Source organism: Scardinius erythrophthalmus, assembly GCF_964197995.2.
Source record: "Scardinius erythrophthalmus genome assembly, chromosome: 12".
NCBI classification, from domain to species: domain Eukaryota; kingdom Metazoa; phylum Chordata; class Actinopteri; order Cypriniformes; family Leuciscidae; genus Scardinius; species Scardinius erythrophthalmus.
In genome coordinates, this window is record NC_138232.1 from 32,553,182 (window position 1) to 32,697,360 (window position 144,179).

Sequence of the window (144,179 nt, forward strand, 5' to 3'; positions counted from 1 at the left end):
TCTGAGCTGTTGTGAATAGTATCGTGCATGTCTGTCATGTATATTTATCTGTTTAGTTTGAGGCTCAGCTTTCCTGTTTCTAAAATGCTGGAGCTGAAGTCCACACCGGCACGGGATGAAGTGTGTGCACGAGTGTATCAATACCTTCTTGGTCCAGAAACTAATTTAAAGATGTTCCTCCAAGATTTGCCATAAAGAAATGAATAATTCATACAACTATAATTTTTAAGTACTATAATTATATTCTATTTATAATTGTAGTTTATTTATTAAATTCTATTTCTAATTATAATCGTTTTAAGTAATATAAATATACCTTATTTTCCATTAGGAAATGAGCCACAGGCAATACTTTAACTTCAGCATGAAATAATTTTGCCCACATTAAAGTGATTTCTATTATGGCCCCGTTTACAGCTTTCCCTTTTACAGTGTCAGTCTCATACTTTTCCATTTAACCACATTTATTCTTGAGAAACGTTTTAGATCGTTTTAGTTCCCATTTTACAGCTCATCAGTGAAACACTCAACCAGTGTGTGCAAAGATCCATTTGGTACATTTGAAAAGTCACTGAAAGCTCAGCAATGCTTCCCTAAATAAGAGCAGGACTTCCCCTAGCCATCACCTAAAGCAAGGGCAGTGCATAGGAGCTAATTTTAGAGTATTGAATCAGCCTGCCCTTAGTCTAGACCCAATGCACTAAAGGGCAACTCTCATTCAACCTCCTACCCTACAGCATGAATTAGGACAAATCTTTTACCTGAACCACAGCCCTAGAGATGGGCTTTTCTGTTGATCACTAAGATAGAGACAGTTCCAGACCAGGGAATGCATTGTTTAGCTATTAAATTCCAGGAGAGAATCTGCTGTGTCATTTTGCACTAGACACGAAACATTACTGACTGCGCTGTGGTGTGTAAAATTATCCCAGATTCATTTTTAGCCACCTCATACATTGCCTGTAGATGGGCGTATAGTAAATAGAAACTTTAACTCTGTCATCTTGCCATATGCCTCATAAGCTCTACTGTAATGTGGAAGTCAAAAGGTTGAACATGGCAGGTGGCAAATTCTATCCTTGCAGTTTTCCCAATGTAAGAAATGCATTTATTGTATGTACAAGGAAAAGTGATGTTGTGCTGAATATCAACATGTCTGTCATTCGGCTTGTATACTGTACAAAAGTTCATTAAGTTATTCATATACAGTAACTTTTATTTCAGACAAAAACTGGCCAGTTAGTTTATATTCTATAGGGTTTTCACGGTACCAAAATTCCAGTAGTCAGTACCAATAACAGTAACATTTTCATTTTAGGGTGAAAAATATCACTGTATCCCTTTAAATACAGTTGTAAATCCAGAAACATTACAGTGTACTGAGCAGCATGAAAAACAAAACTTGTATTCAAATTGTATGGGTTATAAACAAAAAACAATGAATCTCTTGTTCCCTTTCAGTCGGTCATGTTTGACGTCATGTTGGAACATCACTGACGTATTGGTATGTTCCGACGTGACATCTACATTCTTTCCTTCAGGGATCGAGGGTTACATACGTTACCCAGAGCCATAGAGAGAAAGAGTTGCGACACTCTTTGATGTCGCCGCTATGGCTGTCACGTGGTTCATGTAAGCCCCAATAGTTCCAAAACACACGCTGGCTGTCATGTTCTTCAATGGGACAGACAGCAGCGATTGCATTATTGAACGGTAAATATAAAATAAAACACACACCCAAGTCCTTTTTCAGCTGTTATTGCATTATTGCATATTGTTAATGTCAGTTCCCTTTCAAGGGAACTCCCGTTGCGTCGAGAATGACGCTATGGGGAACGCTTTGCGTGATGACGTCTTGAAGCACATGTAAAATCAGTCCAATGGTGTGGCGGAACGTCAGAGGCGGGTGACGTCACGTACCAGGAAGCTATAAAAGCCGGCCCGAAACAGAAAACGAAAGCTTTCTGAGTCTTCAGTTGCGCTCTGTGTTGAATCTGTCCGTTTATTTGGTGTTGTCTGTCTATATATCTATATATATATTATTCAGTATGGCGAGCAAGCAGCAGTTTAGAGTGTGTGTCCATCCCTGCCCGCGTTATTTAACGGGAGGTGACACACACACTCTTTGTGTTGTTTGTTTGGGAGAGGAGCATGCCCAGTCAGCACTCGAGGGTGGTGACTGTGTGCATTGCTGTGCGCTTCCATTGCGGACGCTCCGATCCCGTTTGGCTCGGTTCAATCCCGACCACGTTACCCAGGGCTCGGGTCCCGCCGCGGCTGAGGCTCGGCGGCGATCTCAGACCTGGGGTTCGCAAATGGATCTGTCAGTGGATGTTGAGACGGGCTCTGCCTTATCTCAGCCTCTTACTGACAGATCCAGTGCCTCTCATCAGGGTGTGGAAGCACGCGCGGCGGTTTCTTCCCCCCCGATGGAGGCACCAGTACTGCAACTTTCCAGCTCTGAGGAGTTGGATGTTGTGAGTATTGATGCTGAGTCTGAGGATTCGCCACCTCAGTCTCATGCGTTTGAAGAATTGCTTGATGTTATTACTAGAGCTGTTGACAGACTTTCAATTGAGTGGCCAGAGGATAGGCAGGACGTTCGTTCGAAAAGTAAGCTCGACGAACGCTTCCTGCCATCTCGTGCGCAGCCCCAGCGCAGGAGCCTGCCGTTTTTCCCCGATCTCCACACCGAGGTGTCGAGATCGTGGGGGAAACCAGTGTCTTACAGAGTTTATACACCACAAACATCACACTACTCCTCAATATATAAATATAAAGAGTATGGTTATGGGGAGATGCCGAAGGTGGAAGAGACGCTTGCGGGCTATCTCTCTCCAGCAACGGCATCTTCCCTGAAGGCTCCTACACTCCCCTCTAAGCCAGTTAAAGTAACATCTTCCCTGGTTCATAAATCATATGCAGCCGCTGGTCAAGCCGCAGCGTGTCTGCATACGATGTCAATCATGCAAGCATATCAGGCTGAATTATTGGGGGATTTAGAGGAGGGCGGGGGGATTGGTCCTGACACGGTGGCCGAACTACGCAGAGCCACAGATCTGTCTCTCAGGGCCACCAAGGAGACCGCTAAATCTATCGGGCGGTCTATGGCAGCCCTGGTGGCCACTGAGAGGCATCTGTGGCTCAATCTAAGTGATATCAAGGATAAAGAAAAGCATGTCCTCTTAGATGCTCCGGTCTCCACTGTTGGTTTGTTTGGCGATGCAGTTAACGTTGCGGTAGCAAAATCACAAGAAGCCGCTAAGCAAGCAGCTGCTCTCCAAAAACTTCTTCCCCGCCGTTCTTTCTATGAGGCTGCTGAGCGGGAGCAGCCTCACTCCTCTAAAAAGAGCGCTGATCATCGTGCCACTCAGAAACAGAGTGTGTCCTCCCGTGCTCCCCCACAAAAATCTCGGGGACACGGAGGGCGCGCTCAAACCCAGCAGTCTTCGAGGGGTAGAGCGGATCTGCGGACCGTTATTACCGCCAAGAAGGCTGCTGGGAAGAAATCCTGATGTCCGAGGGCTCAGGACATATGAGGGTAGTCCCCCCCCAAAGCAGAGCGGTTAACACCTCTTTTTACGGTGCCCGTCTCTCTTTGGTACCCTCAGGGGACCGTTCTGCCAACCCTGCCGCCTCAGGTGTTACAGGGCGCAGCGGTCTCCGGCGAGCACATATCTCAAGGACCACCCGGAAACGTAGTGGCCTCGGGATGCCCGCCCCCTCCGAGGAGGGTGTTAAAGCAGTCTGTTCGGTCGCTCCCTGCCGGTGCGCCGTTACAGGGCGTCGAATTGACTGCTCAACAACAACAAAATCCAGAAACCAGTCTCGAGAGGCTGGTACCTCTAGTAGAATCTTTGACAGCGTGGAAGCTACTGCCAAATGTTTCTCGTTGGGTCCTGCAGACCGTAGAAAAAGGGTATCAGATACAATTCAAGCAACGCCCACCTCGGTTTATGGGGGTCCTGCCCACAGTGGTGGGCCCCGAGCAGGTTCTGGTTATGGAACAGGAAGTAAACACTCTGTTAGAGAAAGGGGCCATAGAATATGTACCTCCCTCCAACAGGGAAACCGGGTTTTACAGCCGGTATTTCATAGTTCCGAAGAAGGACGGGGGATTGCGTCCCATTTTAGATCTTCGAGTTCTGAACGAGTCAGTCATGCAGCTCAAGTTCAAAATGTTAACATTGAGACAGATCGTGCCACAGATCAGGTCCGAGGACTGGTTTGTCACGATAGACCTCAAGGACGCATATTTCCATATTTCCATCCGTCCGTGTCATTGGAAGTTCCTGAGGTTTGCTTTCGGGGGCAAAGCATACCAATATCGTGTTCTTCCATTCGGCCTAGCTTTATCACCCCGCACTTTTACCAAATGCATGGATGCAGCTCTGGCGCCGCTGCGCCTCCAGGGTATTCGCATCATGAACTACATCGACGATTGGTTGATTTTAGCTCAGTCGCATCAGTTGGCGGTTCAACATCGAGATGTTGTTCTCGCCCACATGAAAGAGTTGGGGTTACGGCTGAACGCCAAGAAGAGTGTGCTTTCTCCACTCCAGAGGACCACTTTTTTAGGCGTAGTTTGGGATTCAGTGTCGATGCAGGCGCGCCTGTCACCGCCACGTATAGAGTCCATCCTTGCAGCTGTGAAAAGTGTAAAGCTAGGCCAGCTACTCACTGTCAAACAGTTCCAGAGACTGTTGGGTCTCATGGCAGCAGCTTCCAACGTGATACCTTTTGGACTGCTACACATGAGGCCCCTGCAGTGGTGGCTCAGGACCAGGGGGTTTTCCCCGAGGGGCAACCCATTTCGCACAATCAGGGTCACGCGGCGATGCTTACGTGCCCTGGTTATGTGGAAGAAACCTTGGTTCCTGTCCCAGGGCCCAGTGTTGGGAGCTCCTTGTCGTCGCAAACTGCTAACGACGGATGCTTCCCTCACGGGTTGGGGAGCGATCCTGGAAGGTCGCTCAGCTCAAGGTCTGTGGGAAGACCATCATCGTTCCTGGCATATCAATCGCCTAGAGATGTTAGCTGTCTTCCGGGCTCTGAGGAGCTTTATCACAGATCTCAGGGGACACCATGTGCTAGTACATACGGACAACACGTCGGTAGTCGCCTATATCAACCACCAAGGGGGTTTGCGCTCGCGCCCGTTATCCAACTTGGCACGCCATATCCTCTTGTGGTCCCAGGGGAAGTTACTGTCACTCAGGGCAGCTTACATCCCCGGGGTCCAGAATATAGGAGCAGACACTCTGTCGAGGCAGGGGCCGAGGCCCGGGGAATGGAGGCTCCACCCCGAGGTGGTGGAGCTTATATGGAGGGAGTTCGGCCAAGCACAAGTGGATCTGTTTGCGTCTCGAGAGACGTCTCACTGTCCACTTTGGTTCTCCCTCACGCATCCAGCTCCTCTGGGACTGGATGCTATGGTTCAGACGTGGCCGAGGCTACGTCTGTACGCCTTTCCCCCAGTTGCTCTGCTCCCGGGAGTTCTGGAGAGAGTTCGCAGGGACCGGGTTTGCCTACTTCTTATAGCCCCGCGTTGGCCGGGCAGAGTATGGTTTCCCGATCTGGTCTCCCTCCTCGACGGGCATCCTCTGGAGTTACCCGTCAGGAGAGACCTTCTGTCCCAGGCAGGGGGCTCAATATTTCACCCCCGCCCAGAACTGTGGAACCTGTGGGCTTGGCCTCTGAGGGGGCCCAGCTCATAGAGTCAGGTCTCTCAACTGAGGTTGTTGAGACCATTCTACAGTCCAGAGCTCCCTCCACGAGGAAACTTTATGCCCTGGAGTGGAGAGTCTTCACTTCTTGGTGTAGTGACCGTCGGTTGGACCCAGTTAACTGCCCAATTGGTACAGTGCTGGAGTTCCTGCAGGACCGGTTCACAGCAGGTCTAACCCCGTCCACTTTAAAGGTTTATGTGGCGGCCATAGGTGCTTACCACATTCCTTTGGGTGGAATGTCTGTGGGGAAAGACCCTTTGATATCTCATTTCCTTCGTGGCAATTGGAGGCTGAGGCCTGCAGTTCGCTCTAGGGTGCCACCATGGGATTTGTCCATTGCGTTACAAGGCTTGTCCCTGGCCCCCTTTGAGCCAATTGAGGAGGTTCCTGAGAAGTTTTTAACGCTGAAAGCTCTTTTCCTTCTTGCTATTTCCTCTCTCAAGAGAATAGGGGATCTCCAAGCGTTGTCGGTTGCTCCGTCATGCTTGGAGTTTGCTCCGGGTATGATCAAAGCATTTCTTCATCCAAGACCGGGCTATATCCCCAAGGTCCCCACTAATGTGGTCAGACCTATTGTTCTGCAGGCCTTCTGTCCTCCTCCCTTTCAAAATGCGGACCAGGAGGCTAATAATTTGCTTTGCCCTGTGCGGGCGTTAGACGCATATGTCCACAGAGCTGCCCTGTGGCGAAAAAGTGATCAATTATTTGTGTGCTTTGGGTCCCCTAACAAAGGAGGTCCAGTGTCTAAGCTAAGGATGAGCAAGTGGGTGGTCGAGGCTATCTCACTTGCTTATGAGGCGGCTGGGCAGCCTTCTCCTTTGGCTGTCCGGTCGCACTCGACGAGGAGTATGGCGGCCTCTAAGGCCCTTATTTCAGGAGTTTCTTTACAGGACGTCTGTGATGCGGCAGGCTGGTCCTCACCGCACACTTTCGTCAGGTTTTACTCTCTGGATCTAGACTCTGCTCCAGGGTCTCATGTTTTGTCTTCCTAGTGCTGCTCTCCAGATTACACACAGGACAGACATTCGTAGCTATGGAGGCGTTGGTATAGACGTTCCCCATAGCGTCATTCTCGACGCAACGGGAGTTCCCTTGAAAGGGAACGCCTCGGTTACGACTGTAACCTCGGTTCCCTGAAGAGGGAACGAGCGTTGCGTCGCCTTGCCATATCTCCTTCATGCCTGTCAGCTCGACTTCAGACTTTTACGAAGCTTTCGTTTTCTGTTTCGGGCCGGCTTTTATAGCTTCCTGGTACGTGACGTCACCCGCCTCTGACGTTCCGCCACACCATTGGACTGATTTTACATGTGCTTCAAGACGTCATCACGCAAAGCGTTCCCCATAGCGTCATTCTCGACGCAACGCTCGTTCCCTCTTCAGGGAACCGAGGTTACAGTCGTAACCGAGGCGTTTTGCATTTGGAGATAAGTTTTAGGCTATATTTTTGGAGGGAAAAGCTTAGTGTTCATGTTCGCATGGGTAGTAGCACTGGCTTTAGCGGCTCTAACTTAACTTTTCCATATCATTCATCTGATGATGGACGTCTCATGATATTTATTTTAGCACAACTGGGCTGTATTAGGCTATTGATTCCCGTGACTTTGCTTATAAATTTTGATTCAGCCATTAGCCTACCTTCGTGATCACACAAAGAGGTCTGCCGTGGCGGTCCGTTCAGAGTTCGCTTAAATATTTTTTATTGAACAATGACAGACAACAAAAATGTGTGCTTGTGTGGGTGTGTGTGAACAAGAAAAACAAAAACCAGGGGCAGGTTTCCATGAAACAGACAGGACTGGTGATCCCATAACAATCCTAGAGGTCCAGCATTGTTCTCACAAGCCGCTTCACTCAAGACAATAAAACATAATGAAAAGTTAGTATATCCCCAAAAATTTAATTAAATAAAAGTTGGTATAAAGGTGGTAGCGATTCATTACCGAACTCTTACTGTCACAGCTGACGAAGTCGCACTAGCTAGCAGGCAGTGCTTGAAAATTGGTTGAAACAACCAACATAAAATATAAATAATTACGCTGTGCATGTACAAATGAAGACCAGTATAAGCATCGCAAAGGGACTCTGATACAATATAGACAGTTGACAATTCAAAAGAGATCGATATTTCAGCAACTTAACTCTGGAACAACTCGACGCGCAGCAATGTAAGTGAATGGGGTCCAACGCCCAAATGACAGTGTTTGGAACTAATCCGATCTTCAAATCCCGGAACTAGGCGGTTAAAAGCGGCGCCATTTTTTTACAACGGAGGTCTATGGGAGTGTCGCAACTCTTTCTCTCTATGGCTCTGACGTTACCGAGACATTTTTTTAGCAGGGAGTCAGTGTTTGGGAATACTTACATGTAATTTATACACATATAACATGATATCAGGTCAAATATTTTACAAGAGAACAAAACGTTACGGTTGTTTAAACCAATGAGCGGTGTTGTCAGCAAGTAGTTTCCCAAAAAACTACTTTAAATAGACAAAAAAATAATTTAAAGGAAGTGTAATTAAAAATTATGTGATCTCGGACATTTATACAGTGTGTGCCAGTGTAATGCTGCTAGCTGTGCCAGTGAGCATAACAACCGCACCACAGCAGAGGTAGAGCCAATAGTATAATCTTGCAATACTGGAGACTGCAGTTTCAGGACCACATTTCAAGGACCCTAGTTCTTTCTTTCTCGCAACCTACCGAATTGGATCACCACACTTATACAAGATGGACGTCAATCACAGTTTGAGTACTGAATGTGAATACATTTTTTTAATGTTAGAAACAATGCAAAGTTAATGCAGCCGAAGTGAGAGCTGCTAACTGTGAATTAAGAATTAGTTCACATGTATTGTAATCGTTCCCGCGTTTAATTAATTTGTTCCCGCATTTTTAATCCGTTCCCTAGTTTTAGTTAAATCATGGACAATAATTTGTTTCGCCGACTTCCTTCATTTTATTAAATGCATGTGTTAAAGCAACACTATGGAACTTTTCCTCTGCGGTCCCCCTACAGGTTGGAAGTGAAATTGTCCATTACCGCTGTCGTAAATCATTTAGCCCACCGCAGTCTACTGTCGCACGCACGCCCACTGTTTATCCAGCACCGGCTTTGGAATGAACGATGTCCACAGACAAGATAGAGTATGATGCATGATTTTATGAAAGTATGATGTATTGCGACATCAGAAACGAAGAAAAACAAAATAATTACTATTGTAACGCTTGCCGTAAAGCAAGTCAAATTTGTAGTCTTCTTATGTCTCATTAGAACTACAGAAACGCGACTCAATCTGGCAATCTTACATAGTGTGGTTATAGCAGATAAAGGACCGCAAAGTGGAGGCATAAGTGCCTTTCACCCTGTTACGACTTGATGAACCACTGAAACGATTTTGGAAACATTATTTTAAGGTACAATTTTTTACATAATATTGCTTTAAATTGTTTGTATTCTTTGTACTAATTTGTTCTCTAATTTTGATTTAAAGGGGACCTATTATGCCCCTTTTCACAAGATGTAAAATAAGTCTCTGATGTCCCCAGAGTGTGTATGTGAAGTTTTAGCTCAAAATACCCAACAGAATTTTATTTACAGCACGTTTAAATCATCATTTTTTGGGTCTGTGAAAAACGCTAAATGCTAAGGAAATGCTAAATCTCCTTTAATGCTAATGAGCTGCTGGTTCACGGCACAGGGGACGGAGCCTAAGCAGCCGGCATCAGAGCCAGAACAGGAAGATGATAATAATAAAACAGACAGTCACAGTAATGGTGTTCATTTCGACCATAAAAATGCCTACAGAGTCAGAGAATATATGCTGTATGGAGTTGGAACAGGTATAGTTTAGTTTAATTACGAAATTTATAACCTATTTGGCATTGCTTGTATACACTATTAAAGCAGGGCTCAGTAGTTTCGGGATTTATTCGCTGTTTTCTCGCTTTTTGCTCGCAGGTTTCTCTATAGAGCTCCCCCCACAGCTTCGGAATAGATATTTGACAACACTGTTGTAAAAACTCGTTGGCGATTCTCAGACACCAGAGGCTATAGATCAACGACATCAAAGCAGATGGGACATTTTTTAAAACGTCTTCTTCATTCGGGTTCAAACAGCGTGAGGGAGCGCAATAATGACAGCATTTTAGCAGATTTCTTTTGGCCGTAAAGCAATTGTTTACATCGCGAGACCTGATATCACGAGATACTTCCTGATGCGGCGGCTGGCGGCCCGCCGGCTCAAAGTTGCAAGTGCAGATTTTCCGCTCACGGGCACCAGGGGGGTGCGAAACGACCACCATTCAACCCAAAATAAGTAATATAACCATTCCAATGACTCTGAAGCTGTTCAGTTAAGGTAAAAAAGTTACTTAGTTTACCTTGAATGCAAGCCTGCTGTAGGACTCCGTCTGACGATCTGAATTGTCTGAATGATGACACAAAATATACTGATGAGTTTAATAAAGTTTACTGTATGTCACACAAAAGATGAAGCATAAGTTTTTCTTCAGAAAATCACTGTTAGAGCTGAGTAAACAGTATAAGAAGTGCATAAGTAACTTAAATTTCTGTAGAGTTGAGGGAGCATTTTCTTTGAAAAACAAAATGAATCCACCTCGTCTTCAGTGGCTGGCAGATTTCAAGAGTAAATAGAGAGAGCTATGTGAATGAATACATCCAGCTACAACACCTTCAACGCTTGGGAGATGCTTCGACGCTTCTCGTGAGTGCATTGCTGCAGCAATGGTGGATGTGTAAACTCGCAGTGAACTCGATCAGGGCGGGTCTAAATTATAACGGCGGTGTCAGTCAACACTCGTGGGCATCGAGATCATCGTGATGTCACTAAAGCCACATTCTGAAAACAGGTCGTTTGGAGAGACTGCTTATGATTTATGGGGATAAAAAAAAAAGGAGTGAGTGGATTTTTATCACTGTAGGGTGGATGTGTACACACACTGCCAACACACATTTATGTCCAAACACCATACAAAAGTGAATTTTGCATAATAGGTCCCCTTTAAATGTAATGAGTTACGATTTAGTAAAATGACGGAACATATTCGTATGCATGTCCACGATATATACACAGCATGGAGATCATGAAGGAAAAGGAAGGGTCATGGGGGAAGGGCGGCTATATCCTGACAGAAACCGCTCGTCAAACCTACCACGAGCGACTTACCGTTTTTCACGCCCCAAAGTCAGATCCAATCTGGCTGTGGCACGGGCAATGATGTCAATTAAATTCCCTGAATGCGGGGCAGTACAAATACTGTCCTCGGCCTCTTCAGCCACATCTGCCTCCTCTTAACTGGATGGCACCAGTATGATATCTGCTGGATCGGATGACTCGAGAGACAGCACATCCTGATCCAACAGATCGCTCGAGTCCATGACCAAGGAGTGTAAATGGGCCAAACCTTTTTCAAACTCCTCTGCTAGCTTGATCTGCGATCCCCATGACCTAAGCCTCTGCTATGCCTCGGGAACAGTGGGGCTTGAGCCGCGAGGCACAGACGTTTTCCTACATCCCTCGAGAATAAGGAGAAACACGAACTGAGCTTTCTCATTGAGAATTTCTCACAATGAGCCCATTCAGAACCCTCAAGAACTGAACCTGCATGCTCCTCACCTACACAATAAACACACAGTACACGTATGTCCTTAGGTGTAAAATATCTGGGACACGGAGGCACACACTTCTGGATACTGCCTTCACCACGTGCTAACTATACAAACGGCTGATGACGTGTACTAAGGGGGCTCTGCTTACGATGCTCCATTGAAATTAGACACAGGTCACGGTCACCCTGGCGTCCCCATAGCTTTGATCCAAGAAGCAGTGTAGAGATGCACAAACAAGAAATATGAAGCACACCAAGAATGGACCATTTTAATGGACTGTGGTGATGCTTTTCCACAGTTATCAACTTCGCAAATCTAGTAAAATGTTTCATATTTTCATTGCTATAATATCACAATGCTATATCGTGTTATATAACCTTGGCAGTAAATGAAAAAAAAAAAAAAAAAACTAATGTTGCTGTGACTGTGAGGATGTTTCTAAAACAAAGGCTGAGGGACTGACAGACAATTTGACATTTTTCTCTCTTCTGACTGCTGTAATGAATCTCTCTATATTTTTCCCTCTTTTGGACGGTCCTGGAAAAGATATCACAGATTTTTTTTTCATTTGTTTTTAGCTTACAGCAAATGCAAATGCAAATACTAAAATTATATTTGCTGTTGTCTCCCATTCCCCGCAGAAGTTTACCCAACTATGATGACTCCCGCTTTTGAGAACCCCATGTTGAAAAGATGTCCTTCATTCGTGTGATATTCGAGGGTATTTCTAAATGGCAAAATAGCACAAGTACATCTCGAAGACATCTATTTGATGTCTGCATTTACATGAGTGTTTGCTCATCTGCAATATGTCTCTAGGATGTTTCCTGTTAGATGTCATATAGACATTTAGAAGATATCATTAAAATGTTTAAGATTCACACAATTGCGTGTGTGACTGTGTGATCAGTGTGACTGATTTTAACAGTTCAACAAACAAAAAGGTAGGTCATATACCATGATGTAACTTTTAAACAGTATTGTCAATATTGTTTGCTGTATTAAAATAATAGTTAACCAGAGCTGTTGAAAAACAGAGTAACGACAAACAGAGTTACAAGTAACGCGTGTTGTGAAGCAACCAATAGTTCCAGCTGTTACAGTACATGTTGGCATTCAGTGGCAAGACAGTGTCCAAGACAGACACTGGAAACACAGGCAGGAATCGTGATTCGTGACACCAGCATTGAATCCCATTCATTTCAGTGTTTCTCAAGCACATTCACTGGCAAGTTAATTACAGCATTTTCTGACATTTTAACACATTAGTTGACCTCTCGTTAGGGACTGTTCGTTATTTATTTAAGGGGCCACCGGAGGAGTTTTGAGATCTGTTGTCAAAAAAGACATGACCCTCCCTTCGCCAGCAATACATTTTTCTATGACCCTCCAAAATGATTGTGAAAAAAGGCATGACCCTCCCCGATAATTTATTGATTAGCCTAATTGTGTACTGGTTTGCGCTTGGCAAAGATGTTCAGATAGTCATTGTTTGTTTGTTTTTTAAACCATAAACTCTTGCTTTCTCATCTTACTAGGGCTGTAACGATAGACCAAAACCTACGATTCGGTTCGTATCACGATTTTTTATTTTAGATTTGAAAAAAATCATGTTTTCGGTGCTGATGCGGTGTGACCAAGCGTGCCGCACAAGCCCTGAAAAGTGAAGCCAAAACGTCTCGATCGCCCCCCGGTGACTGGTCCTAGTATAGGTCATAAGCCCCGCCTCCCCATGTTATTCAACGGAACGCGAGACCAACTAAACAATTAAATTACACTTCAAATATCTTTTTTCCAAAGGTGGTTTCTTTCATTTGCTGTCGTTTTTATCACGCTGATGTAAGTTCTAGTATCTGTTTCCAAAATAAGTTGGTTTTTAGTTAGTTACGTGATGCGGTGGTGTAACGTAATGATTGACAGCTGTGATTGACAGGTTCTCCGAGCGAAGTAGTCACTGAAGCACCAACGGACATTTTTTTCGGGATCTTCGGAGGACTGAGGAGATTTTATTTACTTTATTTTAACAAGCCTCTTGTCGTACTGCAATCAATTTTTAAAAAAGTGTGCAGAATCCACTCTCCCTGAGTGCATTCGGCGAGAGTGAGGGCGGAGCGTTGATCTCGCGGCTTTACTTCCTGCTCGCTACTGCGCAGGTTTGGTCCCGAAATCGCTACTGCGCAGACTCAAGTTCCAATATGTCAGCGCCATATCGGGACTCTGGCGGCTTCAGTTCTCATCAATGGAAGAGAGCGAAGGGGCGTCGTCCATATTTTTTTACAGTCTATGGGTGTGACTCGTTCAACATGTGGGTGGCGCTGCCAATAAAGCATCTAAAAGCTGTCACAAAGAACCGGCAAAAGTAATGATTATTAATATGTCAAATATAGCAAGGAGACATTTTAATTGTTTATTAATAAACATGTGTTTTCTGTGTCTACTGCAAAGATGAAGTTGACGATGTGTCGCGAATCTCGCGATCTTCTCAGAAATGCCAACCATGCTTCAATATCTGACGCTCAAAGCACCCTTTAGCGTCCATATGAGACGCATAACCCTACCACAGACCTAAACCTACCCAACCGAAGCGTCTCATATTGACGCTAAGGGTGCTTTGTGCGTCGGATATTGACGCTTCCGAAAGCGTCAGTTACATGACGCCTAAACCTACCCATAACCGAAGCGTCACATATGGACGCTAAAGGGTGCTTTGAGCGTCAGATATTGAAGCATGGTTGAAAGTGACAAAAAGTGACGCCTTAGGTATGAGAATGTGTTGGAAATGCACATTTCATAAAGAGAAAGCAGTCTGTTTTCTTTAGTTATGAATTGTTCTGTTTAAAAGTAGACATTTCAAGCTTTCTATATATTTCTCAGGTCTGTGAGGCAAGTAGCATAGCCTACCTTAAGCTGAGTTTCGGATCATTTATGAGACAAGATCCAGTTCACTCGCCCGCGCCTCCGTGTCATGATTATCTATTTTCTACTTTAGACTACTTCTTATTTATTAAATCCAGATGAAACATTGATTAAAATTAAGATAAAATTAATAAAAAAACGAAATTCACTTTAAAGAAAGGCTTTGTGCTTTTTGAGGTCTCTGTGAAATTTTTAAAGTCGCTTCAGCGCAGTCATGTCCGTAATGGAGAACTGTCACGCCCGTAACATTTTTATTTATTTATTTTTCACATAAATGCGAACACGAAAAATAAAATAAAAAATATTATAATATTTTATTATCTGTGGAGGCCGATCTTTATTCATCCGGTGGGTAGCCTATATATCTTTTGGTTTGCACAGTGTAATTTATAGAATTACTAAAAAATATTTTGCCACCTAAAAGTTAAAGATTTTTTGTGTCACACGCAGTGGTTAAATTGGGCCGGGGCTCTCCGGGGCTCAGCCCCGGCACATAAGCCTGCTCGTTTGCAGTCAGTTGCTTATTGGAAATTATGTCACATAAAATTTGATGAAAGTGATGCTTTTGAAAACATATTTCTGATTATAAATGAAAGATTTTGAAATGGCATGTCTATTTAGTCTCGGCGGAGCTGAGAACAATCGTGACACGGCCGTAGTCTTGTTCAGCTGCTTAATCTCGTTGTCAGTCGACCATGATCGCTTACCGCTCGCGCATGCCATGCGCATAGGTAGGCTACTTCTCAGAACTCCGACACGGATAAATGTACGCAGCAATAATGAATGTTCCTGGGAGATCCGTTGTTGCACGGGATGTGGAAGCGCGCAAAAGTTCCAGAACCTTCTAACGTTACTGCCTTGAAAAAAAAAAAAAAACGAGCTGCTGGCCGCCGCTGCAGCAGCAGATCAATTTTGTCAAGTTCAGCACAATGTTGGTTGTATAAACAGTGCCCTGCATTGAAAGACAAGGTAATGAAAATATATTTGGCACATTGTATGGGTCACTATATCATAACAAGGTAATACAATGTGTAATCAAGCGTTTTATATTTAATATGAGGAAAATAGGCTACACATGACATGCCGTAGACGTGACACAAAAAATCTTTAACTTTTAGGTGGCGAAATATTTTTTTTGTAATTCTGTGAATTACACTGCAAACCACAGTAACTACCCTCCGGATGAAGAAGGGTTGGCTCTCCACAGAACATAACATATTCATTTTTTTTTATATTTTCATGTTCGCATATGAGGAAAAAACAATGTTACATACGTGAGCGCTGAAAGCGGCACTAAAAGACTGTTTAAAACTTTCACTGAGACCTCAAACAGAAAGCACAAAGCCTTTCTTTAAAATGAATTTCGTTTTGTATTAATTGTATCTTAATTTTAATCAATGTTTCATATATTTCATTTAAATATAGGCTAGTAGCCTATATAGACAATATAATCACGACACGGACGCGCCGGCGAGTGAACTGGACTCTCGTAAGGGAGCCTACTTGCCTGACAGACCTGATAAATATATCTATAGAAAGCTTGGAAGGTCTTCTTTTAAACATGACAATTCAAAACGAAAGAAATCAGACCGCTGCTTGTGTAATCCGAAATGTGCATTTCTCTCTGGCGCGTTCACTACTGCGAAGATTGCGAGGATAGCATCGTCAACTTCATCTATGCAGGGCACTGACACAGAAAACACTTGTTTATTAATAAACAATTAAAATGTCTCCTTGCTATATTTTACATATTCATAATCATTACTTTTGCTGGTTCTTTGTGACAGCTTTTATGTGCTTTATTGGCAGCGCCACCCTCACATGAACGCGTCACCACCGCATCAGCACCGAAAACAGGACATTTTTTTCAATCCCTGTTTTGGCAGGGGAAAAACTGATCAGAAAATGTTACGAAACGTTGTAGAAATCTAGTGGAGTAGAAAGTATAATAATTACTGCAAAATGTAACGAAGTAAAAGTCAAAAGTATGCACTATTGATTCTACTTAGGCCTACAGAAACGAAGTAAGCTATTTGTACTTCGTTTCATTCCACCACTGCTGATTAACAGTAATGTAAATGCTAAATGTCCTAATACCTGTTGATACTACAACAATGCAAATATGCTCTTAACCTTGCAGTTTTTCACAGATTATGTAAGACTCAATTTATCCATTTCTTTTGCACAAAACTCTCCAGAAAATGCCATTTTATAGTTTATTTTTCAAAAAAAAATTCCCGGGGGGGCGTACCCCCGGACCCCCCTAGGGAGAGCCCCCCCACATAATAAATCCCAATTTAAACCCTGGTCACACGTCACATGTAGGCTATATTTCCCTCATATTAAATATAAAACACATGTGTAGACTGATATTTTTCTAATGTCTTGACTCCTTTCAGACGTTTCTGTTATGACAGAGACGAGGAAGCAGGCTGCAAGTAAAACTCTTTATTGTAGTAGAATAATAGATGAAGTAGTATGCAAAGTCCAGGGTGATGCAGGCGGTGGCGCAGGGACTTTGATGGTCAGACACGGTGAAGACAGTGATGAGTGCTCTGAAGTGACGATAGTAATCCAGACAAGTAACACATCCACGAGACGAAACCGGAACACAGGAACTCAGGATGGCAACGAAGAACAGGAACAAGAACGGGACCAGAAACACACAGAGACTTCATGCAACGATCTGACAGGGGAAATGAGAAAGTGATGAGAATATATACTGTGATGAGATGGGTTGCAGCTGATGATTAGTGACTGCAGCTGGATCGCTGATCAGAGGTAACGAGCCGGACACACCCACTCACGCGCTCACACACACGTAAACAAACAAAGCACGAGACGAGGAGAGACATTGGATCTATGAACCGTGACAGTACCCCCCTCCCTAGGAACACCTCCTGGTGTTCCCAGGCCCCCTTACCTGCCGATTGTAATCATCGATAAGGGAGTGATCCAAAATGTCTCTGGCCGGTACCCAACTTCTCTCCTCAGGACCGTAACCTTCCCAGTCCACCAAATACTGAAATCCGCGTCCCCTCCGCCTAGAGTCCAGTACACGATTGACCGAATAAGTGGGTTCCCCATCTACGAGTCGCGGCGGGGGAGGAACCGGAACTGGCGGGTTAATCGCTGATCGAAACACAGGCTTAATTTTGGAAACATGGAAAACGGGGTGAATTCTCCTGTACGCAGGAGGAAGGTTGAGGCGGACTGCCACCGGACTAATGATCTTGGTGACAGTAAACGGGCCAATAAATTTGGGAGCAAGTTTATTGGATACGGAACGGAGAGGAATGTTCTTGGTAGAAAGCCACACTTTTTGACCAACGACGTAAACGGGAGGCCTAGACCGGTGGCGATCGGCTTTGGCCTTGGTGCGCAACCCCACCTGGAGTAGAGTCTCGCGGGCTCTAGTCCATGTGTGGTGACACCTCTGGACGAAGGCGTGAGCGGAGGGAACCGCGACTTCGGATTCCAGACTAGGAAAGAGTGGTGGCTGGTACCCTACACTACACTCAAACGGAGACAGGCCCGTGGATGACATTGGCAACGTGTTGTGGGCGTACTCCACCATAGAGAGTTGGTGACTCCAAGAGGAAGGATTCTTGGAGACCAAACATCGTAACGTTCTTTCCAAATCCTGGTTGGCTCTCTCAGTTTGGCCATTGCTCTGGGGATGAAACCCAGAAGACAGACTGACAGTCGCGCCCAGTAATCTACAAAATTCTCGCCAAAATTTGGACACAAATTGGGGTCCTCTGTCAGAAACCACGTCTGTCGGGAGGCCATGTAACCGAAAGACGTGGTTAACGACAATCACCGCTGTCTCCTTGGCTGAGGGTAATTTGGGCAAGGGAATGAAATGGGCCGCCTTCGAGAACCGGTCCACCACGGTCAAAACTACCGTGTGACCCTGAGAGGGTGGGAGGGCGGTAACAAAATCTAGTGCGATATGGGACCAGGGTCTCGAAGGAACCGGCAGCGGTAGGAGTAACCCATCCGGGGGTCGATTGGAAGTCTTACCAGTGGCACAAACTGAGCAAGCCAAAACAAAATTGTGAATGTCACGAGCCATGAGAGGCCACCAGAATCGTTGCTTAACTAAACATTTAGTACGACTGACTCCTGGATGACAAGCCACATTGGAAGAATGCCCCCACTGAATAACGCTGGACCGTAGACTCTCAGGCACAAATAAACGATTCGGTGGGCAACCGACCGGGGGCGTTACCCCTTCTAAGGCCTTCATGACCTTCGATTCGACCTCCCATACGAGTGTGGAGATGAATAGGGTCTCTGGTAAAATGCACTCGGGAGTAGACGGGCGTTCGGAACGATCAAAAATACGCGATAAAGAATCGGGTTTGATGTTTTTAGAACCCGGGCGGTACGAGAGAGTAAAGTCAAAACGACCGAAAAAAAGTGCCCACCGAGCCTGCCTGGAGTTCAATCTTTTAGCAGTCCGAATGTATTCCAAATTCTTATGATCGGTCCAGACGATAAAAGGTACCCCCGACCCTTCTAACCAGTGCCGCCACTCCTCCAATGCTAACTTGACTGCCAACAACTCTCTGTTCCCAATGTCATAATTGCGTTCGGCAGGCGATAACCGATGAGACAAAAACGCGCAAGGATGCATCTTGTCGTCTGAGAGAGCACGCTGGGATAACACTGCACCTACCCCCACCTCTGACGCGTCGACCTCCACCACGAACTGACGTGATGGATCAGGGGTTGTCAGAATGGGGGCTGAAACGAAGCAACCCTTCAGTTTGGCAAACGCAGCCTCGGCTGCGTCTGACCACCTGAACGTCGTTCTGGGGGAGGTCAAGGCGGTCAGAGGTGCGGCTAGTTGGCTGAAGTTGCGAATAAAACGCCGGTAAAAATTAGCGAACCCCAGAAATCTCAGTAGGGCCTTACGAGACTCTGGGCTTGGCCAATCCACCACAGCCTTGATCTTCTCAGGATCCATGCGCATTCCCTCAACTGACACGATGTACCCTAGAAATGGAACAGACTGTGCATGAAAATCGCATTTCTCCGCCTTGACAAAAAGCCCATTCTCTAGCAACCTCTGAAGCACTCGCCGGACGTGCTGCACGTGATCCTGGAGAGAAGAAGAAAAAATCAGTATGTCGTCCAGGTAGACATAAATGAACTGATCTATCATATCTCGCAGCACGTCATTGACGAGTGCCTGGAAGACCGCTGGGCTATTGGAAAGCCCGAAAGGCATAACCAAATATTCAAAGTGCCCTCTGGGGGTGTTAAAAGCGGTCTTCCACTCATCCCCCTCCCTGATGCGGACCAAATGATAAGCGTTCCGTAAATCCAACTTTGTGAAGATGGACGCTCCCTGCAACCTCTCGAAGGCTGAAGACATCAGCGGCAAAGGATAAGTATTCTTTACCGTGATGTTGTTCAACCCCCGGTAGTCAATACAAGGTCGCAAGGATCCGTCCTTCTTCCCCACAAAAAAGAACCCCGCCCCCGCTGGTGAAGAGGAAGGGCGAATGAACCCCGTTGCTAGAGAATCAGAAATATATTTCTCCATAGCCTCCCTCTCAGGTGTCGAGAGTGAATATAACTTGCCTTTAGGCGGAGCCGTACCTGGTAATAAGTCTATGGCACAGTCATAGGGACGATGCGGAGGAAGAGAAGCAGCCCGAGACTTACTGAACACTTCCTTCAGGTCCAGGTACTCCGCGGGCACGTTAGACAGATCCATTGCCTCCTCCTGAAACACAGAGACAGAAACAGACGGACAAGCAGACACTAGACAAGACTCATGACAACGATTACTCCAAGCTGACACAGACTTGAGCTGCCAGTCCACTTTAGGGTTGTGACGGATGAGCCAGGGGTGACCGAGAACTATGGGTGCAAGGGGAGTGTCCAGAATGTAGAATGAAATGGTCTCAGTGTGGTTGCCTGATGTGATGAGGGTGATATCTTCAGTGGCGAAAGTGATGGTAGGAAGTTTCTGTCCGTTGAGTGCATGTACAGCGATCTGATGAGTGAGGGGTTTGAGGGGAATCTGGAACTGACGTGCAAATGAATGGTCCATAAAATTACCTTCCGCCCCGGAGTCCAAGAGTGCCCGACAATCGTGAGTGCGTGCTGACCATCTCAGTCTTACCGGAAGGAGGGTAGATGTAGATGAGGTCTTCTCGGCGGAGATCCCACCCGATAGTAGCCTCATACTCACTATCGGGCTTGGCCTTTTACCGGGCAGTTGTAAGCATAGTGCCCGGCTCCTCCACAGTACAGACAAAGGCCCTGGGACCTCCGCCTTTCCCTCTCCTCCCGGGAAAGCCGAGCTCGACCCACCTGCATGGGCTCGTGATCGTAGACGGGGCTGACCGCGTCCCCGCCTCCAAGCCGTGAACCCTCGGCTCCTGCCAGAGGGTGACTGCTCCTAGTGCGGCTCCCAACTCTGGCCAGCCGTGCGTCAACTCGAAGTGCCAGAGCGATGAGGTCGTTAAGCGATTGGGGTAGGTCCAAGGCGTAGATCTCCCTTTGGACGCGGTCAGCCAGCCCATGCAGGAACATGTCCCACTGCGCCTCCTCGTTCCACTTGCTCTCCGCCGCCAAGGTCCGGAACTCGATCGAGAAATCTGAAACAGATCTTTCTCCTTGACGTAAATCGGCCAGCATCCTTGCGGCCTCTCTCCCGGCGACAGCACGGTCGAAAACTCTTCTCATTTCGGCGGAGAGCTCCTGGAACGAGGAACAGCATGGGTCTTGATTTTCCCACACCGCCGTTCCCCATAATGCCGCTTTCCCAGTCAGGAGGGTGAGAACGAAGGCCACCTTAGAACGCTCACTGCCGAAGGTTCGGGGCTGAAGGGAGAAATGCATGGAACATCGGATTAGAAAAGCCCTGCAAAAATTCGGTTCACCTGAGTAGGTCTCTGGAACAGGTAGGCGTGGCTCTGACTGGGATGGGCTTTCCGATGGTGTGGGGGGAACAGCTGGTGTGGGCGGCGCAGCGGGAGCTCGCATCTGATGGATCTGCCGGGTGAGCTCGGACACCTGCGCCACTAACGCCTGAACAGCGCGACCAGTATCGTGAATATTCTTTTCTTGAAGATCCATACGTGCCATGCTGTTACTCACGTAATCCTCGAACGAGGGCGCTGAATTACTCGCTGCTTCCATGTTGGTCAGATCGTTCTGTTATGACAGAGACGAGGAAGCAGGCTGCAAGTAAAACTCTTTATTGTAGTAGAATAATAGATGAAGTAGTATGCAAAGTCCAGGGTGATGCAGGCGGTGGCGCAGGGACTTTGATGGTCAGACACGGTGAAGACAGTGATGAGTGCTCTGAAGTGACGATAGTAATCCAGACAAGTAACACATCCACGAGACGAAACCGGAACACAGGAACTCAGGATGGCAACGAAGAACAGGAACAAGAACGGGACCAGAAACACACAGAGACTTCATGCAACGATCTGACAGGGGAAATGAGAAAGTGATGAGAATATATACTGTGATGAGATGGGTTGCAGCTGATGATTAGTGACTGCAGCTGGATCGCTGATCAGAGGTAACGAGCCGGACACACCCACTCACGCGCTCACACACACGTAAACAAACAAAGCACGAGACGAGGAGAGACATTGGATCTATGAACCGTGACAGTTTCAAAATATTGGTATTAAATGCATTTTCTGAGAATTTTTATTTTAAGTTTTGACTGCAAATGTCACGTCCATAACACTGGAATCGCCGAATTTTAACGAATTTATCCTCAACTAGTTTTTGTGGTGTAGGTCTATGTATTTTATGTTAACTTAAATAATACTAATAGTTTAAAGATGTGGTAGCCCTACATCTTACACATCGTGGAAACAAAATAAGAATGGAAACTAAAATATGCAGTAGGCCTATCGCCCTACAGCGCACATTCTATCAGCTGCAGTTCTGGCGCCTCAGTCCCAATACTGTAAAACTCGATGTACGTTCACATCACATGTTAATGCAGCAGTAGAGTTACACTCACAGGACACTGTGCACTTATCAAAAGTTCATTATTTGCTCGTGCTTTAAAGCTTTGACGGGTAAACTTTTCATTGGCATTCTGTTCTGACATGATGCACTTTTTCTAAGCGCGAACTGAAGTGCGCGCGCACTGTCAAACAGCGCCAAACTGGATTTTTGTTGGGTCAGACCCATCTGATATCGAAGGGAGGCTGATAACGCGAGATCAACATGGAGCTAAATGGAAAAAAATAGCACCAAACAAGCCACTTTGAAATGTTGCTGTTTTCATGAATATAAAAGTTGGGTGACCCTCCCCCTAGACTAAAAAAAGTTGGATGACCCTCCCCTCAACAAAGAATAAAAATACATGACCCTCCCCTATTTTCCTCCGGTGGCCCCTTCCATAAATACCGAACGGTCCCTTAAGGACCCAAACGCTCCAATCATGTACCATCACGCACTGGAAAAGCAAAGTCTGCTCAAATAACGTGGAATTTCTTTTGTTTGCTGAGCTGGTATAGCCTGGGCAACAATGGTAAAATGACCTGCTCTGATCACATACTCTGGTAATAATAGCTTTGTATGACTATACTTTATTTTGATAATTAGTCAAAAAATAAATCTGTTAAATCTGAGTATGTTGCATAGAACTAAATGAAGAATAATATATTGATATATTGGTGTTTAATATTTTAATATAGGGCTATTTTCTGTCCAATTTGTGTGGACATTTTTCTTTTTTTTCTCCTTTTTTTTTGTGTTGTTTAATACTTCATATTGTTAACAGTTTGTAGTCTTTCTGCAATCTTTCTCTCCCTGTAGTATAGGTCGAAAAGATTTCTATGAAGACTGCCCATTCAATTAAAAACTTATCTAGCGCCTCACTGGATATACTGTTTAACTAGAACATGTTGTCACATAGCATAACGATATAAGCTGCAAAAGAAAATAAAAAGAAAAAAGAAAAAACAGAGATAGGGCCTAATGGTAGTGATACAAACAGTAAAAAGTCCCAGTTCTGTTGGACTTTCTGTTGTATAAAAGTTTGTTTGTATATTTATTTATTTATTTATTACAGACCTAAAGAAGCTTTGATCTGTCAATGTAAAAATATAAACAAACAAACAAAAAATAGTAAAAAATTTAATAAAACAAAAAGGCTAATGTTTAACCAACTGTTTATTATAGAAGAAATTGAACCAGAAAGAATCAACAAGATAAAAGTAAAGGATACAATACAACTAATAATAATTCACATAACAATTATTTTAATCTGCCAGAAAAAAACAAAACAAAAAGAACATTCATTTATATTTCAAGCGTGGAAAGGGTGGAGCTTTCTTTGCATTTCATTTGAAAAACTAGACATGTGATTAAGACTGCCATACCTCTGACTATTCTCACATTATCTGCCTCATCCTGAGAGACTTGGCAAGAGCAGCTACGTGTCTGCATGCAAGGTAAACTAAATCTTCATTACCTCTTAAGAAACTAAGTGTAAAGTCTCATTTTTAAATAATTAATTAAATAATGTGAATAGGTTTAATGTTAAGTCAATTCCTCTTGCTGCTATTAAGGCTAGCAATGTGAAGAGTTCATGCATGTTGTCACTGTGATTATACAATACTTTCTAATAACTGCATCAGGTATCTGTCCGACTTTATTCATTTCCTGGGTTTAATTACTTATAACACTCTGGCTGAAATCATTATGATCACATCATGAATACTGTATCTGAGGAGCCATGGCAACCAATGCACTATGAATTAGAATGACATCAGTTCCCCATTTACACATAGTAGTAGTGGTGTTATTGGGCCATCATTCGATATTTAATGAAATGCATCCATCACTTTATTTTAAAGGTAATGCAGTTGTTGTGTTAGTACTAATTTTATTAATCAGTAGTTAATGCCTCTTTCATATTGGAATTCACAAACTTGATTTGAATTACTGATGTTACAGATGTTTACAGACTAATCTATGCTGAATTATTTTGGAGATGTGTTAAGAGACCTTTTAAATGTACCTTTATTTAAAGTAGCTGCCTAGACTTGGGAATGAAAAGGGTCACACCCAAAGGATGGATCCTTGATTATAATGACTGTGGTGCTGATATGAATTTGTATGTCCAGGTAGCCCATATTGAAAACCTGTTATCTCTCTAGAGGATAAAGAGGTAGAATGATGAAAGAGTCACATTATCCTTAGACTTCTTGTAGCCTTGTACTTGAGTAATTTTTTTCTGTTATTTAGTAAAAAATACAAAAAACAACTAAGCTCTGATTATGGATAAGAAGTTGGACCTGTCCAGGCTATCAGAAGAGGAGGCCAAACATGTGTGGGACGTCATTCAGAGAGACTTCGTCCTCAGGAAGAAGGAAGAGGAGAGGCTTGGGTGAGAATTTTAAATTGCATGATTACACTTATCCAGCTAACAGGGAACGTTCTCAGAACCTTGGCTTATGTTCTGGCAAGATTCTCTAGCTCTCTGACTCTCTGGCAAGACTCTCTGGCAAGTTATGAACAATTTCTTTCAGTATCATTAACAGAATAGAATGTTTTTTTTATTGTTTTTTTTTTGAAATTTTAGTTGGAAATTTGTCAAACCTTTGTTAATGCTACTACTTGTTTCAGAGAACATTCAAACGTAACTTTCCCATAATTATTGCAAAATTATAAAATGGAACTTTCCCTTAAAGCTTTCATAACAAAAAAAAAACAACAACATTAAAACATTAAAAACTGTCCCTTTTGAACATTCAGAGAACATTCAAAAATAACAATAATAATTTCTTAACTAAATGGGAATGTTAGTAAAATGTTCTTAAAACATATTTTTGTTAGCAAATCATACATTTACATTGGTAAATTTGTTAACGTATGTGATCTGTCAGTGGAGCCAACCAGCACATTGTGTATTGTGAGATCTATCCATAATGCATACTTTCTTCCATATTTCTCTATATATCATACACACACCAGAAAAACAAGTTTATGAGAAAGGGCATAAAGTTTGAAAGGGCACTATTGTAAAGACATCATGATGATCATGGTATAGTCACAAGGCCTGATCACACCATTCCACTGGGTGGGAAAACATGATGCCCCAGAGCTCTATTCTCTTTTCACAAGGAGGTCTCTGTTTGCCTATTGAATTCTTATTTGCTTGAGTTGGAAGATTATGTTCTTTTCTATTTCCTGGCAAGGACAGTTATTTAGTGTATGTCTTGAATTCAAGTTGAATTCTTGATATGACTATTTTACGACATCCATTATGTGTTCTAGTGCTGAATTATTCTATTATCATGATAGTGAAAAATTCAGTGCAAGTTTGTGTGACTGTTTAGAAAGGATTCCATTTCAAATGTTCACTGACACTAATAAACTCTATGAGTTTTGATATAAAAATAGACATTCACTGATATTAAAATTCTGGCAGAGTTGATAATCTGATAATTTTTATGGTAATGTTGGATAAACAATAATTCTATATTGTTTTGTTTAATCATAAATGGAAAACTATAAACTATAAATGTAAAATCAGTCATTTTAAATGTGGCCAATTGTTATTAAAGTCAATTTAGGCATCACAACATTATTTATAGCAAATATTATTTGTAGCGAATCACAAGGTGATTATTATTTTTTCACTGTACACATATCACACTAATAATTTACAATCCATGTTAAACAATTTTTTAGCAAATCATTTGCTGATAAATATTTAACATGTTTTTTTAATTATTGTGTGTAGCTGTGTACAGTGAAAGAGTAGCTACTTCTCATTAGCATAAGCTTGACAAAATTGATAAACTTCTCTTGAGGACAATTAATAGGCAGGGAAACGTCTCAGGCTACAACTGTAATCATAGTTCCCTGAGAAGGGAACAAGACGCTGCGTGATTGGGTCTGAAGCACATATGTCAACTAGTCCAATGGTGAGAGTGAGCGTCACAGGCGGGTGACGTCACGACCAGGAAAGGGTAAAAGCACTCAGTCGTAACCTGAGACGTTTTCTTTCGAGGGAACTTGCACTGCATCGATGATGCTTTGGGAACGATAATACCCAAAAGCTGTACTTACAATTGCCTGTATGAGAAACTTTTGGCTACTAAGTCATAAGCACCTGAGACCCTGGGGCAGTGTCCAGGTATAGGTCATATACCTCTAGGTATAGCGTATAGGTCTATAGGTAAACTATAGTAGGTCAGAAACTATTCTGAAACTAATTCGAGGGGTTCAAAGGGAGCCACAGATAGGCCCTCTAGGGCTATAGCCAGGTCAAGCCGGAACCCGGGTTCGAGTTGCAGGCCTCAGCCTCAGAGTACCACAAAGGAAACAGATAATCAGGGGGTCTCTACCCAACAATGCATTACCCACAGGGGCGTGGTAAGCCGCTATGGCCTCCGCATACACCTTTAGGGTGGATGGAGATAACCCTGCTGAATAGCGAGCTTGTAATAACTCAAGTACTGTACCAACCTGGCAGTTAACCGGAACCCACTGACGCTGATGACACCAAGAAGTGAAAACTTTCCACTTTCCAGAGCTGGAGCTCTGGAGTGTAAGATGATCTCTACAACCTCAGTTGAGAGACCAGCATCTATGAGTTGGGTCCCCTCAGAGGCCAAACTCACAGATTCCAAATCTCTGGGCGGGGGTGAAGGATTGTGCCCCCCGCCTGAGACAGAAGGTCTCTCCTGACCGGAATCTCCAAGGGAGAGCCTTCGAGGAGATATATAAGGTCCCCAGGGGGGCTGAATGTGTGAGGGAAAACCAAAGTGGACAGTGTGTCGTGTCCTGCGACGCAAACAGATCCACTTCTGCTTGGCCGTAAACTTCCCATATATACTCCACCACCTCGGGGTGGAGTCTCCAATCCCTTGGTCTCAGCCCCTGCCTGGACAGGATGTCTGCTCCTATATTCTGGCAGCCTGGGATATACACTACCCTCAGGGAAAGTATCTTCCCTAGGTACCACAAGAGGATCTGGTGCGTCAGTTTGCATAGTGGACGCGAACGCAGACCCCCCTGATGATTTATGTAAGAGACCACCGATGTGTTGTCTGACCGGACAAGCACATGATGGCCCCTCAGGTCTGGGAGGAGATGTCTCAAAGCATTGAAGACCGCCATCATCTCCAGGCAATTTATGTGGCACAAAATATGATGACGGCCTTCCATTACCGCTCCCCAGCCAGTGATGGAAGCATCTTTCGAGAGCGCAACTCAATGTCAAAGAGCTCCTAACACTAGACCCATGGATAGGAACCAAGGTTTCCTCCATATAACCAAGGCGCGGAGACACCACCGCGTGATCTTGATCATACGAAGTAGTTTTCTTTCTCTGGTCCTGAGCCACCACTGCAAAGGTCTCATGTACAGCAGGCCAAAAGGTATCACATTGGATGCCGCTGCCATGAGGCCTAACAGTCTCTCAAACTGTTTCACAGTGCCGTGACTGGCCGAGCTTTAACTCTTTCGTGGCTGTGAGGATAGCAGCTACACGAGCAGGCGATAGGATGGCTCACATTGTGACTGAATCCCAGGCCACACCAAGGAAAGTGGTTATCTGTGGTGGAGAAAGCACACTCTTCATGGCATTGAGTTTCAACCCCATTTCTGCATGTGTGCGAGGACGACATCCCGATGCCGAACCGCCCACTGCTCTGATTCCGCTAGAATCAGCCAGTCGTCTATATAGTTCAGAATGCGTATGCCCTGCAGCCTGAGCGGGGCCAGAGCTGCATCTACGCACTTCTTGAACGTGCGGGGTGATAGCACTAGACCGAATGGAAGCACCCGATATTGGTATTCTTTGCCCCCGAAAGAAAACCTCAGGAACTTCCTGTGCTGAGGGAGGATGGAGACATGGAAGTATGCAACTTTTAGATCTATCGTGACAAACCAGTCCTTTGACCTGATTTGAGTCACGACCTGTTTTGAGTGTCAGCATCTTGCTGAACTTGAGTTTCTTGACTGTACGATTCAACTGGCGAAGATCTAGTATAGGACGCAACTCCCCATCCTTTTTTGTAACAATGAAGTAGCAGCTATAAAGTACACCTGCTCTATAGCTTCCTTCGCTAACAGAGCTTTCACCTCTTGCTCCATTACCAGAGCCTGCTCAGGATGCACTAACTTGAGCAACTCCTTGTTGTAGCGTGGCAGACGAGAACCGAACGGATTCTGTATCCTCTTTCTACTATCTGCTGGACCCACTGAGATATGTTTGGCAGATTATTCTATTCTGTCAGATAATCTACTAAGGGTACCAGCCTGTCAAGACTGGCCTCTGGTATAACTGGAACAGCCACTTTGGTGGCCTGAAGTATACTGGCAGGAACCGACCGAACTGACAGTTTTTGAACCCCCCTCATAGGGTGCAAGTTTGACGCAGTGTCGAGTTTACACTGAGCCGTGTGCTCGCTGGAGCTCATGCCCAGCAGCCCTAGGGAGTTGGGTACGGAGAGGGAGATAATCTGTAAATGCCTCAGATTGTCTTTTGGTCTCCTGAAACCACTTGACGACCGTATTTACAGAGTCGCCGAAGAGACAAGGAGGCGTTAACTGGGCATCTAATAAAAAGGCTCTGTCTTTGTCCTTTATTTCTGCCAGGTTGAGCCAAAGGGGCCTCTCAGTGGCCACCAGGGCTGCCATAGACCGCCCTATTGCTCTGGTGGTCTCCTTGGTGGCCCTGAGAGACAGATATGTGGCCCGACGCAGTTCTCGAACTTCTCGAACGTCCTACCCCCTTGCTCTCATCAAAATCACCCAGCAGATCAGCCTGATATGCCTGTAACACTGCCATTGTACTGTATGTAGGCATCCGTATAGGATTTACCCACTAAATTAGATGTAGATTTGAGTGGCTTAGTGGGTAGCACTGGTGCCTTCAGGGACGATGCTGAACCAGGGGAGAGATAGCTAGCTAGCATCTTTTCAGCCTTGGGCATCGCCTCATATTCTTTCAGCCCCTTTATCAGAATATACATGGACTTGGGGGCTGAAAAGACAGTATGAATATGGCTTGTTCCACGGTCTAGACAGTTCACTGTGTAGATCGGGAAAAAATGGAAGGCCCCATGATGGAGGTGACACATTTGATTACAGGAAGCGCTCATCTAGTTTACTTTTAGGATAAGCACCCCTTTTCTCGGTTGGCCACTCAATATTTAATTTAACAACAGCACGAGTAATCACCTCCACCAGCTCGTCATATGCTGGGGAAAGAGGTGGCGAAACCCCGCCGAGAGATCCATTTGCGATCCCCAAGAATGCCTTCTCCGTGCTGCCTCAGTAGCAGCGGGTCCGGATCCCTGAGGATCGCTTGCCTGGCCACTTTACTCGAAAAGTGACAGGCAAGAGCGGAACGTGAGAAGCGGACGGAGTGTGCGAACCCCCTCGAAGGCTGACATAGCATGCTCCACTCCCAAACACATTACACATAGATGATACAGGTGTATCCCCACCCGTAAAAGAGTGCAGGCAGGGAGAAGCACACAACTTCTATAAATCTTTTGCCATGATATAGATATAAATGCTTGTGACAAGACAACAATAGATAGACAGACAGTTTCAACATAGAGCGCTTGCTGAAGCATGTGCTTTTATCCTTTTCTTGTTGTGACGTCACCCGCCCGTGACGCTCACTCTCGCCGTTAGACCAGTTGACATACGTGCTTCAGACACAATAACGCAGGGGCGTTCCCAAAGCATCATTGACACAGCGCGAGTTCCCTCGAAAGGGAACTATCAGTTTGTTGTAATCATTGAGACCAGACCCAAAAAATCTTCTCTAGGTCCCATATTCTGTCACGTCAGAGCATTGTGATGATGAAGGAAGGAGAAGGAGATGGAAAATATTCCAGCCGTTTTATTAACAAAAACAAATAAGATAATACAAATATAAACTCAGGCACAGGAGAAAACATAACAGTTTACTTCCAGTTCAGTAGCATAAAGACAAAACAGGACACTGAACTGCAAACTAAAGAGGGTTTAAATAGACAGAATAATAAGGGATAAAACAAGGCACAGGTGGGTACTAATCAATCAGCTAATGAGTAACCATAACAACAAACTAGAAATGATGGGAACAAAAGAAAACAGGAACAAAAAGAAGGGAGTGCAAACTACAAAGGGCCACTTGCGGTCTTTGCTCTTGACCACTTGTCTACTCACATGACGTATTTCCTGTATTTGGCCCAAGTAGACATCAATACCGCAAGTGTAGAACTTTTTGTAGAACATATTGTCGTAAAAATGCAAGTGTATACAGAGCTTTATTTTGATGTTCAATACTTTGCATTTTAAAATAAACTTTTAAATGTCTGTTCCAATTGTACTTCTAAATGTAGACCCTACGTAACAGATGAGCATTTTGTAATTGTGGTGCTTCTAATTAAGTGATAAAAAAGCAGTTGCAAATGTTGTGCAGGGAGCATGAAATGGCACAATGTCTTGCAAAAGGCATAAAAACAACTAATATTTAGCAAAAACTGAATAGAGAATGTTGAACTGTCATAAGAGTGAACTACACAGGGGGGCTACACCCACTGTAAACGTTTCTCTTTGCAAGCTTGGGTTAGAGGTGGCTGAAATGCAACTTTATGGACAACTGCTAGCCTGCATGGAGGTTCTTGGGACTCCAAAGACACATGCAGCTTACAATACCTGTTTGCTGCTCAACAGTGGCTTTTTGTTATAGTTTCCCTTTTAATACAATTATTTAGATTGACAGAAACTTTTTTAATAAGCCTTAAATGACAGAGTTCTTCTCTGCTCTAAATCACTCACAAATCTTTTGACAGTTCGATAATCTCTAGTCAGTTTATGCAAAATATTAGTTGTTTATCCACATAGGGCCCTATTTTAACGATCTGAAACGCAAGTGTCAAGCGCAAAGCGCAAGTAACTTTGTGGGCGGGTCTTGGGTGCTGTTTCTATTTTCCCAGCAGGATAAATGACTCTTGCGCCCGGCGCAAATCTAAAAGGGGTTGGTCTGAAGTGGCTTCATTATTCATAGGTGTGGTTTGGGCGTAATGTGAAATAAACCAATCAGAGAGTCATCTCACATTCCCTTTAAGAGCAGACGCGCTTTATCCATAGCGGATTCCTATTGTAACAGCGGATTTGCCAGGCGCGCGCCAGGAGCGGTTCACAGCCAAGGAGAGCAAAGCTCTCGTCACGGCCATAAAAGAGAGAGAAGTTACATTGAAATGGAGAAACCCACCCAAATTAACTTCGGTTAAACAGGCGTATGATAATTTGGGTAAATGTGTAAGCTAGATGTATGCTTTTATAATAAATTGTCTGTCTGTCTATCTATCTATCTATCTATCTATCTATCTATCTATCTATCTATCTATCTATCTATCTATCTATCTATCTATCTATCTATCTATCTATCTATCTATCTATCTATCTATCTATCTATCTATCTATCTATCTATCTATCTATCTATCTATTGTAAGAATGTATGATTTGCAAATGAAGACTGCTGCTTCTGTTTAGATGAGAGAATCAAAGTGCACGTTGTGCACACATTGATTATGGCCAAGCATGCGCCCTTAAAATAGCATATAAATAACATGCGCAACGCGCCACTGACTTTAAACTATTTTTTCCTGGTTAGTGGCGCAATTGTTTTCTAAACCTGCAAAATAGCATGAAGGAACGTTTGCGCCGGAACACGCCTCCTCTTTGCGCTGAACCGCCCTGGGGAGCGCAAGTGTATTTCCTAACTTACCGACGTGCGTCTGTGGAGGGAAAAATCCGCTTTGGGTGCAAAATAGGAATGATACATGCGTCGGTGTACAAAGTCAATTGCAATGGGTGCAAGATAGGGCCCATAATCTTATCTCATTTTAACTCATTTCTTTTTTTTTCTTCGTTTATTGTTTTTTATTTATTTATTTCTTATTAATTGTTTTATGGTTGCTATTTTCTTCTTCTTCTGTAAAGCACTTTGAAATACCACAGTGTACGAAATGTGCTATATAAATAAACTTGCCTTGCCACCCTGATAGTGGGGAAGGTTGCAACAACATCCCTTATTGTGCTTAACATTAACTTTCACATTTTAAGGACAAGTTGTAGATTTCAAAACAACTAATTTGTAGCAGAGAAATGTGAAAATGATATCAACGCTTGAGATACATAACACACTTAAGTTACAGATGGTAAAAGCAAACAATTTTACAATCATCCCTGTCTCAATCCCCACATGATCTCCCCTACATAGTTTTGATAAAACAAAACATCTCCTTGAATTTTGTTCTTCTATAGACCTTACAATCAAAGATGAATAATCAAACGTGAAACACAATCAAACATGAGTAATACAGAATATATGCCTTGGATAACCATCAATAGGATTTCTGATTACTTTTAAGAGTGACGCATCATGCAAATATACAGTATTTATATATATTTTCATATTAGTATGGGATTCCTGTTTTTACTGGTAGAAAAACTTCATAACTACTTACCAGCCATCAACCACTCTAGATGAGTAAAATAAATCATGCTCATTTCGCGTCTGTTCACAGAATATATTATTGGACACTTTTTCATATGTGTCCAGATGCTTGTCCAGCAGAACTTTGTAGAGCTTTTCAGGATGGCCTTCCATATTATCCACCTTCCAATTGTAGGATGCATTATTTTGAGATTTTTACCCAGCCACACCCAGAGTCTGGCGCAGGGCAGAAGACCCACAGCAAAGTCCAGTGGAACTTCCACTAGTTCTCTGTAGAACGAGAGATACTTTGTCATAGCTGGAGTTTGCTGAATGGTAGGCGCATCCTGTGGAAATGAGAGTATAAATCATCTTCAAGTTTAGTCTTTGTGTTCTGTTCTTACCTTAAAAGAAAATATTTCAAGCATTAAGTCAGTATATTTTTTTATAATTTAAGTATCTGCCTTTTATGAAGTCCCTGAGGTCATCAGGCTGGATTACCTTTTCACTCATTTCCTTCAACATTTTCTGAATGACATCATAAACATCATCTGAACGTTTACTGTATAAAATCCTAATGATATGTCACTTGCATAATAATTTGGAACACAGTGTATTGTGCATCCCTATGAACATTATGTGTCCTGCACAAGGATCAGAGTTTGTTTGTCAATGATTTATATTTAGTTATTTTTAATATTTAGTTGAGGGCTAAGCCAAACCTGGCCAACAGAAAAGCAGCCCGATTCTCACCGTCAAAGCCATAAAGATTATTTCAGCTGAAAAGCTTATTCTTTAGTCATGTATGTCATTATGCTGAGACATTCTGAAAGGCTCTGTCTATTTATATTACATTGCAGGGATCTTAAATCCAAGATTGAGAAGGAGGAAACAAAGAGGGAACTCCTGGGATCTCAGTCAAATCTGGGTGACTCTCACTGTATCCGCTGCCTGCAGCCTTTTAAGTTCCTGGTGAACAGTAAACGGCAGTGTATGGACTGCAAACTCTACACCTGCAAGACCTGCAGCCGCTACAACAAGAAAGAGCGTGGCTGGGTATGCGACCCCTGCCGCATGTCCAGGTTAGAAAATGTTTTCTATTCTCAGAGTTTAGAGCTTACACACTTAGTACACTTACTTCTATAAAATAATATGAATATTTGATCACTTATAAATAAAATCTATACATAGCACCTTTTTTTTTTCTTCATCCAGGGTCCTAAAAATTGGAACATTGGGGTGGTACCATGACAATGTACACTCTCGCTTCAAGCGTTTTGGCAGTGCAAAAGTAATGAGGTCACTGTACAAGAGATTAAATGAAAATGGTGAGTGCTATTAAAAGCCCCCTGATAACCTTTATTGTCACATTGCGGTCACATCATCACACTGGTTCAGTATCACCAGTCATTTTAAGTGCTTGTGCGAGCAAGGGAGTGTCAAGTAAGAGATAATGCACAGTCAGCCAGTTATTATCGCAAAATAAACCTTGGCATGGTGATTGGGCCTCAGAGGGCTCTTGTCTCATCCTGAAAGGGTTTATTTTGCAATAATGACTGGCTGACTGTTCATTATCCCACTTAGTACAGAGCTCCTCTCTAAATAAACAAATGTGTGGATATGAAATATTGATTTCAACATATTGTATACAGTAATTTTAACTGTATAGTCGGTCACACTTTAGATTAGGGTCCAATTTCTACGAATTCTGCCTCAATAAACTCATAATTACTGCTTAGTAATAGTTAGTATAGTATTGGGTAAGGTACTATATTGGGCAGTTAGTAAGGTAGTATTTGGGTAAGGTAAGGTATTGGGTAGTTTGTAAGGTATTGAGTAAGGTGAGGTATTGGGTAGTTAGTAAGGTAGTATTGGGTAAGGTATTGGGTAGTTAGTAAGGTAGTATTGGGTAAGGTAAGGTATTGGGTAATAAGGTAGTTTTGAGTAAGCTACTGGACAGGATTAAGGGATGTAGAATATGGTCATGCAGAATAAGGCATTATCATGTGCTTTAGAAATCCTAAACTGAAGTGTTACCTTATAGTCACATCAGATAAAATACCTGCTAAATGAAGAAATGTAAAAAAAAATAAAAATATTCATGATCAATAATTAGGTATAACATATAGTAAATATGTAAAGCATGTATATACTGCTTTTCAGATGAACAACAGCAAGAGACAGCAAATAGTTAGACCATGTGTAATCGTTGTTATGTCTATGTGTATTTAGTTACCAAAAGGATTTGTTGATCAGTCTTTTGAATTCAAAGAACTCTATCCAGAGACTGTGTCCCAGCAGTGCTGAGGCCACAACTGGGTCACATGCTGTGTCTGGGGCGCTGTATGACTTGTTGATGTTGTTTATAGCCTTGCGCGACAGGACAAGTTAAACAGAAAAATGGAGGTGTAGATTATTTATCCCAAGGTTAAAGATGACTGAACTGACATCTGTCTTTGGTTTACAGCTGTAAAACTATTTATGCTTTTTTGTTTACAACTATAAAGCTTCATTATAGTTTTTTTTTATTATAGTTTTGTTGTGGGATTATGTACAACAACTTCAATTCAAAATTGATTACTCAAATATCTAATTTGTTAATTATACATGAAAAAATTGGCAATAATTCCACATATTGTAATCTGTCTGAGTGCCTGAGTTAAATAGTCCTTTTTTAAATAGTCAGATTTTCCCTTTGTGTTACACAAGACCAGCATTTACACTGTCGTCCTTTATTTCTTTAGGGCAACGTGATGATGACACACAGAGCATGCCTGATGTGCGCAGTGAGTACAAAACACATTCATGGCGTTGTGAAGAAAACAGGAAGTATATAGTTGGTGTTGTCACAGAGTAGAGCTGAGGGCATTTGACCAAGCATTGTTGAAGGATCCCAATTGAAACCATGTAATCCCTTTTGATAGTGCACCACTGAAATATATAATGTGTTTTATTCTTAGATGTGTGTAATGGTCATGATGAAGAAAATTTGGATGCTGCTGAAGCTCAACGTTATAAGCAGGTAGATTAAATTGTTAGGTATTTTAATTCACATTTCAGTATGAATTTCAGTAGCATTTTTCGAGGCTTTCACAAGGTGAAATAAAGTAACTCTTTTTAACAACTTAGTAAATCATTGTTTTTGTGCTAAGTGTGTTAGTCTAGTTGCTAGACAATGTCAACTAACTCTCGTTGGAGTATTAGTAGACTGTTAGGTTAGTGTTAGGGTTAGTAGAATAAGTTAACATGTTACTTATAGTCAGTAGAATGTCTGTTGGAAGACCATCACAATAAAGTGTTAGTAGATGTTGAGCAGACAGTCTATTAATACTCCACTGGTAGATGACTGGTAGATGACATGTAGTTACAAAGTTCCTCATAGAATGTCTAAAGTGGACTATTGAAATAGTGTTGCCAACGTTGACATTATGATATACTAATTATGAGATAAAAAGTTGGAATTGTGATACGAATTTATGACATATTAAGGAAAAATTATTAAGACAAAAACTTTTTAATGTCATAATTTTGACTTTTTACATCAATTATGGTGTATCAAAGATTTTATTTTTGTGTGGCGGAAACGGCCTTCCTTACTATCATGACTTAAATAGTATATTCTTAGTATGCCATAATATATAGGCCTATATATTTTATGTAATATATATTTTAAGTATTTTTATACTTAAATATATAAAGGGGATTTCTGCCACAGAGTTTTAGACAAACTTTTTTTAAGTCTACAACTTAATTAATGAAGATACTTTTTTTCATTCAAAATCCACTTTGTTCATAAATCTGAGGTGGCACATTTAAAGGGGCATGACGCTTCTGTTTCAGTTGAATGCTATTACATTACTATACATTATTATACATTTACTGTATATTTCATATATCCCTGGGAATATTTTAGAATCATTATGTAAAAGCAATGGGAATATTTTAAATTGTGCAATTACGATAACCAAAGTCTCTTAAACTAGTATTCTGTTACTCATATGATCTTCTATGAACTTGTTGTGACTTCCTCTCAGATGCGAAAGACCAAGCGTCTACTCTCTGTCCACCCCATGGATCTTGACATGGACGACTATGCCACTCACTCTCGCAGACAGTCTGTCCAGGTATTGATATGGTTCTCACTATTGCTATCAACATCCACATTTTTAAGGGGTACTCAGGCATTATAAACACTTTTCTCTCTTCTCCAGTACATCCATGAAGATAGAGGTCAGCGGAATGATCTAGAATACAGTTCTGACATGTACCATCACCATCACCATCGCATGAACCGCAGGAAAAGTCTCGACAGGATTTCACGCCCAGGTGAAGAAAGCACGTTCTGTTTGTACATTTCGATCTCCCTTTCTTTCTTTAGGCTACCTTTCTTTCTCTTCCTCATTTTTTTTTCATAAATAGACAAATTCACACAAACTGCTGCTGGATGGAGTAAAAAAAACTGATCACATATCAGGGACTTCAAGTAAAATTTGCAAAACATACAGTCATGAAGGACAAGACTCGACAAAGAACACAAGAAACACTGAGGTATAAATACTAGAGGAGCAATAGGAAAACAAGACTCACGTGGGAATGATTGCAGAACTAATCTACTAGAAAAACTACAAAGAACTACAAAACATGGAGAAGAACAGGAAGTAACATAAAAGTACAAACAAGACCAATGGAACACAGGCCAGGATCATGACTATATGTTAAATCTTTCTTATGAAATATATTTAAACAAATTTTCAATGTATTTTAAATGTGTAGTTTACCCCATACACATACTTTTTTAAAGAAACCATATGCAATTTTGCATGTTTCTACTGAATTATTATTTTTTATTTTGTAATCCAGCATCTGTGGGTCACTGACATAACATTTCGAAAATAACATTTGTAATTATGTTGTGCATAATGTTGATCAAGTGATCAAGGTCAAGGTTAAGTGGGTTAAGAGGTAAGTATTACAAATCATATATTGTTTTTTGATATCTGTTCAATTATGTGTTGTATAACATAGGATGCACTGCGTGGAGAGATAACTTAGATTTCAGCATTAAGCAAATGAACTAATTTGTCCTCTTCATTTTTGTTGTAGATGATGGACTGTATTCTGAACACAGAATGGTACGCGCTCGCTCTCTCTCTAAAATCAACTCTTCCGTGGCTCCGCGCCAGATCTACCTGGACACTTCAGAGGAGGAAGATATGTTCCATTACCCTGTCTACCAGCTGCCCCCGCGACGCCGCAGTCGAGCATCATCTCAGGAAAACATTCATCAGGGACCACCACCGGTATGATTAAAAGACTTTTAAGAGGCATCTGAAATATAGTTATACTTAAAAAGTACATAAATGGTTTCAGATGCCTTGTAAAAAATGCACTATTCACAATTAGAGGAAGTATTCAAGGTTAGGGAGGTTACTGAGACAAAATTAGTTGTTTTCAGCTGGTCATGTGATTTCAACAAGGTGACTGGCTATGACCTGGTTCTTCACCTCATGTGGATGTACATGATTTAAAACATACACTATTAAAAGTTTGGAGTCAGTCGGTCAGTTTTTTTTTATTTATTTAAGAAATTAATACTTTTATTCAGCAAGGGCAAATTTAATTGATTAAAAGAAGCAGTTAAGAATCGTTAGAAATATTTCTATTTCAAATAAATGTTGTTCTTTTGAACCTTCTATTCATCAAAGAATCCTGAAAACAATGCATCCATGGTTTCACACACAAAAAAATATTAAGCAGCTCAACCATTTACAGCTCTGATAATAATAAGAAATATTACTTGAGCACAAAATTAGCATATTGATTTCTGAAGGATCATGTGACACTAAAGACTGGAGTAATGGCTGCTGAAAATTCTGCTGTGTGATTTGGATGTAGACAGCACTGAGCACAATGAAAGAAGATCCAACTGCAGTTTTATTTGTAGCACAATCCAAAGTCATAGTCCATTAAACAGGCAGAAGATCAGAGCACCGTAAATCAGTCAAATCAAACAAACCAATCCAGAGTGCAAGACAGGAACGAGAAAACCAGGACACAGGCAGATTTCAAAAACCAGGAACATGGAAACACTCAGTAATGGTGTATAAGACTTTGCCACAATACAAACAACTGTACAGGTATAAACAGGCAAATAGACAAAGAGAGGTGATGAGGTGATGAGGAACAGCTTCCCATGATTAAATTGATGACAAACAAAGCACTGTGGGAAACTAGGTCCATTAAAGTGGTAGAGTGAACGGTAAGAGTGCCCTCTGCTGGCGTTCAAGGGCATTCGCAGCTGGCGGGTGTGACAACAGGAATGAATTACATTTTGTTATATATTAAAATGGAAACCTGTATTTTAAATTGTAATAATATTTCACTTTGTTTTGTTTTTTTTACTGTATTTAAAAAAATCTTATCGATTCTAAACTTTTGAACAGTAGCGTATCTTTTAAAAGTACTGTTTTTATTGCACTTTTTAACCATTTATTACTGTAGGTAAGATGAGTTTCAGATTTAATTTCAGTTAAATCTTCCTATTTAAGCTGAGTTAGACAAAAGTATGGTTAGGAGTGACTACCTGCAATCAATCTGCATATTAAAGTCATAACCTTGATTGTTTCCCCCTTTCTTTCAAATGTTGCTGTGAGGTAGATCAATGAACTGAGCAAGAGAATGTCTGCCATTGAGAGTCTTTTGAATCGATTGGAAGTGAAAATGACTTTGCCTTCTGATCAGGTATGAATAAAGTCTCAAAACAGAAATGTAGCTCCAGTGTTTCTTATTATTCTAAAGGTTTCATGTAGGTCCATATCTCATGATTTTAATAAAAAAACTATTCATTTTGTATGTTTGTAGCCTGTTCAGCCCACAGCAGGACAGGTGGACGAGGAGAAGCTTAGGCGAAAACTAGATGAGCTGTTGAGCGACAAGGCACTTTCCTCTGATGAAGATGAGCCGAAGAGACCTCCTAAGTCCAAAGGGTCTGTTGTGAGGGGGGACCAGGCACCGATGGCCCCTGTGTCCCAAGAACCCTTGAGCTCCTCCAGTGATGAAATGCCCACTGAAGCACAAAAGGTGAGTACACAGACAACACACATATCCATAGAGTCCAACAATCTATGGGAGATGCTGTTTTTGTCCAAGGTAAGGTTTTCCTGAGAAGCATCTCTGATAAAAAAAAAAGCCTTACAATAATTATTTTTTTTTATAGAACAGCTAAAGCAGATTCAAATGTCTCATTATCAGACTATTAGTGGAATACCAGATGGTATTAAAAGTCAGTATTAAAAGAAGAAAATTCTGTCATCACCCTCATGTCATTTCAAACCCATAAGACTTTGGTTAATCTTCGGAAAGCAAATAAAGATATTTTTAATCAAACCCGAGATGTTACTGTCTCTCCATTGAAAGTCCTGGTTACCAAAACTTAGAGGATCCAAAAAGCTCATAAGGCACCATAAAAGAAATCCATATAAACTGAGCGGTTTAATCCAAGTCTTGTTAATTGCTTTATATGATGAAGGTTTGGTTACCTGGACTTCAGGTCTTATGGGTTTGGAACGACATGAGGATGAGTAAAATGATGACAGAATTAAAATTTTCTGGGTTAACTATCTCCTAATAATCTTAAAATACTGAGTTTAGCTCTAGCATTTTTATTAGTATAGCCAAAGAAACATCTGAAAGACGTTCGTAGTTCCCGAGTTACTTTAATAACTAAACCTTATCTTATCCAAAGACCATACAACACTTATGCCTCATTTAGCTATAATCTCAGCAATGCTAATACCTCTCTACAGTCATTTTATTACGGTTTTAATGCTGATGAGGCTTCTCTCCTCTCGGTTATTTACTGTTCCCTCTACATGGCTTTCAGAGATCCACTGCGGCGGCCCTATGCGACATCACAACTGAGATTCTAAGAACAATTAATGCCACTGAAAGCGCTATGAACGAGTTGGCCCACTCAAATCCTAATGACAGACTTCAGTTAGCGGGCACAGATGTTAAGCAGGCTGATGATGCGTACAGGGAACTTGAGGAAAATGTAAGCTTATCCCTCTTATAGATACTGTTATGTTTGTTTGAAGGAGAGAGATTAGACTCTTTGACCAATCGGTTTTATATCACTCGATTTGTTAAGATTTGTTCAGAGCTGAATTTTGCTGTAGTTTTTCTTTCTTTCTTTGTTACTGCAGGTGTACATGACTTCAGGGAAGTCCTTTGATATGGCAAAAAAGCTGCAAAAGATTGAACAGAATGCCAACAATCACTACAGCGGCCCGCTTATTGATTCAGAACTCTCTGAACTGGAGGACCAGGTTTCTTTGGCAGCCACTATAGTTCAGAGCACTGAAAGTGAGGTGAGCTACATTCCAAAAAAATCAGTCTATCTATCTATCTATCTATCTATCTATCTATCTATCTATCTATCTATCTATCTATCTATCTATCTATCTATCTATCTATCTATCTATCTATCTATCTATCTATCTATCTATCTATCTATCTATCTATCTATCTATCTATCTATCTATCTATCTATCTATCTATATGTCGACTGTCTGTCTGTCTATTTGTCTGTATGCAGATATTAATTAATTATTTATCTATCTATCAGGTCTCAGACATTGAGAACAAGATTGCTGCTCTAAGTGCTAAAGGATTATCAATTGATAAAGCCAAGAAAAAGGTGAACTGCTAAAAAATAACCTTGGTAAAATGAAACTTTTAAACAAAATTTCTTGCAGATTTGCAACTAATTAGATGTTTTTGTTAATATTTTATTTCAGGCTCTGAGTATACAGCAAAAAAGGAAGTTTTCCCAAGACATTCCTTCAAACAGAGTACACTTCTGAGTGTAAACAGGACATCGCTTTAACTTCTCTGTTGCTCTGCATTAATTAGCCCTTAATCCATCAGTACATTTGCCTCTTATATCCATACATGCATTCAGTTTTGCAAATCATCAGAAGACAGACGAGCCCTAAAGGATTAAACAGTATTTTTCCATCTATATACAACCTTTAACTGTGAATTATGTTGTTTCAGAATGCATGAGAATCATTATGATGTGTTTTTTTTTCCAATGGTACAAACTGGATCACTTACTAAATGTAATTTAGACCACTGTCAATGAGGTTATCACATATTGCTAATGACATGCCCTATGTGAAGATATCTTTGTCCATATTACTCTGTAATATCATGACTTATCTAATATCCATCTGATCTTGACTTGGCACTAGTCAGCTTTGTGTCTCTTGTGTAAATAATCAGGTGACTTGATCAAACCCCAACTTTAACTAAAATCATTATTAGTTAAAATAAGGTAATTGTTCTAAAGACAGAATATGTCAAGTATCCATGAAAAGAAAAATTGTAATAATTGCTATTGCTTTTCCTTGCTTGCTTTGTTCCTCAAATTGCCTTTACAACTTTGAGATTTTAATAATAAAGGAAGGTATTCCCTAAAAAAGTTTTTCTTTATTGCATTATTGGTCTTTTTTGAGATGGGCCTATACTAAACCAGTCACTTATCTTTACGTTATAAATGTTGATTTCTTCTTTATAGATTGGTATGTTAAAGGTGCATTAAACAACTTTTCATGTTAAAAATACCTGTTTTTCTAACCCATACATGCTTAAACAATTGCCTGATGGGCTGAATGAGCCCTTCTCTGATCACTGCGATTGCCTCTATAATCCTGTACAGTAAAATAAATAAGAGGGATTCGGGCCGAATCTGAGGCTGGGCGTGACGTCATGCGCGTTCAGTTGCAGTGTGCAGTTTCATTTGTCGCCAGAGGGGGGCATAGTTCTGCAAAAACTCAGAGACTTGCTCTTTGCACCTTTAAGCATGAAGAAAGCTATCTCATTCAAGTACCTTCACTAGCTACTATCCTGAGCGAAAGTCTAAGGCAGCAGACAAGGAAAAAGTTCGTTTCATACTGACAGGCTTGATTACGAGCAGGGATAGTTGTTAAATGTCACCGAGCCAAAGCTTGACCCCATTATTGCATTCGCATCCACTTGGTGTCCATTGTTGAGGAGTGTGCTGCCCTCTAGTGGACATTTAAAGAAAGCTAACACTTTTACAGGGTTTTTTTTTCAATCGCTTCAGCTCAATTCTCAAATTAGACATTTTTTCGCTCTCAAAAAAATAGGTTCAGATCTCTGAACAATTAATTTCTTGTTCACATCAGATTTGAATTTCTTATTGATTTAAGCAAAGCACATGCAATTTGTATATATGGAGTTTGCTGATAGCACGATCACTACCATTTTTGAACATGGAGGAGCATCACATCTCTGAACAGAAGCAGTTACATCAGTACTGTATAAATACATTTGTATTTTTACAGTATTTTTTTCTAGAAATAAACTAGTCAACTAAAAATTGTCATGGAAGAGCAATAGGAAGATACTGTATGTAACTGTGTAATGTAAGATATGTACTGTATGTGTTAGTGAAAGACATAATAGAGTGTGTAAAAATGAACAAGCAACTGAGAATGTTCAGTTGACATGTAACCCATTGCTGCAAAAATAAATGAACTGTAAAAAATACAAATGTTAATTTTCTTTTTTGTGTACTACAGTGCTGACTTTTCCCAGTCATCTGAATCTGTATTTACACAGACAAAACTGACATTCTTGTACATTATAGAAAGCAAAAAAAAACAAAAAAACATGAAATTTGTATGTAACAAATATTTCCATGGTGAAAAAGTATCTAAACATTAGACCAGTGTGGCTCACACAATGACAAAAACACTAATTATGTTGGTGGCATTGGCTCAAAACTACCTAAGAAGAAGAGAAGAAGAAGAGGAAGAGGAGGAAGAGGAGTGAGGCTGCGTGGTGGAGGAGTTGGGAGGCAAAACAGAGGAAGAGGCAGAATAGGCCGAGGACATATGCGCGTTCCTGATGAGATAAGAGTCACACTTGTAGACCACGTTCTCAATCATGAGCTTACAATGGCCGAGGCTGGTCGAAGGGCGTAGCCAAATGTTGGGAGAACAACTGTGTCTTCAATCATTCAGACTTTTCGTCGACAGAACAGGTATGTAATCTAACAATAGGCACTGTATTATAATACTGTATACTTTCTGTAATGCTTCATACAATATTACAATATTACACTTGCATTTTACAATATACAGTAAGTATACTTTAAACAGTGATATTTTATCTTACTCAATTTTGTGTTTTGCATTGCTGTATTTTTTCCACATAGGACTGCAAGACAACTTCACAGGAGTGACAGAGGGCCCCTTTTCACACCTGAACAGGAGGAGGCTATTTGCACCATGGTTGTAGAAAACAATGCCGTAAGACTATAGGGAGATAAAGAGTGCCATTATAGAGGACAACACCATCTTTGAAAACATCCAAACAGTCAGCATCTCAACCATTGACTGTGTGCTGGAAAGACACCAAATGAATATGAAGCAGCTGTACACTGTTCCATTTGAAAGAAATGGTGAAAGAGTGAAGGAGCTGCGCTACCAGGTAAAACATGTATGAGCATGCAGCAACTGTACCTCACGGTAAACAGTACAACATCGTATAGTGATATACAGTACAGTAAGTGTGACCTTTACATATTTGCTATGGCTGTAGAAAAGAAGTTGCAATATGTGCTGTATACATTTGATGTAACTGTATCTTGTTCAAAATAAAAATGCATGTAATTCATAAAACTCATTTTGTGTCCTCTGGATATAGCGTATAATGGAATTGGAAGCAAGTGAACCACCGCACAGCTTCATCTACATGGATGAGGCTGGCTTTAACCTAACGGAACGCAGAAGGCGTGGGCGAAATATCATCGGCCACAGAGCTACAGTTGATGTGCCAGGCCAACGGGGCGGGAACATAACCATGGGTGCTGCCATCTCTGAGAATGGTGTGCTAATGCATATTCCCATTATTGGGCCATACAATACAGAGCATCTTGTCACCTTTTTAGACCCTCTCTACAGGGATCTCATCCCTGAACAAGAGAGGGGTCAGACTGGAGATGACCTGCCAAAGTAAGTGATAGTTTGGGACAATATCAGTTTCCATTGCTCCAACATCATCAGGCAATGGTTTGCAGCCCACAACAGGATGCTGATGGAGTTCATCTCCCCCTAGTCCCCATTCCTTAACCCCATTGAGGAATTTTTCTCAGAATGGAGATGGATGATCGCCAGCCACATACACAGATGACTCTTCTGGCTTCCATGGATGCAGCCTGTGATGACATCACAGCAGATGCCTGCGGCTGGATAAGACACTCTAAAAGATTCTTTCCACGCTGCATCGCAAGAGAAGATATTCGTTGTGATGTGGATGAGAATTTGTGGCCCAACAGACAGGAATGTCAGGAGGTGTAGAAAGACTGTAATTCCTACAGCACTGCATGTACAGTTTTCCCTAAGGAGATTGTCCTATGTTCACATTTCATTTTTTTCTTTATGAAGTTTTATGTAACAAAGTTCGGGAGGAGCCTGTTCAGGTAATCATCCAATCAGCACAAGAAGAAGCCAGTATAAATAAAGCCTTCCCTTACCTCCTGTCTCATGACAAATTTCTCAGCATCCCGCCACCACCCCATCACCTCACATTCAGATGGGTCTGCTCATAGATACCCATGATCTATACATTCATAGGGGGGAGTACTCTGGGGTCGGGCCGAATTCCGAGCTCGGAGCCCTCCCCCCGGACAGCAAGCCAAATACGCATTATAATATTACATCAGATTTCATTAACATGTGAACTCGTGAAGTGCTATGCAGTGCTGTCTTTTCCTTTCTGTATTGCAATGACATGGTCTGTCAACAAATTACAGTAAAAACGTAAATGTGAATCTTGTCCAGTCTCTTGCAATCAAACTCCCACATACACTAAGGTGTAACCTACAATTTACAATAATTGTCATCAAAACTTTAGCCATAGTTTACATCAGAACATCCCTCCAGAGTACACTGTTATATTGACAACATGACTAAGCAATTTGACTGTTTTATCCGTACACAATGACACAAGGACTTGTCATTCTGATGGCACTGACATGTTCATTGACGCAGATATTTACTTTTGAGAGATGAACAAAGGATTTTGAGCAAGAGACTGGCTTTTGCAGGTAATCCATGGTGTTCTGCTATTTGTAAGAATTGTTTTGAGAAATGCACTTACTGTTTTGCAAATGTCGAGGATGATTTAAGAAATGTACCAAAGCGACGAGAAAAACTGTAATAAAGTTAAAACAGAGAAAATAAGTCAATTATATGCTTGAAATAAAAAATATATATATTACACACAGTCAGATATACAGTGTAACAACTTTTCCCCCCATTGGTGGCTTTGGAAATCACATATAAAGTTGTAGTTGTCTAATAAAGCCTCTTCTAATATAACTTGACCACATAGATAGATAGATAGATAGATAGATAGATAGATAGATAGATAGATAGATAGATAGATAGATAGATATATAGATAGATAGATAGATAGATAAATGGCGCGAGAATCATATTCAACAATGATATTCTGAAAATATTTTGCGAACTGGTGCTAAATGAAAGAAGACTGAAATAATTCAAATGCAAAGGTCAGGTCCCGCCCACATGCCCCGCCCACTTTTCGCGCTGCGTCCAGCACAGCCTGAAATCAGACCGTGTGCCATTGGGCTGCTTTATATTCTCATCCTTATAGGGCCGCTCATCATCCGGGTTCGCTTTGCCCTAGAAACAAATGCAGCTCTGGACCGACAACTTTATTCTTCATTCATTTGGTTTGACGTTACACCGAACGAACGTAGGAAGGACTATTAAGGGATGACTGGTTATATTCACAGGAGTGTAGATGGTCTATCGTGTTCATGGCGTATCAGCAAACTGTCATCTTCCGTCCTATCCGTGATGTTTTGACATATCGATGTGTCGTTTGAATGTGCAACAGGCTCCCGCCATATATTCATGCGGTTTATGGAGACGATGGGTCATCAAAGGGAGGATGCGTCCTAGTGCTCTACATTTTTTTACTTGTGGTTATATAGCCGTTTATTAATGTTGTTCACTCACGACCATGACTCTTTGAATAGTGATCTTTGATCTGCACACAACTGAACAGCACTTCAGTTTGGCGAGGTCATTTTTGTCGAGGTTTGTGCCAGAGTATAAGGGAATTTAAAATGGCAACTCAAGTTACGGGGAGGAAAAGAATTCCCAACCGGGAGAAACTATCGGCGGAGGATGATGCGCTCAGTCAAATAGCTCGAGAGGTAAGACAGATGAACAGCATTTCACGTGGTACTGTAGCCGCAGCTCTATCATGCTGCGCAAAATGTCGTCCTTTTACCAGTGCTGGAGTTCTTCAAATTTAGTCTTAACTGGAATCCCAAACGATCTTGCTGAATTATACGGTTTTGTCGGTTGTGCTGTGTGCTGTCCCTTTTTTTCCGCATGCAGTACGGAAAAATGAGTACGGATACGATGACGCTTGTCCTTTCATGTGAATGGAAAGCATTGCACCCCTCCCCTCCCAATTATTAGGCGGTTGTGAATGACAAATAAAACAACAACACATTATTCGTCGCAGTCTGAATCGAGGCATTGTTGCTAGCATGACCTACATGATTTCACGACTTCAGTTAATAGGTAGACAAGCATTTCCCCTCTACCCCTATACAAATAGCGCTAGTGCAGTTGAGCAACAGCATCATCATGTTTGGATACTTGCACAGCTGCGTGACGTCATGAAGCGAAGATCAAACGAAAATGCTAAGAGAAGGTCCCAGACTGCTGACGTCAGAAACTACTCTGATGCGGCACATCACACCCAGTAAATGGCCCAAATAACCTTAGGGATATATTTTAAAATACACAGAGCTCAAATCGTGCTTATCACTTAAATACTCTGCCATATGTGATCCTACATAGTCCTCTTGTCGTTTGGCTTTCAGTTTGTAATGAAAAGCAGACACAAGCAGCTAGATTTATTTCTTTTCTGAGAGGAAAATATGGGTTATAAATGCAGAAAATAAATGGTGCAGGGATTTAGTCAAGCTTGCTAATTTTACTTATAGGCTACTCATCAAATATTATCTTGCCTACTACACATTTTATTCTATCAATTATTTATCATAAACAGTTAATGGATGTTGTTATAATTAAGTCATCTTATTCCTAATGTTTCAAAAGATCTTCCATATTAAAAGTCAGCTATTTGTGTTTCATGAGTTCACACCTACAAATGATTAGATAGAGTAAAACAGTATGCGTATTTTGGCGTGCTGTCCGGGGGAGGGCTCCGAGCTCGGAATGTATCCCGAACCCAGAGTGCCCCCCGTATCTCTCGTTAGGATAGTAACCAGACGAGTGTGAAGACACAGGGTTGTGGAGGGATGCAGAAAAAAACTGTCTAGGAACATAGGTGAGTCAGCTACGTATTCATACAGTAGGCCTCTCATGCTGATTCATAGATCATTGAGCGTTCTCCTCCCGAACTTTGTTTATAAAACATAATTTAGTGTCACTTAGTTCTTTACAAAAATATTCAGGTTTTCAGGTTCACCTAAAAACCTCTGTGACCTTCTGGATCAACTGACCACATCTGGAAAGCATTTCCTCACTGAAGAATCCACACATCTTCACAATTTTCCCCACCATGCTTATTTCTTCTAATTGACATTGACCATACCTTGATGCTTAGCTGGTGCCCTTAATAGGAAAAATCTTTCCATGTAGTATGGAAATGAATCAGGGATATTTAGTCTATAAAATTAGCTCCAGTTAAGGGATGGAAAAAGTAATGATGCTTTGCATCATTTGCCCTCTGGTCCTTTTGTTCTTGTAAAACTCTGTACCCACCCTCTTTTAAACTTACCATCCCTCTAACAGGATGAATCAGTCCCTGTAGAGTAGAATAAACTCTACATCCGCAAATGTTTTTACTTTCTTTTTGATCCTCTTTCTCATTGAAACTGCACAATCAGCCATTGCCTAAGGCAGGGAGAATTGAGTCGAAGTTAAAGGAATAGTTAAAGGAATTATTTTCACATCTTCATGCCATTCCAAACCCCTATGACTTTCCTTCTTCTGTTTAACACAAAAGTTGATTTTCTTTTTAACTGGCTGCTGTTTTCAATATAATGAAAATAAACGACAAATGTTGCCGTTTAGGCTCAACAGGCTCAACAAAAATGTACCATAAAAGTACTGTCAATGTTGTCCATACGATTTGTGACTTCTTTTCCATTAACAGGCAGAAATTTAAGTTGTCACACTGAAAACTTTATCTGCCCTGCCTGTCCAATTCATGAACAATTAAGTTGATTAAATGCACTTGGGTTTGTGCTTTCTGGAACTAAAATGATTGAAAAACTGTGCACTTAGTCTGATCTTTTCAGTGATTCATTTGATCCAGTTCACAAAATCTGCTTACACATTCATGGGTCATAGCCGATTTGTACCACACAGGAGGAAAAAATCTGAATTGTGTCACTTAAACCATGTTATGTAAATGTGGTGGTAGACAGCTCTGTTTAGGCATGAATTAGGTGTGCAATCTGATATGGTGTCATTATCACACTGTGCCACTCAGACCGCTATGTAGCACTTACAAGGTTCATCTGTGATAAGTATAATCAACATCTCTACCATCTGAGCTGTTTTTATACACTAGGCATTAGGGAACAGCAAAACTCTGTAGAAACTTGAACACTTTTCTTTCCTCTGTTTGTTCGCAGATGTGGCGCTAGTTAGTTCTTGCCATGACGGTCATGTGAAAGTCTTATAAAGTCTTTCCCACCCATTCTATAGTTGATGCAATGTTTTTATTTAGCCTAAACAATGCTTGTTATGTTGTCCTAATACATTTTTGGCTTCTTCTCAGCATGTTTCTGAGCTTAAACTGCTCACTCTGTTTTATTGTACAGTGATGGTTTGGTCTGCCCATCACAATACAGGAATAATGGAGACATGTTTTGATACAGCGTAGATGACAATAAAGCTGCCTCCTACGTTTCTGCTGCTGCATCAGAAGAGGTAGTAGTCCAGCGTGATGGCTACATACCGTCATGTTGTAGATAAGACCGCATCTGTATTGCAAATCCCTCTACGTTGCTGTTGTTGTTGTTGTTGTTTTTGGAGTATGCAATGCAATGTCATAAAAACCAAAGCAGATATTACGGAAAACAAAAGAGCACCACAGGACACACGTTGGATCTGAACAGTTGCAATATATACACAGTGTGGATAGTCAATGATTTTGATTCCAATTGGATACACAAATAATCGGATTTGGACTGACAGTATGAACATTGCCAAAGGTCCTTTATTGGGCCCAGGGGATAGGGGTCCACCCATACAATTTGACTGCAATGATAGCTGATGTCTCAATTAAACAAAACAGCCAGTGCAGAAACAAAACTTTTTTTCTGGAAATTTGCTGCACAATTACCTGAATGTCAGTATTGTTTTTATTGACATTCCCCAAAAATCATTAAATTATTATTATTATATAAATTTAAATTATGAGCCCCAATAAATGAATTCTGATGTTTCTTTGTGGTACTCATATTATGGATCCAGCAGAATGGAGAGAATTTGAGAATTAATTGAATGCAGTCTGAACTCCATGATGACCTCCTTTCAAGTGAAATATCTTTACTGTGTCTTAGTTGCACAGAAGCAGAAATCACATCTCATGATCCAAATTTAACATCTACCTCAGTCACAGCATGTGGAGTCCATTGGAACTTTGGACTCCATTCACATTCGACTCTTTTTCCACTTACTGCCCTTGTGTTTTCCAACTCCTGAGACAGGAAGCAGAAAGCCTTCCAGGCTGTACGTCTTAGGCTTTGTTCCAAATGGCACTCTTGATATGTACTTATGGTGTTGCAGACCTGCCATGGCTCGTGTGCCTGTGAGACAGTAGAACATCCCATTGGATATTTTAGGGATTTCGCGACCGCCCACTTTGCAGAAGCACTAATGCAGGCTCCAGCAAAACTTTACTGGACAGTTTATGCGACATAACGTCACCAAAGTGTGGATTTTGAAGTAGACCACAAAGGTTAAGCATGACATTTGGGACCTTGTGAAGGCTTTTGACAGTTATTAATGCAAAAAGGTTGTGATTTAAACTCTCTACATTGCAAGTAAATCACACACATATGCAACTAAATAATGTCTATCATTAGCTACTGGCTAAGTAGTTTAACATAGTTTCTCTCTCTGTCTCCATGTCTTTACAGCACAGTGAGTGCACTATTCCTATTCACAGTGTATTTGACACACTCCTGGCTTGGCTGCGAGTGCTCTGTGTTTCTCTCACACACAAGCAAAGAGAGAGAAAGCAAGAGAGTCTTATATACCACATACTAATGCACTACTACATAATATTATTTCTTTTTTTCCCTGTCAAAAAGATAGGAATTGTCATAATTTGTTCAGAATTATGCAGCCTTTAAAGTCACCATGAAATCAAAATTGAAGTTTTTTGGCTTTTGGTATGAATATGTTAGCCTTTACTGTTATTTATAAGTTAGTGTGACTGTGCTCACAAACAATGACAGTCTCTCACTCAGTACAGGAAGTCTTTCACTTCCGCCAATATGGATCAATGATTTCACATTGCACTTCAGCTTCTCATCAGATTTTCTGTCCAATCGAATTCTCTCTAGAATCTGAAGAGTCCCGCCCCCTGCACTATAAATAGACGCTGTAGCTGTGGCTAAAATCGTTCACTTGTTCACACATTTACTATTTTCAACATGGTGAATGGCACATAGTGCACTATTTAGGGGATAGGGAACAATTCAGACAGTGTAAACATTGGGGCGAATGAAGTTTGGTTCTACGTTAGTGTCACACGAACCTCCGTAGCGCACACAGTCTGCTCCGGTCCAGAGACATGATATCTCAGAGCGGATTGTATGCACGAGGTTGCGCAGACCACAAAACGGACCCATTTGAATTCTGCACAGAATGCTGTACTTTAAAGTAATATGGATGAGATTATTAGGAGTAATGGTTAGAGATTAAGAGGAAACTGCGGCTTTACCAAGCACAATGGCTCTGGCCGAGCTGTGATATAAACTAAAAGCTATTGGCTATTTAAAAAAAGGGGAGGAGCTGTTAGATATGTCCCACCCTGTCTTCCTGTTTCAGTGTTCGACATCAGCTGCGGCTGGATGTAACCGATCGGCGAGAGTTGCTGCGTACAGGAGGGTAGGAGCTGAAAACAGAGACGTGAAGTCAGACACGTTCTGCTTCCCGTAGTGACCGCTCACGTGGTGCATACTTTACCACCGCTGAAGTAAAATAAATGCAATATTTGTCAAATACACAGACGTTTCAGATACGTATCCATTTAATACTTTATGTACTGCTAAATACAACGTATGTTTGTACAAGAATAAAGTTCAACATAAGCCTATACTATTTAAATACGAATGTAGTGGGGTTTGTTTTATTTTGATGAACATGACACAATATAACATTGTGACTACATGAAAATTGCTTTTACTGTTATAAAAAACAGATTTGTGACCATTAGTGGAACTAAAGGTGATTGAATAAACATGAAACACACGTGATCGTTGTCATGTTGTGGATTCGGCCAATCGTGGAACAGTTGTCGTCATCAGAGCTTGTGCAGAAGCTACGCAGAATGAATCAGCCGGCTGCCTTAGAATTGCTCTCACGGTACTTTGATGGCATACGTCACAGTCACTTGGCATTGGCGCTGTCTCAAGTCGGACACAATTTCTAACCGGCATGCACTGCTTCAAGTCAGCCGCTGATCGGTCTTCGCAGGCCGCGCTGTATTAAGTCGAACAAGCCTTACATCAAGTTTTTCAAGTGGCGGGAATAATGTGCAAGCAGCAATCTTATTGGCTAGCGCTCATCGCGTTTTGAACGAATGCAGACAACATTATTCATGAGCCCAGCAGCATATCAGACCTTTTATATCGTAGTAGAATTAGTAATAGTAGTAGTATTTTATTAGGGTTATTGTTCGTTTTTTACAGAAACACTGAATTACCAATAATGTCAAGCATTGCTACCTGCCCATAAGAAAATGACTAGCCAATGGCAATTCTATTGCCAAGGTGTGCATAGAGGGTTGGTTTGTGGAGGGAAAAGTGTGGTTTTTGGCTCATGAGGTGAAGAGAATTTAGCTGACCTAGTAGTAGAAGTGTATTTAGCCCCTGCCTCACTGCAGCAACAGATTGGCCAGCCACCACCCACTGACCTGCATTCTTTAAGCCTCTCCACAACATCCTGTGTTAATCGCCCCTCTAGGAGCTTCAATACTGTGCATCATTTTGGCCGCTTTCATTCAACTCCTTAGACAACTCAAATGTATTCCCTTTCAGGGCTACTGATGACAGTTTCCATTGTAAAGTGCCAGGAATGCAGAGGCAGTTATTCTGTTAGTCATGCAGGGTTATATATCAGCATATTCTGCTCTCTGTGGTGCAGTGGAAGGCAAAGCTGATGTTGTAGGCCATTGCGAGTGTGCATGTTAGGGGGGTTGCAGTAAGCCTGCGATTAAGTTGCTGGGTTGACCGAGGTGAGGAGCAGACAGGAAGTGATGCTTTATGGGCCTGCATTGCGCTCTAAGAGCAGATTAGTCTGGAGCTAACTCTCCATGGCCGTCTAATCTTCTGCACTGTCACCTAGAAAACAAAAACAACGGATTCCCTATTATTGTGTTTTACATTTACTCAGAATCACTGTTAAACCATCTGGCCAGTATCACATAATTGTTTAATCATTGTTTCAGTACCAAATTAACCAACATAATTATGCAAATCAGGTAATGCCACAAATAAGCCAACAACTTTAGCGCCGAACAAAATTTGTACAGTGCAATTTTCCCTCTTGCAGGCCATTTCTGAGTGCTTAATTGTGGAGGATCCAGCAGACTACCATGCTAAACTAGCATGCTAAACTATACTATTATGATCCAGGCTTGTAAAATGATGAAAGTGTTGTCAATGAATGCATGTCTGTATAGCCATAATACTCATCAACAAATATTTATCTTCTAAAATATTTACTGGTGGCTTTATACAAGCAATAATTGGATAAATGACATGATGGTTATAAAAAAAAAAAAAAAAAACTTTTATCTTATTAAAAAATATGTTAAAAATGCAATTCATTCAAAAACTGACTTGAATGAATCTGCATTAAAATTCTTAAAAAGAAAACCTTGTGAATATTCCATATTAATTATTTATTATCATTTCTTATACGATTGTTTAACAAAAATCATTTCTTATTAATATTTGAAAAACTTTACTAAATCTACTGAATCAGCTTAATCAAAGTCACGTGGTGCAACCACCATGCAGAAACATGCAGGAAAAAAATAAAACCAATGAATTGTCATTGAGAGTCAATAGATGTAAAAAAAAAATGTTTTTCTTGCACTGAATTACGACACGTAAAAATATTTATTAATTTGCTCTGATTATTTTAATGATTTGGTTGTGTTTTCCTAACAAATTTCACTGAGTGTTACAAACTGAATTGATGACTCCATTTCCAGCCCATGCAAACACACACACACACACACACACACACACACACACACACACACACACACACACACACACACACACACACACACACAGAGCCGGATTAACGCAAAGGCAAACTAGGCACGTGCCTAGGGCCCGATTGGCGGGATGGGGCCCAGACAGAGGGACAAAAAAATAAAAAATAAAAAATAAATAAATAAATGTACAAATGTCCTATCTACAATTTATTTCAAAATTTATTAATTAACTAAAAATAGTGACGATGTTTATCTTAACCATAGACTGTTACATTACGTCACATTAACGCCAGCCCATGACTGTACAAAAGTCTACATAGGCACGCAAAGAAGCACAGCTCGTAATGCAGGTCATCGATTTTGGAGTGATTGCAATGTATTTTAAATATAAACGTGTGGGCTACTGTAGATCAGCGTCATTTCTGGAAAAATCATTCACCGCTTTGTTAGTCTACGAGTTTAAAAGAGTGCGAGCGTCATTAACGTGCCCAGACGCGACGCTTTGAATTTGCGCGTACAATGAATAACATCGCGTTGGGAGCTGACTAGTAAAAAAGCTACAAAAGTAAAAGATAAGACGTTTGTATTCAAAGTTAAAAAACCAACACACTGCAACATTTTTAAATGTTTCAAATAAAGGATCTCATATCTATGGGTCTATCTTCTATATTCTGCTGATGATTAGATAATACCCTGACATCATAGCCTATACGAATATTAGTTTAGATTTTTTTCCCTGCTCAGTAGCGATCGTATCTTTCTCTTCCACTTGATTTGTGTATAGCATATTTAAGGTAGCAATGCAATCTCTGCCCATAACGCAGCTATGAAAACAATTATAAAAGCACGTTTATGTTCATCTACTGAAGTGGTATTCTGGAACTGTGAATAAACTGAATACACCAGCAAAATAACAACAAGAACAATAACATCTTCATTAAACAAAAAAGAGATTACTTTAGATAAAGTTTGATGTAGTAGGCTACCAGTAAAAAGTCTGGACCCATTACTATTTTTATTGTTTTTGAAAGAAGTTTCTTATTATGCTCTACAAGCCTGCATTTATTTGATCAAAAATACAGAAAAAAAAAAACAGGAATATTCAGCGAGGATGTGTTAAATATATAAAAGTGATAGTGAAGACTTTTTTAAAACAACTTTTTAATAATCAAAAAATCCTGAAAAAAAGTATCACATGTTATAAAATAAATATTAAGCACCATTTCTAACATTTGATAATAAATCAGAATATTATAAAGTTTTCTGAAGGATCACGTGACACTAAATTCAGCTTTGCATCACAGAAATATATTTTAAAGTATAGTAAAATAGAAAACCATTATTTTAAATTGTAATAATATTTCACTATATTATTTTTCTGTATTTTTGATCAAATAAAATCCAGGCTTGATGAGCATAAGAGACTTCTTTCAAAAACATTAAAAATAGTAATTTGTCCAAACTTATGTACTGTGTAAGTAAAAATATACTAAATTTAAAATGAAATGTTGTATAAATAAAAAAGTTAGGAATCATATTTGTTTCAAGTGTTTTTTATTGGGGGTGGGGGGCCTCCAACATGAATTTTGCCTAAGGCCTCCAAATGTCTAGAACCGGCCCTGCACACACACATTTGTGATCTGGGTGAATTGTGAGTCAGCATACTTGATATTCAAATTAACCCCTCCGCAAGACTGTGGAGGAGGAGGAACGCTCTTGTTGTTTGTTCCATCAGTCCCTATGCAAAGTTCATTTTGCACTCTTGCTCTGAGCCACATATGTTAAATATGGCTGTGAGGTGCAGGCTTGTTTGCTTTGGAGGCTATTACTATGTGTGCTCATGGTTCCAAAGACACCCAGAGTGTAAGTTAAAATGTGCTGGGCCAGAACCACAGCTGCCTATACTTCATTTCTGCCATGTGGACTGCATATCAAACTTAATAAATGTTTCCATGCTAGAAGTTCTATACAATAGATCAAGAATATATTAAGGCTAGGTGATTTTGTTATAGGATTGTCTAATTGAAAGAGAGCTGAGCTGAGCTATTCTGAGCTGGTCTGCCCTGGAGCGGATTGTGAGGTGAAGTTAATTCACATGGGCCTGCCAAAGCATGAGTTTGATCTCAGATATTTAGGCGTTCCACTGCGGCAATTTGAATCAATTTGACCTCTCTCCCTCCTTGGATCTCAGTGATGGTTGGAAGAGATTTGCACATGCAAATATATACGCACAAACAAGTACACCATCCCAAGCACAGTCTATAGTTTATGCCAAGTACAGACTCTACTTAAGTGCAAATAAGTGCAAGTAGTTGAATCATTATTCCTTAATCTATGAAGATTCAACTCTTCTGAATACTAATTATGTGTTTGGATTATGATGGACATTTTGCTTCACAGAGCAACATATTTTAAGCTGCAGTGTGTCAGATGTAGAATCAGGGCTCGAGACTGCACAAATTATTTTAGAACCAAGGGAATGTTTAGTTACAGAATCAATGGAGAAATTTTATGTTCACACACTACTGATCCTGATTGTACTTGTGCCAGATAAATATTGATGCTGTGTAAGAAAACTGTTGCCTATTTGGGGGAAAAAAATTTGAATCATGGTTTAATGAGGGAGTCAGCTGTTCCTGTAAACTCAGTTATGGCTCTGAATGGTTCACTGGCTGAGTGAGTTGGATTCATACCGCTTACTTATGTGAGTTTCCCATTAAAAAGGACCAGTTCTCAAGAATAACTTGTCCTTGTGATAATTGTAGACAGCTGGTGATACTAAAGTCTTTGTTGATTACTGATTGTAGACAGCTGATGATACTAGAGTATTTGTGATTACTGATTGTAGACAGCAGGTGGCAATAGAGTAGCTTATTTTGACGTGCTCCTCCCGAACTACGTTAATAAAACATCATCGCGTAAAACAGTCAGTTCCGCTAATGTACTGTATGTTTCTGTCGATGGATGCACATGCTGACTCCCCAATAAGACATTACAACAGCGATAATCCAAAAAAAAAAAAAAAAACTTGAACAAAACGGTTACTCTTTGCAAAACTTTGTTCAATGCGAGTGCCATTTGCTCGAACATGACCAGTCATTTACGCGGTCATCACCCGGGTGTTCATAGCGCGCGAGCGTAGGCGAGACCTGAACTGCACACGTTGCTATCTGTGTTAAACTAAACTCATTTAAGAGCAAGACGTGAAAGAGAACTCATCCGAAGCGTGCACAAATCTCAAACAGTGCGCATATATTGAGTTCTCTTTCGAGGGAACTCGCACTGCGTCGTTAAAAACGACTCTTTGGGGATGCTCCCTGAGCGTGCGCCTCTGAAGTATGAATGAAACTATTCCAATCCTGATTGGTGTTGCGTCATGACGTAACGTGACGGCATACCCGGAAGTATAAATACACGCCGGCACACACACACACACTAGCTTTCGCTCTTCAGCAAGCGCTCTCTGTTGTTGTCTGTCATATTTGGTGTTGTTTGTCAGTTTGATCTCAAGAGATATATATATTATAAATAGGGCTGCACGTTTTCAAGTTTTTCATTAACCGTTAACTGAGGCCCTTAGCGGTTAATACTCGGTTAACCATAGTGTGCGCGCCGCAACCCCGAGATAGGCGTAATTTGCGGGTGGGACATGTCCCCACCACTATTTTCTAAGGTCGATATTGTCCCCACCACTTTTGAAACATCTCGCGGCACGAATACCAATACAAATAAACAAAACATCTCCAGTTAACTAGCAGAGCATTCATTTCGTTCGTTTTTTTTTTTAGGCAATCTAGCGCTGAAATGTTTTGTTTTTTAAATCAAGTGATCAAAGTGCCGCTGCCGCTGCGATCGAGAAGGGTCTTGTAAAACGTGCTGAGGTATTATTAATTCGTGGCCACGAAACAATTCACCTGAATATTCACCAATTAAAAAAAAAAAAAAAAAAAAAAAGGAATAAAAAGCTGTACGAGAATAGTCGGCCTTCACTGAAGAGCTATCTTCACAAGTAAGAAAAACAGTTTAATAATTATTATTAATTCGTGGCCACGAAATAATTCACCTGAATATTCACCAATTCACAAAAAATAGGTCTTTAGCATTCACTAATTAATAGTATCAAACAGTTTTTGGCCACGTTGTAATTCGTTAAATCAAAATGAGGGAGGGAATTAGTTCAACGTGTCCACGATTTATTAAAACGAGGGAACAAATAAGTCGTTGTAACAACTAATTATTTAGATCAGTGGACAGGGCGCATAAGAACAAACAGTGAGAGAGCCCCGGCCGCGCGCGCGCGCACTCTCATCGCCTTCAAACAACACGAGCGCTGTATTGCTCTCTCTCCCTCGCGCATATCAACACAATAGTAAAAGGTCGGAAGACCGATTGTGTTTTATAGATTAGTAGTTTGTTCATATAAAGTGTTTGATTAGCAAGTACATGTTTAGGAAATGCATAATACAAATTGTATGGGTTAATGTAACGGTAAACGGACTCTGCGGGTAAAACTGTTGTGATGAAACTGCGCATGCGCGGGGTAAAACTGCTGGGGTAAAGCTGTGGCTCTGCGGCTCTGCAGACAGATATTATTGTGCTGCGATCAGTGGCGCGGATACTATGTTTGTTTCTGGCTCGCGCACAGCCTTTACTCTCGGACGCGCGCTTTCTTTGCCCGCTTCATATTAGAAAACTGGTCTAGCGGTCTCTGGTGGTGCAAAAATTTATTACAACTAAATTCAAGGCGTAAATTCATTGACGCCACTTAACCAAGCAAAATGTTTCACTCGGTTACGCAATTTTTAACGGTTAATCGGTTAATCGGTGAACCATGGACACCCCTAATTATAAACATGGCGAGTGAACAATATACTAGGTGTGTGCACCCCTGCCCTAGATTTCTTACGGGTGGGGCCACACACCAGTTATGTGTATATTGTTTGGGAGCGCAGCACTCACAGGCAGCTCTCGAGGGGGCTGCCTGTGAACACTGTGAAGTACTCCCTATAAGAGTGTTGCGCTCCCGCTTGGCTGTTTTTAATGAAGATGGCCAGGCTCGCGATCCCCGCGGATCAGGTCCCACGTCCGTTGAGGCGGCGCGGCGGCTTAGATCGTGGGGATCGCAAAAGGATCTTGCGGATGAGAACGAGACTGCCGAGGCACTTTCTCGTTCATCATCTGAAGATTCTGTGGCACCCGTTCACGGTGCAGAAGCCCGCGCTGCGGCTTCTTCTGACCGCGATGAGTGCCCGGTGCTCGAGCTGTCTGCTTCTGAGGAAGTAGACGTGCTCAGCATCGAGGGCGGGGAACATGAGTCATACTCGCCGGCTCATGTTCCCGCGTATTAGGAATTAATAGAGGTTGTAACGCGTGCTGTGGCCAGACTCAACATCAGCTGGCCACAAAATAAGCAGGATGATCCTTGTCAAAGTAAATTAGATGAGAGATTCCTGCAGCACCGTTCACAACCTCAGTGCCGGGGTTTACCATTTTTCCCAGATCTGCATAAAGAGATCTCAAGATCCTGGGAAAAACCACACTCGTCTCGCATCTCATCACCAACATCATGTGATTATAGTAATGTGGCGGGTGCGAGAGAGTTAAGTTATGGCAAGATGCCGCAAATGGAGGAAGCTCTTGCGAGTTATCTTTCTCCTGAAGCGGCATCTTCGCTTAACCCTCTGGGGTCTGAGGGGTTTTTGGGGTCCTTGAGATGTTCTGACATGCCCTGACATTTGTGCTTTTTTCAGTTGCTTATAAACATATTAATGGAAAAGGTGTAAATTCACTCTATTTAGCACAAACAGGGCTACCATAATATGTGAACAACTTGCATGTACATGTTTGTATTTTTGATAGAATAATGTTTATGCATGGTTTTTTCAAAAACAAAAAACTAAAGTTTCTGAAATAAGGCCATAAAACACATTCTAAATATATGTAAATAAGACTTTTGACTAATGGATGACGTTGCCTAGAATTTTTTCTTCAAAATTATGTGAAAATCATCCTGCCTAATCATTCACATAACACAATACATTGATTTAAATCTTGTAAAACACTTTTTGTTTGGAAAGGCCATATGCGGGTGGGCGTGATTCACACCTGTGGAGTCAATGGGGCCCGCATAATGAGGCTGCATACGTAATGAGCCTTTCATTCAGGTGTGTGAATGAGCCACAAAAATGCAAGGACAATATATAACTGGTTTGTTGTTTTTTTTCCACAAATTTTGCTTGCAAATTGTACAATATCCACGGTAAACATTTCTAGTAATTGTGCAGTTAATTGTTCTCATACTGTATTTTCAGATTTGGAATATATTCTCTTCCCAAATGTGTCACTAATAAAGCATAATAAAATTATTTAAAGAGAAGGCTTATAATGACCTTTTAAGATTTTGTTTACATCTATCCTTATATATATATATATATATATATATATATATATATATATATATATATATATATATATACAATTAAGGTTATACAATTACAACAACATTTAAAATTGTAACAATATTTCCAGTGTAATCTTTCTTTGTATTCGCGATTCATATTAAAACAGTATTTTTGCCAGCTGTAGTAGCTCCACAACAGCGCGCATCTTTGCGTTCATTCATTCAAACGCGATTCATATTATTTAAACAGTATTTTTGCCAGCTGTAGTAGCTCCACAACAGCGCGCATCTGTGCGTTCGTTCGTTCATTCATTCATACACAGAAACGCAATTCATATTTAAACAGTATTTTTGCCAGCTGTAGTAGCTCCACAACAGCACGCATCTTTGCGTTCATTCATTCAAACGCGATTCATATTATTTAAACAGTATTTTTGCCAGCTGTAGTAGCTCCACAACAGCACGCATCTTTCCGTTCATTCATTCCGATTAGAACAAAGCAAACATAACTGACCTAATTCCTCAGCGGGATCCGTTTGCTCCTCGAAATGATACTTCCAGAACTTCTGAGGTAAATGTTTGCAGGATTATTATCAAGATAGTAGTATTCCTCACAGCATCGTAAAGTACATAAGTCTGAAAGTGAACTCGCGGTGTGTTATCCAGCTGATGTGGGCGTTTCACAGGTTTGTTTGGATCGCCTCACATTTGCGTTTGAATAGCGCGCGCTCTCCGTGGGCGGAGCACATTAAAACTTAATTAGCTGAGATGAGAACGACTGACATCTCTCTCTTTGCATACATATTACATAAACTGTGAATATTTATTTTTTATAAAAATTACTTCATTGAAAAGAAGAGAATTCAAGCTTCATGCCTGTGTGACTGTATGCCTGTTTGACTGAGTATTCGCTGAGTTACAGTTCATTTTCGGACGCGTTTCAGAATTGACTTCACTGACGGAGAGTAGGCAGAACTCGCATCATGTTTATTTTTCTTTATTTGGCAAAAAGCACAACACTTTGTTTTTATTATGAGCATACACAAAAAAAATACACACTAAACAGGATCAATTGATGTATAACACAAGCATATAAGATACAAATTAATATTTTTTCTTTATTATTTTTTTGCACTCATACGGAAAAATACGAGCCTATCGCGCCGGCGCGACAGCCGACCTCAGGGGGTTAAAGCCCCGGCGCTGCCCAGCAAACCGTGCAGAGACACTTCTGCACTGGTTGGCTGGGCTTATATGGCGGCTGGTCGGGCTGGTACTTGCTTGCACTCAATGGCGATTTTGCAAGCGTACAAGGCCGACCTCCTTAAAGACCTGGATGAGGGCGAGGGACCGACTCCCGCTGATATTGCGGAACTGAGAAGAGCCACAGATTTGTCTCTTCGGGCCACTAAAGAGACGGCACATGCTATTGGCCACTCTATGGCAGCTATGGTGGCCACAGAGAGACATCTATGGCTAAATCTGTCGGGAATAAAAGAACGAGACAAATCTTTTCTGCTGGACGCACCGCTATCGCCTTCTGGCCTGTTCGGTGACGCAGTCACTACTGTCGTCGACAGGTTTTAGGAGGCGAAAAAACAATCAGCGGCGTTCCTGCAGTTTCTCCCTCACCGTTCTAAATCCAGGTCTAGGGGGGCTGGTTCAAGTGGTCAGCCCCAGCCGTCAACTAGCTCCTCCTCCTATCGCCAGGAACAGAAAGAGAGCATTTCCTCTAGAGCCTCTCCTGCAGGAGCTTGGCAACAGAGGAAGCTCTCTCACTCAAAGTCCTCTTGCCAGAAGGGCGACCTGAGGGACGTCCTTCAGGCGAAACGGGCTTCGGGAAAGAGGTCCTAACCGGGGTGGTAGGATCTCGGAGGGCTGTCCCCCCCGCACGAGAGCAACCGAGGTTGTTTTCGCAGCGGAGCCCTCAGGAAATCGATGTTGGTTTCCCGCCGTCTATGACGCTTCGGGTCACATCAATTTCCAGCGAACGCACACACCAAAAATGTGTAAACGAGCATCAACTATGGTCACAAAGTCAGTCTCAGCTAGATCCTGCCGGTCTTCCGCTTCAGGTGGTCGAGAACAGTGCTCGAAAAATACCCGAGGCCAACCTCGAGAGGCTGGTTCCTTTAGTAGATTTTGCAGAAGCGTGGCAACATCTTCCCAATATATCTGCATGGGTCCTGCGTATAATAAAAATAGGTTACAGACTGCAGTTCGGTCACCGCCCCCGCAAGTTCGCTGGGGTGGTACAGACTACAGTGGTGCCCGAGCAGGCTCGGGTAATGGAACAAGAAGTACAATCTCTGCTGGTCAAAGAGGCCATAGAACGTGTTCCTCCTCCAGACAGGGAGACCGGGTTTTACAGCCGGTACTTTATAGTTCCGAAAAAGGATGGAGGGTTAAGACCGATTTTAGATCTGAGGCACTTGAATCGTGCTCTGAGGAAATTCCGGTTCAAGATGCTCACTATTCCCATCATCGTGAATCAAATCAGATCCGAGGACTCGTTTGTCACGATAGATCTAAAAGATGCGTATTTCCATGTCTCCATCCTTCCTTGTCACAGGAAGTTCCTGAGGTTCGCCTTCGGGGGCGAAGCGTACCAATATCGGGTTCTTCCGTTCGGCCTAGCACTCTCTCCCCGCACTTTCACCAAATGTATGGATGCAGCTCTGGCTCCACTGAGACTTCAGGGCATCCGTATACTGAATTATATCGACGACTGGCTCATATTGGCCCAGTCTCGAGAAATGGCAGTTCGGCATCGAGATGTCGTCCTTGGCCACATTCAGAACTTGGGGTTGAGACTCAACACGAAGAAAAGCGTGTTGGAACCAGCTCAGAAAACTACGTTTCTGGGCGTAGTATGGAATTCGGTTACGATGCGGGCACATATGTCTCCCGCGCGTATCGAGTCCATCCTGGCCATGGTGTCCGGGATAAAGCTAGGCCAGGCCATCACTGTAAAGCAATTTCAAAGACTCCTGGGCCTCATGGCAGCGGCATCCAACATAATACCTTTGGCCCTTTCAGTGGTGGCTGAAAGCCAAGGGGTTTTCCCCGAGGGGAAATCCGTTCCGTACTATCAGGGTCACCCGCAGAAGCCTTCGGTCCATATTAATATGGAAGAAACCTTGGTTCCTTTCCCAAGGACCATCATCGTTCTTGGCATATAAATTGCCTAGAGATGTTGGCTGTGTTCAGAGCTTTGAGCTGCTTCCTCCCAGACATCAAGGGCTACCACGTCTTGAAACGGTCAGACAATACGTCGGTGGTCGCTTATCTGAATCGACAGGGGGGTCTCAGGTCGCGCCCTCTATACAAACTGGCGCATCAGATTATCCTCTGGTCCCAGGGCAAGCTGTTGTCCATCAAAGCGATGTATGTCCCGGGGGTTCAGAATCAGGGAGCAGATATCCTGTTGAGGCAGGGGCTGAGGCCCGGGGAATGGAGACTTCACCCAGATGTGGTGGAGTTGATATGGCAGAGGTTTGGACCAATGGAAGTGGATCTATTTGCGTCTCGAGAGACGTCCCACTGTCCACTTTGGTTCTCCCTCACACATCCAGCCCCACTAGGGTTGGATGCCATGGTGCAGGCCTGGCAGAGGCTTCGTCTGAACGCTTTTCCCCTGATTGCTCTGCTCCCGGGGGTTCTGGAGAGGGTCCATCGAGAGGGAATCAGTCTACTTCTGGTAGCCCCGTTTTGGCCGGCCCGAGTATGGTTCTCAGACATAATAGCACTCCTGATAGGCCCGCCGTGGCAGATTCCTCTGAGGAGGGATCTGTTGTCTCAGGCGGAAGGCACAATTTTCCACCCTCGCCCAGAGCTGTGGAAGTTGTGGGTGTGGCCCCTGAGGGGGTACAGTACCTAGATGCTGGTCTTTCAGTTGGAGTAGTTGAACCAATACTTAGCTCCAGAGCTCCTTCCACGAGGAGATTATATGGCCTCAAGTGGAATGTTTTTTCCACTTGGTGTAGAGAACACGAGTTAGACCCAGTTAACTGCCCAGTGGCTTCAGTTCTGGAATTCCTTCAAGATCGTTTCTCCAAATCTGTTTTTATTTCTTTCATCGTTTGTCGGTAACAAAAGTTATGATTTTCAGGGACGGAATTTTTAGAAAAACATGGTTTAACTGTCACCGTCTTTCTAGTGGGACGCTTGCCGCTTTTTTAAATATTGCCTTTTTCATATCAAATATTTTAGAAATCATCATAAATTAGGTATCATGCGGAAGCTTACGAACTCAAAATTCATCCTGTGAAAACCGTTTTGAAATTGGCCGTTGTGTTATCATGGAAACAGTACTCTAAATTTATTTAGCATTCTCCTCCCCTAGTGGGCAGTGTCAGTGTTCATATTGCATTTATTTTATAATGACAAAACACATATGGTCGGAAATGTCTGAATCTCAATGTTCCATATTTTTGTGATAAAAGGGATATTTGGATATAAATTTATTCATTTGTTACAGGAGAATGCAGCAAAACAAAATTCAATGGAATGTGGGTTACACCAGCTAGCTATTTTTGGTACAGCACCTAAACTGTCATGATTGAAGGATGGAAGCAAAGTGCAAGTACAAACTCTTTATTGTATAATTGATGATGAAAATGATACAAGTCCAGATGAGACAGGCTAGCGGCGCAGGGACCCCGATGGCCAGATGAACCCGGTGATGAGAGTGCAGCAGTGCGGTGAAGTGAGTCCAGAGATGAGATGAATCCAGAGTAAATCCACAGGAACACGAACAGGAACAAGGAAGGCACAAGACTCGAGACGCTGACGGGAACAAACACCAGGACACCACAAACAACGATCTGACAAAGGAGATGAGAAAGTAGTGAGTATATATAGGTGATGAGATGAGGCCAGGACTGGCGGATTAATGCGAGCAAAGAAAACGGGCTTAATTTTGGACAGATGAAAGACGGATGACGGACTGTCACCGGACTAATGATTTTAGTGACAGAAAACGGGCCAATGAATTTAGGTGCAAGCTTATTAGAAACGGAGCGGAATGGAATGTCCTTTGTAGAAAGCCACACTTTGGAACCGACGACGTATACGGGAGGCCTACGCCGGTGGCGATCGGCTTTGGCCTTGGTGCGTGCCCCCACTTGGAGTAAAGTCTCACGGGCTCTAGTCCAAGTTCGGTGACAACTCTGGACGAAGGCATGGGCGGAGGGGACCGCGACTTCGGATTCCAGACTAGGAAAAATTGGTGGCTGGTACCCTACACTACACTCAAACGGTGATAGGCCCGTGGATGACACTGGCAACGTGTTGTGGGCGTATTCCACCATAGACAATTGCTGACTCCAAGAGGAAGGATTCTTGGACACTAAACATCGCAACGTTCTCTCCAAATCCTGGTTGGCTCGCTCAGTTTGACCATTGCTCTGGGGATGGAACCCAGAGGACAGACTGACAGTCGCACCCAGGAATTTACAAAACTCTCGCCAAAATTTGGACACAAATTGGGGTCCTCTGTCAGAAACCACGTCTGTCGGGAGGCCATGTAGCTGAAAGACGTGGTTAACGACAATCAACGCTGTCTCCTTGGCTGAGGGTAATTTGGGCAAGGGAACAAAATGGGCTGCCTTCGAGAACCGGTCCACCACGGTCAAAACTACCGTGTGACCCTGGGAGGGTGGGAGGGCGGTGATAAAATCTAGAGCGATATGGGACCAGGGTCTCAAAGGCATCGGCAGCGGTTGAAGTAACCCATCTGGAGGTCGATTAGAAGTCTTACCCATGGCGCAAACTGAGCAAGCCAAGACAAAACTGTGAACGTCACGAGCCATGAGAGGCCACCAGAATCGTTGCTTGACTAAAAATTTAGTGCGATTAACTCCTGGATGGCAAGCCACATTGGAACAATGTCCCCACTGAATAACGCTGGACCGTAAACCCTCAGGCACAAATAAACGATTCGGTAGACAACGGGCCTGAGGCGTTACCCCTTCTAAGGCCTTCTTGACCTTCGATTCGATCTCCCACGTGAGTGTAGAGATGAATAGAGTCTATGGTAAAATGTACTCGGGAGTAGACGGGCGTTCAGAACGGTCAAAAATACGCGATAAAGAGTCGGGTTTGATGTTTTTGGAACCCGGGCGGTACGAGAGAGTAAAATCAAAACGACTGAAAAAAAGAGCCCACCGAGCCTGCCTGGAGTTTAGTCTTTTAGCAGTCCGAATGTATTCCAAGTTCTTGTGATCGGTCCAGACGATAAAAGGTACCCCTGACCCTTCTGACCAGTGGCGCCACTCCTCCAATGCTAACTTGACCGCCAACAACTCTCTGTTGCCAATGTCATAATTGCGCTCGGCAGGGGATAAACGATGAGACAAAAACGCGCAAGGATGCATCTTGTCGTCTGAAGGAGAACGCTGGGATAGCACTGCACCTACCCCCACCTCTGACGCATCGACCTCCACCACGAACTGACGTGATGGATCAGGGGTTATCAGGATGGGGGCTGAAATGAAACAACCCTTCAGTTTGGCAAACGCAGCCGAGCCACCTGAACGTTGTTCTGGGGGAGGTCAAGGCGGTCAGAGGTGCGACTAGTTGGCTGAAATTGCGAATGAAACGCCGGTAGAAATTGGCGAACCCCAGAAACCTCAGTAGGGCCTTACGGGAATCTGGACTTGGCCAATCTACCACAGCCTTGATCTTCTCAGGATCCATGTGCATTCCCTCATCCGAGATGATGTAGCCTAGAAAAGGAACAGACTGTGCATGAAAAGCGCATTTCTCCACCTTGACAAAAAGCCCATTCTCTAGCAACCTCTGAAGCACTTGTCGGACGTGCTGCACGTGTTCCTGGAGAGACGATGAAAAAAATCAATATGTCATCCAGGTAGACATATATGAACTGATCGACCATGTCTCGCAACACGTCATTGACAAGTGCCTGGAAGACCGCTGGGGAGTTGGAAAGGCCGAAAGGCATAACCAAGTATTCAAAGTGCCCCCTGGGGGTGTTAAAATCGGTCTTCCACTCACCCTAATGCGGACCAAATGATAAGCATTCCGTAAATCCAATTTCGTGAAGATAGATGCTCCCTGCAACCTCTCGAAGACTGAAGACATCAACGGCAAAGGATAAGTATTCTTTACCGTGATGCTGTTCAACCCCCGGTAATCAATACAAGGTCGCAACGATCCATCCTTCTTACCCACAAAAAAGAATGGAGATGGAGAAGAGGAAGGGCGGATGAACCCCATTGCTAGAGAATCAGAAATGTATTTCTCCATGGCCTCTCTCTCTGGAACAGAGAGTGAATATAACTTGCCCTTAGGCGGAGACGTACCTGGCAATAACACTATAGCACAGTCATAGGGACGATGCGGGGAAGAGAAGCAGCCCGAGACTTACTGAACACCTCCTTCAGGTCCAGGTACTCCGCGGGCACGTTAGATAAATCCACTGCCTCCTCCTGAAACACAGGGACAGTAACAGACGGACAGGCAGACACAAGACAAGACTTATGACAATGACTGCTCCACGCCGACACAGACTTCGACTGCCAGTCCACTTTGGGGTTGTGACAGGTGAGCCAGGGGTGACCAAGGACGATGGGTGCAAGAGGAGTGTCCAGTATGTAAAAGGAGATGGTCTCGGTATGATTGCCTGATGTGATGAGGGTGATGTCTTTGGTGGCCAGTGAGATGGTGGGGAGTTCTAGACCATTGAGGGCGTGTACTGCAATCTGGTGTGTAAGGGGTCTGAGGGGAACTTGAAACTTGCATCGATCAACTCGTGAAAAGGAACTTATTGATGTTCCTTTTGGACGCGGTCAGCCAGCCCATGCAGGAACATGTCCCACTGCGCCTCCTCGTTCCATTGGCTCTCTGCTGCTAGGGTTCGAAACTCAATCGAAAAGTCAGATACGGATCTCTCTACTTGCCGTAAATCCGGCAACACTCTAGCAGCCTCTCTCCCCACAACGGCGCGATCAAACACCCACCTCATCTCGTCGGAGAGCCTCTGTAACGAAGAGCAGCATTCGTCCTGATTCTCCCACACCGCCGTTCCCCATAACGCCGCTCTCCCAGTCAGAAGCGTCAGCACAAATGCGACCTTGGTTCGCTCATCGTGGAATGTCTTGGGTTGAAGAGAGAAATGCATTGAGCACCTGGTTAGGAAAGCTCGACAGTAATTAGGTTCACCTGAATAGGACTCGGGAACCGGCAGGCAGGGCTCCGACTGGGAGGGATCCGCTGGTGGTGGAATCGGCGGTGCGGGTGGCGCAGTGGGAACTCGAAGATGTTGGATCTGCTGAGTGAGCCCGGACACCTTCGCCACTAAAGCCTGAACAGCGCGAGCTGTCTCGTTGAGGTTTTTCTCCTGAGCGTCCATTCTCTGTATGCTGTTGCTCACAAACGCATCCAGTGAGCCTGAAGAGCCACTCGCTGCTTCCATGGAACGGTCAGATCGTTCTGTCATGATTAAAGGATGGAAGCAAAGTGCAAGTAAAAACTATTTATTGTATAATTGATGATGAAAATGATACAAGTCCAGATGAGACAGGCTAGCGGTGCAGGGACCCCGATGGCCAGATGAACCCGGTGATGAGAGTGCAGCAGTGCGGTGAAGTGAGTCCAGAGATGAGATGAATCCAGAGTAAATCCACAGGAACACGAACAGGAACAAGGAAGGCACAAGACTCGAGACGCTGACGGGAACAAACACCAGGACACCACAAACAACGATCTGACAAAGGAGATGAGAAAGTAGTGAGTATATATAGGTGATGAGATGAGCTGCAGCTGGTGACGGGAGTGATGAGCTGGATCATTGATGAGCGCTAATGAGCCGGCACGCCCACACAATCAGCACACACACACACACACACAACAGAACACGAGACAAGAAAGAGACATAGGATTTATGAACCGTGACAAACAAAATCTCATAGGAACTTAAATTTTTGTGAAATCAACTTCAAATTTAGAACATAACTTGTTTAGACATATGGCTTTGATTTTATATTAATTTTAGAGTAAAATAATTTTGGAAATATATATTTGATATAAAAATAAAAAAAATATTTAGTACAGTACATTTCATTTACAGTAAATTGAAACTTCCATAACTTTCTCATACTTTCATTTGAAGTGCTTTCACTTCATGCAATAATCTGCTGTGTGTCTTCCTTAAAACAAGACCAAACTTAGGTCTATATTCCTAAGCATTTTTGAATTACAACCATTTAAGTTTGGCTAGTGCATTTTCACATCTATTCTCAAAAAGACAGTTAAGGGGTTAAAGAGAGGCAATGAAAATAAAAACACAACAGTCAAGTATCACAACACAAGTAAAAGTCACTTTGCTGTGGTAAAAGACTTATTTTAGTCACTGTACATGTAAAAGATACAAAATTATTACTTTGACCCCAAGGAACACACACCACTTACAAACATTTTGAACATTAAGTGTACAGGTACAGTATATCTGTTTATTATGACATTCAATGTATTTCACTTATTTAACTCATTTTCTGTTTGTATAAGAGCCTTATTACAAGTTACAAACTCTATTAACAATTTAAAAAAAAATCCTCTAAAAATGTCTATAAAAATATTTAAGATCTATTCATATTAAAATTCAGTTTTTCTGATATTGTTATTATATTATCTGAACCACAGCTATTCACATTTATTGTTGAAATTAAACTTTAAAGGGGTCATATAATGGTACATGCACTTTTGTACTGAAATGTGTGTTGGCAGTGCCTGTACACAACCATCATAAAATGATAAAAATCCATCCAGTGTTTTTTTTTTAAATCTTCTTATATTTTCCCCCATCTCAAATCAAGCCGTTCGATTTTGTGACGTCACAAAATCGACGCCCCTTCCACGATTGTTGATTGACAGAAGTGTTTCAACACAGACCCACCCTCGCTCGTGAGCGAGCTGTCTGTCATCATAGTCCGCATTGTTGATACGCTGGAGCAGAATGGCGTCTAAGCGATTGTGGTGTTCTGTTCTTGGGTGCAATAAGGAACACAGCAGTCATTTTGCTGTTCCTAAATCCGAACCGCTGAAGACGCAGTGGGTGAGTTTTGTTTTTGAAGGGAATATTCCCCACGATCAGCGTCAATGCTTTCATGTTTGCGCGAATCATTTCACCAGACTGCTTTACAAACGAGGGTCAGTATAAAGCTGGTTTTGCTAAGAAGCTGCTCCTGAAAAAAGGATCGGTACCAACTATTCGTGTTCCTGCTGCACCTCTGGAAGAAGAAGTGAGTGTAGCGTTTTATTAACCTTTATATTAATATTTATATTAATCTTTGCAAATCGCTAGCACGCTTCACAATGAATGCGGCTAAGGTTTACACTCAGGGTACATTATGGCATGTTTCTATGTACGACGTTCTCAATATAATTCATAATCCCACGTTTAAATTATAATGAACAACGCGTTATGGTTATTGTGTTATTGTGTTACAAACGGTGTACGCACAGAACAGAGGGGCGGGGTGAGCAAAGCTCATTATCATTTAAAGACACATGCACTTAAACGGCGTGCTGAAAACAGAACTGTTTTTGACCAGGTAAAATGAGTGTTTTCTTACAATACTAATGAGAATTTTTAATTGACGTATATTACATACTTTTAATTTAGACCCTAAAGAATCATATTAGCTTGTACAAAAATGGCATTATATGACCCCTTTAAAATGTATACACTCAATATACTAATTACAACTGCAAAAGACTATAAACAGGGAAATATCCAGACATATCAACATTAAAACTTGGGAATTCAAGGTTAGAATACAGTTAAATAAATATTACAGTTCAGACACCTACAGGTCAATTCCATAACCTTGACCCTGACGGCATTCCACATGACTTCATCCTCAGACTCACTTGATTCACTATTATTTATTGAAACCATCATTGTGTTTGCAAGTACATACAAACTCTAGGGCATCTTGAACTGCAGCTGGTATATGTGGTAGTACCTGTGCTACATCTTCAATAATGGGATGGTCATCATCTGAAATAAAAAATGAAGAATCAATAACTGTTAGACTATATTAAATGTTTTCAAAAATGTCTAAACTAGACATGCACTCCTAATAACCCTGACAATGCATCACCCAAGTAGGCTATTTCACCCAAGACCTGTAAAAACATGTAGGACTATAACAACAAACTTGCAATATTATATGCAAGTTCACAGAGTTGATCTCTTTCCTAGCTCTGAAAGAATCTAGTTCCTTATGGTTCCATAGGGAGGCCTGTGGGGTCCTGACACAGCTGAGGAGGAAAGGAACATCTGTCATATTCTGCCACGCTCATGCTTGATCTAGGACAGGCACTCTGTCTTCTCCTGACAGAACCTCAAATCCCTCTAATAGCAGTGACTTGCAGTCTGTTTTTACAGAGCGGTATTTAACGAAACCAGAAACTGAACATTAAAGCTCAAAATATAGCTCCCCCAGTGTAGGAATACAGCCAAAGAAGAAAAACGCAGATTGCAGTGACTGTATTTCTTTCTACTCTTTGTAGAGTGTATTTGCAAAAAGATTTAGTGCTTTAGAAATCATTCATGTATGACAGCTGCGACAATCCGTGAAGCTGGAGCCTTTCATAATTAAAGAAGCTTAATATTGCATTAGTAGTAATAATGTTATTTCACTACGATTTAGTTCTGCACTAATACATGAAACCAACAAAAATCACTGGTCTAAAGTGGAGAATGTACACAAGTCTGGTATGACTGATAAGGCACCAGTTTATCGCATACACATGTGTCTCATGCTGAGTCACTGATCAAAGGGTTTTAACCTGTGGAGATACTGGCATGTGCATGTGTTTAAACTGTTCATTATTGGTGCCGTATTTCAGTAGACATTATGGCTATTGTTTCTCAAACTGTGGTTGGGATCTCTTCTTGTTTCTTTATTATTATTTTCCATTAGAATCTTCAGCCTAATATTGCTCAACATAAACTTGTTGACTAGCTGGGTTGTTCATTTTCTTTTACAAAATATGCTCATCATGATAACCACTGTGTCCACCTGGATTATTAACATCACTATACTATGGTAAAATTAAAAATGCACAAAAAAATAAATAAAATGACAGAAAGATTCTGAAAGGTTACTTCACAGTATGGAGATCACATATTAGGGCATGGCTCTCTGGAACTCGATTTTGGTTGGGCACAATCCAGCAGTCTGATATTTCATAATATCGTCCATGGAAACAGTGCACATCAGACCACTTATCTATAGGTAAAGGCCTTTACCCACCAGCACAAATGTTTGGCACAAAAAAGGTGCAAATTTTGCATTGGATTTGTCAGTTTGAACCAGTGCGAATAAACGGCAGATGGTCTGAATAAAAATGCAAATTCACTCTCTGAAGGGGGTCGCACACTGGACGAGAAGCGCAGAGCCGCGCCGCGTCGTGTCTAGGACAACTCGAGGTATCGCACACCGGACACGCTTTTTCTCAGTTTATGGCTAGCAATATTGTTATGTTTAAGGACATTATGGAATTAAGATAATGTCTGTACTATGTTGATTGTACTGTACAATTAAATACAATCATTGCTAAGTCTGCAGTCTGAACACTTTACCTCAGAGCGTCCGTTAACTGAATGAATTGAGAATATCACCTGAAAATCCGATAACATCAGCAGTTTTCATCCACGCAGCTGATTTCTGTAAATGAATGTAAAACTAAATGTATATTGCAGCACAGGGTGAAGTCAGTATATACATTAACCTAGATTTGAGACAATTAAATGTACATTTAATATAAAACTATGTAAATGGCGCTCTGTGGCGCGGCAGGATTTTGAACAAGGTCCTGAGCTGTAGCTGGGCGCCGCGGACAGACGTCGAATGGCGCCGCCGGTGTGTGTACACTCATAGAGAATAATGTGTTCGAATTTTAAATACGGCGCTGCGCTCCTCGTCCGGTGTGCGACCCCCTTGACTGTAGGTGGCGCTTAAGGAAAAATGTTTTATGTTTTCAAACAAACAGCCATTCAGATTTTTGTATTCTCTATGGTGTTTATTGAATAATACCAAATGAAATAGTGCAGAGACAAGAGAGCCAGTTGCGAATTCTTTCTCTGCCATTCACTGTCGCTTATAGCTAAATAATCTGTTCATTAGTGCCACCAAGGCATGTGCTGCATCCAAATATGCCTACTTACATTGTGGGCGAAAAACAGCATGTGAGCCAAGTAGCATGCACAAATCCATTTTGTTTATAAAACAATAAAGGTGAAAAGTACCCTAATTACCTACTTCCAGCGGGATTCTGAAGTGCATCCTATGGATACGCAACTGACACTGTAGGTCACAGAATTTTATTCATACTACACACATTCATACTAGGCTATATAGAACATACTAGGCTTGTTCGACTTCATGCAGCTCTACGCAGACCAATCGGCGGCTGACTTGAAGCAGTGCATGCCGGTTAGAAATTTTGTCCGACTTGATACAGCGCCGACGCCACGTGACTGTGACCAATCGGCGTGTGCCATCAAAGTACCGCGAGAGCGATTCGAGAGTAGCCGGAGAACTCAGCCAGCGCAGCTTCTCAAGAGCGGCTGCACTGGGCTGCAGGAGCTCTGATGACGACACAGCTGTTCCACGATTGGCCGGATTCACCGCATGACAACGATCACATGTGTTTCATGTTTATTCGACCACCTTTAGTTCCTCTAAAGCTCACAAATCAGTTTTTTATAACAGCAAACACTTTTTTCATGTAGTTGCGGTGTTATATTGTGTCATGTTTGTCAAATTAAAACTGATTAAAAAACATAGACTCCACTTCATTGATAGTAGCTTATGTTTAACTTTATTCTTGTTCAAACAGACGCTGTATGAAGCAGTACATTAAGTATTGAATGAAAATGTCTCAGAAACATCTGTGTATTATTTGGCAAATATTGCATTTATTTCACTTCAGCTGTAGCAAAGTATGCAAACACCAAGTGAGCGGTCACTACGGGAACCAGAAAGTGTCCGACTTCACGTCTCCGTTTGCAGCTCCTCCCCGCCTGCACGCGGCTACTCTCGCCGATCGGTTACATCCAGCCGCAGCCGATGTCGAACACACCTACTTTTTTTATAGAACATAGACATGTCATGTGACCAAAACACGAATGTCATTGGTTGGCCAGTTTTCTTTACAGCGCGATGGAAAAGAGATTAGAACACTTCTCAGTAAAAAAATCTGTCACATTGACGCTATGCAATTGTTTACTGTATGTAGGCCTGAGTAGATGCGTTAACAGTCGTTCATTCAAATTAAAACATTTATCACTCCTAAATTTTGCGTCATACATTTGTCTTGATGTAAACTGGCCTTAACTGAAACAGATGCTACACTGCATATTCTTTCTTCTTTTATAGAAACACAACTGGTGCCATTTTGTGTCTCAGTTATTGATTGTGGTGAAAATTACCTCAGAGGACTTCATTAGTAATATTACTGTAATATTGTTGCAGTGTTTGTCTTGTTGCTATGTAGTTTTGTACATTGTAATGAACTTTTTTCCTGGCGGAAGCTAAGATAATAAACATGTACAATTATACAGTTTATATTGTAACTAGTTTTCCATTGTTATGTCTCTGATAGTCAGTAGTGTGAGAGTTGCTCTGCTGAGCAGTGTGAACTCGAGCTCCCTGCATGCTGTTGACAGGCCAGTGGACGTGGTTGGCAGGATCTAGGCCAGAGGCTTGTCTGAAGCCCCTTATTCAATGAGTTGTGACTTGTTCAGACAAAAGAAACAGAGCTGCTTTCTAACAGTCTGTTAGTCTGTATCGCCTCGGCAAGCTTGTTATGCTGTCCACTTTCAGAGATTTAGCCAGACTTCATACAGTGCATTAGCCTATGCTGTCTGGATATATTGCATTCACAACAAAACGCTTGCTCTTCCGGAGCTTATAAAATAAAAACAATTATTTGATGCTACTTTGATTAACAATTTTGGGGTAAAACAAAAAGGTAGCACAATGGAATTGACTAATTTCATTCAACAGAGACAGGCTGTTTTCACACAAAGGTTTGATTGCCTCATTTGAACTTCCCCTTGCCACCACTGATCTCTATTCACATTGTAATTGACACATTATACATTATATTATGCAGTGCTGGGTAGTAACTGATTACATGTAATCTGGATTACGTAATCAGATTAAAAAAAAAAAGTACTTAAGTAATTGTAATTAAATTATATTACATTTTAAAATACTTGTAATCAGACTACAGTTCATTTTGTATTGATTACATGATTACTTATTATTCTCACAATGGCAGTAAATTATTCATAATTCATTGATTCCACTTCTTTGTGAAAATTCTCCTTTCTATAAAATTTTCTGCACACACTCACACCCCAAACTGCCTTATTTAGTTACTTATTAAAAACGTATGTTTTCAAAAATGAAAGTAACAACTTCAAAATGTGCATTTTTGCAAATATGGATGTGTGTAATTTGGGAACCAAGGGGCAGGGTTTTGACATTAAACCCTGCCCCACCATGGTACCGCCCAGCAACATTATGCCTCGCCCCCAGCACCCCCCCTGATAAAATATGTTCCCGTGGCTATGTATGTAGGAAATATTAACCAGACAATTAATATTGACAAGAAAATAAAAAAAATTGGTTGAATAACTTTCTCTTTTTAAAACTGAATGCTAACAAAGATGGCTATAAAAGAAACTATACAGTTCATTTAAATGAAATGTCGTTTTAATTACATATATGATTCGGTCTAACTCTGACAGTATTATGTAATGTCAACTTTCATATTTAATAATATTTTAGTGTAAGATTTGTGAAATTCACTTTTTACTAATGATGCACCATTTTTTACCCCCACCGAAACACTGTAAGCGAAATTAAAGATTCAATACATGTGTAACAAATGTAACATGCCCATATAATAAATTACTTTGGGCTGAGTGATATGGCCAAAAAGTTATCACAATAAAATGTTCCATATCAGTTTATATCAATAATAATCACGATAATTATCACGATTGTGTCATCTGCCAGCTGGAGTACCCATGATTTCCACCAGAGAGCACTCCTTCCTAGTCCATTTTTATCAGATCATAAACATCATTTCCCATAACTCATTTCCTGGACTCATGATGTGATTATGTTCAGCTGTGTCTCATTATCTTGTTAAACTCTGCCTAAATAAGCCCTGTATTTTCACTTTGTGAACGTTGCATACTTTCTCTTATAGCACACGTACAGTACATCACGTCTGTTTGATGTGTGTGTTTACTTCTGGAAGATGTATTTTTTAGAGTGTTTGCCCATCTGTAATACATCTATAGGACGTTTCCCATCAGATGTCAAATAGATGATATAGAAAATGTCTTTAAAATGTTTATGATTTAGAATGTATGAAAAACTGACATCTTAAAGACGTATATGAGATGTATATCTTGCGGATGTGAGTGTGCTGTCTGGGTTACAAAGTCTTGTAGGTGTCATACCGCATTTCTGAGCGCTCTCTTCCTTAATATCTCGTGTCATGGTTTTTGAGCTTTTCCTGTTTGCCTGTGTTTTTCTGCCCTGTTGTCTTTTCTCCTGTTTGCCTGTGTTTTTCTGCCCTGTTGTCTTTTTGGATTATCTGCCCTGTGTTTTGACCTAGTGATGGGAGAAACAAAGCTTTTCAAAACTTTGAATCAATTGAACCAATTGCTTTGGAAAATGATTCACTGTTTCGTGTTCGAAACGCCACACGGTGGTGACGTCTGCTTTTAAATTTTCAGAACAGTGGAAATGCAACAAAACTCAGGTCAAACATGCATAAAAACACCTTTTACAAACATATTGCAAATGTTTTATTTAAAGTAAAATCTATCAAATGAAATTAACTTATAATCTAGGCTAATAAGATTCAATATCAAATGTCTGTATGATATGCATTATTTTATTGATTTTCAGTGCTTTTTTTGTTTGTTCTATTGATGGCTCAGCTAAACAGGCCAATAAGAGACTAATAACTACTGTTATTCCTTTTAATTATACTAATGTCTCATTAAAATGTCTACAACTGTATAAAACTGATCATAGATCAGTGAATCCGCATGATCACACATTGATATCCCCCCCAGGTGTGTACCACTGAAATGTTTCGAAACAGTTTTGGTGTTATGAAGCCTCATTTACTGAAATCACGTGACTTTGATACTCGATCCGAACCACTGATTCGAAACAAAAGATCCGTAAAGGTTTCGAAGCTTCATGAAGCACTGTTTCGAAATCAGCCACCACTATTATGACCTTCTGCCTGTTTTATGGATTGTGGATTGCCCTAATAAAAGATACGTTTGGACCAGTGTTCCAGAGCAGTTTGTGACAAAGCTGACAAAGCAAAAAATGTCAAATCTTTATTTCTTTCAAGTTATAAAGGCAGATGTTTGCTCCTAAATGAAAGTTGTAAAAAACAGAATGTAAATTGTGGTTTTAAACTATTCTTAATTGTCAAAACGTGACAAATTGAAACGGATTTGTGTCGCCTGACTTAGATGACGTGTATCTTCAGCACAGTTTGCAGTGCAGGCTGCAATATTAATAATATTACATATTTTGACTCTTAGAAATGCACATTGACCAGTAACTTGAGTTGACAGTAGTAGTAGCTTGAGAAAAATTGCTTTAACAAAAACAATTAAGTATCTGTAAAAATTGTTACTCATTTTTATATGGTAAAATTTTAATTTTCTGACTGATTGAGTTGTATTCAGATAAACCATAGTAGCAAACATTTAGATCATGATAACCACAGTTAAAACTATGCATATAGGACCTCACTACCATGGTAAAATGTAACTATATGGTTTCTATGGTATTTGTATGAAAAACAGTAGCCTAAATACATTTAGTATAAATGCACAAAATGTTAAAGCTTAATCACAAAAAATACTGTAATTATATTCCATTACTCCTTTAAAGAGGTGGTATAATGCCCCTTTTTACAATATGTAAAATAAGTCTCTGTTGTCCCCAGAGTGTGTATGTGAAGTTTTAGCTCAAAATACCCTACAGATAATTGTTTACAGCATGTTAATTGTCCCTTTTTGAGGGTCAATAAAAATGCGTTGTTTCATGTGTGTCCCTTTAAATACAAATGAGCTGCTGCTCTCGGCACAGAGGGCAGAGCTTCAAGAGCTTGTGTGTGTTAGCAGCTCTGATTACCTGTTCTGCCTTTTATGTTTACACTGGAGTCGGACAATGATGGAGAGACTCAAGAAGAAGTGACAACATGTAGAATGCAACAGGACGTTTCTGAATGGTTAGTTGATGAATTTATGTTGCTGATGTGGAGTTAACTATCTTCAAGTCATGGATTAGCATATTCTGTCATGATAATCTATAAAAATCGCTCGTGTGGGAACTCTTGTAAGATGACTACTGAGTGACATGATATTGCATTTGTGTTACGTACTGTATTGCATGTGAAAAGACAGATGCGACAGCTTGAGCAGACTCACAAATGTACTCTTATACAACAACTCTTTTTGCTCTTCTCAACATGGACTGTGTGTTCCCGGGGGCAGGGTTTATGTTAATTTTAGGGTTAGTGATGTCACTAACCCGGGAGGAATGTCATGTAGTCCCTACCAGTCGTTTGTTAAACAACAATTTATTTTAAAGCAAATATCTTCCTTTGCTTTCAACTTTGAGTGTTATAACTTTGCAGATGTTGTTTATGCTCAAACAGCAACATTACACAATAATTCAAGTTTGAAAAGTGAAATCATAATCAACCACCACTTTAATACATTTAATACGTCTACATTAAAATTTAATAAAATTCGATATGAATATCCCACATTTCTGCCACAATACCATGGTGCAGTTAGTGTTACTTCAGTAATCCATGGTGGCCATTTTTTAGAATGAATTGACTGTATCGTTTCGCACAGTGTTTCTCCTGTTTGTCCGTTCTGTTTCATCTGGCTTTAGTTTAAACCACTGAGACATGGAAGTGTGAGGACCAAAAAATGCTATTTGTATGGTGACAGATATAAGCATTTACAATGATGTACATCAGTTGGGTTGTTGAGCAGCATTTCTTTCTCAGTTATGCTTTGGGTTTCACTTGTTGACCGGAAATGGCAGCTTGGAAGCAGTGAGTGAGCTATTCCTTCCTGGCACAGTTTGTGTGTGTGCGTGCTTTGCGGGTAACTTTAGTTCACAATCGGTGTTTGTGTTTACAATATCACAATCTATGTTTGTGTTAACAGCTTACAATATTACAGTCTATTAATGATTATTTTCATGGTTATATAACAGTCGATTATATTTTTCCTTGACCATCATGTTGATTTTGTTGTTGTTTTTTCTTTAACATTTTCTTTATTGGTAGGACAGTCATTGGTTCTTAATCTTAGTTATGGTGCTACTGATTGGTACTCATTTCCATGGGACTTCCACCCCCTCAAGACAATGATGAGATTAAAACTATAATGGATTAATCACTGAAAGTCTGTCAATAGCTTAATTAGATTACATTCCAAGAACTCTCAACTTCAATTTTAGCATTCGCTCTGCATAGAACCCAAGCAGAAAAGGGTTTTCTCTGTCATACAATTTTCCTTTCTCACTCACACTGGTAAATAGTCTTGACTTTCATTTGTATTGAATAAAAAAAAAAAACTGCTTTATGTGATTAGTTTTTTCTCTATTGGGCAGTTCTGACTCTGAATCTCTCTCTCTCTCTCTCTCTCTCTCTCTCTCTCTCTCTCTCTCTCTCTCTCTCTCTCTCTCTCTCTCTCTCTCTCTCTCTCTCTCTCTCTCTCTCTCTCTACCAGGCGGAGGCAAGACTGGCAGCTAAACGAGCAGCCCGGGCAGAAGCTCGAGAAATCCGTATGAAGGAATTGGAGAGGCAACAGAAAGAGGTCAGGAGATAATCTGTTTGGCAGACTGTTGCAGTTCTAGTTTCTTCTTAGGCTATAACAAATAGCCTGTGTTGCATGGTTCTACATAGAATTTCACACTAGCTTTATTTAAGCAGATCCATACAAGCAAAAGTTAAATTACTAAATTCTAATCTATTAAATATCTTGTATCATTAAATAATACTAAATAATTGTCACAGAATAATACTCAATATATTGTGCCTAATGCCTGCAACCCTGTTGATATTCAGAACAACAGCACTCTTGCTCGTGTAAAATCTTTTAAATAAACACTTACCTGATAATGTTCCAGTGTAAATTTTCAGTAAAAAAGAAGTTAATATTGAGTAACTTAAATTTTAAAAGCAATATTGACATTTATGTTTTTGTTTTTTAACATATAGTAATTGTTTAGTGTATGAATCAGTGCTTTTGAGCGAGTCAGCTTAGTGAATGTTTCATTCACTCACTCGTAATAAGGTTATAATGTAACCTGCAGATAGGGTTTGAAAATTCCCACCACTAATACACAAACTGAGATGAAAAAAAAAAAGTGGTGTAAAATGGATCTCCAGGACGAAAGATTTGTGAATTGTCTTTAATTCTCATAAACCACCAAAGCATTAAATTACAATACCACTGTCAGAATTAAGCTGGAGCAGAAACACAGTTATTCATGATTTAAACATCTTAAAGTTGTGATGCAGAGAAAATGTTGTTTCAACAATGTTTTGCTTAGCATAGAAAAAGGAGGGATGTGTGTGATCATGGATCCTAGTGTGTGTGTGTGTGTGCGTGTGCTGGTGTTAACCATTGCTAGTCTGTATTAGTAAACTGAAGATGTGATATGTACTGTATGTAGTGCCGAGAATGGCTTATAACTGGGTGAATGTTATTACTTTTCACATACATTGGAGGTATAGCCTTTATTTAGTAAATTTAGCATGTTGTTTAGCATGTTTTTATAATTAATATAATTCAAAATGTAATAATACATTTATTCCTGTGATGGCAAAGCTGAATTTTCAGCAGCCATTACTCCAGTCTTCAGTGTCACATGATCCCTCAGAAAACATTTTAATATGCTGATAACTGTAACAGTTCTTCTTCTTATTATTATTAATTGTATTATTATTATTAATACTAATGCTGAAAACTGTTGACTGAGAACGTTCAGTGCATCATGTGATCAACTGCTAAATTTAAATGTGATCCCCCAGGATATTGTTAATTTGTTGGCATTTTGAAGCAGCATCATTTTAAGAAGGCTTTTGAGAATGTTTTGGGTTGTGTAAATGGTGTGCAGGTTATACAAAATGACAGATTTTTATTCTTTATTCCAGCTCTATCCTGATTTATTTACAAATGATCCCTATAGTCTCCTTTAAGCTCTTTATATCTTTCTCTTCCTGTCTCACTTTCTTTCTTTCTCTTCATCCTGGTCTCCCTGCTGTTTAATTAGATATATCAAGCGCAAAAGGTAAGATCTGTCCCTCCATAATGTCTTTCTAACAGTCCTCATATTTGATCATTAGAAATACAAGCTGTAGTATTTTGCATTGTTTAATGAACATCAGGTTATAAAAATACAGCTAAAGCTTGAGGAAGAAATAAACAAGACCAATCTTAAACCAAGTTCTCTTGCAAACCTGTTTGTAACATCCTCCTATACTTTCATTATAACCCTTCCTCATTTGATCGTCTTGCTCTCCTCCTCTCTGCACCAGAAATACTATGGGCTGGACAACAAATGGGGCCATATTGAACAGTGGATGGTATGGCCTGTTATTATACCACACTGCTGCATGCAATAGACCGCCAAAGATAGAATTCAAATTAGAAACAGGTCCCACACAGCACAGGTCCTGAATGCAGTTAATCAAACCCTAACTATCACAATGTATCCTTCAAAGAATGAAATGTGATTGGTTGGTGTTGCATGTCTCTTAGGCAGTCTGTGTCTGATCCTCATTTCACAGGCTTTACTGGAGCAGTGGGGGGCAGGAGGCCCATCTGACATGTTAGGGCTTAGTAGAGGTGGTCATAACATACAGCAGGATTATAGGGCGGTCGCGTGACCCACATCTTAAAGCACTCAACCCTCCCCTCCCACCCCTCCAGACACCCTGTCTGAGCCCTGTAATAAACCGTGATATGACAGACAGCATAATCTCTCAGTGCATGCTTTGTTGTTCAGTTTTTGCAGTGTTTGATAGTCACGTGACCTTTTGACCTAAAACTTCCTGCTTTCTGTCCTCTTTTCCCACTCTGCTTTTCAGGAGGACAGTGAGCGGTATTCCCGCCACTCTCGGAGACATACTTCGGTCTGTATCTCTCCATCTGCTTTTTGTCCTACACTTTTATTCCCTTTTTTTTATATTTCCTTAGTCCCTTTTTCCCCTTTTTTCCTCCTTCTTCCTCATTCGGTTCTCCTCTTCATCACTCATTTCCTATATTTTATTTTTGCTAAAGGCCTGTAGTGTGCTGTTCATAACAGATGTCAGATGTACTTCACCCAAAAATGAAAATCACTTTATCACCTTTATGATGTTAAAAAAACTAAATTTCATGCTAATTTCCATGCGGATACAGTGAACAGGGACTGAAGCTTTCAAGCATCATAAAACTCCATTACATTGTCATAAAAATAGTCCATACAACTCTTCCAATATGAAAACATTGTGTGAGAAACAGACAATGTAGGCTAACACACACACACACACACACACACACTCTATCTAAATGGTTACATATACTTTTTTTCATGGAAGCTTATTTCTGCCACATCAATTACAACTTTTTATCCCACAATTTTGATCTTTCTTCTTGCTATTGCAAGTTTATATATCATAATTCTGACCTTATTTCTCACAATTTCGAGAATTCTGAATTGCGAGATATGAACTCGGAATTGCAAGAAACAAAGTTCAAATTTCGAGTTATAAATTCGGAACTGTAAGAAATAAAGTCAGAATTGTGAGATATAAAGTACAAAATGTGAGATAAACTTGCAATTGCAATAAAAAAAGAGAATTGTTAAAGTTGCAATAACCTTTTTTTTTTTTTTTTTTTTTTTTTTGGTGGTGGTGGAAACAAGCTTCCATAGTTTTTATATAGCCTGTAGCTAGTTATGAATACTATAACCCCAAAATATGTAGGTACACACAAAATGTTAATTATATATTTTTTTAATAATTCACTGAAAAAAAAAATTGTATATGCATTTAATTATATCCTTTTTTGACCCACATTTGCTATAGAAGTACACTCTCAAGCATACAGAAAAGCATGGTTTACCCAAAGCACAGTTCTAAACTCCCTGTTTTCTTTGTCTTCCTGTCTCAGATATCAGATGATGAGGAGCGGATGTCTGTTGGCAGTCGGGGGAGTTTGAGGGTTAGTATACCTGTGATTCCTCCTATAAAGCTTTTCATTTGGATGATACAATTTAAAAAAAAGACAGGAGATTTTATACCAGTTTCTACTGTTTAACACGCAATTTGAAGAGTGGTAGTTTACTTTCTCTTAATTTTAATCTTATGTGACTTAAATAAAAACAGATATTCAGGACTTACACTACTGGTCAAAAGTTTGGAATCATTTTAATTCAGAATTTTTTTTATTTTGTTTTATGATTATGCTCACCAAGGCTAAAAAAACAATAATATGGTGAAATACTATTAGTTCAAAATAATTTGAATTTTATTTAAATATATTTAAAAATATCATTTTTAATTCCTGTGGTGGCAAAGCTGAATTTTAGGCATCAGTCTTTAGTGTCACATGATTCGATCATGTGAAATTAGTCTAATTAGTTATTAGCTCGGTTCTATGGTCAATAATGTTTCTTATTATTATCAATGTTGAAAACAGTTTTTTTCTGCTTAATATTTTTGTTGAAACCATGATACACTTTTCCAGGATTATTTGATGAATAGAAATGTCAAAAGTACAGCTTTTATTTAAAATAGAAAGCTTTTGTAACATTCTGCTTAATTTTTTAATGTGTCCTTGCTGAATAAAAGTATCTCCCAAACTTTTGATCACAGTTTCCACAAAAATATTAAGCAGCAAAAAAAAAAAATTCAACAATGACAATGATAAGAAATGTTTCTTAAGCAGCAAATCAGCATATAATAATGATTTCTGACAGATCATGTGACACTGAAGACTGGAGTAATGATTCTGAAAATTCAGCTTTGCCATCATAGGAATAAACACTACATAAACACATTTAAAATATATTAAAATAGAAAAGTTATTTTAAATTGTAAAACATAACAAAATCGCAATTAGCCTATTCTAAACTTTTGAACGGTAGTGTAAGCAAACATCAGTGAAATGCAAAGAGAAACAATGTTTGTAAAATAGCTGATGGAATTGGTAACAGAATAATGAATCCAGACTCTGTGCGACTGCCGTTTGCACACAGAGTCCTTTCACTGCTTGTTCCCTCTTTCATTCATTCTTCATCACACTTGTGCAACAATCTGTCACCTCAGCTACTTTCATGGGGCTTTTTTTATTTCTCATTCACATTGTTCTTTTGTCCTCCTCTGCTTACCGTAGGGTAACCACACAGATCTCTGCAGCAGCACCAGCAGTCTGCCTTCAGCCAGACTACAAAATGGACGGGTCTGTCCCTCTCACAATCCCTAGCAATCCCTCTTTATTCCTGCCTTTATAATTAGTTCCCTTCTTCATTGTTTTATCTTATAACCCTTTCTTCATTTTGCCCGCTCCTCTTTCCTCGTTCATCTGACAGGAACGCTTATTTTCAAACAACTGTCAGTCGACTACAACTGTTGGTTTCTGAAAAAAAAAAAAAAAAAAAAAAATCACATTCAAAATATCCACATTGATAGACAAATAGACGTTGTAATCAAAATTATTCAACTTTCAATGCAAATAAGGTTTATTGGCAAAATTCACTTACAGCTGTTTGCAATGAACACATCAAACAAAAGTAATTGAAAGTTCAACACAACAAATGTTTCAAGTGGTTTCCCCAAATTCAACTGAAAATGCAACTTTTAATGACTTCTGCAGAATCAAAATTATTCAACCCTTTCATGGCAAGCATATTTAGTATGTAGTATAACACCCTTTTGCTGTTGTGTACCAGCTGCAAACGAAATGTATATCCAGACACCAGCTTCTGGCAGCGTTTCTGAGGAATCCAGTTCAGTAATATTCTTGGATTTGGGTGCTGCAGCCACCTTCTTCAAATCCCACTAGAGATTTTCTATGGGGTTCAAATCAGGTGACTGTGATGGCCACTGTAGAATCTTCCAGGACTTCTTCTTTTAACTTTTTGGACCATTCTTTTGACTTAACCATATTTCTAACATGCAGTCAAAAGTAACAATCAACAACAAACCTAGACAGTTCAGGTATTTCATGTGTTCTAGCTCAAGTAAACCTGCTGCAACTAATGAAGCCTTCATTAGTTGCATCTGTTTTGCTGATTTGTGATGTTGTGGGGGATTCTATTCAGGGGGTTGAATAATTTTGAGTCTGCAGAAGTCATTAAAAGTAGCATTTTTAGTTGGATTTGGGGAAGACACTTGAAACTTAACAAAAGAATTAATATTTTGCTGTATTTTTGCGGTATATTTTTAAGTACTACATTACCCACAATAGCACTGTGAAATCCACCAATTAGAGAAGTTGTTGTTACTGAAACTAGCAATGCATCTTTGCTAAGGTGCGACCACATTAGCAAAACTTCTATGAAATTTTGTGAACTAAAAAAGTCTATTATTAATAGTGTAGCGATGTATGAAGCATCGCTCACCCAGAACTTACTTTGACAAACTTGAACCAAATGCAATGGAAATTTTTCACCCTCAAGCGCATGGATTCCTATCTAAATGATTTTTATTTTGGTCGAAATTTTTTTTTCCAAACATCTGTAAATTGGTCTGCACCTTAATTTCTGCCTTAAAATGTAGTCAAGGTAAGAATTAGGAAATCCCAAATTATAGCATGTTGAAAATGGTTAAAGTCCCCCTGTGGTGAAAATCAAGTTTTTAATGTTGTTTATATGTCTATGTCTTGTTTTAAATATGCTTTAAGACAAACCATGTGCAAATGCATAAGTCAACACCATTGCTGAGTATTTTCTCCTTGAAGACAGTCTCAAAAATGCGGTTTGAAATTACTGGTGTTTTTGACGTCACAAACTACCTTGTAACCAATCACGTCAACGAGTGGATCTCTGAGCTGGTGTGAGTGAGTGGAGGCAGGGCTAATTTGCATATTCATAGAACCGTGTGTGTACACTAAATGAGGCAAGGGTGTATAGTTACATTCGAGGTATTTTAAGCCATGAAGAATTTTTTTCAAGGAAAAAACCTTTTAAAAATGTAATTTTGGTGATCAAAGATGAGTTTTAAGGGATACAATTATTGACTACACGAGTACTTTAAGTGTGGCCAGAGTACTGTTTCTGGTATATGTTTGAATTGGATTATTTTGATTGAAAGCAGAAATGCTAATACTTACATGCAAATGCAAACAGTAAAATGCACATTTTACCTCCTATTTTAAATGCCTATTGAGAAAATTAATGGAAAAAAATACTTTCGTAATGAAGAAAGCTGCAAAAGTAAGCTGTCGTTTTTTTTTAGTCTATACAAACTTGTTTTAAGATGTGGTGCTGTATTGCTGGTAGGATGTTGTAGGAAGTTGTTTAATAAAATCTGATATTTATTTATTTAGTGGAGAGATTTTTTTTTTTTACTTGAAGAATGTATAGTATTTAAATGAAATGTTATGAGCATACATTTTTCTTCCTCCCCTCTCTGTCTGTTTTTAGCCCTCTGCGCTTTTTAGTGAAACCCCCCGTTCAAGAAGTCTCAGGGTTTGTTTCCAGTTGTCATCTGCATGCAACCTGACATGCAGATTGTTTGTTAACTCTGTTTCATCTTGTGAATACATGACACACACTGTAATGAACTTAAAGATATAGTTAATCCAAAAATGACAATGATTCTGTTGTCATCGTAACCCATATGACATTTTTTGTGTGGAACACAAAAGGAGTGATCTAGTAGAATGTTCAAACTGTTAGTTTCTATAATATGAAAGTGAATGATGACCCTGGCTGTTCTTTGTTTTCCTTTAAAGTACAATCATTACAGTATATTAATACTTTTTTGTTGTGCTTTAGAGTAAGTATGTAATGTGTTGACTAAAGCACATGTAATGTACTTGATTATAATTTTAATTATTAATATATTTATATTATATAATATATTTAAAATATATTAATATTTGTACTAAATTACAACTTCTAATATATTATATATTTTTATATATTTATAAACATGTATTTATTTTTTTTTTTTTTCATTTTAGAAAAGAGCTACTTGGACATTCTGCTAGGTATCTCTATCTCTAGTTTGGAACAATATTAGAGCAGAATAATGACATTAATTTTCATTTCTGGGTAAACTATCTCATTTACGGACTTGTTGTGTGTGTTCAATCCCTCATTTGAGCAGATACCTGCATGCAGTGTAGTAAACTGATTCGCAGAATCTTGTGTTGACAAGTTTATGGTTTCCATAGCTATGGAGCGAAATATGTGCCATAATTTAACAAACAAATCCAGCATTTTGCGAACAAACTCAATCTACTTCGCAAAGGAAAACTCGACTCGCAAACAAACTCGATCCGCTTTGCAAAGGAAATCTCGACTCGCAAACAAAAAGAAACCAATGTGCAAGCACAAAGGTCACAAATGCGTCCAGGCAGATTTTCTCACAAATACGTCCAGGCAGATTTTCTCACAAATGCGTGCAGGCAGATTTTCTCACAAATGCGTCCAGGCAGATTTTCTCACAAATGTGTGCAGGCAGATTTTCTCACAAATGCGTCCAGGCAGATTTTCTCACAAATGCAGTTGAGCAACTTCCTCTTCTAAAACAGTAGATGGCGCTAAACTATAGGCTAATTTAGTGCTAGTCTCCCAGGAGAAGCATTTATTTGAAACTTGCCTTTGCCTACAGCTGAGGAAAATGACCGGTGAACGGGTGTGGTTCTGTCTTTTTTGATCTATAATTAACCTTTTTTAGGTTTTCTCTTGCCAAACGTTTATTGCATATCTAGACAGAAATCCACATTAGCACTTAGTAGCACTTCACTCTCTAGGATCGGGGAATCTATAAGCTGAAAGCTCTGCCATCTTGTTGCTTTTTGTCATTTTTTTCTGCATCGGACTCATGCGAAATTACTAAATTAGTGATTATGTCTACACTTGAATGAATCTATTTCTTTCGTTCTCCATAAATTAATGAGAACATTTAATTTAATTGAAAGGAGGCTCCCACTTATTTATTTATTTAGCCTAGTTGGAATTCAGTCAGCTTAACAATTAATGTAATAAAATAATTAATGCAAAAAAAAAAAAAACAATATACAATTGTTTCTTATCTTGCCTGTGACGTAGCCTATGCAGTGCCCAAATTATTATTTTGGACACACAAATGAAACCCGCCGCTCAATTAAATGAAATGTTCTCATTCATTTATGGAGAACGAAAGAAATAGATTCGTTCAAGTGTAGACATAATCACTAATTTATGGTGCTAATGTGGATTTCTGTCTAGATATGCAATAAACGTTTGGCAAGAGAACCTCAAAAAGGTTAATTATAGATCAAATAAGACAGAAACACACCCGTTCACCTGTCATTTTCCTCAGCTGTAGGCAAAGGCAAGTTTCAAATCAGAGCTTCTCCTGGGAGACTAGCGCTAAATTAGCCTATAGTTTAGCGCCATCTACTGTTTTAGAGGAGGAAGTTGCTCAACTGCATTTGTGAGAAAATCTGCCTGGACGCATTTGTGAGAAAATCTGCCTGCACGCATTTGTGAGAAAATCTGCCTGCACGCATTTGTGAGAAAATCTGCCTGCACGCATTTGTGACCTTTGTGCTTGCACATTGCTTTCTGTTTGTTTGCGAGTCGAGATTTCCTTTGCAAAGCGGATCGAGTTTGTTTGCGAGTCGAGTTTTCCTTTGCAAAGTAGATTGAGTTTGTTTGCAAAATGCTGGATTTGTTTGTTAAATTATGGCACATATTTCGCTCCATACATAGCCTCTTACTCAGGCATCTAATGCAGAAATCAATTCTTTATTTAGTCATTCCATAAGTAATCAGAATACATCAGAGTGCATTAGAGTTGATGGCTAATGTGTTAACTTTCTGTAAACACACAAAGAAGCTTTCTTTGGACTCCTCTGTATGTCATGAGCATTTCCTCCTCATAATGTGTTTAAAGTACATCTTCTCTGGTTGTTAGCAGCCCTGTTTGATCACATTTCATGATGGTGAACCATCTTGGATACATAAAGCGGCCATTTAAGGGTCTTTATTTTAACTGTTTGTTGTGTTCTCCATGGTTATGTCTGAGAGATATTGAGTCTGTGAGGTGAATATAGTATGGTGAGGTGTTCTGTTCTGTCTGCAGGGGTCACTGCATGAAGAGAGTTCATTCTCTGGCACTAGGCGTTTCAGTGGCTCCAGCGCTAGAGGCGTAAGGCCCAATTTTTACCTATCCCTCTGAAAGGGGCATGACCTGATACCCAATGCCAGTCTGGGCTTGTTGAGTGTCTTGCATGGTTCTGTTTTCAGACCACACCACAGGCTTGACTAGGTGTTGTCTGTGTCTGTTTATGTCTTGAGCTTCTCATGGAGTTTGGGAGTCTCCACCCTACTGTTTTTCTCACTCTTGTTGTGTTTGGATGCCTGCATGGCAGTAGAGTGGGGCTGTTGGTGTATGTACAGTATGTAAAGCATGCATTTGATGGTTAATCATCTTGGATTGAATATCTTTTTGTCTTTTGTGTGTGGTCGAAATATGGTTGTTTACTAGTCACACTGATTGGACTCTGCTTCGCACAGATACCTGCTAATGCTGTGTCAGTGTGTTTTGTCCCACAATATGGGGATGGTTTTACACTACTCTTTAAAAGATTGTTTTTTTTTTTCTCCAAAAATTAATAGTTTTATTCAGCATGGATGGATAAAATTTATCAAAAGTGACAGTAAAGACATTATATTACTACAGAAGACCTCTGTTTCAAATAAATGCTGTTTTTAATTAACCATTGACAACATTGATAATAATAAGAATGGTTACTTTAGTACCAAATCAGCATTTTAGAATAATTTCTGAAGGATTGTGTGACTAGAGATTGGAGTGATGGCTGCTGAAAATTGGATCACATGAATAAAACACATTTTATTAAAATAGGACCAGTTATTTTAAATTGTATGAATATTTCACAATATTATGGTTTTTTACTATATTTTTGGTCAAATAAATGCATTCTTGGTGAGCAAAAGAGACTGCTTTCAAAAACATTAATAAAAACATACTAGCCCCAAACTTTTGAACAGTAGTGTACTGTGTCATTTCTTTAAACTTTATACCTATCAGTTCCCATATTTTTCCTCTAATGCTCAGAACTAACTCTCTTTCTGCTAACATCTGCTCCTCTGTCCATCTTATTCTGCTTTTTTCCCTATACCTGCTTTTCTGGTCAGCCTTCAGACTACAATGGCTTTCTGGGCTCCAGTTCCAGGGCTTCATCTAGGGCGAGTTCAGCCCGTGCCAGTCCTGTGGTGAGCTTCCCATTTCTATCACTGACCAAGCTTTAGTACTGCAGTTTCAAGGTCAAGTCTGTCATCTCTGTAACACATGAAGATCCATGGCAAAAACTGACCTGTTCTCCTGTTCCTTTGCATATCCTGTTCCTCACTCTGGAATATTCAGTAGGCTATTGTGTGGAATTAGCATGAATCTTGTTTGTGTCGTGCTCCCTCTAGTGAGTAAAGCATGGAACATATCAATAGATGCCCCAATTCCGATGCATTATTGTTTTAAATAATTATTTCTGACTTAATGTGGATTTGTATAAAGAGCCTGGATGATTTTACATTGTAGCTTCTGCTGAACATGTTTAATTTTTCATACAGGTGGAGGAAAGGTCAGACTTCCTGGAAAAGGTCAGTAGAATAATTTTGAGGATGTTGAATAGATGCACAAACACAATTTTGAATCCATCACAGTGAATAATACCGCAACAAAGTGATCCACCAGACAAAGTAAATATTTAAACTACATCCTCAGGGTTCCAGGACAGCCTCCACCCTCTCGGCTGCCACTCTAGCATCTCTGGGTGGAGGGTTATCACGAAGAGGAAGCTGTGATACCTCGCTTTCAGCTGACACTGAGGCCTCCATACGGGAAATGAAGGTAGTCTTGGTGTGTTCATAATGCTAAATTATAATGGCCATGAACTATATGTAAAGATCTTCATTTTGTTGTCTACTCTCAGGACTCTCTGGTAGAGGTAGAGGAGAAGTACCGTAAGGCCATGGTGTCCAACGCTCAGCTGGACAATGAGAAGACAAACCTGATGTATCAGGTGGACACACTGAGAGACACTCTGATGGAGCTGGAGGAACTTCTGTGTGAGACACGGAGAGAGTGTGAGGAGAAAAACAGGGTAAGGCCTATAAAATGATGAAATAAATTATTTGATAAAGAGGGTTTTAATACAAAATCCTGTAGAATAATTGACCCTTTTACAATACATAATTTTTTTTTTATTACAAAATATGAAATTTACATTAATGTGTACATTACATTCATGTAATCCATGAAGTGTGATGAATAAATATTATTATTGACAAAACTACTACGGTGAGACAAAATCCCATTGGAAGTGCATACAGGTTATTTTGACCCCATTATACAAAGAGTAATACATAACACTGCAGAGGCTCACATAGTACACGTTTTGACATACAAGAGGAATGAATGGAATATCAGGGAATTAAATTATTATTGGAAAAATATTGTTATTATTGGATTATATTGGAAAAAAATCTAAAAATAAAACTCTGTTGGGTCAATTTGACCCCCTTTTGGGCATTTCGGGTTAAGTCTGATCATAACTAAACTACTGTATGTGGCAATGTTGCATGTTATAGTATAATCAGTTATATTGAAGTTGTTTTGCAAATATGGAAATGGTTAGCAGAGAAGTTGTTATCTCTGGTAAGCTTTTAGTGTGAGTTATCAATCAAGCACACAGAGATATCAACACTCAATATACAGTACACAGCCTGTTAATATGCAAAGATTACTGACATGCACACAGTCATGCAGATGGTTGTGAAAGTCAGAATTTGGTTGTACTTTAATAAATACTACCGTTCGAATAACTATGACAGTACAGCTGCTAGTAAACAGGAATATACTGTAAATTTACAATTAATTTTTCAATACATACTTCAATGATGGGCATTTCTGTTTTTAGGAGTGTGAGCGAGAACGTCATGCCCACAATGTCCTAAAGATCCAGTTTGAGGAGATGAAGGAAACACTGAAGCAGAGTGAAGAGTTGTTGACGGTGAGCATCACCAGTAAATGATGGGGCACTCCTCTGGCTCTTTGCCTTCCTAACATAGATGGATTCTGTTTTTTGTTGTCTTCTTTCATATTTTCCTCTTAATATTCTTCTATTTGCCCATCTGTTTTCCTCTGCTTGCCCTCATGGCCGGGGCTCAGGAAGCCCAACAGTCTCGCGGGAAGCAGGCGGACTATATTAGAGAGATAGCTGACCTGCAAGAAACATTGGAATGGAAAGATAAAAAGATCCTGGTACAATTACTTTTCATGGCCATGTTTCTTTAATCATATCACATCAAAACATTTCTCTCTTTTAGATTTTAACACTTAATATAATCTTTTGAATTTCAGAATTCCCTTAATCCTCCTTAGCTTGTGTAACTTATTAACCCATCTTTAAGTTTAAGTCTGGAATGCTTTATACTGTGTCACATGTCCCTTGTAGTCTTTCCTAACCTTACAGCTTTCCTTTACTCCTTTGTTCTTCCCTTCCCTGACTGCTCACTTTTGCGGATGGCCTAATTTAGGCCTTAGAGAGGCAGAAGGAATATTCAGACATTATCCATGATGAACGAGAGGCACTCAGGGATGAGGTTTGCAGGCTTAAGGATGCTTTAAAGGTAGAGGTGTAGAAGGAATATTTGCAATCACATAGATATAGAAGTCATTAAATGTAGCATCATTATTTTAAATTCAAAGGACCATAATAACATTGGAAAAAATGGGATGTTGACATCAGATTGTATTCTTGCTCAGAAACATGGCATTGTGCTGGGATCTGAGGTGACGGCCAATGGGCAGGTAGCAGACGGGGCGATTGATGGGCATGCTGATTCGGAAACAGCTTGCCGACTGAATCAAGACTCTCACACGCCAACCATGACTGGAGACAGCATGTTAGGTAAGACAAACGGTTTCCAGTATTTTTTAACTCACAATCTAAACAATTGCAGCAGATTTACTTCTTGCCATCAAATTGATGTAGTCAAATGTTTACCATTTTGCTTTTTAATGGCATATAAATGCATATTTGCAATGTTTTATTGATTTATTATTACTGTAGAAAACATTATAAATATGTTAAAGATTAGAGATTAAACAAAACTATGGTGAAGACTGCACAGTTCAAGATGTTGGGAGGAAATCATTTTGGTGTCATTCATGTGTCAATTTGTTAAATGAGGAAACGTTGACTGTATACATCCCCCCCAAAAGAAGTTAAAAGAGCAGGGAGAACAAACTCTGAGGCACAGAAACTGGACTGTTTGCTATCTGATGCAATCTCTGAAAACCAGCATGAAGCACAGTGATTTAAAGATGTCAAAACCCATTACAGCAGTAAATTACAGTAGCCTATAAGAAATGTAGTCAGCTGACAATACACATAAATACTTGACCATCTGAGAATGAAGTCAGCACATTTTGTGCACAAATGGTAACAAACTCTTATAAATATCTAGTTCAGTCATGAAACTCTAGATGGCACAGGCTGACAGGTCCTTTGCATGCTATCTGCAAGCAATCACAATATTAGCACATGGCACAAGTTGCTTGGCATCTGCTGATTCTGCAGTCAGTGAGATTGCTTGTTCAACATTTAAAAAGTCTGGTTTGGTGTTCGCTGTAGGCTAGTTTGGCAGCAAGCTGTCAGAGTTCCTCTGAAATCCTCCACCTCCCTTAGATGCTGAGATCTGCTACAGGATTTATGTATTAATGCAGCAGCATATCTTACATGCTCACAGCAGCATGTGTAGCAGATATAATCTGCCAAGACCAAACACATTAACCTTGCCATTTTCATTAACATTGCCAAAACTACTTAGAGAGTTGTCAAGATTTATAATAGGAAATTCTGACACAGGAGAATCTTCTAAATCCTAACAAAAATCATTCAGTAAATGTGTTGCCAAAGCAAGGTCAAACAACCCTAGATGTATCAGAAATGGCAGCCCTCAGTGAAAGGTCAATGTACGTAAAGGAGGTTTCCAACTCTCAATATTTAGAAAACCACTATTCCAAGTCTACTGATTGCAGATTTAACACCTCACAGGTAAAGTGCACTCCAGTTAATGTTGAAGAACCTGTAACTACTGTTAAAATCAGAAAAAACATGTCAGACGATAAAGGAGACATTTATTCAAGTGCAGAAACTTGATTCACTATAACCCTTTAAACCTGAGAATCAGATAATTTCGGAAATTACAGTATATGAACCTCAGACCAGACTAGCAGAGAACATTAACTGAATAGAACTCAGTGCTGCCATGAAAACCTCTCAAGATCTCATGTTTGAACCCACAGACTCTAACGAAGTGGATATATTTAATATCACAGGAGACAATGGTGTACAATCCAGGGACCAGCAAGAGACAGAGGCTGAGCCAGAGTTGCAGTGTGTGGAGGACACGTATAACATGCTTGTAGATCACAAGGGCAAAGCTTTCTTCCTCGATAGTTGTGAGGAAGCAGTTGCTGCTCTTTTAGTGCTGGATGGTGTAAATATGCATAGCAGTGAACCTCCAAAAGAAATAATATTCGATGTGAGAGGACTGAGTGTAGAAAATGAAACACAGATGTTCTTTAAGTCAAAGTTTAAAATTAAGAAGATCTTCAGTTGCTGTGTGTTATGATTTTTCACAGATTTTTTTTTCCTGATGTTTGTGACAATATCCTTTTGATTTTGATTTTTCATTGAGAAATTATACTCGTGTAATTTTGCATATGTACTTTTTAAATCTTTAATGTAAATGAGAATGATCCAGACATGTTTTGGGCATGCAAAAGCTGTACATTCTTTCAATATTCTGAAATTATAAAAAGCTTGATTTTTGAAAAAACATTCTTCAAAGGAAATGTGAATACATTGTGATATGGATAAAATCCAAATGCATGGACAATTAGATGCATTGCACTTTGGAAGAATATGTACTTCTCCATGTGTGCCAATACATCATCATCATCATCATCATCATCATCATCATCATCATCATAATTGAAATCACTTGTCACCACAAATAAAAAGCAAATACCAAAAATGTTTTATACAAAATAATATTCACATCAGTGTACATATACAATGTGTATAATAATAATAATAATAATAACACCATACATTTTCTATTTATACACAATTGTATATTCACATTAAATAAAAACAGTAATTATGTTAACTTTTTTTAATTAATTACATGATATTCTGATTATTAAATTAATTATATAGAAATATTGCTGTGAAAAACCCCCAACTCAAATTAAGATAATTTGACATACAAGAGGAATAAAGCTTTAAATAGACTTTACAAAACTGGCGTTGGAAGTAAATATATTATTTGTTTTCTTTCCTTATTCCTTATCACCCCAACAATCTATTTTGCAATCGAGTCATGCATTTTTGGTCATGTTAAATGCACGTTAATTGCATTTTTTATAATTCATTGTATAATTCATGGTAAAATGTTAAAATGACAGTTCCAATTTGTATACTCTGTACTACAAAATAAATTATATTAATGCCTACATCGACTCGTGTATGTTACATTGTTCGATTCTGTATGACGTTCATGTGCTGTACATATTTTTGTTTGAATTTTTCAGAGATCAGATTAAGGAAGCTGGTGGAAGAGAGAGAGAGTTTGCTCGACCAGGTGAGTTTTGTCATCTTATGCTTTTCAAGTGATTCACTGTTTTCTGTATAATTGATATTGTGGGAGAGCATCTTATGAAATCTCTGTTATAAGGACTTTGTTAGCATGACTGTGCACTGTGGCACGCCCTGATTTTGCTGAGTTTGACGCGTTCCTGTGTCAACATATTTTTTTGATCCTGGAACAACATACCTGTCTGAAAATTTTATCATAACCATATCCCTACCTATAACTTCTCCCTAAAATCAGAGGGAAATGATAGGTGAATAACACTGATGTAGAAGCACCTAACCCTGGCTGTAAGCCTAAATTTGACATAAACTGTAAGCTTGTCCCTCAAATCTGATTGGTTGATTGGAATTTTGTTCCAGGGTCAACAAAGATGTTGATCCAGGAACATGTTGCACTTGGTGAAATCAGGTTCTGCTGTTCTGTGTATGTATTTGCAGGTACGGAAGCTTAAAGCCACTGCAGAGCAGAAACAGAAGAATGGGACAGAAGAAATGGGATGCACGGATGATGATGACCTTCAGAATGGTCTGGACCCTCATATCCTAGATCTGCAGAGTAAGATAGATACACCTTTACATTTCAATCATTATCAGTTTTGATTTAGGCTGGCTTGTCATATGGAGTTAAATGTTTTCATGTGACCTCAAAAATGTTTTTTTTTTTTTTTTTTTTTCTACAGGAGATGCTAACAGGCAGATAAGTGACCTGAAATTCAAGTTGGTCAAGTCTGTGCAAGAAGTCACAGCGCTTGAACAAAATGTAAGTCATGGTTAAAACTAACACAAGGAACTTTTTTCCCAGAGGCACAACTCAGTATTGTGCTCTTGCTTTCAATTTCATCATCAGTGGTTAATATTTACCTTTCAAGTTTTACTTGTCTTTATGCACTACTAATTTTGTTCTGACTGTGGTACAACAAGTTCCACAGTGTTTCATGCATAACCTGTAATCTCTGTCATGTGGCAGATAATTCGACTGGAGGGTCAGGTGGGTCGCTATAAGATGTCCGCTGAGGCTGCGGAGAAAGTGGAAGATGAACTAAAAGTGGAGAAACGCAAGTTACAGAGAGAGGTACATTATTAAATGATTGGGGGGGGGGATCTAATATTTCAAAAATCTTAGCAAAACTACACTCTAAAAATGTAAATTATGATGTAGTAAATTTTTTTGTGAAATATTCTTATAATTAAAAATATTGAGCACATTTTAAAGCTGTGGAATCAATTAAATATACCTTATGAATTGAGTACATGTAAGAAAAAAATAAAATAGATCTACATTTGGTGCCATGACTAATACAATTAATTAGACCTAAGGTAATGGACCAAAAAAACTTGATATTGTCCACTGAATATCGTCTGGATCATTGTTGTTTGCTATTGCTGCAATAAAGTGATGTCCGGTTTGTGAACACTTTTTTTTTTTTTTAACCAAAAAAGTCAGCACAGATTTGCAAGTTACTCAAGTAAAATTCTCTTTCGGATTTTTGTGGTGACTTAAATGTCTCTTGGCTCATCCTCGACCTGACCACAGGCTCTACTCTTCACCACAATGGTAACACCAAACGTCAATTTAACAGAAACTCCCATGAATCCAAACATAAAAGAACATGCACAAACAGATCTCCTACTATATTAATTTTGTGCAAAACACAAAATAACACGTAATTTCGACAATTACTCTCCTTATACAGTCCGTATCATAGAATGCTTGGAAAATGTAATTTCCCTCTCTTTCCACGTGATTGTCCAACTTACTCAATTTCTTAAGTTGCTGTTAAAGATGAGAGAATGTTGAGATGGAATGAGTAATAATAGTAGTTCTTGAAACTGATCAGTATCATTTCTTCATTCTCAGATATGTTGAATGAAATTTAACAAAAATAAGAAGTATATCTTAAAAATATAATTTGTTTGTCAAATACTAATTTCTTTTCATAAAACTTAAATAAGAGATGTAAATTTTAGTCAAAATTAACTGTTGGGTTTTCAGACATTTATTTTGGTATGTCCAACTCAACAAAAAAGTGATATTCAGAGATTTTATTAAGGTAGTATATTGTGTGATATTTACAAAGCCACTGAATATTTTTTAGAGTGTGATGTAACAAATTCCTGCTGTGCTTATTCTAGCTGAGGTCTGCGCTTGACCGTATCGATGAGCTGGAAGCAAGCAACAGCCACCTGACGAAGAGACTAGAGAAGATGAAGGCCAATCGGAGTGCCCTACTGGCACAGCAGTGACGCCCGCCTGTGCCCACTCTGCAGTCAGGGCATGATTCCTATCACCCACTGGCACAGATGACGTGCCACCCATATAAAACTAAACCATTTCTATCAAAATCAGATCAAATTAGCTCAATCATCTTGCTAATTCAGACTTCGAAAAGATAAATAAGGCTAACGGGCATGAACATCAACCTTCATTTGTTTGCTAGTAGGATTCCAAGCGGAGGACACATCAAAAACAAATTCTTACTGAGGCTCATTAAAGTGACCTTTGGTTTGGATTAGCAGAATTCAGGCCCTCAATGAGCTCTCAATACTTTTTTGACTGGGTTACGGATCTCTGTGTCTGCAGACCAACACAACACAGGCAGAGCACATCTATGACAGAATGTTACTTTATGGTAGTATGTTGGTTCAGAGGGACATTGACTTAGCAGATCATGCACTTTATCTCTGCATCAGTATTCAAGTGTGTTTCTCGGAAACTGTACATGGAACCATTTTGCATAATGAGGTAATGGAAATTGTGTAGTCCAGATACTAAATTAATGAATGTATGCTCTCATACAGAGACAGTTGTGCATTTTCTTGCAATGTTTTGTGCAGACAGGAACTTAACAACAGACATGTGCAGGATATGTGCAACATCACTTTGAACGTTTAATGGGGGATTGTTATAATGTCCATTTTGTTTTACGCCAAATCTGTGTGTGCAAGTGTTGGTTCGTACTTAAATAAGGTGGACTAGCACTTTATGATGTTAGTAATTTTTGTTTACATGCTAATGTTGCGTAAACATCCTGAGGAACTTATATGAGGACATGGTTACAAAAAACGTTGATGCAATAACAATGCTAATATAACTTTATGGAGTTTATTTGGGTCAAATCCAAGATTGGAAGTATCTGAATCATTGTCCTTGAAAATGTTCTCAGTGGCAGCAATTATTTTTCTTTGTTGCTTTATTGAAGCACTCTTTTTTTTCTCACATATCTATTCAACTAAAGTGGGCCAAATTATGAAAATACTTTTGTTTTGTTTAATATACAGGTTTTAGATCACCTACTCGCTTTCCGTGTATAAAAAGAGGTCTTGGTCATTTTAATATGGTAAGTAGAAATAGACAGTATAAGCACAGCTGATCATCAGAATACTGTTCATATCCAGTTTAAACTCAGATCATACTGCAACAGCATATATCATCGGAGGGCTAAGTGGACATTTGAGACGTCACCAGCCTTTATAGATACAATCTGTAGTCTGAGTCTTGCTTTCGAAAACATGCTGAGTCAACACTATAAATGGGAGTGCAGCTGGTTTTTTGAAGCTGGTCGTTGTAGCACTTTCACTAATGGTCTGCCACTTAAAGAGTGTATCATTAATCTCGATGAATTTGGGGTTTATAGAAATAAACATGGCTTTTTTAAGAAAAAGAAAAAGGAACTGTATTGCAATAATGCTTTTCAGAGGAACTGACCATTACATTTCCACAACACGCTCAGATGTACATCATTATGCTAACAGCTGTGACAATGATGTCATGAAGCTATATGCGCTGGATGATTGTTTGTGGCAAGATGATTCTTTTTGCTGATTGTGAGCTTCACTTGTATCCCTCCCAGGGTTCTGCAACCATTGGAGACAATGCGCCACCTTCTTTACACACTCAGTGAACATGCTGTCTCATAAGGACTGATATGCTGAACTTTTGAAATAACAGACAGACACACAAATTATAATGTTTACCTGTATTACACCTCTTCTGTAAGACATGGCATAGCAAGATAAATAAACTCATGCAATAACACTGACTTTTCAGGTTTTTATTTATTTCATTCTTTTATTGCATTTTACGTTTAATAAACAAGAATTACAAAATGGATCCTGCTCCCTCAAAACATTGAAAAGATGGAAGTGGTGTACATTTGAACAGCAGATGGCAGCATTAAATTTTCTGCTGATAAATCGGTTCTGCATTTTGGTGTTAAAGATGTTAAAGGCAACTCTTTCAGAACATGTCAAGGTGAAGTCATATGGTTGGCAATTAAAATAATTTATACATATATATATATATAGACCCCATTTCAGTTAGTAAACATGGTGACGTTTTTTTGTGGGCAGAGCTTAGGTGGACCCTGGCCGCTTCACTAACGCCAGTTTGCAAGTTTTGTTAGCTTGTTTTTTAACAATGACTGGAGAAAATTTGATTTTATTTTAAAATCACTCACTGTCCAGGACCGCGGCTGTTATTTGCAAAAGTTAATTTTAACGGACGGAACCAGATTGGCCGACACGTAAATTACAAACTCACTCAATTAAAGGTCCCATATTGTACACCTTTCCGAAGTTTTATTTTAGGTTTTGATGTCCTTAAGAATATATATTTGTAGTATAAGTACCAAAAAACATCCCAATATATTTTTACAGCTCCTTTCTCAGGGGCTCTGCTAAGAACAGGTCGATTTTGGCCTTTCTAATTGATATCCATGAACCTCTCTTCTGATTGGCCTGTTGTTTTCTGAGTGACGCATGGCCAGGCCAACCACAGTTTAACTAGGGTCATGTATGCTATAGAGCTGGTAAGTCCCGCCCCTTCCGCTAATCCCCCTGGACCTCTAGGTTGAAAAATCGTCAATGCAAGTGAATGGGAGAAAATAATTATTTTCTGGTCCCGTTTGAATTTTGCCATGAATGTGAACATATGTTGTCTGTGAATTTTTTATATAAATTTTCCTGTAAAGAATGCTACAATTTAGCGGGTAGAAGTTTGATACGGTTAGACTTTGTGTGAGAGCACTTTGTGGACTACAACTCTTCGCTGCTTTCGACGCGTTTGAAACGTCACCACCACTCGCATACGGACACTAGCTCACGGATCCCGCTAAACATGGCTGTGTCTTTGGTGCACTTCACCGCCTTCTTTCAGGGAGAGGACAAAATCGTTGAGGTTGGTGAAAACCACGGGTAAGTCAACTTTATGGGGTGATGTCACATAGGCGACATGTAGTCTTTCTCGTTATGTCTTTTCCACAACTGCTAGCCAAAGAATCATACCATATACTGTCAAACTCGTAACATGAAAAGTTATATAAAAAAATTCACAGACAACATATGTTCACATTCATGGCACAATTCAAACGGGACCAGAAAATAATTATTTTCTCCCATTCACTTGCATTGATGATTTTTCAACCTAGAGGTCCACTTGGGGTTTTACGGATGGGCGGGACTTACCAGCTCTATGCCTCCAGTTTTCCCTTTAGGCTTGTTCGACTTCATGCAGCTCTGCGCAGACCGATCGGCAGCTGACTTGAAGCAGTGCATGCCGGTTAGAAATTTTGTCCAACTTGATACAGCGCCGACACCACGTGACTGTGACGTATGCCATCAAAGTACCGCGAGAGCGATTCGAGAGTAGCCAGAGAACTCAGCCAGTGCAGCTTCTCAACAGTGGCTACACTGGGCTGCAGGAGCTCTGGGGCACGTTCAAGTTCAAAACGGTGCGCAGCGTTTTGCTATGGTTTCCGGGTTGAACCAGGGGGGTAATCGAGCTCTCGATTTCCGTACCACCCCCGGAAGCCGCCATTGGCTATCAAGCCTTCACCTGCTGTTAGCATCCCATTGACTCCCATTCATTTTGGCGTCACTTTGACAGCGAATAACTTTACATCTGAGGCATTTAAAGACTCCATTTGTCCATTACTTATTTCTAAAGAAACACGACAATGTATAAAATGCTCCATTACCTTGTATCTTACGTTATGGCCCCGTAGAAGCAGTTTTTGTAAAAACAGGCTAACGATTGCGTCATAACCACGCGACTTTCTGGAAATGACCGTAGAGACAGGAGGAGACGCTCGCAGTCAATCAGGGGGACGTGGAGGCATAAAGTCAAGGGGGAAGCCCATAGAGAATCATAAAGTTGCTCCTGCTCCTAGCTCATGGACAGCTCCTACTCACACTCTCCGTCTCTGCAAGTTTCGGAAGGGAATGATTCAGATTTCTCTCGGCACAGCTACTAGAAGACAGACGGGCTGCTCACGTCACATCCACGTCGTCAAGCTCAGTTTGAGTCTGCGCAGTTCGCTCAGCCATCAGGAAATGAGTGCTTCTAATTTGCTTCACTTTTCTCCGTTGAAACCTATGGGGTCGCTGTGTCCAGTTTATATACTGTCTATGGGTTGAACGTCATGTTTCCTGGAAACGGCGTGCACCGGTGTGCAACGGGGTTTGAGATACGTCTTCTCTTGTTTGGTGGGTGTGTCAGAACTGCAGTCCAATCAGCAGCAACATGTATATAAAGCACGCGGTATTAAAGTGAACTCGCACAATGGGTTCAAGGAAAGTAATTTACAAATGTGTTCGATGCAGCTTGGTATACGCAACAACTGAGGATATTAGAAGACATGTTTGTCGTAAATTTTATTGTAAAAATATAGGATATCAACATGATGTAGTTGTTTATATTTTTAGCTTCATTGCAAGTGTATGACATTTGGTATAGAAATAAACAATTAAGTGTTTTTCCTAAAAATGAGAAAGAAAATACAGGGTATTAAAACAGTACAAATAAAGTCAGTATGTGAGGCTAAATAGATGTGTTTTAGTCTGAATTAGGTAAGATGTGTGCTTCCATTTCAGTTTCCACAAATCCCTTCACTCGATTGGGATGTTCTCTTTTGTTCTAGGCGGCAAGTGCAGTAACTGTAACATCGGGCATATTTTGTTGTACTAAACACATATTTATACCGACTTCATCAGGCTCCGAAAATTCTTCACAAAGAACACAAAGAATGGCCTTCTCAGCTGCCATAGTTGCAACTCTTGCGTCATCAGAACAGTGTGTTCAACGCATCACCGGGTGTTTCTCAATATGCGTTCTTCAGCGATCTTGCGTCCTTGTGTTCTCGTTTTACGTCATTATTAACCGTCGAAGTTCAGACCCAATTCTCAAGAACGCAAGTACAGAGGACGCATGAAAGAACCCGGAAGTGTTCTTGATACCGAGGATGCATCGAATGCAGACTTGAGCTAGTACTCGCCTGGTGTCCCAGAAGTCATTGCGGCCGGTTCCGAGTTCGTTCTTCCAAGGAAGCTTGGCAAGACCAGTCTCCACGAGAACACAAGTCCGTTCTCTGTGTTCTTGGCAGGGGCGGTTCTAGAGGTGGGGCCACAGGGGCCCTGGCCCCTGCTGAAATCTGACTGGCACCTGATTGGCCCCCGTTCCTAGGGGTGGGAAAAAAATCGATTCTTAGATGCCTCGCGATGCAGATATGGACGATTCTGAATCGATTCACAAATGTCAAAAATCGATTTTCTAATTTTTTTTTTTTTTCTAATAACGTAATATTGACGGAACGCAAAAGGCGTAACTCAGCGGACGTGCAGTGCGCGGACAGTCTGTTGCGCGCGCATAACAGAGACGCGCACATAACCATAACAGACGCATGATGGCTGAGCACCAAATTCGAACGGCACCCTCTTCGTTAAAAGCTAACGTATGGAAAATTGGCAATTTCATTGTTACCTATTTAGTATTTTTTTTGTATGAGAGCTGCTTTCTGTATTGCTTAGTTTTCACATCAATATACTGTAAACCGATCTGTTATACACGTTATACTGCCCTGCAATATGTGCAATGCATTGCCAGTCACAAAAAGTTACATTTTGACTGTGCTCTCTGCAGATGTTCATTCACTTTTTTTGTATAAGCTGTTTTTGATTGTAGTATACAGCAAACATTTCAAGTCATAACTCTTTATTATTTAGTTGTGAATAATAGCGGCTTTGTATGTTACTAATTATTCAGAATATTATTTATCATTATGTTTGTAATTGTATAAGAGCTGCTGGTACATAATTCTATATTTTTGAACGAAAACTGTTAGTGAATTTGCTACAGCAAAATGTTTTTTTTTTGTTTTGTTTTTTTGTCTGAGGATTATATTGCTCATTGGAAATAACAAGAGGATGTTGGTTAGAAGTCTATTAATAAATGCTTGAGATTCAGAATATGCTGAAGTTTGTATTAATTTACTACAAGTACGCTGCTAGTACAGGCACACATTTATTTTCCTGTTGGTTCTTTGCAATGTTGGGACAAATGCTGGCAAATGTAACCTTATAGTTGACTTGTCAAATCATTTCCATTTGTTTTATTAATAAAATTAATATAGAAAGTATTGGAAGTAAGTTTCTTATGGGTCATCATAAATACTTCGCTTTAAATGTACTAAGTAGTAAAAAAAAAAAAAAACGTTAATAATCGATAATCGTTACCCTCTGAATAGTAATCGAATCGTGAGGTGCCTAGAGATTCCCAACCATCAATCGTCGACGAGAAGAGCAACCGGAGTCCGGAGAATTCTTCACAACGATCACAGATGCAATTCCACCCCCAAAAAATTAACAAAATTTACGGTTTATAAGCGACGACATGATTATGAAATTTAAAAGGTGGAATTCAGAAAGAAGTGCATTGTGTCCTTTATGCACAGTATAAATAAATGAAAAAAATCATTAAGAACTTTACTGGCTCATAATTTTTTATTAGAGCGTTTGAAAAAGGAATGACTGCCGAAATGTATTTGCACCGTACTGAATAAATTATTTTGTGTGCTTGAATGTACCCTGTATTTGGCCCCTGAATGTAACATGTGGCCCCTTAATGGCCCCTGTTACAGAAAAATCCTAGAACCGCCACTGGTTCTTGGAATCAGCAGACACTTTTTTTCATGTAGTTGCGGTGTTATATTGTGTCATGTTTGTCAAATTAAAACTGATTAAAAAACATAGACCCCACTTCATTGATAGTAGCTTATGTTGAACTTTATTCTTGTTCAAACAGACGCTGTATGAAGCAGTACATAAAGTATTGAATGAAAATGTCTCAGAAACATCTGTGTATTATTTGGCAAATATTGCATTTATTTCACTTCAGCAGCAGCTGTGGCAAAGTATGCAAACACCACGTGAGCGGTCACTACGGGAACCAGAAAGTGTCAGACTTCACGTCTCCGTTTGCAGCTCCTCCCCGCCTGCACGCGGCTACTCTCGCCGATCGGTTACATCCAGCCGCAGCCGATGTCGAACACACCTTTTGTTTTGCCTCCAGCGTGGTCTACATCAATAGGCTTGTTTGAGATGCGCCTCGCCTCGCATGAAATGTTTGTGAGAGCAGGTGGCTGCGGTGTGGGGAGGAGTGAAAAAAGCGCAGTCAAGCCGGACAGTTCTCTATTCTCGCAGTGGATCTGACACCTACGTGATCAATGTTAGATATCGCGGATTCACATGTTTTGATAATAAACTGGATGTAATTTAAGTTCTGTTGCTTTCATATGAAAATAAATGTAATGAATAAGACACCCAAAGTACTGTTATTTATTTCCATTCAAAAGACATGTTTATCAGTCATTTTTACTTTCATTACAGACATATAGGCTGGGTGTTTCTTCAACTAGGGGCACTTTTAGCTTTGTGAAGTTGAATAAAAAAAACTTGTTCATAAGTAACGTAACATAGTCTCATAAGTTTAAATAATTTGTCTAGTTTTAAGGTCTGTAAGAGGACAAACCTAGATTACAAGATATTGTTAGTATTTTACATTTTTTCCAACCTGCAATGAACAAATTTAATTTCCACCACATCTCAATATACAGCTGTTATTTAAAAATAGAATAACTTACGCTTCTCAAGAAGATCATTTTTGTAACTAGTTTTACCAGTTTTTCCACAATGTACAATCATCATATGTTTGTCAATGAGATAAATAACTGCCCTAAGGACCAAATGCCAGACTGTACACCTGTCACACTCTGAAATTTAATATTGGTTTGGGTATGAGCTTATTAGAAAATAAATAACTTGAAGTAGAGCATGATCTCATAAATTGAGGATACATTTTTAATGTGTGATGAGAACTTATAAAATATTTTTTACTCATTAAACTCAATTCACAAAGTCATCAAACACACTTGTTTTTTAATGTAGTTCTGAGTTTGATGTATACCAGGGGCGATTCTAGGATTTTCATTTTAGGGGGGCTCAGCCCCCAATGAGGGTATGATAAAAAAAAAAAAAAAGTATTTTATGGTCTAATGCTCATTATTAACTAGTTTCATTCATTCATCCAGTAACATATGGCATGGTTTTCTAATCACCTTCGGTCCCGAATGTGACGTATTTAGGGGGCTCCGGGGGCATGCACACCCGAGAAAATTTTGATTTCTCTGATCTACATTATGTGCATTTTAAAGGGGCCATGTGTAAAAATTGAGGTAAAAATATCCCAAAAATGAGCTACACAGATCAAAAGAATGAGAAGAAATAAGGGCGATGATGTCATTAAAAAAATGTCAAGCTATAGTGTTGCAGAGATATCAACCTTAATTAGCATTAGCATTACTAGCCACGGCCCGACAGGTGTCGTAATACCAGTTTCGGCCATGGGAGGCGGTATACGGGCAACATAACCACCAGCCAAACATGCAATACACGAATAACTCGCACGGCTTGTGGGCGTACTTGAACCTGATGTCAATCGTGTGGAAAGTACAGCCCACTACTACATTTCAGTTCAGGGAAGAGAGCGGAAGGATGGCTGAAGCCCTTGGCAAGAGACCCCTACCACCACACAAATAAAATACAAGCACAAATAAAATCAGATAAGAAAAGGAGCTGAACCCGAGGAAACATCGGCACTGCTTTCCATCGCTGGAGACAACTGATGGACATGAAAGAAATTAGGTTCGACTCCGAACTTGCAAAATTTCTTTTGGATTGGCAAGTAAGATGCTGTTAGTATTTCGCTAGAAGTTTGTTTTATATGTTTGTGTAGTTTTTTCGGGAAGTTAACATAGAAATGTATTGAAGGCTGTTCGATAAACGTGCTAATGTTAGCGATGGCTAACCGTAGCTGTGTTTGATAATTAGCTCTAACTTACCCACAGATCCGATCCGGTTTTCACCTGTTATCTACCAGAGCCCGTCTCTACCAAGCTGATGCTAAAATGTAACATTACCTAAGAAGCTTGAAATGTCTTCGATGATAATGAACCCCAAATAGACGCACACAGGGTCCAAAACTAACACCCGCCAAGCGCCATATGCGGGTAGATTTTCTGTTTGGCGAGTAAATCTCAAAAGGCTATCCGCCACACTGGCGGGTGAACGTTCATGCCAAAATATGACATTTTTAGCGCACAAGCGCTCTTCTGCCTCTAAGAACTAGCAGAGAGAGCGAGAGCGAGCCCCGGCCGCGCGCGCGCACTCACTCACTATATTCAGAGCGGTCAAGTTTCCCCATACTTTTTGAAAAGCGTCCTTGACAGGGCGGCCAGAGCTTCTTTGCAGCTCAAGATGGCGGCGGTGTATACAGTTTTAGTAACGCTCTATCTGTTGACGGCGCTGAGGAAAAAGCTCCCGCCACTGGAAGAAGCTGTCGCCGCTCATTTGTGTCCTCCTGCGCACCCATCAAAGCCGTGCAGAACGTCTTCAGCACTTACGGATCGCGCATACTCCGCCGCTGGCCAGGCTGCTTCTGCTTTACACACCTTGGACGCACGAAACGTAACGGAAAATATTGCAAGGTGTAATGAGACCGAATGTTTTTTGGTGACTAATGATAACTTAGCTAGAAGTGGTATTGCTAATGAAAATCAAACTTGATATATGCGGCTAAATTAGCTTCAGGCGGGCAGCATAACGTAACACTCTAAATAGATGTTGTCCCTATTTTCACTTGTATATGTGCAGCTAAGAATGTAGGGGCGGAGCATAGAGACTATGCCGTTTCTCGTTTGTTACTCTAGAGTAGACCAATTCACTTTCTGGAGGTATACTGCCCCCATCTGGTATGGAATGTGGAGTATGACTTGATTTTTTTTGCCAGAAATGACACATGGCCCCTTTAAGATGTTTTGAAGGCCAAAAAAATTGGATAACAATAGCTTTAAAACCATGTGCAGGCAGCTGTTTATTTTTCTCACCTCATCAGCATCACACTCTTTTTCTCTTTGTTTTTATCTTGCTCTGTCTTTTCCCCTCCTAAAGCTGAGCTTTGACTGATATAGGCTTTTCATTTTTGTCTGTCAGTGAAGAAAGTAAACATAGGGTCAACTGATAGGTTGATTTATGAATCATTTTCTCAGACAAAGCTACCAGGAAAGCTAGGTAACTAAGTTTATTAAATTCATTCACAATATGTACACATTCATTATTGAACAAGGCCTAATACATGGCCGTAGACAGGGCTTTATAATCAAAGAGCTCATAAATTTGAGGTTGTTATGGGGTTAAACATTTTTATTTCTCTGATATGTGCATTTCAAGATGTTTGAAGGCCAAAAAAGGATAAAAAAAGATTTAAAACCTGCTCTCTCCTCATCTCCATCTCGTCTTTTTCTCTCAGTCTCCTGATCTTGCCCTGTCTCTTCCCCTCCTAAAGCTGAACTTTTTTTTTATTTACTGAAGGCTACAAATTGTATTATATTAATTCTCAACGTGTACACATGCATTATTAATCTTGTGCCTATGAAAACAGCTTTGTTAATGTTTCTTGTCCCCTCACAATGACATAATTACACGTTATATAGGCCTATTTTCAGCTCAAAATGGCGAAATTAGACAAAAGTTTATTAGTTTTCTAATTATTTTTGTCATTCGTTTAACATTTATGACCTCAAATATAAGGTCATATATAAAATGTTTAGTTTAGCTACTTACATCTTCTTAACTCGCACTTGACCGTAAACTGAAGCGTCAGTCGTGCTGCTAAAATTCGCGCTCAGCAGCTTCTGTGAACATAAAGCCCGCCTACTTTGATTTGATTGGCCATCTCAAATATTCTGACATTGAGGAGCAGTGAAAGACCAATGAGGCTCAGATGAACACACACACACACACACACACACACACACCCACCCTGTCCTCTGTTTCTGACGTGCGCTCTGCTTGGCACTGCTGCGGATTGAAGATGAAGAACACTCTGAATCTGATTATAACAAGACTGAAGCAAACACAAATTTGTGTAGCCTACACTTAATCACAAATCTTTAGGGGGGCTAGGCATAAGTTTAAAAAGGGCCTTGTGACGCCTATGGTTCTCACTCTGCGTTTGTTTCGCGCTGGATGACGGTCGTGCTGAGCGGTGCCGGTACAGAGGAGAAGTAGAATAAGAGAAGAGGATGACACCATTTGCTAAGCGGGGATGTTTTCATTTTCATCCTCAACACATACATTTTAAACCACAAACTACGGAGTATGTTTTGGACATTATTGAACCTTGTCAAAGACGAACAAAAATTTTAGAATAACAACATTTCTTACTCCAAGTTTTAGGGGTGCTGAGCTCTTTTTTAGAGCTAAAAAGGGGCTAGCCTCGCCCATGATGTATACAACGTATTTGTCTCACAGATGAATGGTTACAGTGCATACTAAAATAAAAATAGAAATAAAAATAATAGCATAATCCATCCATCCATCCATCCATCCATCTTCTTCCGCTTATCCAGGGCCGGGTCTCGGGGGCAGCAGTCTAAGCAGAGACGCCCAGACTTCCCTCTCCCTAGACACTTCCTCCAGCTCTTCCAGGGGAATACCAATGCGTTCCCAGGCCAGCTGGGAGACATAATTCCTCCAGTGGGAAGGCGTCCAGGAGGCATCCGAAACAGGTGCCCGAGCCACCTCATCTGGCTCCCCTCGATGTGGAGGAGCAGCGGCTCTACTCTGAGCTCCTCCCGAGTGACCGAGCTCCTCACCCTATCTCTAAGGGTGCGCCCAGTCACCCTGCGAAGAACGCTCATTTTGGCCGCTGATGGAGGTGCTGATTCTCATCCCAGCCGCTTCACACTCAGCCTCAGTCCGTCCCAGTACACGCTGAAGGTCCTGGTCTGATGAGGCCAACACGACAACATCATCCACAAAAAGCAGAGATGAAATCGTGTGGTCCCCAAACCGGGTAGCCTCCGGCCCCTGGCTTGTGCCTAGAAATTCTGTCCATAAAAATTATGAACAGAACCGGTGACAAAGGGCAGCCCTGCCAGAGTCTAACATGCACCGGGAACAAGTCTGACTTACTGCCGGCAATGCGATCCAAGCTCCTGCTCCAGTTGTAAGGACCGGACAGCCCTTAGCGTAGTAGTATGTTGAGGGTTGATTTGTAGGGAAGGACTACACGTCTGTGCACATATATTTAAACGCACATACCTATAGACTGAACTCGTAATACGCAATGGCACGCCATCAGCGTTCTCACTGGTTTGCATTTTTGAAGTTTGCGCAGAAAGAACTTAAGAGTTTTCTGTTCAAACGGTGTCGTGTTAGCAGCCCCTAAGTTAATAACTAATGATCGTTGCGATGGAAGTGAATCAATCAAACTAACTTTAGCTGGACAATAACTTTATTCTAGAGCTGCTATAAAACCAAAACACTTTACTTTAATTTCCTATTATCAATGTAAAGCTGCTTTGGAACAATCTACATTGTTAAAAGCGCTTTATAAATGAAGATGACTTGACTTGACAAAGGGCCCCGGACCCCATACTCCTAGAGCACCCTCCACAGGACACTGCGAGGGACACAGTCGAATGCCTTCTCCAAATCCACAAAGCACATGTGGATTGGTTGGGCAAACTCTCATGCACCGTCCAGCACCCTTGAGAAGGTATAGAGCTGGTCTAGTGTTCCACATCCGGGACAAAAATCTGCACTGTTCCTCCTGAATCCGAGGTTCTACTATCGGCCGAATTCTCCTCTCCAGTACCCTGGCATATAGGCTTTCCCAGGGAGGCTGGGAAATGTGATCCCCCTGTAGTTGGAACACACCCTCCAGTCCCCCTTCTTGAAAAGAGCCACGCGATGTTGCAGAGGCGTGTCAGCCAAGACAGCCCCACAACATCCAGAGACTTGAGGTACTCAGGGTGGATCTCATCCACCCCCGGTGCCTTGCCACCGAGGAGCTTCTTGACTACCTCGGTGACTTCAGCTTTGGTGATGTACGAGTCCACCTCAGAGCCCTCGGCCTCTGCTTCCTCAATGGAAGACGTGTCGGTGGGATTGAGGGGATCCTCGAAGTATTCCTTCCACCATCCGACAATATCCCCAGTTGAGGTCAACAGCTACCCACCTCCACTGTTAACAGTGTTGGTAGGGCACTTTCACACAAACTTTTTAAAGAGACATTACAGTGTTGTGGTTAATACTGTGTGACAGCTATATTTTTTATAAAAAGTAATATTGAATATGGTCTCACATTAAATAATTCAGGTACATTAATAGTTACCAGATAAGTCATATTTTTAAACTGTATTTTCATTGTTGAAGTTAAAAGGAGAAAACAGTGATTTTGACACCAGCTATGTTACGCACTACATGAAAGGTCATTTTCAAAAATCCATAATAGGGACACTTTAATCAAAAGTTTAGGTTCTAGCCTTCTTTTTAAGGGGCTACTTCCTTCAATCTAATAACATTAATATCTAATCTAAATATCATCAATCTAATACTATTAAATCACCAAACCTGCTGTTAAATATTTACCTTACAGTAACTTTTCCACAAGGAACAGCAAAGCTTAGTTCAAATAGGTGTGATAGTCTTTACTCAGTATCAGGATGTGTGTTTAAACATTCAGATAGCTCTAAACTACTATAAATTATAAACTGAAGCTAGTACTGTCAGGTTAAATAAAGCAGGATTCAGTTGTGAGTGAATAAACAGTATATTTATTAGAAAACATCCAACAAGAGTAGTAGCAGTGGGTCGGATGAAACAAGGTGCACGGAAGTCCCACCTTGCAAATGGGCAACCAGCCTTCCAGGGAACATGAGGAACCAGACGATCAGGAAGACAAACACTGGATCCAGATCCAAAACGAAGGAACACTGAGGGCGCTTTCACACTGGCAGTTTAGTGCGGACCGGGGAACGGTTCGCATGAAAAATCGCTAATGTGAACGCTGTCATCGGACCCGGGTGCGCACTAGAGTACCGAACCCGAGACTACCTGGAGGAGGTGGTCTGAGCTCGGTTGCTCCCGAACCGTGGTGTGGTTCGCGTTAATGTGCAAGCAACACGGACTCGGATGCGCGCTTGTTCAGGAAGTATAGTATCCCGCGCATGCGTATCACTGTCGATATCATTGTTTCCTCCTCACACAAGACAACCAAAATAAAATAATTTAAATCGCGTTCATGTTTGAATGCCTTCTGTTTGTGATGCAAAAGACTATGCGCGCTAACCGTTACCATAGTAAACATAGTAAACGCTTGAAGATACGCATATTAAAAAAAAACATAGCGAACGCTTGAAGAAATCAGACCAATCTTAAAGGCTATCACAGTCATGTTTTTATTTTTTAAATGAGTGGCAGGGGAACATTGTGGGACACTGAAGAGGTGAGGTGCCTCATTCAAATTTATACAAATCTCATTCAAAAAACATTCCTCATTCAAAAAAATCTTCTACGAGCAGCAGAAACATGGCATCCCCTGGATATGTGCTGAATTACACCATGTAACGTTAATGCACATAAACGTAGTTGTCTCTCACTATGTTGTGCATAATAGCACCAAAAAAACCCGACAAATTACAGCTATGCTCAGTCGAGTTGTATTCTCCATGCGTTTTCCGTGTGCGTTTGCGATGACGTAAGATCACTGCAAACGCACCTGGGTTCGATACAACTAATTGAGTGTGAAACCAGACCAACGCTGCGGGGGGCGCCGGGAACTAGCGCACTCGGGTTCGGACCGCAGCAAACGAACCCAGTGGAAAAACGCCCTGAGACAACCAGGACCAGGACATGAACACAAAAAAATCCAAAACGATCTGACAAATACAAGGTTGATGGCAAGACATAATAAACAACCAAATCAGCAGCAGCTGGCGCTGATCATCAGATCAGCAGCAATCAGTGGCCATGCCTCCAACACACTCACACACACACACACACACACACACACACACACGGAGAGAGAATGAGACAGTGAATTCATGAGCCGTGACAAGTGAGGAACTGCAAATTAATTTTTCTTAAGAAACAGGTTGCCAGACAGACAAGTTCCTTGGTATGTGTTAGAGGTTAAAAAACAAAAAAAAAACAAAGTACTGCACTCAAATCTTTTACTGTCACTGTCTGTAACTGCACCTCATTACTGATTCACTGATTCACATTACGTTCTGGAGCTCAGCTGTACAACTACAATTACTACCATAGGCGTAATTTACCATAAGGACATGTCCCCACCACTTTTTGCTAGGGTCGATATTGTTCCCACCACTTTTTAAAACATCTCGCGGCACGGATGTACCAATAAAAATAAATGAAACATCTCCAGTTAACCAGCAGAGCATTCATTTCGCCACTATCAGTGGCACGGATACTGTGTTCTCTTGTGGCTCACTCACAGTCTTTGTACGAACGCGCACTTCAATCCGTTGCGGAGACTCTCTATTCATTCCGGTGAAATCACAAAACAAAATGTACACAAACTTGTCACTGCTTGATATACAACCACTGATGAACACATCGGTTTTGATGAATAAATAAATAAATTAAAAATATGAGTGCGGATGGCAAAAGTTCTACCACTGGACCATTAAAGTGCACACGTAAGTAGTCTATGTGTTTATTCATGTGAAAATTCTCTGCACTGACAACATATTGCATCTCATTAAACGACAAATTAAACCCAATGTACTATTTAAATCGATTGCTGGACATCATAATGTTATTGTACACATATTATCAAACTGTAACAAATACACAGACTACTCCACTGCCTAGACTAGAGGGTGTCTCGGGTTACTTGACTGTAACCCTGTTCCCTGAAAAAGCAGAAACAAGATAATGTGCTGAGTTAGCACTATGGGAAAAAAATCTTTGTTTGACCGGTTGTGAAGTATGTGTTGCAATCACACTAAGAACTTGGCTTTAACCCTCTGGGGTCTGAGGTGTTTTCTGGGCCCTGGAGGTGATTTGACATGCCCTGACATTTGTGCTTAGTCAGATTACACTGTATTGAGCACAAACTCTGCTACAACAATATGTGAGCATGTAAAAGTTTGGCATTTTGAGAAAATTATGTTTATGCATGGTTAGTGAAAAAATTTTTTTTTTACTCCATACATAATATTTGTTCACAAGACTTTTGGAAACTGCATCACACTCATTCACATAAAACAATTTATTGATTTAAAATTTGTAAGACCTGTTTTGTGTCAGAAAGCTGTATGCGGGGAGGGCATAAATCATCATGAATACTGATGTCTTTGACACCTGGGAAGACAAAGACACCACCTCTAATGACCCTATCAGCTGAATGGGACTGTGAGGGAACTACAACAAAGAATGTGAGGAGATTAAAAGAATTACTTTTTGATTGCATTTTATTTACAACTCAACATAATCCAAATATACATAACGAAGGACAAAAAGGCACATTATTGAGCACACTGATCTAAACAGCGAGATTTGAACAGTCACACACCTCTGTGCAATTCCTGAAACAGTTCCTGTTCAACATACCTGTCATTTCTAAGGTGTTTGCTTTTTTTCTTTTGCCGTGGAAACTGCCCTTCCATCAGTAGTCAGTGATGGAGCTTATTTTACCATGTTCATGTAGAGTAGCTTGCTGATGTTGGTACAGCGCTAGCAGAGAAAAACAGTTTGAAGAGACTTGTGTGAATGTTTCAGTCAGCAGGACTCATCAGTGGCCTATGGTCCCAGTTAAAAAAACAAACAAAACAAAAAAAACCTTTGGGGAAAAAAATAAAATTGTGATTTAAAATTCACAAATTCGCAAAATCTATAAAAAGCAGAGGAAAGATCAAGTTTGATGTTTTGTTTTAAGGTGATAGCAGCTTTTACAGGATTGCGTGCCTCACATGTGGACGATTTGTGTTTCAAAGGCATATAGGCTATATTTCAAAGATAATGAGCAAGTATTGAGAAACTGTACCTCTCGGTGGTTTCAGAGTAGGCTACATAAACAGAGAATATTTGTTATTGATAAGTAGATGCAGCAAATAATTTTTTTTAAGAACCAATCCGATACCAAAAATTCTGAGTGTCAACTGATAGGCCTACAGCGCAGTTTTTTTTATATTTTTTAAATCAAGTATAATTTCTATAATCTGTGTGTTGAACTGATAATCACTCTTTTGTGTGAAACACAATCTACTTAATACAGACAACTTTACGGGATATTGATCCCATACAACTTCATTATACTGAAAAACTAAAAAAATAAAATAAAATATCTGTTCATAATCTATGACAAAATGCTATTATAAACTAATTAGTGGATAATTCAGCAGTCAAATTTAGTCTAGAAAAATCACGAGTGCACAATAATTGTATAAAATCTGAACATTTAGTGAAAAAAAAATAAACATTTAGTGGGGAACAAATAATAAGAGACAATAAGTGTAGCACTGGTAAAAGTTACACATTGCTCTTTGTATTGATGTAAAATACATTCATGAAAAACAAGATAAAAATCAAAAAGATCAATTATTTTATAGCCTATGCCTAGGCTACTATACAATTAATACATTTTTTAAACGCACAGCTGTTTAATGAGGCAGCAACGTGAAAGATAGGACAGAACAAGAAAGGCTATTAATAATCTTTCATTTCGCAAAAGTATTATGATATGAAAGACTCCAATACAGAGCGGTACAAAGCGCACCTGTGATCACATCCTTTCTCCTGTGCGCAGAATGATGCGCTTGAAGCAAGTCAGAGCGCGCACTCCGCGCAGCTCTTCAAATTCGCATTGAAAAGTTCAAAGCACAAAGGAAAGACATAGATCGGTGCGTAGTGTATCTATCTATGCAATCGTTTATTGAGCCTTTTATTTTAACAGTTTTAAAGTTGCTGTGCGCGTGAAGAACAATTAGTGCTCTCTACTCCTGTGTTGTGATCGCTTCAAAACCATTCACATCAGTCGTGGCACGAATTTGCGACATCTGTGACGTTTTAGAGCTCCAACATTCCAAAACATTCGCTGTTTCATGACATCAACTACATGTTCATGTCATTCATTTCAGAAAATATGAAGCAGAAGGGTTCCAGAGCATCGATTCTGTTCTCTGAAAACTCAACCTCCTCTAATCTGTCCATGGCTTCCGCAACGTTTTCCAGAGTAGTAGGCTACTTTCGGCAACTGAACAGAACCAAGCAGCACACTTGACTGATCCAACTACACAGTACACCTGTGATGATAATTCCTGAACCCGATATTGTGGCTCTGACACCACAGCATAAGCAAATCAAACATTCACAAGGTAATATGACATTTTAATTGTCGTATCTCATGAAAGTTCGTATCTATAGCACGAATGATATTTATCATATCATTTATACGCCAAAGCGAGTTTTTGCGTACATATGATACGCAGTTTTCGCGTGCATATGATACGCACCTTATGGCTGTAATACGCACGCCCTCCTCACCCCTAATCCTACCCAAGGGGTTTACAGTCATAGTTCGAATTACAGGGGATTACCCTGTAATTATAGTACCCCCCAGTACCCCCAAAGGGTATTTTCAGATATTTTTTTTGATATTGTGAAAAAATATAATTACAGATACAATTGACCCTTCGCTAAGCCCCGCCTTCCTTAGTTACTGTTGCTACGCCTGTCAAGCTTTTGCGCCTGGCACGTCTATTACAGTATGTATGCACTGGTTTCAGACATTATAAGGAGATAATTAGTCATTTTTGGCGAACAGGTGAAAATATGAGAGAACAAGACTGCAGTATGCATTCGAGGGCTATATCCACGACATAATATGCAAACGATTAGAGAATAATTTCATCAAAATTTAAGCTAAAGCCTATAACGTTAGGTCCCAGCGCAAGCAGTAGCCGCCTCACACGCTGATCATTCAAATGGGAAACACAAATTGAGGAACAGCTTTGTGCATGCACAGCAGCGTAAGTGAAATTTGAAAATATTCTAATATTTATAAATCAAACAGCTTATCCATAAGTATTGTGGAATAAACACAAGACATTAGCCTGACCACTTTGCAATGATAACATTCTCCCGCTTATATTTGTAGCGCGCCAGGCTACTGCTCACACGTCGTGGGTCATATAAGTGACTAACTTACTGTTATGAACTGATTAAGTTTGCATACCAACCTTTTCCTTGGAGATCTCCGGCAAGCCCCCTGATGTTCCCTGCTTTTACTAACTACCTTTTACTTTTACTAGACACCGGGAGAGTCGCGATCGGATTGGGGTAACGTAACGTTACTAGTTTGGCCGTCGATTAACAAAATGCTGAAATATATTTTTAAGTAACGTTAAATTATGTCTGTGAGCCTCCGTCTTGCCTTTAATCACACTGCTTGATCCACGAGCTGGACAATAACTTTATTCTAGAGCTGCTATAAAGCCAAAACACTTTACTTTAATTTCCTATTATCAATGTAAAGCTGCTTTGGAACAATCTACATTGTTAAAAGCGCTATATAAATGAAGATGACGCCCGGCATTTCTCCCCTTGGGTTTTAGGTTTCGGGAAGGGAACAAAATCCACCACCCCGTCCAAACTTTTACGATACCGGGTATCTGATTTGCACAATCCATACGCACAACGCTTCGGCATGTTTCCCTCTCGCTCGAAAGCTTGCCAGACCTCCCGCGCCTAGTTACGGTTGCTAAGCCATGATTGGCCTGTGGCGGTTTCCGGGCGTGGCTTAGCGAAGGGTCAATACAAGTCAACTCCTATTTTCACTGTAGGAACATTTTAATGTAAAGCGATTTCAGACACCCCTATTGTGGACCGTACCATTTTTAACCACCGTGGCTAGAAGCAACGGAGATAGAGAACGACTTCCAACTTCTCAAGCAAGTGTCAACGTTGAATGACAAAACGCTAGTTTCATAAAGTAGCCTATCATTCTTTTCAACATTCCTTATTTGTATATTAAAAAATAGGCTATTTAAAATTAATCTAATTTAATACAGTTATAATTTTTCAATGTAAATTATTTCATTTTATTGGTAACAGCCTAGTGTCTAATTATTTTAATTGAATATATTTATCAAATTTAAGAATTTGAAATGAAATATGGAGCATACATATTATTATAATAAAATTAGGGGAAAATGCCCTTTATAAAGGTACAAAAAATTATTCTGAGTGTTTTCAAACAGTGATGTAATGAAACATTGACAATTTAAGCTTGAAGGGAGTAAAGCCTCTGTTTAGGCTATTAAGGAAATGTAATTTTGCCAAAAGAAGAACTTTTATTTTAAATAAATGTTCATTTTAAATCAGCCTACTTCAGTGTGATATGTTACCACCATATTATCATTCTTAACACTAAGAATTTGAATACTTGTAATGTGATGATCAGATGCCAGATATCTAAATCAAAGAATATAGGCGGTTTGCGTGTGGATTATTTATTTTTAATAGTGGATTCGGGTGACTCAAAGTGCACCAGATTAATGAATTTATCTTTAAAATGTACAAAATTTTCTACCGGGGGGGCATGCCCCCGGACCCCCCAAGAGGTACCAAGCTCCACCAACAAAAAAATGTTGGAAACACAATAGGCAATATGATATACAAAAAAATACACATTTAATTATCTTATTATTAAAATACATTATTATGATTTTACCACCTCCGCCTCGTTTTGAGCCAGGAAAAAACCTGAAATAGGCAATAGGCTTATTGTAAAGGTATTATTTTTACTAGCAATTAGAATGGTAGGCTATTTCAGTGCACTTAACTTCTAACTTTTGGGAGTTGATCAAAACAGTTCTCTTTTGGATATATAATAACAATGAGATATTCTGTAACCTACTGATTATCAGTTTGTCGCATGTTTAGACCTTGTATGTGTGTTGCACAACACATGTTGCACTTGGCCATCACGGTGGAGATTGATATGGTAGTGGACCATGATGGACCATGATAGTCATAGAAGAAGTGAAGGAGCAGTAGGCTACCCCCCAATTATGGTGGGGTAATTCGTACTCTGTTTACAGTGCGTATCATTTGAACGCAAAAACTCTTTTTGGCGTATAAATGATACGAGAAATATCATTCGTGCTATAGATACGCACTTTCATGAGATCGTGTTGTCATATCCCCTATGCTTTCACCTGAAAGGTCCCCTCCAACTTCCTTTTCTTTAGCCTAAAAACGGGCTGTCGATCACCCCTCAAGGAAGGCTTTAGACTCCTCAGAAGTGTGCAAAAACATTTCCATGGCTGTAAATGACAATATTACACATTGTTCCATTATTTATTTGTTTATTTGTTTATTGAGATTTGTTTTTGTTTAATGAGACAGACAGACAGATAGATAGTCAGACAGACAGATAGATAGTCGGTTGTTCGTTTGTACGGGCGGATAGCAGTGGCGGATTTAGCAAATCGGGGGCCCAAGGCGAAGGTAGGCTATGGGCCCCTACCCATCCAATCTTTAAAAGAGAACGAAAAAATATGTACTGACTGAATGGTGGATAGGGAGGTAAAGCTAATCTACGGGTAGGTGAAGATTAGAGAGGAGAAAAAACGTCCCCTTTAAACCCTGCATAGGCTACACTTCTTTACTCCTAAACAGAAACATGTTACAATGTTTACATGGTACAATTTCTGGTAAATTTTCTTTTTTTGTTTTTTTTTTGCTTGGCAAATTTCACCATTTCGATTCAATTCTTGTGATTTGATTCAATATTGACTCAATTGGATAAAAATTAGGTAACGTTTCACAAGACAGGCGTTACTTTTTATCCAAAAAAAAAAATCAGCTGGTATAATTTAAGGTTAAAATAAGTAATAGGCCTATAGTACACATATTTAGCCAAATACTCTCTATAGCTCTTTTTTCTAGCCAATTAAATGGCTTTCCTGAGGTAAATGTTATGTGACGATTGTTCTCCAGCTGTTTTACCTCTTTCCGCGGTTGAAAAACACTTATTGATCGATATTATGAATAAGGAATATACATTTCGGTAAGTTATACGGTATCTTTCAACATTGTTAATTCATGTTTATTTACTATTAGGTAGAGATGATCAGTTCACGTGCCGCTAGGAATCTGTCACGTCACATTAAAACGGCAAAACGGTATTATTTGAATTCCGTAATAGAATTGACAGAATCTGAGAGCTGAGATTTTTTTAAATATCATGATTCATAAACTGCTCAGTTTTGTCTGTCGATCTCCGTGTCCTCTTTGCTTCACGATTTTTCTGTGCGTTGGACGTTGTTGTTCCTGATCTGTATCCCCAACAGTAGCCATAAAAAAGTTTGTCATTGGCAGCGTTCCCAAATACTTATCAGCGTCTTTTCACTTTTTTTCTTTTATTTGAGCCGCTTGGGTAACTTCGAAACTTTAAATTTTCGCGTTTAGACTCGTCTTGCTCTGGGGATCAATTGCTCTATTTCCCAGTCCTCCTGTTAGCCTACTGCGTGTTATTTATCTTTCGCGCCGCGCACTTTTTCTGACTTTTTGCTTTCCTCCCGCTTCCTCCTTTTTTCAGCACCGCTTGGGTAGCTAGCTTCGCTTCATTTTTACTCTGTCTACTATGTACACTCTGTCTGTCAATCACTTCTTTTTCTCTGTCAGTTTTTTTGGCACAGCCTTGTCACTTTCACAGATGCGCAGTAAAAGTGAGATAATGGAATAGTCCAATGTAGTGAGGCGGGGGGGCCCCCTCCTGTCTGCGACACTAATGATTGATGCCATTTTTCGCAAATGGAGTTTTAGAAATATATAATTTGAAAAAAAAAAAAAAAAACTTAAGCATAAGTTAATAGGGCATTTTGGGGGCCCCTAGGTAGCTCGGGGCCCAAGGCAATTGCCGACCTTTGCCTAATGGTAAAGTCCGCCCCTGGCGGATAGATAGTATTTCAAGAAAATTATTTTTACATTTCATTACACTGGTTACTATATTAACGAAAACAAACTCTTACCTGACATGAAACACCCTTCTTGTGCAAGTCCATGATGACCACGGGAGGATGGTAGTCACAGTTAACACAAGAATGCAAATATTCAGTCTCTGTCAAGGCCTCAAAATGACCGTAACCATGGATTATGGTGTCTCTGTTGAGGTATTTTATTCTCCAGAGGCGCTCCAAAGTATCTATAGCCCTGGAATAGACATAACGGGAAAAATGTATTATTTTTTTTATAGCTTAAGCTAAGTAGTTATTGGATTTGTATGCGTGGCATGGCACACATTTGTTTTTTTTATTTCTTAGCACCATCTTGTGGCAGTTTGGCAGTATTGATGACTGTAAACTGTTTTATAAGTTGTTGGTTTAGATCATGTGACTCTTGGGTTAGAGGTTAACCAGGAAATAACCGCATTCTTTCCGTGCAGTTGGCCAACAAGTCATCTCTCTGTTTCCTTGTATCCGTGCGGTTGGCCAACAAGTCATCTCTCTGTTTCCTTGTAGCCTCTGCTTCATCTAATAGATCTAGAAGCTCATCGGCTAGCATAGCTGCTGCCAGGGCTCGCGCTTAACTGGAAGCTGCACGGGCCAGGACTGAATTCCTTAAAAAAATAATCTGAAATCTTGATTGAGAAGGCTCAACTGAAAGTTACAGAGGCACGCATGGAAGCGTCTCTGTCAGCTATAAAGCATGAAAGTGAGGTGGCAGCAGCCATCGCTGAGGCAAAGGTTTTGGAGGCAGCAGCAGATAGTGAGCTTGGAGAAAGTATTTCTGATGTGAGAGAAGTTTCTGATCGCACTCGTGATTACGTCATGAATCAGTCTCAACTGAGGTTATTGTCTCCTGCTGGAAATGAACCATGTCAACCACATCTAAAGCCCATTGTCCATGTGTTGGGGCCCGAGATACCCCCAAGGCAGCATCGCTTAGTATCTTGGGATGTCTGAGATTCCAACAATAAACCTGATACTGAGAGTATAACGCAGCATCCTCAGAAGTCAGTGCAAACAACTTGTCATAAATACCAAGTTCCGCCGTTCACTTCTTCTCCATATGAGACAACACCACAACCATCGTTAAACAACAACACTAATGTGAGTGAGGTCACCAGGTACTTAGCACGCAGAGAGCTTGTTAACTTAGGTCTCTTCAAGTTTGACGATCGTCCTGAGAATTATCGGACGTGGAAGTCATCTTTCGTCAACGCAATTGAAGGTTTGCACCTGTCAGCTGCTGAGCAGTTAGAACTTCTGTCGAAATGGTTGGTAGAACTCAAAGATCTCAACTTGGAAGTTGACCCTACTCCCATCTAACGTAGTCTCGGACTTAGCTGGGATGTGAGGAGGGACACATTCACCTCCATATAACCGACACTAAGAAGCCCTTTACTCGCAGAGGGATACTGGCTACTGTCAACAGTCTCTTCGACTCACTTCGTTGCCCCTATCATCATTGAAGGGAAATTCCTACTACGAGAACTCTCAGGTGAGGTTTTTGACTGGGACTCTCTTCTCCCTGAAGATAAGGAAGAAGCATGGAATGCATGGAGGAAATCCCTACAAAATCTCAAACAGCTGGAGATTCCTAGAACATATGTTTATACTACTCTCTCTACAGCTCTGAGGAAGGAACTCCACATTTTCTCTGATGCTTCTGTCAGAGCAATTACAGCAGTGGCATATCTTCGTGTCATCAATGGCGAAGGAGCTTGTCACACTGGGTTCGTCTTAGGGAGGGTGAAATTAGCTCCGCAAGCTGCTCATACCATTCCCATGCTGGAACTAGGAGCTGCAGTTTTAGCTGCAGAGATAGCAGAGACAATCACAAACGAGCTGGACTTCACTCTAGATGATATGGAGTTTTACACGGATAGTAGAGTCGTTCTGGGGTACATCTATAACCAGACAAGGCGTTTCTACGTATACCTAGCCAACAGAGTGCAGCGTATCCACAGAGTGTCAAGCCCAATGGAGTGGCACTATGGGTGCTTCTCAATATCCCTCCTCGTCTCCTCTCTCCTCCGTCCTCCATCCTATGACCCGGAAACCGATCGAGCACAGCCATCTTGAAGGACATCTCAATTCTCTAATTGCACCGCGAGGAGTCGAGGATCGAGGAGTGAGGAGTCATGAGTGAGGATACACAGGTGCATCCTATGCGGAAGAGTTTTATCGACTAAAACGTGACGCACGTATAAATTCTCCTCCCCCTTCACATCGATCACAATAATTTTGATTTATACTTTACTTTTGCAGTTTATATAAACCACACACCTCACATATTTCAACAGGGTATCTTTCTTTATTATTATTTATTATGAATTTTTTAAATAAACAAATTTCAACAACATGAGGGCAGATCCTCTGAGCGCTGCTGATGACGCAATGAAGTGACGCTCGAGTGATCAAGTATTCCACTGTATAAAAAAAGCTTTCATTCGATCCCTACGTCCTCGCGTCTTTTCCTTGCAGCCTTCCCTCGCATCCTACAGGGGGCGGAGCTGAGACGCGAGGAAAGGAAGCAAGGAGAGGAAACGAGGATGCACAAATAAGAATTGAGAAGCACCCTATGTGTCTACTAAGCATAACCCTGCAGACCACGGCACCCACTCCGTTCCAGCAGCTCCGTTGGGCACCACCACCTGGCTTACAGGACCTGCCTTCCTGTCGCAAATGGATCAGAATCTGTCTCTAGAGAAGGAATTTGACCTCATCGGGCCAGAGTTGGATACAGAAGTTCGTCCTCTTGCTACTACTGTATCCGATGATTTTCATCTTGAATGTCAACGATTCGAGTGATTCTCTTCTTGGAGGTCATTAGTCGGAGCCATAGCTTTTCTCATACATGTCGCCCAGACTTACAAGTCGTCTGATGATAGAGAAACAGCCTGCAGATTGTGGCACTATTGTGCTAATCCTCGTACAGTGAAAGAGTTGTTACAAGCAGAGGAAGTTGTAATCAAGAGCGTTCAGAGGGGAGCTTACCAAGAAGAGCTTACCTGCATGGCCAAAAGAAATGACATCCCGAGGCACGGCGCTCTGAAAAAACTGAACCCTTACTAAATTGTAGAGGCCTTCTCAGGATAGGAGGCCGGCTTAAAAAGAGAAGTAGGATCTCAAAGAGAAGTTTCCTTTGATTGTTCCAGGACGCAGTCATGCTGCGAAGCTACTTGTGGAGCATTACCATGATCGAGTCAAGCATCAGGGTCGTGTGTTCACTGAATCAGCTATCCGCAATGAAGGGTATTGGATTGTTGGTGTTAGGAACCTTATCAACAGCATTGTACACAAGTGCGTCATATGCAACAAGCTTCGTGGGAAGGTAACTGAGCAGAATATGGCGGACTTACCTATCGATCGCCTGAGCACTGAACCTCCCTTCACGTATGTTGGTCTTGATGTTTTTGGACCTTGGACAGTCGTCGCAAGGCAAGGCACACGCGAGGAGGACAAGCTCAAAGCAAAAGATGGGCTGTTCTATTTAACTTGTATGAGTATTCGTGCCATATACATTGAGCTGATTGACTGCATGGATTCATCCACCTTTATAAATACCTTGAGAAGTTTTTTTGCTCTGCAAGGACCTGCCAAACAAATCCGGTCTGACTGTGGGACCAATTTTGTAGGAGCCTGCAAGGAGCTGGAAATCGTGCTAAATGATCCTCAAGAGCCCAATGTGAGTACTTGGGTGGAGAGGGTTGTTCATGGGTCTTCAATCCACCTCACGCATCCCACATGGGAGGAGCCTGGGAGCAAATGATAGGAGTCTCCAGGCGCATATTAGATTCCATGCTCCAACAGATCAGTCCTTCCTGCTTGACACATGAAGTGTTGTCTACTTTGATGGCTGAGGTTATAGGAATTGTCAAATTTAAGACCCCTTGTTCCCATTTCCACAGACCCAGATTCACCTTTCTTGTTGGTGCCAGCCATGCTCCTAACTCAAAAGGGTCATACACTCCTCCCACCTCCAGGTGACTTCAAGGAAACCAATATTCATAGACAGCAATGGAGAAGGGTGCAACATCTCGCCAACACTTTCTGGGGCAGATGGAGGCGTGAATACCTCGCAACGCTTCAAAGCCAAAGCTAATGTCAAGAGGATTCTTAATTAATGTGAATAATGCATAATATATAATTAATTCTAAAGTGAAGATAGTAACCCACTAATAATGACTCAAGTGTTTCCAAATCCTTCAGAAGGAATGACTAATTATTTGGTCAGTATTCTAAAGTAAAAAACATGATAACTCTCTAGTAATGACTTAAGTCATTGTAAGCTTTTGAGGTTTTTGTAAAGTTTTGGATAGGGACGACTGATAAGTTACTATATCCTTGTAAATGAATTACTAATTATTTGGAAGTTGGAACAGTATTCTGTAGTAGGTGTTACCAAATCCATCAGAAGCCATTACTATCCAAAACCTTACAAAAACTTTAAAAGCTTACAATGACTAGAGAATTACCATGTTTTTGGAAGATTAGGACAAAATTTTCAGACATGAATGTTGTTCCAGGATCAACAAAATATGTTAACAAGTACCCCTATGTAAAACTTGTTAGCCTTGTGCATTTCCCAAAATGCCATGCTTAAATTCTGTTAAAGTTCCAAGACATTGTAAATAGTCAGAGCAAGTTCCAAGAAAATGTATTCAAAATTCTTTAACTAACCAACATCACATGACTATTATTGGACTCCCTTTTGTTATTTGAAACTAATTAAAAAAATATCTCTAACCAGGCTAGTCAAAGTTACCCAGAACATATATTTATATATATATATATATATATATATATATATATATATATATATATATATATATATATATATATATATATATATAATGTCTCTGGTTGCACAAAGAACACTCGCGACGAGGAAGATGAAGATAAATGCAAATAGCAGCCATCCCAACCTGCAAAAGGTCATTTCAGGGAGGTATCCTGAAGTCACTGTTACAAACTGTACAGCGTGCAAGACTATACTACTTATGTTTTACTCTTATAAGACAGGGTTACACTTTCGTGTAGTCTGGCGTAAAATGTATCTTATACTTTCATTTTTTGGGGAAATTTTTTGCCATGGCGCTCCGGTGTCTAGATACACCGAACTGATTAATTCGGTTCGAGAGAAGAGATAAAAGCCCACCCACACTGACAATCGATTGGTTGATTTACCGAAACAGGCCAATCAGATGTTCTCTATCTTACATGCGCTTCAAGAGGCACACATGCACACTAGCACACACACGCAAGGTCTCTCGCTCCCTCTCCCTCTCTGCTGTGCACGCGCTACACGGTTTGGAGCACAGTCCTGATTCTAGATAGGTTTTGTTTGTTTAAATGTTGTTGTGTATTACCCTCTGAATGGATTATCAAAGACGTTATACCTGATTTTCATCTTCATCATGTTTCCTGCAACCGTTGGTGTCAGTGTGAGAGTGCCAGAAAGAATTATGGCTTGTACGGCCCCACATACACCTCATTATCATAAGTATGTAAAGGGTCATGAAACTCAAAATCAGATTATTTTTGCGTTTTTCTGAGCAAAGCAAAGTCTAAGCAACGTCACAGAATCTGAGGTAGAAGCGTGCTTTCGGAGTGTGTAATTGGCTGCCGGCACTGAGCGCTTTGCATTTTTTCATGAGAAAGAGCTCTTTTAACCTAATCGCTGTTAACCCTAAGGGGGGTTATTGCTGCTCTCCCTGCTCTTATCCATGCTAGGCTGCATGGATGCGCGGGGAGTTATTGCCCAGAAAAGAACCATACCACCAATCCTGACTATTCATAGATGCCACCTACGTCACTACAAATAGAACGCCCCCATATTTACGACCGACTCGCCCGGTATGGCCGCCCAAACTGCCCATTTGAATGAGAGAGAGAGACAGAGATACCTGGAGAAAATTTCAATTTTAAGCTCCGATCCTTACTTGTTACCCCCAGTTTTCTTTTGTCCATTATTATCTGCCCCAGGCTTGCCCCAATTGGCCTTTCATGATATAGAAATACTTAAGTCATAGAGCTTCATGGCGCGCGTTCATGAGAGTCGAGGCAATGTCATGAATGAATCTATGAATCAGCAGCTGTTCGGCTGGCATGAATGAATCTATCTAATCCGAACAGCAGCACTGGCAAAGTCCAGAGAGACACCAGCATCAGCACAGCCAGAGACATCAGCCAAATATCATAAAAGACTGCCATATCTGTCCGAAAGAACAGATGTTCAATTATAGAGAAGGTTTAATACACACAAATATCGAAATGAAAGAATCTTTCGAGTCGAATCCTTTTGAATGATTCACTCACGATTCGGCTGCGATTAAAAGCTATCAAGAGGTAAAGCCCATCAGTGATTATAATATAACGACTTAAATTGCAGTTTGTTCGTCACATAAAGCTATAATATGAATAAATAACGATATTAATATAACGGACAAGTCGTATTAGATCACTTTTATGATCCTTTTGTTATGTTTTTTTGTCTTTTATTATTATTATTTTTTTGCGTGACAGCCCCCAGTAGGCTAACTTTACTCATTCACTTTCATTACATCGACAAGAAGAGTCTCCATTAGGCTACATATTCAAAAATGTCCCTTTGTCTACCACGGAAAGTAAACTAATGGATTTGCACATGAAGGTGAGTAAATGATGGCAGAATTATCATTTTTGGAAAAACTAGTCCCTTATATGCATTTCAAGGCTGAGATTATGCATCGTCTGCAGACTTAGGCTACTTATTCACAGCATAACATCTAAAGCGCATGTGACGAAGACAATATCTTTATGAACTTCAGAAAAATATTTATTAGATTTAGGTAGGTATTACCTAACAGACAGACAGACAGACAGACAGTTATATTCAAAACAACCCCAAATCGTTCTAACTTACCATGATAAAGTGCTTTAACATTTAAACAGATCCAACAAATAAAATGAAGAAAAAACATAATCTGTCGATATCTGTCTGTATAATGTTGGGCATTGAGAGTATAATAATGGACATATAAATAACCACAAACCTACATGAGACTTCAAGTCTTTTAAATAAATGATTCTCTCTTCTATCCTTTTCTTTTATAGAATAAAATACCAGTTCAGGGTTCCTCTTTCGGCTGCAGAACATATTGCAGGCATTACTGAGACCGTCGGTCGTAAAGATGGCAGCGCAAAGCTACAGTGACGTCATGTGAAACGAATGAATATGCTAATTGTCAATTGTACTTGATGATAGTGGCCCTGACAGAACCAACCCTAATATACACATATGTATGTGAAAGGAGAATGTAAGTGTTTGAGAATAGAAACATATGCATGTGAAAGGAGAACGTAAGTGTGTGAGAGTAGAAATATGTGAAAGGAGAATGTAAGTGTGATAGTGTTAGGATAAGTTGACAGGAGAGGAAGATGGATGGTGAATAGTGATTTATTGATAACAAAGGGGCAGGGATGAGGTGAGCAGGGTAATGAAGTCCAAAGGGTGAGCTTGGCGGAGACACAGGGAAGGACGACACTGGAGACAAAGAGGAAAAGTCCACATACATCAAATGAGTTCAGACAATAAACTGTGGTGAGGAGTGTGCATTTGTAGTGGCAGTGATGAGCATAGATATCATATAAAGGCTAGATGTCTCGTCCGCGCTGCTGGCCAATGGAGGTCGACGTCCGCACACGGCGGCCATCTTACCACAGGGTGCTCGCTCACTCGTAACATGGTGCATGTACTTTTAAATAAACATAACTTGCTCAATTTTCTACCGATTTTCAAACGGTTTGGTTTGTTATAAACGTCAGAGATGTAGCTATGAAACTGCATACATATGAATAATTATACAAATGGACTTCCATATAAAAGAATTATAGCCACGGTAATGACGTTTGTAAGAAACCAAACCGTTTGTAAATGATTATAATAACGATTATCAAGATGTCACCAAGATAAGAGGATTTGTGTGCGTGCTGCTCACTCACCTTAATTCACAGAGCCCTGTGGTAAGATGGCCGCCGGTGATGCCGGAAGTGACTCCGCCTTAAGACATCTAGCCTTTATATGATATCTATGGTGATGAGGGTGATGATGGTGTGCAGGTGTGTGTGTGATTGGAGATGACGTGCAGGTGGGATGTTGCTAAGTGTAGTGCAGAGGTTGGAAATGGGTGGAAATGAGACAGTGAGAGAGTAGAAATTATGTGCATGTGAAAGGAGAATGTCAGTGTGTGAGAGTAGAAAAATATGTGAAAGGAGAATGTAAGTGTGTGTGTCACAATCCTCAGTCACCAGACCTGTCAACTCAGCACACTACAACTCCCATAATCCTCTGTCACCACCTGTGCACAATGGGCAATCACCACACCTGTCTGCCATAAGTTCCTTTATATATCACTAAACACACATACTTTGTCCGGTCACGTTTACGTATAGCGGTTGGTTTCGTTTATTTAAATGTTGTTGTGTATTATCCTCTGAGTGGATTATTAAAGACGTTATGTCACAGGTCGGGGTGGGCCAAGCCAGACTGCACCCACCCCTGGAGACCGGGTACCGCCTCGAGGAGTGTGTCAAGGAACCAAACAGCAGACAGAGGATAAAGGAATAACAATTTCTTTATTGAGTTAAAAGCAGATAATTAGAAAATTCCTAATTAAAATCTTCCTTGTCGCCAGAAGCAATTCGATGGGCCCCCTGGACCAGAGCGAGATGGACGTTCGTGAACACCCTGCGGCTCGTCGGAGAGGAATCAAAGGAGGACGCACACCATCCAGGTAGGTCACTGGGTAAGTACTCTTTACAGGGCTCACAAGGAAGTCTTGGCTACCCGGACCCCATTCAGACTGGAACCAGGTAAATACTTGCGGTGAGGATGGAACGAGTGCCGGAGGCTGCCCAGAGGTAAGTATCCAGAGGACGGGGATCCTCAACTCAGACAGGTCACAGGGACGCAGGTGGCGAGCGGGCCGGGCCAGGGGGGGGGGACCGTGGACAGCAGGACAACACTTTGATCAAGGCACGTGCCGCAGCTATTCTCCTTCCTTCTGAACAGCGGCAACAATGTGCACCACGGGCACGGAGGGCCACCCGGCAAGAGAACACTTCACTTTGGCTGTGCCCTGCAACAATACAACAGGGTTCAATGGTTCAACAAGATGTGACGCTCAACAGGGATACCTTCTCTCCTTCTGAACAAGGCGGAGGCTTTCAGTCGGGACAGGTGGGGACCACCAGGCGGAGAAGACGCTTTGAGGGAGACACTCCATTTGACTGTACACTGTAACCAGGTAACAGGATTTAACTTCCCAACAGCATATGGAACGTTCAATTGAAATACCTTTCTTTCTGAACAGGGCGGAAACCTTCAATAGGGCATGTGGAGACCACCAAGCGGAGAGGACACTTTGAGGGAGACACTCCCTTGACCGTACGCTGTAACCAGGTAACAGGGTTTAACTTTCCAACAGCATATGGAACGTTCAATTGAAATACCTTCTCTCGTTCTGAACAGGACAAGCCTTCAATGGGACATGTGGAGACCACCAGACGGAGAGGACACTTGAGCGGGACACTCCACTTCGGCTGTGCACTGTAACCAGGTAGCAGGGTTTAACTATTCAACCGCATATCAAACGTTCACTTCAAATACCTTTTCCTTTTCCGAACAGGACAGCGACTTTCAATGGAGCATGTGGAGACCACCAGACGGGAAGGATGCTCTAAGCAAGACACTCCACTTCAGCTGTACACTGTATCGATGCAACAGGATTTGACCATTCAGCAGTAATAAAACATTCAGCTGCAATACCTTCTCTCGTTCCAACCAGGCAGCGGCTTTTGATAGGGACGTGTGGAGACCACCAGACGGGAAGGATGCTTTAAGCAAGACACTCCAGTCCAGCTGTGCGCTGTAACAATGCAACAGGATTTGACCATTCAACAGTAGATGAAACATTCAACGGCAATACCTTCTCTCGTTCGAACCAGGGCAGCGGCTTTCGATAGGGACGTGTGGAGACCACCAGACGGGAAGGATGCTTTAAGCAAGACGCTCCAGTTCAGCTGTACGCTGCAACAATGTAACAGGAATTAATGGATCGGCAGCATTAACAGAGCGGGGCTGTCTCGAATGGTAAGTTGGGCGCTTGATGTGACAAACCCTGTTCAGAAACAGCGGGTGAAAGACTATAGAAGAGAGTGCACAGCAGACTATGAATACTTCTCCACACGATAAACTTCACTCCATAACACAAACCGTGTGAATCGTCACTTCAGGCACTGCATTCCACTCGCACACCGTGCATTCGGGCCAGCACTCACCCACCGGTCTTTCTCCCACCAGATCGACTCTCGTCTCTCACACGGGCTCAACTTCTCTCAGAGACAGCCAAAACGGATGTAGCAATCGTCACATTCAGTGAAGGAAGAACAAAGGTTGGAGACAGATCAATATTTCACTCGGTGTAATAGTTCACTCGTGCCACACGCTTTCCAGACTCTCCACACCACTTCAGTGTCAGTGCATATAAACTACAGATCAAATACTCATCACTTTGCGTCTCTCCCACTGCTGACGATATCCCTTGGGTTTTCGTTGACAAAACTTCACTCTCTCCTTTCCATTTCTCGGCTTCAATCTTCGCCCTGCTGCACAGTCCAGCTTCAAATATGAACAACCCGCCGACAAAACACAGTATCTCACGGGAGGAGAACCACACCGACAGTCTGTTTCCTCTCTCTTTTTAAAGCCCCATCTGAATCTGTGTTCCTCTCCCAACGCTCTCTGTTAATTACTCCACACCTGCTGTCAATCGGGCAATTGGCCTCGCTGCCATAGCAACAGATTTGCGGTGTAATGAGACGGGTATCCACAGGAGGTCTCCAAATAACACTATTCACGAGGGTTTTTAATCTCTTTTCTAATTGTTTTTGTCACACCGTGACACGTTATCTGAGTTTTATCTTCATCATGTTTCCTGCAACTGTTGGTGTCAGTGTAACATGGTGAGCGGGAGCAGGACACGCGCGTTTTGCTTTCTCACTAGCAGTGTTTGTCACGCGTGGCTGAACTCCGGCGTGTGTACAGACAGAGTAGGCTACTCTATAATGGGTAAGTTGGCATTGCTTGAATTCGTTTTCAAATACATTTAAGAGAAAAGACTTGTCAAGAAGCTTATTTTATGAATCATTTCATTTATATAACTTTTGGTTCATCTTTGTTTTTATTGTTTGGGCAACAAGTTTGTTTTTGGACATTTGTTTTCTTTTTAAATTGCTGTTGGTCATTTGATTGACTGTTTAAAACACAATATATATCATCAATGCGCTTTTTGGGTAAAACTGAGGTGTATTTTGGCCATGACCAATGCATTGTCACTTTAATTAAGCTTAAGCGGCTCTCTGCTCCTGCTACGCGCTGCCGCGCCTCCTCTGCGTGCGGTGTGAATGCTCTAATCTGTTAACATGGGCGCCGAAAAAAATAGGCGTTTCTTAAGCCCAATTTATACTTCTGCGTCGAACTTACGCTGTAGCTACGTCGTAGGCTGTGTGTAGCGCGCGTACTCCTCGGCGTACCCTTACGTGCACCTCTCCAAAAATGAAACAACGCGTCAACTCTACGAGGACGCAAGCGCTGTGATTGGTCTGCTAGCACCGCTCCCTCGGGTTTCACATGCTCCCTCTGCGCGCGTCAACGCGGACAACGACGCAGAAGTATAAATGAAAACCAACGCGTTGCCTACAGCGTAGAGGCTCCGGCGTAGGTCCGACGCAGAAGTATAAATCAGCCTTTACGCTCTGCTAACGCGTGCAGTGTGAAACCGCGTAAGCAACGTCACAGAATCTGAGGTAGAAGCGTGCTTTCGGAGTGTGTAATTGGCTGCCGGCACTGAGTGCTTTGCATTTATTCATGAGAAAGAGCTCTTTTAACCCAATCACTGCGCTATATTACGCGTGAGATCGCATTACAGCAGAGAATTCAAACAACATGCGGAGCGCGCATGAGCGGTTACCACGCAGAAAGCTGCAAAGCAACGTGGACCATAGTTCATATATGGACCAGAGCAAGCGCGTTTCCAGTTTTTATGGACATATTTCATATAGGCCACTCTAGTGGTCTAAACATGACCCAGCACAGCCCTACATCTGATCATGATCGCGATGACACAATAGATTACTCTGATACACAGAAGACAATATGTAGACCGAAAATTCAAAGAACAGACAAAAAAGTAACTATGGCTTTATTCTTTCTGTTAAACTGACGTGTGTCATTTGTTCAGAGACTGTAGTGCTCGTCAATGTATTGAATATATTATTATTATTAGACCTTTTAAAATTTCTTCCCCGATTCTTGCTCGTTCTTGTGAGTTTGTCATATAGGGTTATTTTTTTAAAAATGCATCAAGGTGGCCTGATCTCTTTTTTTTTTTTCTGTGTTTTTTTTTTTTTTTTTTTCATGGTCATTTTAATATTCATGTCATCATGTTTTTGTATAATGAGTGTGTTGTAGCAGGTCTGTGTTTTATTGATTGTTGTCTTCCCTCTTCCCACCCTCTAGACTCCCATTTTCCACAGCTTTACACGCCCATTTCTTGAGACTTTTTGAACTCTGAGGTGTGAATGACCAGACTAAAACAGGAGGGTTTCATGACACTTTTAAGGCCTTATGAATAAGCTGGTGTGTATCAAAACAATGACAAAATTCACATTTAGGAGATATTAGCATTCAAAACGTACAGTCTCTTACTTCTACTACAATGGATCACGGATTTTTATGACATCACCGCGGACTTCTCATCACATCTTCTGTCCAATCAAATGCTCTCTAGAATCTTTAGTGTACTGCCATGTGACTCATCACACGGAGCATTATGGGTTGAAGATGTGTGTTAGTTTGTTCTCGAGTTTTATTCCGGTTTCCAACTGTACATTGGCTAATAATGAAATGGCTAGAATTTGTTTACACCGGTAACAATTTACAATAAGGGTACATGAATAATCATGTACTAATGCCTGAATTAATAGTTTCTTCAACATGAACTCATGATTAGTGAAGATATGAACTAATCATGACCAAATGAAGAGTTATACTTAACTACGACAGGAGTAAGGATTCATGCATGAATAACAGCAACCTTAACTACCGTTCATGTTAGTACATGTTTAATAGTTAATGTGTCCATTAAGGGGTAAACTAAATCAATCAGGCTCCGTAAGTATATATTGACTTTGAAGTAAATATTTTGACTTTGAAATACATTTAAACAATTTATTACTGTCATAATTTAAACTACTGACATCAGCAGCTTCCTTATAAACATTAGGCTACTGAAAAGCACAGGATTAGTTTGTCATTAATTTCACTGATCCTCCTTATCAAACATAAATAATACTAAATACACTAATAATTAATCTTAAAAGGTCTTAATCTGTTTTGTGATATTCTCTATCCCATGAAACTGAACCTACTGTGACTTAAAGTTCCTGAGGAATAGGTTCCCAAAAAAATAACCAAACAGGAAACATGAACTAATTATGTCAGGGGAAATTTACTAATAATTTATCTTAAAAGGTCTTAGTCTGTTTTGTGATATTCTCTTTCCCATGAAACTAAACCAACTGTGACTTACAAAAGTTCCTGAGGAATAGGTTCCCAAAAAAATAATCAAACAGGAAACATGTAAACAAGGTCAGGGGAACGTTTGCTGGGATCAGTAGTTTACTCTCCATCCAGACGCAGGCTTTAATGACACTGTACCTCCGTTCTCTGACTTCTTGAAAAGCCACACAACATGAATACTAGTGGGCTTAATACTAGTTGTAGTACATGTTAGGGATGCACCGATCCGATACTCAGAATCGGTATCGGCTCCGATACTGCCATTCTCGGCCGAATCGGTATCGGTTAGAAGAGGCTGATCCAAATCCGATATTGTGCGTATACTATTCTGTGTTATTCTTAAGCCCCACAAAAGGCACACAAACATTATAAAGCATCATAAAGTTTTCGTGCACTATTATAACTGTTCTGAAGCCATTCTTTAGTATAATGTGAGGTAGAAATTAATATTTAAGTCATTAAATTCAAGTTTACGAAAACTCTTCCCTCAGCTGCTGCTGTCAGTCATTCTCCATTCAGCATCAAACAGAGCGTCGCGCTCGGTCACGACAGTCAACACGGTGAAACTAGCTCTCTCCAAGATGATTCAATGTTACTATTATTATACTTGATCTGTAGATAAAGGTCTATGGTTTCGCATAAAATGACTATCTTGCTGGACTGTATTGCTGTACCTTAATCATGTTACTTTCTACCGGGTGTCTGTTCACAACACTGGAGTAGAGAGCACTATAATTGTTCTTCATGCGCACAGTAACTGAAATTTAAAATTGTTAAAAGAAAATGCTGAATAAACTATTGCATAGATAGATACTGTATTATACAGTATGCATCAATATGTCTTTCCTTTGTAATATGTTTTTCCTGAGTATCGGCAAAGTCCTTTAGACAAGTCGTGCCACTCGGCCGCCATCTTGGCAACGCCTCCGGGTAGCTATTTCGGACTAACAAGATCAGGCTCCTATCTAAATGAATGGGCAGAGAGTCAGAACTGCACTTTCACTGGTCACCGGGACATAAAAACTGCATGTACAGTATAGAAACAGCAGTAAAATATGATAAAAATTACTGAAAAAGTTTGATGACTTTGCCCCAAAATAAGGTTTAAAACACCTTTTTCCCCACAGGTTATACTTTTACTACGCATGCGCAAGGATTCACGACACCAACTTCATTTACATCTCTATCCAGAATGCCGGTGTTGTGCCAAGCACTTAAACAAATGCTCAATATCATTTGTTTTATCAGTGTACAGTACAATATTTTTAATTATTATTTTCTTGTGTCTTGTTCTTCTTGTGTCTCACTTTTTCTTTGCTTTGTCTACCCCTGATATGGACAGAATTTTTTGTAATCTCATTGTATAACGTTATGTGTTCTGTAAAATAAAATTATTTTTTAAAAACCCTTGAAGAAATACTGTGCTTATTGACGTTAGGGATACAGTCAGCATATAACCAGAGACAATTTATATAACGTTACCATCTATATTTACACAACACACACATACACTGCATATCAAATCTGCCGCCTTTTCAAACAGTAACGTATTTTGGCGGACAAAAATAACGTTAGCATTTAGCATTAACGTTAGCATTCACTTTCATCACTGTAATGATTACAATCATTGTAATTATGACCTCTAAGTTTGGGGGACATGATCTGACATGGAGACACCTGGAAGATTTTTTCAACCAGGACAAAAGAAGTGTCATCCGGATGGCTCCTAAACTGACAGAGCGGCACATTCACTTGCCTCCATTCACCAACATTAGCGTCAAACTGGCCACTCAGGTCTTCAGCCACTCCGTAGCAGCTGGTACAGCTACACAACTTATTATCTACAAAAAAAAAAAATATATATATATATATATAATACACTGAGAAACATCTGATTATTCTCCCCTGACATTCACAAGGCATGCAGACCATGGTGCTCCACCATAAACTCACAGAGGATGCTCTTCACACAGCCAAATTTGAATTGAATTGAATTGAATTGAATTGAATTGAATTGAATTGAATTGATTTTATTTGACATGGACATACAAATGACATAGGACGAACCATATGTATTAGTATGAGTGTTATAGCACACATGCTAATTGTCAACACCTGTCCACGGGAGGCTTTTAGCAAGGAAATACAATATCAAGACTAAACAAGGACATGCAGAGGACATGGATAGGCTCTTTGACATCCTCAATTCCAGGTGGAACTAAAATACACAAGAACAAACAAAATATGCACAAACATGGTTCTATTAAAGTGTGCACAGTGTGTGTACATGTATCATTCAAACTACATAAATTCATAAGGTCATAAATTGTGAGATTGTGTGTAGGCTACTTCTATAAATCACCAAAATTAAAATGGTTCCGCAGGAGCATGAGAGACAGTAAATGGTGGAGGAGGCCGCTTTGTGCCAACAACACCAGGCTCCAATATCTCCAGAACAGCATCAACTGGATAAAGTCCTGGAAATTTGGGTAAGCCTTGGGGTAAACTCCAAGGTGAGTTACTAAGTTTAGAATGGTATTCTCAAATATGTGTAAGTGAGTTTGTTTTGTCGTTTAAAAAACCTTTATTAATGATCTTGATCTGTAACGTGAGATGGGCGCGTCATGTTTTTGTTTGGGCCGCAGTTCAGAGATTCCTGTCTGTTGGATTTATTGCAGCACGTGAATTCATCAGTTTCTCCCGGAATACATGAAAGTAAGTGGCCGGTGAACTGGGAGAAAAAGAGTTAACTTTATAGTTATTTACACTGTGTGTCTGATATGTCGGCAAATATATTTGAATGGGTTGTTATTGCTGCTTCCATAGACACCATTGTGCATTTTATAAACTATAAATGTATTGTTTTGCTATAAATTATATGTATTTAAATGTCTGAAACTTAAAATAAACTTTATGTGGTTAAAAACACTGAACAGTTGTGATATGGCCTATGACAAGCGCTGATCACCTGCCACAGCGCGAAAGCACAGGTTGAATATGGCAGTTATGTTACGTCACTGTACATTCACTCCTTAGTGGTCAGCTGCTGCAGATCATGCCGAAATCGAAATTGCTGATGAGATAAAGAGGAAAATATCTAGTGGAAAATTAGAATGTTACGTAACCCCTCTCCTCCCCTCTCTCCCTCCCGATGTCATCGTCCATCGCGATGTTTCACAGTAGACATCATCTGATGCCAAATTGGTAGACATCGCCCAACCCTAGTTCTGCCCCAAGCAGTTGAATACTGACAACAATGCACTTACCTCTCTTTGTAGAACCTGTTCTCAGTCATCATAGGAAAGGGAGGACACCGCTTTCACCCCACTGCCAGGGAATTTGCTGCAGCACTAAGGAGTGCATCAGTGGCCAACATCATCAGTTTGCAGGGCAGTGCTACAAACTGCATTCCTGATAATGCCACTCATTTTTTGCAGTCTACTCTTGTGAAATGCAGTGAGCAGGTATGGTCAGTGTATAACTCTTTATTACTGGAAGGGTACACACAATAATATCATGACAATCCCAATCATGTCATACCAAAATAATTAAACCTCCCCAATACTTTAGTAAACAGTTGTAGTTGTTACGTAAAATCTGCAATTCTGCTGAAATGTTGATGTCATTTTTGTTTAAAGGAACCGTATGTAGGATTGTGGCCAAAACTGGTACTGCAATCACTTTAAAGTAACAACATGTAACTTTTCAACCTTCATAATATATTTCCAAGACCCTTGTGATAGTACATCGACTTACAATAGGTTGAATGAGACGTCTGCCAGAGCCTGACGGGGTCTGTATCGCTTTTACTGGCACTATGTAACTTCGGGGTGCGGGTAGTAACCAGAGCTCAAAAAGAACTACAAAATTCGACTGCTTTACGGCATACGTCACTTTGCCCACCACTTCCTCAAATGTGGCCAACCAGCGCGTTTGTTTTCGTACGTCTGTTTTCGTCATGGCTGAAGCAGCAGCGAAACGTAAGAAGTCCAAGGTTTTGTCGGAGTAGAGTCGGAAGAGGAAAAGGGAGAGTAATAAACTGAAAGTCAGGACGAGGATCAATATTGGTCGAGCGTTTGCTCGCTGGCGTTAGCTTATGGAGGAGGAGAGTTACCAGACCGATGCTGACTTGGCCGTCATGCTGTTGAACTAGTAAGTAACTGTAAATTGCTTGCATACTATCTTTAGTTTTTCTAATCTGTTGTCTGCCTGGCTACATTACGGAAACTATCTGGTCCTCCATTTATCTTCATGAATCAGCTAGTAGATGAGCGAATTATCAATCTGGTAGCTAGTAAACACTAACATGGTAGTTTTAGATGGTTAGGATGCTATCACTATCATTCTCGTTCAGATTTGAGCATTGCAATCGACATGCAAATCGCAAATGTTTGAGTTAAAATGTTTAGTCTACTAAACATGTATAAATTATGAAAGGGGGAAGATTAATAATATTGTCATTGCCCATATGAAAAAAACCTGCATGCTTCATATACAGTAACCGTAAATCATTTTACGACAGCGGTAATGGACAATTCCGCTTCCAACCTGTAGGGCGACCGCAGAGGAAAAGTTCCATGTTGTTGCTTTAAAAATACTGTAGAGCGGTGTATCCCCTCCCCCTCCCCCCTGACTCGAGGTTGCCAGATAAGCTGCAGGATTCAGCAGAAACGGCTGATTCAATGAGCTTCCAATGGCAAGTGACGACGAGACGTACACAGTTAGTTTTTTTCTGTTAATTATGTTTATGCTATAGATATTTTGATAAGTAATTATGTATTTAAAAAATGTACTAATTGTCATTAGTTAAATATAATCGTAAAGATTTATGCTGCTCGTAGCCTATATAATCGTAAAGATGTATGCTCGTATGTGACAGTATAATCGTAAAGATGTATGCTCGTATGTGACAGTATAATCGTAAAGATGTAACTTATGCTCGTATGTGACAGACAGAACGGTAGCTGTTAGTCTAACTTGTAACGTTAATCTGTCATTAATGTAAGTACAAGCACAAGCCTATGTCACTATGTGTAACCATAGATATCATATATGATATCTATGTGTGTAACCAATATCAAAGATACAGCTATTCATGAAGTGAAAGTGGCCAGCTGTATTTTTTTAATACCCTGCAGCACACGTCCATAACGCTAAAATATGTGATGTGAAATACAGGTCAACTTGCAGCATGTGTAACTTAGTCCACGATATACGTGAAGAACGAATGACGAATCGTTTTTTCTGAGGTAAAGTTAGGCTTCTGTCTCAATTACGTTTCAAATTGCCATAATGGGCGTGCTAATGTTGTTTTCATCAGCGTCTCAGCATAATGACAGAGAAACGGGCTCCTATAATGCATTGCTAATGTTAGCATACGTCCATGTGAGCTAATGTTACGTTACTGTCACATGCCTGTCCTGTCTTGTGTAGCACATGTGGTGTTTGTGTTCCTGTCACTGTTTGACCCCACCCTCCTTATCTCATTATTGGTTTCATTTGCCCCACCTGTTGTTCCTTATTACCTGCCTGATTTGTCCCTTTTATAAGTTCCTTTGTGTTTGCAGTCTGTGTCGGATCGTTGTCTTGTTTATGTCTCCCGCTTTCCCGTGAAACCCTGGTATGTTGCTTTGTAGTTGTATTTTTGGTTATTTCATGTTTTCCCCCTTGAGGGTTTTTGTTTCATTTCATGTTTCTTTTATTTAATAAATATTCTTTCTGCACTTGAGTCCTCTCCTTTAGTTTTTCTTTAGTTATACGTGACAGAACGATCCGACCATGTTAAGGACTCAGCAGAAAGATTCACGACACCCACCAGGCCCTCCTGTCTCGTGCCCCCACTACGATCGCATTATTCGTTTTCAGACACTAAGTGCCCTCCGCCAACAAGGGGCTGACCTGAGGAAGTTCGCGGGTGAATTCCTTGGAGCGGCGGAGGGTTTAAAACTTAATGACGGGCCTCTAAAGGACCTCTTCTTTTACGCACTCAATGAGCCCATGGACTGGGTTCTCAGGAGGGCGTATGATGGCTGTACGTTTGAGGCTATGGTGGAGGGTCTCGCTCGCTTGCAGGAGCGAGAGGCCAGGAAGAGGGTCCCAGTTCCGGTGGCCTCAGTGCCGGTGGTCCCGAGTCCAGTGGTCCCAGTTCCGGTGGTCCCGAGTCCAGTGGTCCCAGTTCCAGTGGCCCCAGTTCCAGTGGTCTCGAAACGGAGGAGGAAGAGGAAGACTCCCTCCGTGACTGTTCCGGTGGTCCCTGTTCCGGTGGTCCCTGTTCCGGTGGTCCCTGTTCCGGTGGTCCCTGTTCCGGTGATCCTGCTCGCACTGCCTGCACCACCTCAGCGATCCGTCACGTCTGCCCAGCCAGAGACTGTTCACGTCACGTCTGCCCAGCCAGAGACTGTTCACGTCACGCCTGCCGAGCCTGTGTCCCCTGACAAGATGGCCGCCGTCGAGCCTGTGTCTTCGGACAAGATTGCCGCCGCCGAGCCTGTTCACGTCACGCCTGTCGAGCCTGAGTCCCCTGACAAGATGGCCGCCGTCGAGCCTGTGTCTGAGCCGGTGGTGTCTGTTCCTGAGCCCTCAGTGACCGCGACACTGGCCATTATGGCCACAGCCATGTGGTGTGTGTGGGCTACGCACACACTTGAGCCGGTGGTGTCTGTTCCTGAGCCGGTGGTGTCTGTTCCTGAGCCGGTGATGTCTGTTCCTGTTCCTGAGCCGGAGCCAGTGTCTGTTCCTGAGCCGGAGCCAGTGTCTGTTCCTGAGCCGGAGCCAGTGTCTGTTCCTGAGCCGGAGCCAGTGTCTGTTCCTGAGCCGGAGCCAGTGTCTGTTCCTGAGCCGGAGCCAGTGTCTGTTCCTGAGCCTGTTCCTGAGCCTGTTCCTGAGCCTGTTCCTGAGCCTGTTCCTGTGTCTATGTCTGTTCCTGGGCCGGTGGGGCCAGTTCCAGTGCCCGAGCCGGTGGTGCCAGTTCCAGTGCCAGTTCCAGTGCCCGAGCCAGTGGTGCCAGTTCCAGTGCCCGAGCCGTTGGTGCCAGTTCCAGTGCCCGAGCCGTTGGTGCCAGTTCCAGTGCCCGAGCCGTTGGTGCCAGTTCCAGTGCCCGAGCCGGTGGTGCCAGTTCCAGTGCCCGAGCCGGTGGTGCCAGTTCCAGTGCCCGAGCCGGTGGTGCCAGTTCCAGTGCCCGAGCCGGTGGTGCCAGTTCCTGTGCCTGAGCCCTGGCCGCCCGAGGGGTCGTCTCCGCCGTGGCCGCCCGAGGGGTCGTCTCCGCCGTGGCCGCCCGAGGGAAAGTCTCCGCCCTGGCCGCCCGAGGGGTCGTCTCCGCCCTGGCCGCCCGAGGGAAAGTCTCCGCCCTGGCCGCCCGAGGGTTCTTCTCCGCCCTGGTCGCCCGAGGGGTCTTCTCCGCCCTGGCCGCCCGAGGGGTCTTCTCCGCCCTGGCCGCCCGAGGGGTCTTCTCCGCCCTGGCCGCCCGATGGACTCTCTGTTCCGCCCTGGCCGTCCGATGGACTCTCTGTTCCGCCCTGGCCGTCCGATGGACTCTCGGCTCCACCCTGGCCTCCAGAACTGTTCATTTTCCCTGCCCCACCCTGGTCTGTCTCTTTTGTTCCCCCTGTCCCACCCTGGTCTGTCTTTCCTGTTCCCCCTGTCCCCCCCTGGTCTGTCTTTCCTGTTTCCCCTGTCCCACCCTGGTCTGTCTTTCCTGTTCCCCCTGTCCCGCCCTGGTCTGTCCCTCCCTGGTCTGTCCCTCCCGTCCCGCCCTGGTCTGTCCCTCCCGTCCCGCCCTGGTCTGTCCCTCCCGTCCCGCCCTGGTCTGTCCCTCCCGTCCCGCCCTGGTCTGTCCCTCCCGTTCCCCCTGTCCCGCCCTGGTCTGTCCCTCCCGTCCCGCCCTGGTCTGTCCCTCCCGTCCCGCCCTGGTCTGTCCCTCCCGTCCCTTGTGGAGCGTCTGGTAGCCGCTCCTTAAGGAGGGGGTAATGTCACATGCCTGTCCTGTCTTGTGTAGCACATGTGGTGTTTGTGTTCCTGTCACTGTTTGACCCCACCCTCCTTATCTCATTATTGGTTTCATTTGCCCCACCTGTTGTTCCTTATTACCTGCCTGATTTGTCCCTTTTATAAGTTCCTTTGTGTTTGCAGTCTGTGTCGGATCGTTGTCTTGTTTACGTCTCCCGCTTTCCCGTGAAACCCCGGTATGTTGCTTTGTAGTTGTATTTTTGGTTATTTCATGTTTTCCCCCTTGAGGGTTTTTGTTTCATTTCATGTTTCTTTTATATAATAAATATTCTTTCTGCACTTGAGTCCTCTCCTTTAGTTTTTCTTTAGTTATACGTGACAGTTACTTTGCACGAACATGCATAACTTTGTTCAACTGTCATGAATATATCAAATGTCCATTGACATCAAGTACAAGTTAGCCAAGCATAGATGAATCTTACCTGTCCTGGAGAAAATTAGCAACGTTGCGTCTGTGTTCAAATTCTTCTCCGTTTTCAACCGTCTCCATCTTTCAAAAGCATCTCCTATACAAATTCTGGTTTTATTTCGGACTTTGTCACGGCGAATTTCTGAATTATAACGAGGTCTTTTTGATTTAGTAACGTTAGACATTTTTATCCGACTAGAGTTGGGGTAGGTTAGAGCAAAGCTGGCAACCCGGATCCCGAAACACTACTGACTTCGTGATTGGTAGATAGGTGGAG

General features: G+C 40.9%; 2 protein-coding genes across 7 annotated transcripts; both read left to right on the forward strand.

The window, feature by feature from the left end:
* Positions 1-22,704: 22,704 nt before the first annotated feature.
* Positions 22,705-43,301, forward strand: mlpha (melanophilin a). Of its 4 annotated transcripts, XM_081380379.1 has the most exons (16): positions 22,705-22,834; positions 23,695-23,728; positions 24,525-24,666; positions 33,595-33,816; positions 33,950-34,062; positions 35,479-35,520; positions 35,695-35,756; positions 36,769-36,858; positions 36,946-37,060; positions 37,838-38,034; positions 39,392-39,475; positions 39,596-39,814; positions 40,617-40,787; positions 40,939-41,103; positions 41,361-41,432; positions 41,533-43,301. In XM_081380379.1, exons 3-16 carry the CDS (start codon positions 24,557-24,559, stop codon positions 41,596-41,598), a joined length of 1,728 nt encoding a protein of 575 aa, XP_081236505.1. In that variant the 5' UTR covers positions 22,705-22,834; positions 23,695-23,728; positions 24,525-24,556; the 3' UTR covers positions 41,599-43,301. The 4 variants fall into 4 exon arrangements, with proteins under 4 accessions (XP_081236505.1, XP_081236507.1, XP_081236506.1 ...); XM_081380381.1 differs by lacking the exon at positions 40,617-40,787; XM_081380378.1 differs by lacking the exon at positions 22,705-22,834 and having other exon boundaries at positions 23,475-23,728.
* Positions 43,302-46,374: 3,073 nt separating this feature from the next.
* On the forward strand, positions 46,375-100,753 carry lrrfip1b (leucine rich repeat (in FLII) interacting protein 1b). Of its 3 annotated transcripts, XM_081381315.1 has the most exons (21): positions 46,409-47,012; positions 80,548-80,634; positions 82,097-82,114; positions 82,362-82,409; positions 82,914-82,958; positions 83,980-84,030; positions 85,204-85,269; positions 90,108-90,173; positions 91,187-91,264; positions 91,619-91,648; positions 91,773-91,898; positions 91,981-92,151; positions 92,968-93,060; positions 93,219-93,311; positions 93,587-93,679; positions 93,816-93,960; positions 96,654-96,703; positions 97,153-97,270; positions 97,395-97,474; positions 97,682-97,786; positions 98,848-100,753. In XM_081381315.1, the coding sequence occupies exons 1-21, from the start codon at positions 46,923-46,925 to the stop codon at positions 98,956-98,958; spliced, it is 1,764 nt and encodes a 587-aa protein (XP_081237441.1). In that variant the 5' UTR covers positions 46,409-46,922; the 3' UTR covers positions 98,959-100,753. The 3 variants fall into 3 exon arrangements, with proteins under 3 accessions (XP_081237443.1, XP_081237442.1, XP_081237441.1); XM_081381316.1 differs by lacking the exons at positions 82,097-82,114; positions 82,362-82,409; positions 82,914-82,958; positions 90,108-90,173; positions 91,187-91,264 and having other exon boundaries at positions 46,386-47,012; XM_081381317.1 differs by lacking the exons at positions 82,097-82,114; positions 82,362-82,409; positions 82,914-82,958; ... (1 more) ...; positions 93,219-93,311; positions 93,587-93,679 and having other exon boundaries at positions 46,375-47,012.
* The last annotated feature ends 43,426 nt before the right edge of the window (positions 100,754-144,179 follow it).

Excerpts from the sequence above, each read along its gene's own strand:
- mlpha (XM_081380379.1), top strand. The coding sequence starts at position 24,557 with ATGGATAAGAAGTTGGACCTGTCCAGGCTATCAGAAGAGGAGGCCAAA. Across the intron at positions 38,035-39,391 it reads TTCATCAGGGACCACCACCG|ATCAATGAACTGAGCAAGAG; the intron begins GTATGATTAAAA and ends GCTGTGAGGTAG. Across the intron at positions 39,476-39,595 it reads TGACTTTGCCTTCTGATCAG|CCTGTTCAGCCCACAGCAGG; the intron begins GTATGAATAAAG and ends GTATGTTTGTAG.
- lrrfip1b (XM_081381315.1), top strand. The coding sequence starts at position 46,923 with ATGGCAACTCAAGTTACGGGGAGGAAAAGAATTCCCAACCGGGAGAAA. Across the intron at positions 91,899-91,980 it reads CCTCCATACGGGAAATGAAG|GACTCTCTGGTAGAGGTAGA; the intron begins GTAGTCTTGGTG and ends GTCTACTCTCAG. Across the intron at positions 93,312-93,586 it reads GGAAAGATAAAAAGATCCTG|GCCTTAGAGAGGCAGAAGGA; the intron begins GTACAATTACTT and ends GGCCTAATTTAG.